General features: G+C 35.3%; 1 long non-coding RNA gene, 1 other non-coding gene and 2 pseudogenes across 3 annotated transcripts; 2 read left to right on the top strand and 2 right to left on the bottom strand.

Moving 5' to 3' along the window:
* The first annotated feature begins 50,023 nt into the window (after window positions 1–50,023).
* LOC105477577 (histone-binding protein RBBP4 pseudogene) lies at window positions 50,024–51,162 on the top strand (annotated as a pseudogene).
* A 15,102-nt stretch (window positions 51,163–66,264) lies between these two features.
* LOC105477429 (uncharacterized) lies at window positions 66,265–133,863 on the bottom strand. 2 transcript variants are annotated; one of them, XR_011619453.1, is made up of 4 exons: window positions 133,669–133,863; window positions 98,618–98,737; window positions 86,518–86,709; window positions 85,199–85,419 (listed from the first exon to the last, which is right to left on the bottom strand). It is a non-coding gene; the product is annotated as an uncharacterized lncRNA (long non-coding RNA). The 2 variants fall into 2 exon arrangements; XR_011619454.1 differs by lacking the exons at window positions 85,199–85,419; window positions 86,518–86,709 and adding an exon at window positions 66,265–66,805.
* On the bottom strand, window positions 85,174–85,280 carry LOC112425882 (U6 spliceosomal RNA). Its single transcript, XR_003017069.1, has one exon. It is a non-coding gene; the product is annotated as a U6 spliceosomal RNA (small nuclear RNA).
* On the top strand, window positions 93,037–93,692 carry LOC105477579 (large ribosomal subunit protein eL20 pseudogene; annotated as a pseudogene).
* Window positions 133,864–144,179: the final 10,316 nt, after the last annotated feature.

Here is a 144,179-nt window from a genome sequence, read left to right as displayed (position 1 = left end):
ATAAAAACCCAGATTCAGATCTTCTAAGTGTCTCAAAATTTTTCTTATACCTTACCTTGAAAATTAGAATCTTTAAAATCTTGTTTTAATTCTTCACAAACTCCAAGATACACATGTTGAATATTCTTATGTTGTCACTATATCTACAATTTTCTCTGAGCCATTTTACCTCCCAAATATTTAAAATTTCTAATCTGCTAGCTATTTTTATTAATTTTCTCAATTCTTCTAATTAATTTTTCAATAAATTCTATTTTCACTTGGTTATATCGACATTTAGTATTCAATTTTAAATTATTTTGTCTTTTTCATCCATTCAGTTCTTTAAGTTCAGTCAACTATCATTTCATATCTTCCTGCTTTTGTTACATTTGTGGTGAGTTTTCCACATGAGATTTGTTTAGGCTTTTGATTTAAGTATGAATGTTTGTTTGAGGATATTTGATTCATGTTTCGACATTGTTGTTTTGTTTTTTAAAAAAAGAGTTTTTCTCTATTTTGAGTATTTTTTGGAATTTTAGTTGCCAAAGTGTTTTGATTGTTTTTCTAAATAAAGGGGTTTGGGCTAAGTGGAATGTGGGTGAAAATAATCAATAAACTTCCTGGTGAGGCTTTTAAAATTATTTTGTTTCCTCCTCCTTTCTAACTTCCTTCTCTTGTCTTCCAGCAAAATGAAAGGATTCTTCTGAGATCCAGAAACCCTGGGATGGTAAAGCCTCCAGATTAAAGGACTGAAGTGAATATATGGTGGAAAAAAAAAAAAAAAAACACTTCTTCTGCCTTATAAATCAATAGTAAACCTGATTCAAACCTGATTCCCAGTCTCTTTCTTATTCCCTAACTCTTCCCTGGGTTTTAAATTTAACAAACAGATACAGTGTTTACTATGCACTGGCAGGTACTTTGAAAGCTCAAATAATAACTAATTATAAGACACAGTTGGTTAAATAGATATCATATAGCTGGAAGTGTTGGCACCAGCCAAGTTTGGCCATACTGATTTGCTTTCAAACATGATAGCTGTACTGGCTCTCCACTGAACTCTTTTCTCCAGAGCTTCCGTATCTTTTATATTATTATATTGCATATTAATATGTGTGAGGAAACAGACATTTAATTTTGCATTGTAAATTTTCAATCAAAAAAGACTCAATATTACTTTGAGAATTTATGATGCTTCCTTCAATTTTAATAACCCATTTCCATCTTTTATTCAGGTATAAACTTACTAAGATCTATCACTTATCTGTGATTTCATATACAATTTTAATAGAATGCATAATGTGCACTTGAACAATGTATGTAACTAATAAGGAAAAATTTTGATCCCTATAAAGTATAATTATGACCTTATTTGGAACATTATAAAAATAGTTTGTAGATAAGAAGTAACTGAAATAAGCTGTACTGTGAAAATATATTTTTATTTTCAGGTAAAAAATCTTTACCATTTGGAGTTTTTTTGTTTTGTTTTCTTGGGGCTTTCTGGTTTTGTTTGTTTGTTTTGAAGGAAAGTGAGACATTTTGATCTTCAAAGTTGAGGGTGGAGCAAGATAGAGAAATAGAAAGCTCCACCAATTATCTCTCTGGCAAGGACATCAAGTTAATAAATATCTATACAGAAAAACAATTTCAAAAGAACCAAAAATTAGGTGAGCACTCACAGTACCTGGCTTTAATTTTATATCTCTGAGAGAGGCACTGAAGAAATAAGGAAAAGAGTCCTGAATCTCAGATACCACCACTCCCCTATCCCCAGCTGCAACTGCCTAGTACAGAGAGCTTCTCTGAATACTGCAGGAGGAAGAGCGCAGCAATTGTGAGGCACTGAACTCAGTGCTGCTCTGTTAAATCAGAATAGAAAACCAGACTAAACTCAGCTCATGTCCACCCACGGAGGGGGCGTTTAAGCTAGCCCTAGCCAGAAGGGAATTGCCAGTCCCAGTTGTTAGAGTGCTTGCAAACCTCAGCACCGATGGGCACAGCACTCTGCATCTTCAAGTAAACTTGAAAAGCAGTCTAGGCCATAAGGACTATAACTCTTAGCAAAGTCCCAGTACTGAACTAGGCCCAAGGGCAATGGATTGAGGGGCACTGAACATACAGCTGGCGCAACCAAGAAAGTGTTGGAATCACCCTTCCCCTAATACCAGGCTGCACAGCTCAAGGATCCACTGTTTCCTTCTGCTTGAGGAGAGTGAAGAGTGGGGGCGGACTTTGTCTTGTGTGTAGGATACCAGTTCAGCCACAGCAGAATAGGGCACATGTCAGAGTCTTGAGACTCCTATTCCAGGTCCAACTCCCAGATGATATTTCTAGACACACCCTGGTCCAGAAAGGAACCCACTGCCTTAAAGGAAAGGACCCAGTCCTGACAGCATTCATCAACTGCTAACTGAAGAGCTTTGGGGGCAGGAATAACCAGCAGTGATACCCAGTTACTACCCTAAGGGCCCTGATTGAGTCTCTGGGACTCGCTGGCCTCAGGTGAGACTCAGCTTCATCAGCTGTTGTGGTCATGGGTCAAAACTCCTCTTGCTTGACAAAAGCAGGGTGAAAAGTCAAGGGGGCTTTGTGTTGCACCTTAAGTACCAGCACAGCCACAAGGGGATAGAGTACCAAGTGGGTTCTTGGGGTCCCCAATTCCAGGACTTGAATCTTGGATGGCATTTCTGGACCTGCTCTGTGCCAGAGGGGGAGTTTATTGCCCTGAAGGGTGAGTCTCAGGCCAGGTAGCTTTCATGACAAGCTGACTTAAGAGACCTTGGGCCTTAGTGGAAGATCAGAGGTAGCCTGGCAGGAGGCTATAGGGTGAGGCTCCTCTGACTTTGAAAACAGGAGGGAAGACTGGGATGTTGTGTGTTTAGTTTATGTGTTTGAGCACCAGATTGTTTGCTAGATCCTGCAAATGTGCTATGTTTTTATTTTTTTCGTTTGTCTCTTTTGACTGTGTTTTTTCAAGTAATCTGTCTTCAAGCTCACTAATTATTTCTTCTGCTCAATCCATTCTGCTATTAAGGGCTCTGATGCATTCTTCAGTATGCCAATTGCATTTTTCAGCTCCAGAACTTCTGCTTGTTTCTTTTTAATTCATTCAATATTTTTGTTAAATTTCACTGGCAGATTTCTGAATTCCTTTTATGTGTTATCTTGAATTTCTTTGAGTTTCTTCAACACAGTATGGATCAATCAATGGAATAAAACTACAAATTAATACAAGGGGAATTTTAGAAACTATTCAAATACATGGAAGTTAAACAGTATGCTCCTGAATGGCCAGTAGATAAATGAAGCAACTAAGAAGGAAATTGAAAATTTTTTGAAACAAATGATAATGGAAACACAATGTACCAAAACCTAAGGGATATAGCAAAAGCAGTACTAAGAAGGAAGTTTATAGCTATAAGTGCCTACATCAAAAAAAGAGAAAATACTTCAAGCAGACAATCTAATGATGCATCTTAAAGAACTAGAAAAGCAAGAGCAAACCAAACTCAAAATTAGAGGAAGAATATATAACAAATATAAGAAAATAAATAAATAAAATTGAATTAAAAATATATAAAAGATCAACAAAACAAAAAGTTGTTGTTTTGAAAAGTTAAGCAAAATTGACAAACATTAGCCAGATGAATTAAGAGAAAAGAGAGAAGATTCTAATAAATAAAATCAGAAATGAAAAAGGAAACATTATAACTGATACTGCGGAAATTAAAAGAATCATTAGTGGCCAGTATTAAAGGCCAATAAGTTCAAAAGTCTAGAAAAAAATGGACAAATTCCTAGATTTATACAACCTATCAAGATTGAACCACAAATAAATCCAAAACCTGAACAGACTAATAACAAGTAACAAGATCAAAGCTGTAATAAAAAGTCTCCCACTAAAGAAAAGCCAGGCACCTGATGGTTTCACTGCTGAATTTTGCCAAATATTTAAAGAAGAATTAATACCAATTCTCCTCAAACTATTCTGAAAAATAGAGAAGGAAGAAATACTTCCAGTCATTCCGCAAGGCCAATATTATCCTGATACCCAAACAAGACAAAAACACATCAAAAAAAGAAAGAAAACTACAGGCTAATATCTCTAATGAATATTTATGTAAAAATCCTCAATGAAATACTAGCAAACAGAATTCAACAATACATTAGAAAGATCACCCATCATGACCAAGTGGGATTTACCCTCGGGATGCAAAAATGGTTCAACATGCACAAATCAATGAATGTGATATATCATATAAACAAAATGAAGGATAAAAACTATATATTCATTTCAATTGAGGTGATATGCATTTGATAAAATTCAACATCCCTTCATGATAAAAATTCTCAAAACCTGGGGATAGGAGGAACATACTTTAACATAATAAGAGCCATATATGACAAACCAATGGCTAGTATCATACTGAATGGGGGAAAACCTGAAAGCCTTTTTATCTAAGATCTAGAACACAACAAAGATGTCCACCACCACCATAATACTGGAAGTTCTAGCTAGAGGCATCAGAAAATAAAAAGATATAAAGGGCATACAGTTTGAAAAGGAAGAAGTCAAAGTATCCTTGTTTACTAATGATATGAGATTACATTTCTAAAACCCTAAAGACTCCACAGGAAAACTATTAGAACTGATAAACAAGTTCAGTAAAGTTGCAGGATGCAATATCAACATACAAAAATCAGCAGCACTTTTATATGCCAACAGTAAACAATTTGAAAAATAAATTTAAAAAGTAATCCCATTTACAAAAGCCACACATGAAATTCAATACCTCAGAATTAACTTAACCAGAGAAGTGATATAATGAAAACTATAAAATACTGACGAAAGCAATTTAAAAGGACACCAAAAAATGGAAAAATAATCCATGTTCATGAATTGGAAGAATCAGTATTGTTGAAATGTCCATACTACCCAAAGCAACCTACTGACTCAGTGCAACCCCTATCACAATACCAATGACATTCTGCATAGAAATAGAAAAAAAAAATCCTAAAATATATCTGGAACCACAAAAAACTCAGAATAGCCAAAGCTACCCTAAATGAAAATAACAAAACTAGAGGAGTCACATTACTTGACTTTATACTACAGAGCTATAGTAACTAAAACAGTATGGTACTGGCATAAAAACAGACACACAGACTAATGAAACATAGTAAAAATAACCGAGAAATAAATCCACATACATACAGTGAATTCTTTTTTTTACAAAGGTGGCAAGAACATACATTGGGGAAAGGACAGTCTCTTGAAGAAATGGTGCTGAGAAAACTGGATATCCATATGCAGAAGAATGAAACTGGACCCCTATCACTCACCATATATAAAAATCAAATTGAATTGGATTACAGGCAAATCTAAGACCTTAATCTATTAAACTACTACAAAAAACACTGGGGAAAAACTCCAGCACATTTGTCTGAGTAAAAATTTCTTGAGCGATACCCCGCAAGCACAGGCAACCAAAGCAAACATGCACAAATGGCATCACATCAAGTTAAAACACTTCTATACAGCAAACAACAAATGAAGAGACAAATCACAGAATAGGAGAAAATATCTGCAAACTACCCATCTGACAAGAGATTAGTAACCAGAATATATAAGTAGCTCAAACAACTCTTTAGGAACACGTCTAATAATCTGAACCAAAAATGGGCAAAGTATTTAAGTAGATATTTCTCAAAAGAAGACATAGAAATGACAACCAGGCATATGAAAAGGTGCTCAACATCACTGACCATCAGAGAAATGCAAATTAAAATTATAATGAGATATCATCTCACCCCAGTTAAAATGACTTTTATTTAAAGATAGGCAATAACAAATGCTGGTGAGGAGATGGAGTAAAGGGAACTCTTGTACACTGTTGGTTGCAACTTAAATTAGTAAAACCACTATGGAGAGCAATTTGGAGGTTTGTCAAACACTAAAAATTGAGCTACAATATGATCCATCAATTGTACTGCTGGATATATACCCAAATGAAAGGAAATCAGTATATTGAAGAGATATCTACACTCCTATGTTTGTTGCTGCACTGTTTGCAATAGCTAAGATTTGTCATCAACAGATGAATGGATAAATAAAATGTGGTACACATACATAGTGTACTATTCAGCCATAAAAAGAATGAGATTCAGTCATTTGTAGCAACATGGATGGAACTGGAGGTCATTATGTATATGCACAGAAAGATAAACATTTGTATCTTCTCACTCATTTGTGGGATCTAACAATTAAAACAATTGCACTCATGGACACAGAGAGTAGAAGACTAGTTACCAGAGGCTGGAAAAGTTAGTGTGGGCCTGGGATTTTGGTGGGGATGGTATAAAAGACAAATTAGGAAGAATGAGTAAGACCTGCTATCTGGTAGTACAGTAGGGTGGTTATAGTCAATAATAACTTGATTGTGCATTTTAGAATAACTTAGGAAGTGTAATTGGATCGTTTGTAACAAAACAGATAAATGCTTGAAGGAATGGGTACCTCATTTCCATGATGTGCTTATTTCACATTACATGCCTGTATTAAAACATCTCATGTACTCCATAAATATATATACTTACTATGTACTCAGAAAAAATAAAACATTAAAGAAACAATTGAAAACTGAAAAACATTTTAATCTTCTTTTCTCTTTGTTTGTTTGTTTGCTTGACACAGGGTCTGCCCTGGGCCACTGCATCTGACCTGATTTCTTTTTAATGTGAATTGTATTAATTTTCATATAATTTTATTTTGTAGAATTTATAAATGTTTTGTCATTTTTTATAATTTATTCCCCACTGTATGTATATTTTGTTTTAGAAATCTGCTGTTAGCAGATTGATGTGACTCTGAAACATATTCAACTATCCAAAAATTGACGTATTGCTTTGATTCTTTTTCAAAAAGCCTTATTCAACCTAATACAGAATACTGTGTGTTAAATAAATATGAAATCATCATTTATATATTAAGAATAATGTTACTATTTACAGTCTTCCAGAGGTATTCCTCTTGTGGAAATGTCTTTGGATGAATTTCTTTAAATGAGCCTCTCTCAACTTTAAAGCATACCAATATACCACATGGATCCCTGCTTAACCTTTTGATCTGCTGCAGTCATGTTCTTAAGAGGCTTCAATTTATTGGACTCACCAAAATATCTCTAGACTACATTTAATTATCTACTTGGCATAGATATGACAAATGATATATAAGCCAGTTCAGGTCTAAAGTTTATCTGTCAAGTTGTCTAGATTTCTTGCAACAAATATGTTTATTTAAATTTAGGTATTTTTCCCAAATGACTAGTAATACCAATAGAACATGAGAAGAAATTTATACATGCTCTTAGCATTTCCCATAATTATTTTTTTCTTTCCCTCTTCTTTTAGCACCCAGACATGCATAGGATCTATTGAAGGACTTCGAAGAGTTTCAAATGAAAAGGGCCAGGACCATTTAGCCACTACTAGGTGAAGACATGCCAGGAGAACTTATGCAATGGACTGTGCATGAATGAAAATCAGCTTTTATTCTTTTTTAAATTTCAACTTTTATTAAAGGGTACATGTCATGCAGGTTTGTTACATGGGTAAACTGTGTGACACTGAGGCTTGCGCTCCCAACAATCCCATCACCCATGACATAAGCATAGTGTGCACCTGGTGGTTACGCAGCCCATGCCCCACTCCCTGCCTCCCCTGTCTAGTGATCCTCAGTGTCTATTGTTCCCCTCTTTACACTCATGTGACTCAATGTTTGTCTCCCACTTATAAGTGAAAGCCAACATGCAGTATTTGATATTCTGTTCCTGTGTAAGGTCACTTAAGATAATGGCCTTCCGCTCCATCCATACTGCTGCTAAAGGCATGATTTCATTTTTTGATGCCTGCATAGTATTCCATGGTGTATATGTATGATATTTTCTTTATCCAATCCACTGTTAATGGGCATTTACATTGATTTCATGTCCTTGCTGTTGTGAATAGAACTGTAATGAACATACAGGTGCATGTGTCTTTATAATTGAATGAATTATTTTCCTTTGGGTACATACCCAGTAGTGGGATTGATTTTAGTGGAAGTGTCTTTGGATTTCACCAACATCTGTTGTTTTTTGTCTTTTGAATAACAGCCATTCTTACTGGTGTGAGATGGTATCTTATTGTGGTTTTGATTTGCATTTCTCTGATAATTAATGATGCTGAGCATTTTTTCATATGTTTGTGCCCACTTGAATGTCTTCTTTTGAAACGTGTCTCTTCATGTCCTTTGCCCATTTTTTAAATCGTTTGTTTTTTGCTTGTTGATTTGTTCAAATTACTTGTAGATTCTGGATATTATACCTTAGTCAGATGCATAGTATGCAAGTATTTTCTCCCATTCTGTAGATTGATAACTGTGTTGGTAATTTATTTTGCTGTGAAGAAGCTCTTTAGATTAATTATGTCTCACTTGATAATTTTTGTTTTTCTTGCAATTAATTTTGGGGACTTAGCCACAAATTCTCAGCCACAGTCTTTGTTGAGAAGTGTATTTCTAGGTTTTCTTCTAAGATTTTTAGAGCCTGAGGCCTTACCTTTAAATCTATTATTCATCTTTAGTTAATTCACAAATATAGTGAGAGGTCCAGATTCATTATTCTACATATGGGTAGCTAGTTATCCCAACACCATTTATTGAATACAGAGTTCTTTCCCCAATTCATTGCATATATTTGTTGATTTTGTTGAAGATCATAAGGTTGTAGAGGAGCAGCTTTATTTCTGGTTTCTCTCTTCTGTTGCACCGATCTATCTGTCTGTTTTTGTACAAGTACCATGCTGTTTTGATTACTGCAGCCTTACAGTATAGTTTAAAGTCAGGCAATGTGAAGCCTCTGATTTTGTAATTTTTGCTTAGAATACTTTTTCTACGTGGGCTCAGTTTTGGTTCCAAATAAATTTTAGAATAAATGTTTCTAATTCTGTAAAAAATGACATAGATATTTTGATAGGAATAATGTTGAATTTGTAATTGCTTTTGACAGTATAACCATTTTATCCATATTGATTCTTTCAATCAGTGAGCATAGATTATTTTTCCATTTGTTTTGTCATCTCTAACTTTTTTCAGCAGTGCTTTGGAGATTTCCTTGTAGAAATATCCCCTTCCCTGTTTAGATTGATTTCTAGGTATTTCATTTTCTTTGTGGCTATTATAAACAATATTGTGTTCTTAATTTGGTTCTCAGCTAGAACATGATTGGTATATAAACATGCCTTAGTTTAGAAGTGTGGGTAGGCGGTGTCAGGAGCATTATCCCATTCCCTCACTTGTCCAGGTCTCTGTGGAGAGTGTGAATACTCCAAGGGGCTCTCACAAATGCACCCTTTCCCTGTGTTAGGGAGCTTCTTCTGCCTTCACTCTGTTCCCAGATGAGCTGCTGCCCAGCTTTGCTCCTCTGCTTTCTGTGTGCCCTTACTGCACTGATGAATTTGACATGATTGCTTAAATAATTGACTAGAAGGCCGGGCACAGTGGCTCACACCTGTAATCCCAGCACTTTGGGAGGTGGAGGCGGGTGGATCACGAGGTCAGGAGATCAAGACCATCCTGGCAAACACAGTGAAACCTCATCTCTACTAAAAATACAAAAAATTAGCCGGGCGTGGTGGCAGGCGCCTGCGGTCCCCGCTACTCGGGAGGCAGAGGCAGGAGAATAGCGTGAACCCGGGAGGTGGAGCTTGCAGTGAGCCGAGATCGTGCCACTGCACTCCAGCCTAGGTGACGGGTGAGACTCCGTCTCAAAAAATAAATAAATAAATAAATACAAAATAATTGGCTTGCAGAGTCAGTGCTCACTGGCTATTTTGTTTTCTCTCTATGAAAACAGTACACATTTGTTGCTTCTAGTCTGCCATCTTGACCCAACTTCATCCAATTGTTTTCTTAAGCTATTACAAAAAATATAAAGAAGAAGAAAAGAAAAATAAAAATGTCAGAGAAAACCTTCAGAAGACAGGCAAAGCTCCCTACCTGTACAGGTGTGTAGGTGTAAAGCTCCCTACCTGTACAGGTGTGTAGGTGTAGTTACCTCTTGACACTCTTATGATAACTCTTGCGATGAAAACAACTATACCACCCTGTACAAAAGAAAATGTAAGCAAATCTCCTTTTATTCTTTTAGCACACTATATTTGAGTTTAATTTTGTTAAGGATATATTAACCTATCTTGACTCATACCAAAATTGACTATCATTCCTCAATGTCATGGGGGATTTGTTCTAAGACCTCTTTATCCATAAATGGCATGATTGTATCCATAGAAAATCCTAAAGGCTAAGGACTTGTAGAATGGTGGAGTAAGGAGCTTAGCAAAATGTCTCCCCAGAGGAATATCTACTCAATTGATAAAAATAATAAATATAAACTCTCTAGAATTTTTTAAAGGAAATATAGCAAATGAAGAAATCCGTAGTCAAGAAAATAAACTAAATCTCAGAAGAACGTGAGTCAAGGGTACTTGAGCTACAACACATTCCTATATGCTAACCCCCACATATTCCTTTGCAGCCCAGTGTGATTGAAGCTTTATCTTAGGTGGGTGCAGCCAAGAAGACAGAGTTTCCTCTTTTTCAAGCTCACAATAAAGAGCTATGGTGTATCCTGTAAAGGATGACAACCAGTACTTCTCAGTCTCCTCTCAGCTCTGAGATGTGGAAACTCTATTACAGACATGAGCAGGCAGAAGACTGGGGTTCCCTTCATTTACCCAGTTCCCACCTATAGGGCAGGAGCTATATACAAAGCATGGCAGAATGACAGTATGGGCTCTAACCATCTCCACTTCAGGTTGCTTGTAAGACAGAGGTTCCTCACTAAAGAAGCAAACCAAGACCAGGAGAGTGAGCCAGACTGTAGTCTTCTTTACTCAAATTGTAGACTCTTGTTAGCAGGGGAATCATGACACAAAGATTCTTCCACTGGAAAAAGCAGGAATTCATAACATGGAGTTTCATGGCTCCATCTAAGAGCTCTGAATTAATTCAGCTTAGTGAAGTTTATGTCCTAAGAGCATTGTTAAAAACAGTGAAAATATACAGGTGAGAAACTGAGAAGATGCTAGTAGTTCCAAGATATTAATAACAGCAAGAAAAATGATAGACCAGCTAGAAATTTAACAAAGAAAACCAGGAATGAGACAATCAAGAAGGAAAGTCTTGGTGTTGGTGATAGAAAGCCTCAAACTGGCAACACCCTGTCCCTGAAAAGGGGCCTAAAGGTTCCATTCTAAGATGGCTGAATAGAAACAGCTCCAGTCTGCAGCTTCCAGAGTGATCGATGCAGAGGATGGCTGATTTCTGCATTTCCAACTGAGGTCCCTGGTTCATCTCATTGGGACTGGTTGGACAGTGGGTGCAGCCCATGGAGGGCAAGCTGAAGAGGGGCAGGGAGTCACCTCACCTGGGAAGCACAAGGGGTTGGGGGATTTCACAGCCAAGGAAAGCTGTGACAGACTGTACTCTAAAATGGGACACTTCCGCCCAAATACTGCACTTTTCACAACATCATAGCAACTGACAGACAAGGAGACTCTGTCCCGTGCCTGGCTTGGTGGGTGCCACACCCATAGAGCCTTGCTCACTCCTAGCGCAGCAGTCTGAGATCAAACTGCGAGGTAGCAAACTGGCTGGGGGAGGAGCGTCTGGCATTGCTGAGACTTGAGTAGGTAAACAAAGCAGCTGGGAAGCTCAAACCAGGCGAAGCCCACCACAGTTCAGCAAGGCCTACTGCCTCCATAGACTCTACCTCTGTGGGCAGGACATAGTTGAACAAAAGGCAGCAAACAACTTCTGCAGACTTAAACGTCCCTGTCTGCCAGCACTGAAGAGAGCAGAGGTTCTCCCAGCATGACGTTTGACCTCTGAGAATGGACAGACTGCCTCCTCAAGTGGGTCCCTGACTCCTGTGTAGCTGAACTGGGAGACACCTCCCAGTAGAGGCTGACAGACGCCTCATACAGGCAAACGCACCTCTGGGACAAAGCTTCCAGAGGAAGGACCAAGCAGCAATATTTGCTGTTATGCAATATTTGCTGTTCTGCAGCCTTTGCTGGTGATACCCAGGCAAACAAGGTCTGGAGTGGACCTCCAGCAAACTCCAACAGACCTGCAGTTGAAGGACCTGACTGTTAGAAGGAAAACTAACAAACAGAAAAGAATAGCATCAACATCATCAAAAAGGACATCTACACCAAAACCCCATCTGTAGGTCACCAACATCAAAGACCAAAGGTAGATAGAAGCACAAAGATGGGGAGAAACCAGAAGAGAAAAGCTGAAAATTCTAAAAACTGGAGTGCCTCTTCTCCTCCAAAGGATTGCAGTTCTTCACTGGCAATGGAACAAAGCTGGACAGAGAATGACTTTGACAAGTTGACAGAAGTAGGCTTCAAAAGGTCAGTAATAACAAACTTCTCTGAGCTAAAGGAGCATGTTCTAATCCATCGCAAGGAAGCTAAAAACCTTGAAAAAAGGTTAGGGGAATAGCTAACTAGAATAAACAGTGTAGAGAAGACTTTAAATGACCAGATGGAGCTGAAAACCAAGGCACAAGAACTTTGTGATGCATGCCCAAGCTTCAATAGCTGATTCAATCAAGTGAAAGAAAGGGTATCAGTAATTGAAGATCAAATTAATGAAATAAAGTAAGAAGACAAGGTTAGAGAACAAATAATAAAAACAAATGAAGAAAGCCTCCAAAAAATATGAGACTATGTGAAAAGACCAAATCCACATTTTTTTTTTTTTTTTTTTTTTTTTTGGGGGGGGATGGAGTCTCGCTGTCACCCAGGCTGGAGTGCAGTGGTGCGATCTTGGCTCACTGCAAGCTCCGCCTCCCAGATTCACACCATTCTCCTACCTCAGCCTCCCGAGTAGATGGGACTACAGGCGCCTGCCACCACACCCGGCTAATTTTTTTTTTTTGTACCAAATCCACATTTGATTGGTATACATGAAAGTGATGAGGAGCATGGAACCAAGCTGGAAAACACTCTTCAGGATATTATCCAGGAGAACTTCCCCAACCTCGCAAGGTAGGCCAACATTCAAATTCTGGAAATATAGAGAATACAAGAGCAACCCCAAGACACATAACTGTCAGATTCACCAAGGTTGAAATGAAGGAAAAAATATTAAGGGCAGCCAGAGAGAAAGGTCGGGTTACCCACAAAGGAAAGCCAATCAGACTAACAGCAGATCTCTTGGCAGGAACCCTATAAGCCAGAAGAGAGTGGGGGCCAATATTCAACATTCTTAAAGAAAAGAATTTTCAACGCAGAATTTCATATCCAGCCAAGCAAAACTTCATAAGTGAAGGAGAAATAAAATCCTTTACAGACAAGCAAATGTTGAGAGATTTTGTCACCACCAGGCCTGCCTTACAAGAGTTCCTGAAGGAAGCACTAAACATGGAAAGGAACAACTGGTACCAGACACTGCAAAAAACATGCCAAATTGTAAAGAACATCAATGCTATGAAGAAACTGCATCAATTAATGGACAAAATAACCAGCTAACATGATAATGACAGGATCAAATTCACACATAACAATATTATCCTTAAATGTAAATGGGCTAAATGGCCCAATTAAAAGACACAGACTGGCAAACTGTATAAAGAGTCAAGACCCATCAGTCTGCTGTATTCAGGAGACCCATCTCACATGCAGAGACATACATACGCTCAAAATAAAGGGATGGAGGAAGATCTACCAAGCAAATGGAGAACAAAAAAAAAAGCAGGGGTTGCAATACTAGTCTCTGATAAAACAAACTTTAAACCAGGTTTAACTAAGATCAAAACAAAGAAGGCCATTACAGAATGGTGAAGGGAACAATTCAACAAGAACAGCTAACCATCCTAAATATATATGCACCCAATACAGGAGCACCCAGCTTCATAAAGCAAGTACTTAGAGAGCTACAAAGAGGCTTAGAATCTCACACAATAATAATGGGAGACTTTAACCCCCACTGTCAATATTAGAGAGATCAACAAGCCAGAATGTTAACAAAGATATCCAGGACATGAACTCAGCTCTGCACCAACCAGACCTAATAGATATCTACAGAACTCTCCACCCCAAATCAACAAAATATACATTCTTCTCAGCACCACATTGCACTTATTCTAAAATTGACCACATAATTGGAAGTAAAGTGCTCCTCAGCAAATGTAAAACAGCAGAAATCACAACAAACAGTCTCTCAGACCACAGTGCAATCAAACTAGAACTCAGGATTAAGAAACTCACTCAAAACTGCACAACTACATGGAGACCGAACAACCTGCTCCTGAATAACTACTGGGTAAATAACAAAATGAAGGCAGAAATAAGATGTTATTTGAAACCAATGAGAATGAAGACACAACGTATCAGAATCTCTCGGACACATTTAAAGCAGTGTGTGGAGGGAAATTTATAGCACTAAATGCCCACAAGAGAAAGCAGGAAAAATCTAAAATCAATACCCTAACACCACAATTTTAAAAAACTAGAGAACCAAGAGCAAACAAATTCAAAAGCTGGCAGAAGGCAAGAAATAACCAAGATCAGAGCAGAACTGAAGGGGACAGAGACACAAAAAAACTTCCAAAAATCAATGAATCCAGGAGCTGGTTTTTCGAAAAGATCAACAAAATTGATAGACTACTAGCAGAACTAATAAAGAAGAAAAGAGAAAAGAATCCAATAGACACAATAAAAAATGATAAAGGGGATATCACCATTGATCCCATAGAAATACAAACTACCATCAGAGAATACTATAAACACCTCTACACAAATAAACTAGAAAATCTAGAAGAAATGGATAAATTCCTGGACACATATACTCTCCCAAGACAAAACCAGGGATAAGTTGAGTCTCTGAATAAACCAATAACAGGCTCTGAAATTGAGGCAGTAATTAATAGCCTATCAACCAAAAAAAGTCCAGGCCCAGATGGATTCACAGCCGAATTCTACAAGAGGTACAAAGAGGAGCTGGTATCATTCCTTCTGAAACTATTTTAATCAATAGAAAAAGAGGGAATCCTCCCTAACTCATTTTATGAGGCCAGCATCATCCTGATACCAAAGCCTGGCAAAGACACAACAAAAAAAGAGAATTTTAGACCGATATCCCTGATGAACATCGATGCAAAAATTCTCAATAAAATACTTACGAACTGAATCCAGCAGCACATCAAAAAGCTTATCCACCACGATTAAGTTGGCTACATCCCTGGGATGCAAGGCTGGTTCAACATACGCAAATCAATAAACATAATCCATCACATTAACAGAACCAAAGACAAAACCACATGATTATCTCAATAGATGCAGAAAAGGCCTTTGACAAAATTCAACAGCCTTTCATGCTAAAAACTCTCCATAAACTAGGTACTGATAGAATGTATCTCAAAATAATAAAAACTATTTATGACAAACCCACAGCCAATATCATACTGAATAGGCAAAAACTGAAAGCATTCCCTTTGAAAACTGGCACAAGAAAAGGATGCCCTCTTTCACCACTCCTATTCAATATAGTGTTGGAAGTCCTGGCCAGGGCAATCAGGCAAGAGAAAGGAATAAAGGGTATTCAATGAGGAAAAGAGGAAGTCAGATTGTCCCTGTTTGCAGATGACATGATTGTATATTTAGAAAACCCCATCATCTCAGCCCAAAATCTCCTTAAGCTGATAAGCAGCTTCAGCAAAGTCTCAGGATACAAAATCAATGTGCAAAAATCACAAGCATTCTTATACACCAGTAACAGACAAACAAAGAGTCAAATCATGAGTGAACTCCCATTGACAATAGCTACAAAGATAATAAGACATGTAGGAATCCAACAAATGAAGGTCCTCTTCAGGAGAACTACAAACCATTCCTCAACAAAATAAAAGAGGACACAAATAAATGGAAGAACATTCCATCCTCATCAGTAGGAAGAATCAATATCATGAAAATGGCCATCCAGCCCATGGTAATTTATAGATTAAATGCCATCCCCATCAAGCTACCACTGACTTTCGTCACAGAATCAGGGAAAAAAAAAAAAAAAAAAAAAAAAAAACTACTTTAAAGTTCATATGGAACAAGAAAAGCGCCCACATTGCCAAGACAATCCTAAGCAAAAAGAACAAAGCTGGAGGCATCACACTACCTGAATTCAAACTATACTATAAGGCTACAGTAACCCAAACAGCAGGTACTGGTACCAAAACTGATATATAGACCAATGGAACAGAACAGAGGCTTCAGAAATAACACCATACATCTACAACCATGTGATCTTTGATACACCTGAAAAACAAATTAAAAAAAAAAAAACAAAAAAAACAAGAAATGGGAAAAGGATTCCCTATTTAATAAATGGTGCTAGGAAAACTGGCTAGCCATATGTAGAAAGCTGAAACTGGATCCCTTCCTTACTCCTTATACAAAAATTAATTCAAGAAGGATTAAAGACTTAAATGTTAGACCTAAAACCATAAAAACCCTAGAAAAAAACCTAGACAATACCATTCAGTACATAGGTATGGACAAGCACTTCATGACTGAAACACCACAAGCAATGGCAACAAGAGCCAAAATTGACAAATGAGATCTAATTAAACTAAAGAACTTCTGCACAGCAAAAGAAACTACCATTAGAGTGAATAGGCAACCTAGAGAATGGAAGAAAATTTTGCAATCTACCCATCTGACAAAGGGCTAATATCCAGAATCAACAAAGAACTTAAACAAATTTACAAGAAAAAAACAAAAAAACCCATGAAAAAGTGGGCAGTGGATATGAACAGACACCTCTCAAAAGAAGACATTTATGCAACTAACAGACACATGAAAAAATGCTCATCATCACTGGTCATCAGAGAAATGCAAATCAAAACCAAAATGAGATACCACCCCCCACCAGTTAGAATGGCGATCATTAAAAAGTCAGGAAACAACAGATGCTGGAGAGGATGTGGAGAAACAGAAACGCTTTTACACTGTTGGTCGGATGTAAATTAGTTCAACCATTATGGAAGACAGTGTGGTGATTCCTCAAGGATCTAGAACTAGACATACTATTTGACCCAGCCATCCCATTACTGGGTATATACCCAAAGGATTATAAATCATGCTACTATAAAGACACATGCACATGTATGTTTACGGTGGCACTATTCACAATAGCAAAGACTTGGAAACAACCCAAATGTCCATCAATGATAGACTGGATAAAGAAAATGTGGCACATATACACCATGGAATACTATGCAGCCATAAAAATGGATGAGTTCATGTCCTTTGGAGGGACATGGATGAAGCTGGAACTATCATTCTCAGGAAACTATCACAATGACAGAAAACCAAACACTGCATGTTCTCACTCATAGGTGGGAATTGAACAATGAGAACACTTGGACACAGGGCAGAGAACATCACACACTGGGGCCTGTTGGTGGGGCTTGGGGAGCTGGGGGAGGGATAGCATTAGGAGAAATAACTAATGTAAATGACGACTTGATGGGTGCAGCAAACCAACATGGCACATGTACAACTATGTAACAAACCTGCACGTTGTGCACATGTACCCTAGAACTGAAAGTATAATAAAAAAATTAAAATTAAAATAAGAAAAGGGGCCTAACTTTAATCAGACTGTGTAGCAATTAATGTACAAGGCATTTGCAGAAACATAGATCAATTAGCTAGCAATTAGTGGAGGCTAACAGCTGAGTGTGATACCAGTCAAGGTAGATTATGTAGAAACTTAATAGAGAGATCAGGGAAAGACAGTCAAAGAGAGCATGACCACAATCACACTGATGCTGGTATTCAACAATAGTGTGTGTTGCCTGATGCTGTACCATCTAAGGAGTGACAACATAGACTACACTCTGCAGAAAAAAAAAATCAACTTTATTGAAGGAGTTAAGACAAATTATAAAGAAAAAAATAAACAGGCATACATCATCAATCATAACAAGCCCTAGACTGGGGTTGGGAGTAAGTCTCCTAAATTTCTACAATATATTGTAAAATGTACAGTTTTCAACAATAATAAAAACAATCTCATAAGACATACAAGGCAAAAGAAAGTTTGACCCATTCATAGAAAAGCAAGTAGACAACAGAAACTGCCTTTGAAGGAGCCCAGATATTGGACTTAGCCAAGACTTCAAAGTATCTATGATAAATATCTTCAAAGAACTAAAACTACCATGTTTAAAGACCTAGAGGAAAGTGTGATGATAATAACTTGTCAAATAAGTAATATCAATAAAATGATAGGTGGAGGGGCAAAGGAGAAAAAGAAAATCCTTGAGTTGCAAAGTACATTCATCAAAATTTATATAACAATAACAACCATAAGGCAATGAAGCAGAAGTAGAAAAAAACTGAAAATCTAGAAAACCTTTGCACAACCACTTTCGGTATAATAGTCTGATGCATATTTGGAGTGGATAAACATATTTGAGGTGCACAGGGTAGTTGAATTGCTATGTGGGCACATCTTTAGATATAAGGGAAGTGAGATGGATTTTTTTTTACTTACGCATACATATACATACATTTGTTGTGTGTATTAAAAAGATAGAAAAACAGGGCCAGGCGCAGTGGCTCACACCATAATCCCAACATTTTGGGAGGCCAAGGCAGGTGGATCACTTTAGGTCAAGAGTTCAAGACCAGCCTGACCAACAGGGTGAAACTCTATCTCTACTAAATATATAAAATTAGCTGGACATGGTGGCGCACATTTGTAATCCCAGCTACTCGGGAGGCTGAGGGAGGAGAATCACTTGAACCTGGGAGGCAGAGGTTGCAGTGAGCCGAGATCTCACCATTGCACTCCATCCTGGGCAACAAGAAAGAAACACCATCAAGAAGGAAGGAAGGAAGGAAGGAAGGAAGGAAGGAAGGAAGGAAGGAAGGAAGGAAGGAAGGAAGGAAGGGAGGGAGGGAGGGAGGGAGGGAGGGAGGGAGGGAGGGAGGGAGGGAGGGAGGGAGGGAGGGAGGGAGGGAGGGAGGGAGGGAGGGAGGGAAGGAGGGAGGGGAGGGAGGGAAAGAAAGGCCAAAAAATTTGGAATGGGTTTTTAGACCACAATATTTCTAAATTTGTTAAAGAAATTATATCAATATTAATTAATTTCCAAAACAGTAAGCCTCATACCCAGATGGTTTAACTGATGAATTCTACCAAATATTTAAGAAAGGAATGATACCAGTCCTCCACAACATTTTCTACAAAACAGAAGTAGAAGGAAAATTTTCAAATAATTCGATGAGAGCGACATATCATAATACCAAGATAAAGATATTATAAGAAAAGAACACTGAAATCCAGTATCTCCCATGAATTCAGATGCAAAATCCACAACAAAATATTAGTAAATCACATCTGAATATGTGTAAAAAGTATTATATACCACAAATATAAAATTTACTCAACATATACAAGGTGGTTGAACATTCAAAAGTCAATTAGTGTAATCCACTGCATTAATAGTCTAAAGAAAAAATATATGGTCATATCAGTTAATTCAGGCAAAATTACTTGACAATATCTAACATCCATTCATAAGACTGTAAGCAAATCAGGATTTGAGGAAAAGTTCAACAACTTGATAAAGAACATCTATGATAAACCTAGGGCTAATATATTTAATGATAAGAAACTCAACACTGTCTCATTAAGATCCAGAACAAGGCGAGAATTTCATTTAACATTCCTTTTCATCATTGCAATGGAAGTTTGAACTACTGTAATAAGAGAAGAAAAGGATATAAAAATATACAAATTTGGAAGGAGAAAATAAAATCATCCCTGTTCTCTGATGACATAATTATCTATGTAGAAAACCCCCATGATGGTAAAGCTTCTGGAAATAAAAGGTGATAACAGCAACGTCTTAGTATGCAAAGATAATATACAAATATCAATTGCATCTTACATACAAACAGTGGAATCAAATTTTGAGAAAGTTGAAAAAACACTGCCATTTACAAGATTAACTCCCAAAATGAAATTCTTAAGGATAATTTGCACAAAATATGTACAGAACCTATTTGCAGAGAATTACAAAATTTTGATGAAAGAATTCAAATATGTAAATAGATATTCCATGATCATAGATTGGAAGATTCAATACTGTTAAGATGACCATTCTTGCCCACTTGATCAATAGATTTAGTGTAATCCCAAACAAAATACCTCAAAGTATTTTGTAGATATTGAAAAATTGATTCTAAAATGTATGCAGAAAAGCAAAAGACTTAGGATAACCAAAATAATACCAAAGAATAACAGTATTGTAGGTCTCACACTATTAGACCTCAAGACCTATTATAAGCCTTATAAATACAGATGGCGTTGCTGAAGGATGGACACATAAATCACTTGATCAGAATAGAAATCCCAGAAATAAACCCACATAAATATAGTCAAGTGATCTTTAATAAAGGAACAAAAGCAATTCAACAGAGAAAGCATAATTCTTTCAACAAATGATGCTGCAAAAAATTGCTTAGCCATGCTACATGCCAAAAATAAATCTAAACACAGGCTTTATCCTTTTTATAAAATCCACTCAAATTAATTAAAGACCTCAGTGTAAGATGCAAAATATATTCTCCTAGAATATATAGAAAATAGAGGATCTTAGTTTTGATAATAAGTTTTTTTATTCAGCATGAAAAACACAAGTCATTTTTTAAAATTTGAAAGTTTGATTTTATTAAAACATTTCCTCTGCAAAACATACTGGAGTTGCAGAGTACATTTCTCAAAATTTATATAACAATAACAACCATAAAGGAATGAAGCAGAAGTAGAAAAAAATAATTGAAAACCTAGGTTTAGAAAACGTTGGCGCAACTACTTTGGGTTAAGAGAATGAAAAGACAAGCTAATGACCCAGGAAAAATGTTTGTAAAACACATCTCTCATAAATATATATAAAATATAAAATATAAAAATAACTCTTTAAACTCAACAGTAAGAAGATAATCCAATTTTTTAATGGGCAGATTATTTTAATAGTTGCAAAAAAATAATTTATGGCAAAGAGAATATGGAAAGACACAACAGTATTTGTTATTAGGTAATTACAAACTGAAACAATGTGATAACGCTACACTACTATTAGGACGACTGAAATAAATGTTTTAAAGCCTGAAAATAAAACAAAATGTTTCTTAGAATGACAGGAGCTCTTATTCATTGCTCATAAAATGGAGCCAGTTTGGAAGACAGTTTCAAAGTTTCTCCTACAGCTCAACTTAGTCTTACTAAATGATCCAGCAATAACCCTCCTAGGTATTTATCCCATTGAGTTGAAAACTTATATCCACACAAACGTAAATGTGACTGCTTGTGTTTATAGCAACATTATTCATAATTGCCAATGGGTGGAAGCAGCTAAGTTGTCTTTCAGTAATTGAATGAATAAATAAATTAAAGTCTGTTCATATAATGAAATTTTATTCAGCAATAAAAACAAATGAACTATCAAGCCATGAAACACATGGGTGAATCTTAAATGCACATTCTACCTAAAAAAGCCAGCCAGAAAAGACAACATACCATATGATTCCAATTATGTTATATTATGGGAAATGCAAAAATGCAGATAGAATTAAAAGTCAGCAGTTGCCAGGGTGCTGAAGAGATGAAATACAGGGAAATTTAGGGTGTGAAACTACACTGTATAATATTGTAATAGTGGATTCATGACACTATGCATTTATCAAAACCCATAGAACTTTATCACACACAAAATAAAACTTCAGTTCCACAATAATTTATGAAATTCTGGGATCCCAGGATGGAATGTAGCCTGTTACATAACAATCTAAGGGTAATACAAATATATAAAATAACCTCATTGAAGAGGTATAGAAAGTGGGGGAATGAGCTAACCTAAACAACTTTCAGAACTAGTGGAAAGCGTAAAAACTAAAGGGAAAAGGAACCGTAAATAAGCACTGCACTCTAGTTGATAAGATTATTCCCATAGGGAAACAAACCTTGTACTCATGCATTTACATTGCAATTGAACAAATAAGTAAATGTATGCGAAATAGAATAAACCATATTTGCACTGTTAAAGTGGGAATTTATAGAAAAGTAAGTGGATGAGATTAGAATGATCAAGTGGTAAATGATTATACTTGTAGCCATTAGTATGAACTCATTTTTAGATTAATATAGATGATAGAAACATTCATAGGTATGTATATACACATTATTATATACACATATATTTTTATTGTTTTATCAGTTGAGATCAATGGCTTATTCTAAGCTTAAGAAATATACACAATGAGACTGGAGCATCTTATTGAGCTAGGATAAGGAGACCAAAAGTAAATAAATAAACCCTACCTTTACATGGCATGCAAAAGACACATCTGCCAATAGAAAGATCTCCTGATGGCCAAAAGCTGGAACTAATCGTGACAGGAGACAGATAAATACCCAGACAGACAGGCAGTAAAAAAGGCACTAGGTACCACTGCCTCCTGGTAGCCGAGCTATCGGTGGTAGGCGGTAGGAATAAAAAAGCTGTAACCCTCCCTCCCACTTGCTGAACAGGAGAGAAGAAGCCACTGAGTGCCACTCCCTCCCCTTGTTGAGCTAAGGGAGTAAAGAAGCAAAGCCTCTGCCTCCAGGCGCCACTCCCTCCTGCTCACCAAACTACAGGAACAAAAAGGCCGCAACAGAACCATTTGAGTAATGAATTAAACATCAGACAGGGAGATGGGTGTAACTATACAGTGGAGAAATCTGACAAACACTACCTCAACCAGGTCATCAAGCTGAAGATGTACCTAAATCATGTTGATAGTGTGCACACTTGATATGGTGTGATGAAAATCTTACTTCTGTGACGAAATTTTACTTCTGTCATATTTTTCTCCAAACCTCCTAACCCTAATATAAACATGAAAAAAAGCACAAAACAAATTCCAATAGAGGGTCATATTACAAAATATTCAACCAGTACCCCTCAAAATTGTCAAAAAATTGTTTAAATTGTTAAAAAACAAGGATGTTCCCCTTCCCTCATCCTTCCAAATAAATAGAAAAAGGAAAGTCCGAGAAACTGTCACAGCCCAGAGGACCCTAAAGAAACATGGTAACTATATGTAATGTAATATCCTGAATGTGACCCTGGAACAGAAAAAGGAACATTAAGTAAAAACTAAGATAATCTGAAAAAAGTATCAATTTTCATTAATGGTAATGTATCAAAATTGGTTCATTTATTGTAACAAATAGAGTATATTAATGTAAAATAATAATATGAAAAACTAGGTTCAGGATATATAGAAACTCTCTGTACTATCTTCTCATTTTTTCTGTAAATCTAAAAGTTCTAAAATTTGTTTAAAGTAAATTTAAAAATGAGAAAGATACCTTGCAAACATGAATTTTTAAAAAGCAAGAGTGACTATACTATATTACAGAAGGTCAAATTTAATTTCTTTGAATCATTAACATTTATGAATAAAGTTCAAGAAAACTAAAACATAAGAATATTATAATTTGAGTTTCACGGTATATATTCACTAGGATTTCTTTTATACATACTAACTTGAAATCAACAAATTATCTCTGTTACTGTATTAAGTTGAAATTCTAAAGCTTAAATTTTATGATGAAATATGCATTTCTCCATGTATTTATCTTTTATGTTCTTGTAAATTTGCTAAGAAAAATGCCTAAGGCTCACTCATTTACAGAAAATAGGAAGAGAAATTCTGGGCATTTGGAGCAAAATTGGTTATTATATTTGAAAAGATAAAAAATAAATTTTCCATTTGCAACAAGATATTTCTTATATTCAAACTCAAGAAAAGGGAATTAATTTAGAAGGCATAGAAAATAATAAGGCAAACATTTATTTTAAATGTAATCTGTTCACATATAAAACTACTATTTTACAATACTTCTCACATTAAATATCACTGTGCTAAAGGTTATTTCTACTGCCAGTCAAGAGTTAATTCAAATCAGTATATTACATTCCTGTGCCTACTGTAACATTACTGTACATTTCCTTTCACAAATTACTGGAAAAATTATTTCACCATCATTTTGTTTAATGACTAGTAGTTATTGAAAGGTCTGTATTCCATAAAATAAGTAGAAACAAAAGTAAAATAAATTTTCTATAATTTACTAGATTTAACATTTCCATCAACAAAGAATGTTTTTAGAAATCAGTATCAATGTCATCAAGCTTAACTCAACACAATTTGTATAATCTCATTCAAAATATCATTGCTTCACAAATTATTGATACTTAATCAATGAAATTTGAATATCCGTAAAAAGTGGAAATTGTTTTTATATTAACTTCTAGTTCATTTGATTTCTTTTTATATTTAGGAACTCAGTATAAAAGAAGCCAACTATTTCCATAGTTTTGAGCATTAGGCTGATGTATAAAATTTATGTTAATCATATTCCTTAGAAATAGAACATATTTCACAATTATGTTTCTGGGAACTTTTAAAATTTCTATTTACCTATATATCTGTGGAAACACAGACTACTTAAAAATGACATACATGAAATACCTTAAAAATTAACCCAAAATTTATAAGACGCCCTTGATCTCTGCACTACCTCTATGAACTCCAAGATTTCCTATCTGATGGCAGCAGAAGGCAAAGAACACAATGTAAAATTATGAGAACCTAATTTATTTGCAGAAGCATAGAACATATCAATGAAAGGAACAAGAGTTCTCCTGCACCCCTAAATATTCAAAGTCACAAAGTTGATATGATCCCAATTATCTATAACTCACATCTGTTTCCATTGGATTTCATCATTTTTATTTTTCAATGAAAAAGCAAGGATATATCTCACCTATCCAAAATCTGCCCAATGTAAGGGTAGCTGCCACCAATTCCTGTTTAATTTTTTTGAGTAAGAAGTTTTGCTCATTATAATATCACTAATATGAGGAGAAAACTTATGATGAGTCTATTTTGGTTGACTTTTTCATTCTACTTTGCAAACTATAACAATATTCTTGTTTTATCACTCATGAGCTCTCAACTATGTAAACACTGAAGCCTCCCAACCACTTACTCTCACCCATTTCACATATCCTCTTACAAATCCCAGTTTTCCTAAACGCAACCATTTAATAAATAAATAGTATGTTTTATTTATAATAACACCACTATGAAAAGAGGTAAGAATGAAATAAACTAAAAATGTGAATATGTACATGGAAGAAGATTATAAAAACCCACTGGGATGCATAAACGAGGTTTAAAGGGGTTTATAAGTTATCTCAAAAGTGGAAATGCATAAATTCCAAAGAAATTAATGTTGAAATCCGCTGTGATTTTCATCAGATATTGCTTTCTTTTTTCCTTTTGCTTACTTTAATGTAACTTTTCTCAATGCTTTTGTTGATTTTGGAAACTTAACAAATGAGTATAAATTTGATATAGTAAAACAAATATTTGTAAATAGCTAGCAAATTTTTTTTTATTGTTGTGAAGGTGATCATACTATAGCAGATACTAAAAAGTGATATAAAATTCCAGTAATTAAAACTGAATGGTAATGGTTTATGATGAGACAGATTCAACTGAAATAACAATCAGTAATTAATCTAAAGTATAAATATGCACTTGTTACATACTAAATACTATATCAGTGAGCCACTTTACAGTTCCAAATGACTGGAACCAAAATGACTTAAGTACAGTGGAAAAAGGATTCACTATTCAATAAATGGTACTAGGATGGCTGGCTAGCCCTATGCAGAAGAATGAAACTGGACCACTACCTTTCACCATACATAAAAATTAACTCAAGATGGATTAAAGATTTCGATGTAAGACTTCAAACTGTATGCTAGAAGAAAACCTATGAAATACCAGTCTGGATATGTGCTTTGGGAAAGAATTTTTGACTAACACCTCAAAACCAATTGCAACAAAAACAAAAATGTACAAGTAGGACATAATTAAAGTAAGCATTTGCACAGCAAAAGACTATTATCATCAGAGTAAACACACAACCCACAAAATGGGAGAAAATATTTACACACTAGGCATCCAACAAAAGTCTAACAGCCAGAATCTATAAGGAACTTACACAATTGAACAAGCAGAAAACAAATAGCCTCATTTAAAAAAATGAGCAAAATACATGAACAGACACTTCCAAAAAGAAGACTTACAAGCTACCAACGAACATATGAAAAATGCTCAGCATCACTACTCAGTAGAGAAATGCCAATCAAAACCACAATGAGATACTATCTCACACCAGTCAGATTGGTTATAATTAAAAAGTCAAAAAACAGCAGATGTTGGTAAGGCTGTGGAAAAATGGAAATGCTTATACATTGATAGTGGGAATGTAAATTAGTTCATCCACTGTGGAAAGCAGTTTGGAAATTTCTCAAAGACCTTAAAACATAAGTACCATTCAACCCAGCAATTCCATTACTGGATACATATCCAAAAGAATAAAAATTGTTCTACCAAAATAACACATGCGGCTGGACATGGTGGCTCATGCCTGTAATCCCAACACTTTGGGAGGCCAAGGTGGATGGATCACCTGAGATCAGGAGTTCAAGACCAGCTTGATCAACATGGTGAAACCCTGTCTCTAATAAAAATACAACAAAAATTAGTCAGGGGTGGTGGCGCATGCCTCTAATCCCAGCTACTCGGGAGGCTGAGGCAGAAGAATCAGTTGAACCCAGGAGGCAGAGGTTATAGTCAGCTGAGACTGCTCCGTTGTACTCCATCCTGAGCAACAAGAACCAAACTCCATCTCAAAAAAAAAAAAAAAAGACACATGCACTTGCATGTTCATCACAACACTATTCACAATAGAAAGGTCATGCCATCAACCTAGGTTTCTATCATCAGTGGATTGAATAAAGAAATGTGGTACTTATATGCCATGGAATACTAGGTAGCCATACAACAAATGAAATCATGTCCTTCGCAGCAATATGGATGCAGCTGGAGGCCATTCTCCTAAGTGAATTAATGCAGGAATGGGAAACCAAATACTGCATGTTCTCACCTATAGGTGTGAGTTAAACTTTGAGTACTTATGAACATAAAGATGGTAATAATAGATGCTGGGGACTATTAGATGGTGGAGGAAAGGAGGAGGAAAAAGGTTAAAAAAACTAACTGTTGCATACTATGCTCAGTACCTGGGTAAAGGAATTATTCATACCTTAAACCTCAGGCTCACACAATACACCCATGTAACAAACCTGCACATATAACCCATGAGTCTAAAATAAAAGTTGAAAGGAAAAAAAAGACTTAACCAAAAGATTTTGGTTGACTTAGCAGGGTTTAAAAGGTGCTCACATTATGTCTATGTCATCAGATTTTCTCTTTCTCATTTCCTTTCTCCTCTCCAAAGTTTTTATTTTCAGCCAGATTTCCACTCAAGCTTTCAAGATAGATATATAGCATAAGGTCCTACCTACATCCTCTCTCATTTAAATTTTGTTGGAAAATCACAAAAAGACTTTTCAAAAATCCTAGTTTTTTTGTGTGTGTCTGAAATGGCAATACTGAAACTAATCGATGTGCTAATTGAAGCCTGAGTCATTTTCTCTATAGAGACAGTTTGGAGATAGAGCTTCACTCATTAGTTATATATATATATGTTGAATTTCATTCATAAGTTATATATAATATACATAAGTATTCCCTATAATGCTGTTGTCTAAAGAAATTTCTACATCTGCAAATATGTCTGGCCTTCAATTTCACACATTCTAATTTTCAACTTTTATTATTTAATGGTTAAATATTAAAAATATGAATATCTATGAATGAGAGACTGTTTTAGAACCATGTGATGTAAATCAAGAAGAAATGACATACAAAATGAAGGTGAATATATTTGTTTTGAATAAAGGAAAGAAACATTTCTTCTACTGATTATAGGGCAATCGGCAAATATGGAGTAAAGTTGGTGGTTGGTAGCAGAAGGGAATATTGCCTAATGACCTAAACAGCAAGAAGGTTTACATAAGGGAAGTAAAGAGGAAATTATGAGGTTAAACCCTGAATGAAAAAGTAAAAAGTATTGAGAAACTAGGGCAATAGAGGATGGAGCTAATAGTCCACTTAAAATTAGAGAACAAAAATTTTACTTGCATAAAAGTAAAGACACACAGTTGTATTGTTTCATCCAAAAGTGACTTAAATGTACTACCTTGGAATAAAGATGCATCATAATTGTTTGACTGGGGATTGCAGAACAGCTGCAACACAAAGGATAGAAAGTGCAATAAAACTGAGTATAACAATAAGAGATTGATTGATGATGAGATCTGGGCTGGATAGAAAAGAAAAAGAAAACTGCAGTGTAATAAGAAATAGAAAAGAAGTTGGAGATCTTGACGAAACAGAAAGATGGCTATTGACATTGGAGAGTGATAGAGCAGCAAAAATCAGAGCATGTATCCAAAGAGTGTAAGACTAATTTCAAAGTCGAAGAGATTTTAGAAAATGAGTTCTGGGTTGTGATCCTGGGAATGAGGTTACTAAAGTGGCAGATGAATAAAGGTTATTCAAATTTAGCTGGGATTCATGCAATTTTTAATGTGTCTTCTCGACTAATCCAAGTTTAACCCAATGTTGTGATAGAATGGTTCTGTGAGTGGTCTGAAGAATCTGATTTAGTTCTAGATTCTGCACACTCTGTTTCCAAAATAGATATAGAAATATGGAAGTTACCATTGATGACAACAAGATCCCTAAATAGTGTTTAAAGTTTCATTTATGTATGTGACAATTCACCTATTCCTTCTTCAAAAAATGTTTTGAAGAAGCTCAATTTGTCAAACTGAGCTATATACATGAGGATATAAATAATAATATGACATGATCTCTGCTTCAAAAAAACAAAATATATACTAGAGATATTAACATGGAAGAAGACAAAGAATACAGGGCAGAAAAAATTGAAGAGTGGAAGCCAGGAAAGAAATAACAGAGGAGAGTTTCTTATTATCTAAAGTAACTGGAGGAAAGGAAAGGAAGGAAGGAAAATAGATGTTTTACTCCTGAGAAATTTTTTAAGGTTAGATTACTAAACTACCAATTAAGAGTAAACCCATAATCTTCTTAATCAAAGAGGAAAAGAATGCTTGGATTATCTAAAAACTACCCTAATCAGAAAAATTACTAGAACTTGTTTCATTAATATCATGTTTGAATGATTATTAGCAAGAAGCAATGCAGTGCATTAATACAAAATTTTAAAATATTAAATTCAATATATTCTCAAATTCTCACAAATGAATAAGGAAAATTATAAGGCTTAAATCTGGGAACATAAAATTTACTCAAACTGAAATGCTTAATACATACTATAAAAACTACTAGTAAAATAATTCTAAGACATATATGTCATACTTCATTTGTAGTGCTTTCCATCTCTTGTGTTATTCACAGAATGATGGAAAAATGTTTTAGGTTATACAATCCAAGAAAGCGTGTATACTTTAACTTCCAATTTCTAATTTCACATGGGCTAAGAAGACCTTCAAAATCTAATTTATAATGTATTCACATATTTCATTTACCAATGTTCACAACTATAAATCAGCTTTTCTTTGTGATGCTAGGATGAAAACTGGCACCCAGGCTCTGTTTGCTGCTGAGATACAGACATTTTGGGCACATCTAAATAATTCCTAGGACGGATCTATATATACAGGGATATTGGGTAGGAGAAGGCAGGCACAACAAACTTGAAGTAATATTAAGTCTTATTTTTCTGAGTTAAAGAAAAATGTGGGCAATACAGCAACTATCATACGGATTTAACTTTTGGCTTAAACCTCAATGTATTAATCTCTCAGTCCTATGGTAGACAGGAAACAGGAATTAAAAGCTGAAAAAGGTATGGCACTAAATTTATTAAAACCTTTGGGCACCCAGAGAACTCTTTTGAGATCTTTCTAAGAATGTAATATAAAAGAAAAAGAATGCTTTTCCATATATTTGTCAAGATAAATTAAGCTATGCTATGTAATGGATAAACACAGAAATCAATCTGATGTGAGTTGGCAAGTATTTCTCCAGCTAGTCTCTCTCCAGCTAGAACATTTCAATCACATCATATCTCTAAGGTCACAATATTAAAGGAAAAGAAGAAAGCTAAGGAAGGCATACTAGCTCTTACCTGCCGTGGCCCAGAAGTGCCTTATGGCATTTCCACTCATAATTCAATCCATTATTCAATCACAATGTTTCACCTAACTGCAGGAAAGTTTGCAAAATCAAGTGTTCCCAAGAGCTCAGAAAAAAAAAAAAAAAAAAAAAAAAAAATGCAAGCCAGCAGGATGTGGTGCAACCTAGCATTTTATCTTTCTCACATCAGCCTGTCACTTGGATGCTGATCAATGTCTACTCAGGGTGCAAACAATGTTTCCCAGAGGGCAGTGGGTATTAGATTAGTAGGGGGTAATTTGGGAAGGGAGTGGGAAAGAATAAAATACAAAGTTGAACTCCTTTAGAGTGGGTATTAGATTAGCAGGGGGTAATTTGGGAAGGGAGTGGGAAAGAATAAAGTACAAAGTTGAACTCCATTAGAGTAACAGCTGGTCCATACAACAGGAGCAGCCATATTTACAGGAGGAAAGGAAACTTCCCTATGATAAGCAGAGTGGCCCACAGAAGGAAAACTCTAGTGCCTGGGCTGTGATCCATGCTAACCAGTACAAGTTAGTTGATGAAACTTGTTAATGAAAAAAATGCTGATGAGGAACGAAGAAACTAAAGTTACTCATGTTTATTTCATGTTTTCTCTAATTTCTACTTTTGTTCAATTTGTTAACAGGCCTGCTTCTGAATGTCTTGTGCAATTCAATAAAATTATTGGTGCCCTGAAGTGTTTATCGGTGAACTCAAGGTGAATTGGATTTAAGTAGTATGTCTTTGAATTTCCATCTTAGAATGTTCTTATTCTATTCTATTCTGGAAATATTTGTTGCTTCTTTTACATGTAAAACATTACTAGAGGTAATAAGGGAAATAGAGAGTTGAGTAAATGTCTCTTTTCCCAACAAACATTCAGAAAAAGAAATAGTGAGTTACATTCAAAAATAATTATGGGACAAAACAAACACTGGTATGTCTAGTAAATGGGGTACAAAATAATATAGGAAATCAACAAAAGACAACAGGTCAGGTCTAGTTAACAAATAAAGAAAAGCTGAAAAAATATATTTTCTGAAAAAAAATCTTCTCTTTAAATTTATACCCAAAAATGCTCATGAATTAACACATAAGCTTTGATGGAATTGACAGATCAATTCCTGATTTGTCCAAACCCCAGAATATAATTTCCATCTTCCTGTTGAACATATCTAATATATTAATAGCCCCTTCTTCCTGACTGCCACTGGTTCTACTGTTTTTCCAGCCAAACTGACTTAGAAGAAATGTGTTAACTTTCCTTTATGAATCATTTTCTATATTTGATCAGTTAAGATTCATTTTCCCCCTATTCACACTCTACTTTATCAAAATTGGATATTATTTCTCTGTTATATCTTATAATATTTCTCCCCATATGCTCTATCTATACTTTACTTATTTAATACAGTCTATTGATGCATCCTATATCATTGCATTCAGCTGTCTGCCTTTCAAAGCCCTGTCCTAACACAAATACCACACTAGAAAATTAGTCCTAGTCCTCTTAGACAAATGGAATAAATTATTCAGAATTTATTTGGTTAATAACTCTTTATTGTAGTCAACATTACACAGTTTTGTTTGCTTGTTTTATTATTAGCCCCCTCCCCAATCCCCCAGTATTTACCTGCTTGAAGACAGGAAACATGAACAACTATATTTTGAGCTTATTAGGTTCTTAATACTACATATTTTGAGTTAAAGTGAACTCTATACCACTTGAAATGGAAGAAGAAGCCACAAATCCAGCAGCAAGAGACAGTAAAATACTTTTAAAATAGTCTCTTCAATACTCTATAGTGTATAATTTAAACCATGATAATTAGAGAATTGATTGTATAATAGTATATGTTCAATTTTTCAGTACAGGTATTTATTATTTATAGTCCTTTATAATACTACTATAATTTACTAACATAATGACAGTTTTGCTTTCCCAAAACAAGAACATTGTCTACTTACAGCCAATATTTTCTTCTGGCCCCAACAAATATAAAAGTTTTAGATACAGAAAAAAAGTGCTCCTATTTACCACTATCCAACAATGAAATGTTGCAACATTATTAACTCTAGTACAGCTTGCCAAGTCCCACTGGACCTTGCAGGAAAAGGTCAAAAATATTTATACATTATTTTATGTTCCAATATTAGTAATAGGTTAAGGGAAAGCAACAATTTAAGGAAAAAAATGGACCTTTTAAACATCTGAAGTAGAAGTACTGTCACAGAAAAAAATTATGGGATCATACAACTCTAGTAAAAACGTCACCTTGCCTGTTTCAGTGTTTTATACATTGGTTAGTAATAGTGCCAAGATATTGTCTCACAATGGAAAATAATAAATTATGCCACCATTATCTGAAATATATGGGCCCCAACAGAGAATGCTTTTCTGTATAGATCCTGGTGCACTGTGGCCTCACTTCAGCTCGTAAAACATGGGCCTGTCAAAACACCTTATGATTAGTAGAGAAGTGTATTTTGAGTGTTTCACAGGGAGGAGTTGGTTTATCATTCAGAATACAGATTATATTTCAAGAGAAAATGTCTCACACTAGAAACGATAGAATTATGATTGTATAATGGTTCTGCCATTGTCTTTTGGCAGAAAATGAGCTCATTCATTAAAGTAAGATACTTAATTCTTTTTAAATATACTTAAAATTTTATAAGACTATTATAGCAATAGAAAACATACAAGTCTAAATTACAAAAATTTTCAGTTGGTAAAAAAACAAAATCTATTGATATCCTTTGCCGAAGTTATGAGGGGATTGTTTGTTTTTTCTTGTAAATTTAAGTTCTTGTAGATTCTGGATATTAGCCCTTTGTCAGATGGATTGATTGCAAAAATTTTCTTCCATTCTGTAGGTTGCCTGTTCCCTCCCTCTGATGATACTTTCTTTTGCTGTGCAGAAGTTCTGTAGTTTAATTAGATCCCATTTGTCAATTTTGGCTTTTGATGTCAATTTTGGTGTTTTAGTCATGAAGTCTTTGCCCATGCTTATTTCCTGAATGGTATTGCCGAGGTTTACATCTACAGTTTTTATGGTTTGAGGCCATGGTTTGAGGTTCAGTCTTTAATCCATCTCAAGTTAATTTTTGTAGATGGCATAAGAAAGATGTCCAGATTCAGTTTTCTGCATATGGTGGGCCAGTTTTTCCAAAACCATTTATTAAGTGGGGAATCCTTTCCCCATTGCTTGTTCTTCTCAGGTCTGTCAAAGATCAGATGGTCGTAGATGTGTGGCATTATTTCTGAGGCCTCTATTCTGTTCCATTGGTCTATATATCTGTTTTGGTAACAGTACCATGCTGTTTTGGTTACTGTAGCCTTGTAGTATAGTTTGAATTCAGGTAGCGTGATGCCTCTAGCTTTATTCTTTTTGCTTAGAATTGTTCTTTTTGCTTTGTTACTTTTGCTTAGGACTCCTTTTGGGTTCCATATGAAATTTAAAGTAGTTTTTCCCAATTTTGTGAAGAAAGTCAAGGGTAGCTTGATTGGGATAGCATTGAATCTATAAATTTTCAAAAGAAGACATTTATGTGGCCAATAAACATATGGAAAAAAAAGCTCATCATCCCTGGTCATTAGAGAAATGCAAATCAAAACCACAATGAGATACCATCTCACACCAGTTAGGATGGCCATTATTAAGAAGTCAGGAAACAATAGATGCTGAAGAGGATGTGCAGAAATAGGAATGCTTTTAAACTGTTGGTGGGACTGTAAATTAGTTCAACCATTGTGGAAGACAGTGTGGTGATTCCTCAAGGATCTAGAACCAGAAATACCATTTAACCCAGCAATCCCATTACTGGGTATATACCCAAAGGATTATAAATCATTCTACTATAAATACTCATGCACATGTATGTTTATTGCAGCACTATTCACAATAGCAAAGACTTGGAACCAACCCAAATGCCCATCAATGATAGGCTGGATAAAGTAAATGTGGCACGTATACAACATGGAATACCATGCAGCCATAGAAAAGGATGAGTTCATGTCCTTTGCAGGGACTTGGATGAAGGTGGAAACCATCATTCTCAGCAAACTAACACAGGAACAGAAAACCAAACACTACATGTTCTCACTCATAAGTAGGAGTTGAACAATGAGAACACATCAACACAGGGAGGAGAACATCACACACCAGGGCCTGTTGGGTGGTAGAGCACAAGGGGAGGGATAGCATTAGGAGAAATACCTAACGTAGATGACAGGTTGATGGGTGCAGCAAACCAGCATGGCACAAGTATACCTATGTAACAAACCTGCACATTTGGCACATGCATCCCAGAACTTAAACTATAATAAATAAATAGAATCTAGAAAATTTCTTTTTCTGGACTCATGATCTTAACTATTTTAAGACACTATAAGAATATTATAATAGTTCACATATGCAAAAAAAAAAAATCATCATTCAGTCTTTTTTTGTTTTTTTAAGGCAAGGTTTTATTCCTGTTTCCCAGGCTGGAGTCCAATGGTGTGCTCAGAGGCAACCTCTGCCTCCCTGGCTCAAGCGATCTTCCCACGTCAGCCTCCTGAGCAGTTGGGACCACATGTGCCTGCCACCACACCTGGCTAATTTTATATTTATTGTAGAGATTGGGTTTCACCCTCTTGGTTAGGCTGGTCTCAAAGTCCTGGGCTCAAGCAATCAGGCCGCCTCAGCTTCCCAAAACTGTTGGGATTACAGGCTCGAGACACTATGCCTGGCCTATTCAGTTATTCTTACCCAGGTATCTTAGGTAAAATGGTGGGAGGCTGAATAGGACTTAACACGTACCTAAAGATGAGATAGAAGATAATTTTATCTTCCTTTATGGAAAAAGATAGTGTATGAAGCAGAGACTCACTTGTAGGTAGAAATCTATACAGGTAAGAACTCTACCCTGAACAATGGACAGAATCCCGGCATAAAGAGCTGACATGAAAGAGATCCATGGGTCCCATACATTCCTTAATCTAGAGGTATTTATTGACTACCTGCTAGGTACATTTCACTTTTCAAAGTAGTAGGGAAAGAAATAGTGAATAAAACAAAGAAACAAACAAAAGCATTTTCTCATGAGGCTTACATGATACTGAAGAAAAAGTAGACAAAATTATAAATATATAATTATTTGGCAACAATACTGTAAATAAATAAATAAATACAATTGGCTAAGGGAATAGCTGGCTTCTGTTAGTCTGTATGAATTGGGAATGCTGGAGAGGACTGGAAAGCTACGGAAGGAAGGAGTGGTGCTGTTTCCTTCCTGTTTCCAATAGAGTCATCTCAGCACTGGGTTTTCCTCCTGACAGTGACAGTTGAAACCATCTGTAGTAGTTGATCCCAATTTGTTGTCTTTCCAACAATCCTAGAAATAGTCTCACTGGGTCCCCTCAGAGAAAACATAACCAACTTCCAGCATCTTCTACATGCTCCTATCCCCACATAACTCCCTCCTTCCTACTCCCGACTTCAGAACACTAGGAAGAGCCAAGCAGTGTTCTCTCTTCCTGTCTGTGACTCAGCTCCAAGGTGTCCTCTCCCAGTTTTTAATTTTCAGTAATTCAGCTTTTTCTTTTAGTTCCACAAGACATAGGAGAGAAACCTGCTTCCTGCAGTGACTACTTCTATGATGCATCAACATTCCATTATTATTATTTTGTTCAGTTCTTCAGTTCCTAGTTAATAATTCTTCATTTTATATTCTTGGTGTTAAAATAACTTGTATTATTTATGTTTCCTACTATAACCCTTCATTGATGCACTCCTAGAATACAAAACTGTAATTCCTTTCCTCAGTCATTAATCCCATGCATGTAAACACACTCTCTCTCTCTCTCTCTCACACACACACACACACACACTCCTGTGATGCTGCCTCTTCCAGCACTCGGTATCTCAGTTCGTATTACCATCACACACTTCACTTTACAAGACAGAAACCCCAAGAAAAGTTCTCAAAAACTTTACCCCTTCCCCACATTCCAATCATCTCATGAAAATTCAGTTATTTTTTCTTCTTAAGTATCTCTCCAACTCATCCTCTTGTCTTGTATTTCTCTGCCACTTCCCTGATGAATGCCTCCCATTATACATCCTCCTCATTGTCTTTTCCTGGTCTGTAGGTAAAATAATGGTGAACTACTGAGATATTTTCTGTAGATTTATTCTTTAGTATACTGAAACCATTTAACTATTTGAAATGGGTCATCTCCCCCTCCTCAACCCTCAGCCCCTTCCTTAAAGTACAAACCGAAATCTTTGCCATCTCCTATAAAGTCTTCCCGCATCTGTCCCTTGTGTGTTACTGCTGGTTCATCTTTCATTGTGTGCCACCTACATTTTGTACTTCATCACACATTATTCTTGTAGCTCTTTGGTTGTTACAGGTATCTTCCAAGGCTTTTGTATATGCTCATTCTTCTGTCTGAAATGTACTTCTATCCACAAACTCCCAACTAGTTATCCGTGATATAACCTGTATAGCTCAGCTCAAATGTCCCTTTCACAGTGAAGCCTTTCCTGATTGCCCGTATTACATTCAGTCTTTCCTTTTTACAGCTCTCATAGCATTGGTATATTTCTTCAGCATCCACCTCATTGCTCTGTAATAACCACTCATACAATATGTGTAAACAAGAATAAATTCCATTTAGTGTCAATGAAATATGAAGCCTTAAAATACAAAGTAAATTTTATACTGTGAGAGACTACCTGACCAGTCGTTAATGCATGGATTTGTCTGCCCCTAAGTCAAAATTTTCAAAGAGATTTTCAAGGTTTTCAATTATCATGTTCACTGGATTAATACTGTTTCAAATGATTTACTAAAATATCATTCTGAAAAAAAGGAATATTAATAATGTAAGGCTCATTCAGTTAAATGAAATTAATGTTTGGACCTCTCAAAACATTTCATCTTTTAATAATGATTCTAAAGATGATATATTAATAAATTTTATAAATATAAAATAATATTCAGTATTTTTAAAATATCTTTTGTAAGGCAGTAGGATTTCTCCTAATGTTTAGGATGTATTTCTTAGAAAACACACATACTGTACTGAGGTTTACATCTGCCTTTTATGGTTTTTTGTGAGTACTGTAATTTTGAAATATAATGATTCATATATTCTAATGTTGTATAAAAACCATAAGTCATACTAAATAAAATAATTCATTTCTAAATTATATGAAAAATCTGGGGTTTAATTTTAAACTTTTAATAAATCACTCAGAAAAATTTATTAATTTAAACCAGTTGGGTGAATGAATGCAATTCTCATCAGCTCTTGATATTTCTTAATTTTTTTGGTTCTGGCACCATTCTTTCTCTTTTTGGTTATTTTTGCAATATAGGTTTTTTATTCCACTATCATCACAATCAGTTTTTATCAGGTACTTATATTAGGTAATAGGTGAAGTGTTTACAAAATATTTAATAAAATGTGGGAAATCAATTTTGTTTTTTAAAATATTTTCAGAGTTCCTTATAATTCAATTAAAAGTTTTATTCTATTATGTAACAATACTTGAATATTAAATATATCAAATTTAGCAGTAATGGCTAGAAAAAATTTAAATTAATATATATTTAAATATTTTCTTTTACTTTTTACTGAAACAATATATTCTGCTTAAAAGTAAAATAGTTATAAAAAATATAATGCTATCAGTATTACAAAGGAAAAATTAGTACTATTTAATAAATTTCTTCTTATTTATTTCTTAGGAGGAAGATAATTTTTCAATAGCTTAACTGCTTCTCCTAATATTTATTTACATATGTCTAAATTATATGCTAGAATGATGTCTGGATATTTCAATTTTATTCACAGACATTATACTAGATTAAAATTTTGCTACTTTACACTATTATTTTACCTTCTGCATTCTTCTAATGTCAATAACAAATCAATACAATGATTATGTAAAGATTATTCACTGCTAACGTAATTAAATCTGTCTGATTGTTTACCTTGTCATGTACAGTCTGGAGTCTCTTGGAGATTATTTTCTCAATTTTACATGCATACGTTTTAAAAATTTTCTTTCAATTTTTCCCATTTTTCAAACAAATCTGTCATTTGTCTATTCTCATTTGAAATTTGTAAATATATGAAATATTCTATGAAGTCTTCCTTCTCTTTTAATTTGCTACTATCTTTCTCCCAGATATTCTCCTATTCTAATATAAAGCAAATGATCTCTAGGTGGTTGAAATACTGTCATACATAAAATTCTCTCCACAGCATTTCTGAGTTTAATACACCATTTAGTTCATCCCATATGTTTCTATTTCTAGTTTTACTACACTGTTCTATTGGCAAATAACAATGGATAAAAGATGATGATTTAGTACATAGGTCATAAATTCTTGAGTCATATCAGATTTAAACAAATCTTCATGCTCCCCTTCCATGTAATACATAATTTGATTGGGCATAGCATTCAAGATTTAAAAGAAATTTTTTCAGTATTTAAAAAAGAATTTTCCATCCGTCCTAACATCATGTATCACTGTTGATCTTTTCAATATCATTTTGATCTCCCTTTCTTTGTGTTTGACTTAATTTTTTCTTATTAGCTTAATTATCTTTTTCTTTTCTGAAAGTACTGTTAAATTTTGATCATACTGGTTTTGTCTCTATCATTTTTTTAAAAATCTCTCATGGGTTTAAAACACTCACTTGTTCTATACTCTGAAATAATTGTTTAGATTTTTATTTAAATATTTCTCTTTTGTAATATATCAGCAGTAATAATTTGTTTGCAAAACAAATTACTCTTGTCTTCTGAGTTTCTCATAGCATCATACATCTTTCTGAGAATATCAAGTAGAGAAATTTGAGGTTATTTATATCTTCTAATTTCTCTCTTTTTCCAGTCCTCCCCACCCCCTTTTTTTGCTAGTTTATTTTGGTGACTCTATCAATAGAACCCTGCCCATATCCTCTCCGCATTCATTGTACTCTTCTTCTCCAGTAGTTTCTGGTTGTAAACACCTGGAAGTGTCTTGCTTGTCAACAATCGTAGTTTCTGGTTGTAAACACCTGGAAGTGTCTTGCTTGTCAACAATTTCTGGACCTGAGTCCTTACTCTACAAATGGGGCAGTTGTAGCTGAAATGCCAGGAAATTAATGCCTCAGCAAACATCCCCAACAATAACTGATGGGAGTAAATTATAAATATGTAGCTATTTTGCTCTTGGTTAGGGCAACTCATATTTTTAAACCTCCCAGAAATCCTCAGCAAAAATGAATAAATATTGCTCATAATTAGAACCTGTTCTGTTACTCAATTGTTAAAGTCTTCTTTCCCTTCTTTTTCTTACTCCTCCATTCAAATATCAGAATTTCCTGTGATCTCTTCCCAAATAACTGCTTGTATTCACATCTCTTTCTGAAATTTGCTTCAGGGAGAACTCAAGTTAAGGTATTATTTATTGTGAGGTTTTTGCTCGAATGTCAGGTGATTGTTGGTAGATAGTTCATATTAAAATTAATCCCACAAAAATTAACAGAAATTTATATGTGTATGAAGACTTACATGAAGAAGAAGTGGTGAGTTGGGGATGATTTTGCCTCTGCCTCCCAGGGACACTTGGCAATATTTGGCAACAATTTGTATTGTTACCATAAGATGGAGAGCTACTGACATTTACTGAGTAGAAGTGAGGGATGCTGCCAAACATCTTATATTGCATAAGTTTGCCCCCAAACCCCGTACAAAACAAAGACATCCTGTTCAAAAATCAATACTGTTGAGAATCCCTGATTTCAAGTAATATGGCTGGGAGTCAGTAGCATTGCTGTGGTATTTATAATTGTATAGCTTTAAAATTAGTGTATTACTAGGAATGCAGCTAACAAGGGAAGTAAAGGACCTCGTCAAGGAAAACTGCAAACCACTGCTCAAAGAAATCAGAGAAGACACAACAAATGGAAAAACATTACTTTCTCATGGATAGGAAGGATCGATATCATGAAAATGGCCATACTGTCCAAAGTAACATATGGGTTCAATACTATTCCCATTTAATTAAATTGTTTTTGGACATTCTTCACAGCATTAGAAAAAAAACTATCTTAAAATTCAAATAGAACCAAAAAAGAGCCCAAATGGCCAAGACAATCTTAAGCTGGAGGCATCACCCTACATGACTTCAAAATACACTACAAGGCTACAGTAATGGAAACAGCATGGCACTGGTACAAGAACAGACACATCAATCAGGGGAACAGAATAGAGAACTCAGAAATAAGAGCACCCACCTACAATGATCTGATCTTCAGCAAACCTGACAAAAACAAGAAATATGGAAAGAACTCCCTGTTTAATTAATGGTACTGGTAGAACAGGCTAACCATATGCAGAAAATTGGAACTGGGCCCTTTCCTTGAATGAACTCAAGATGGCTTAAAGGCTTAAATGTAAAATCAAAACCTATATAAACCCTATAAGAAAATACAGGCAATACCATTTAGGACATAGGCCCAGGCAAATATTTCTGCACAAAAATGCCAAAAGCAATTGCAACAAAAGCAAAACTTTACATTTGGGATCTAATTAAACTAAAGAGCTTCTGCACAGCAAAAGAAACTGTCATCAGAATGAACAGACAACCTACAGAAGGGGAGAAAATGTTTGCAATCTATCCATCTGACAAAGGTCTAATATCTAGCAACCATATATAACTTAAACAAATTCACATGAAAAAAGAACAAACAACCTTATTAAACAGCGGGCAAAGGACATAAACAGACACTTCTCAAAAGAAGAAATACATGTGGCCAACAAACATGAAAAAGAGTTCAACATCACTGATCATTAGAGAAATGCAAATCAAAACCACAATGAGATACCATCTCACTCCAGTCCGAATGGCTATTAAAATGTCAAGAAACAACAGATGCTGGCAAGGTTGTGGAGAAAAAAGACCACCTTTACACAGTTTTGGGAGTGTAAATTAAGTCTATCATTGTGGAAGGCAGTGTGGCAATTTTGCAAGGACCTGGAGGCAGAAATATCATTTGAACCAGCAATCCCATTACTAGGCATGTACCCGAAGGAATATAAATCATTCTATTATGAAGATACATGCATATGTATGTTTATTGCAGCACTATTCACAACAGCAAAGACATGGAATCAACCTAAATGCCCATCAATGATAGACTGGATAAAGGAAATGTGGTACATATATACCATGGAATAGTATGCAGCCATAAAAAGGAACAAGATCATATCCTTTGCAGGGACATGGATGGAGCTGGAAGCCATTACCTTCAGCAAACTGAACAGACTAACTTCAGCAAACTAACACAGGAACAGAAAACCAAACACCACATGCTCTCACTTATAAGTGGGAGCTGAATGATGAAACACATGGACACATGGTGGGGAACAACACACACTGGGGCCTGTCAGTTCAGGGCTTGGGGGAGGAAGAGAATCAGAAGAATAGCTAATGAATTCTGGGTTTAATACTTAGGTGATGGGACAATCCGTGCAGCAAACCACCATGGTGCACGTTGACCTATGTAATAAACCTGATAGCACATGTACCCTTGAACTTCAAATAAAAGATGAAGGAATAAAATAAATAATTAAAATAAAATTATTGTGTTAGAGAAGAAGAAAGGTCTATTATCAAATACCTGAATCTCTTCTTCAGAAGAGATTTTGTTAAATAATTAAGACAAAAGTATATTTGAAATTCATAGAACAAAGAAAATAATAAAAAAACTAAAATGATTAAAACAGAAACAGACATATAATAGCTGACATTAAAGCCAAATTTTATTTTTTTAAGAAGTATCAACAAAATCTATAACTATCTATACTGATTAAGAGAAAAAGAGAGACACCACAAGTTAGCAATATCAATAATAAAATCTGGACAATGACTACACATCCTTTTGATATTAAAAAGATAGTAAGTGAATATTATTTTAAAAAACTAGATTCCCCCAAAGGGTTTGACTACTTAAATCAAATAGAAAATACTCTTACAGATGTAACTTATAAAAACTGATACATGATGAAATATAAAATCTGAGTATCCCAGTTTCTATTCAAGAAATTGAATTCACTGTAAGGCATAGTCACATAGAGAAAACTTCAGGCCCACATGATTTCACTGGTGAATTATAACAAACATTATTTGAATATTGTATTAGTCTCTTCTCATGCTGCTAATAAAACATATGTGAGAGTAGATAATTTATAAAGAAAAAAAGTTTTAATGGACTCACAGTTCCACGTGACTGGAGAGGCCTCACAATCATGACTGAAGGTAAATGAGGAGTCATGTCTTACATGGCAGCAGGAAAGAGAATTTGTGCAGGGGAATTCCCATATATAAAACCATCAGATCTTGTGAGAGTTATTCACTACCATGAGAACAGTATGAGGGAAATCACACCTGTGATTCAATTTTCTCCACTTGGCCCCACCCTTGGCATGTGGACATTATTACAATTCAAGGTGATATTTGGGTGGGGACACCACCAAACCATATCAAGTATATATCAATAGTAGTACAGAGATTCTTCTGAGGATGTAAAATAAAGAAATACCTCCAAATGCATTATACAAGACTGACATAACTTGAAACCAAACTCTAACAGATATTAAAATAAGAGAAAATTTCAGACCAATACCCCTTATGAATGTAGATGAAAAAATACTTAACACGTTAGCCAATATATCCAATAAAACATTGTAAAGACAATAAACTATTAATGCAAAGCTAGTTTAAAATTTGAAAATCTGTTCTCATAAGGCACATATTATCAGAATTAAAAGAAAGAAGCATAAGGCCATTTTAATAAATCTAGAAAAAGAATTTGTTAAGATGCAATCCATACCTGTGATACCTCAGACAGTTGCAAATACATAAAGGATTCCTTCAACTGATAAAGACATACATGAAAAATGTATAGCCAACATAATAATTAATAGATACCTCATAAAGGAAACATAAAAGTTGTCAATAAACATTAGAAAATTATTCAACATTATTTTTTATGAGGCAAATAAAAAATAAACCCACAATGAGAGCTCACACCTATCAGAAAGACAGATAAGAAAAACAGGCTAACATCACCAAGTATTGGCAACAGTGTGCAGCAATTGGGACTCTCACACATCATTGGTGAGATTATAAAATAGTAAACCATGTTTGGCAAATGTGTGGCCGTTTCTTGTAAAACTTGAAAACTAACTAAAGCAAAACAAATAAACAAAATATTTTATTCCACATCACAGTCATTCCACCTGTAGGCATTTAACCAATATAATTTGAAACATCTATCCTCAAAAAAATTTTTACAAGAATGTTCCTAACATCTTTACTCAAAATATAAACAAACCTTGAGACACTTCAGGTGGCCATTAACAGAAGCATGGCTAAACAACTATGAAACATTCTTACGTTGGAATACTATCACGAATAGAAAAGAACTATTGATATATGCAACAAGCAAGATCAATTTGAAAAATTGTTGGGATAAGTGCTCTATTACTAAACTAAAACTGTGAGGTGCTGGCATATGAATAGGCAAGAAGATCACTGGAATAGAATAAACGTCCAGAAGTAGACCCAAGTATATATAGAAATTTATTATATAGTGCATGATAAAGGTGGCATTTCAAATTGCCAAGGCAACAAAGGACATCTTAATAAATGGTTCAGGGACAATTGGTTAACCATCTGGAAAAAGATAAAATTAGGCCCATACTTCACTACCATACTCAAGAACTTAACTCTAAATGGATTATAGATCTAAATGTAGAAAAAAATGTAGCCATACAAGTTGTAGAAGAAAACACCTGTTAATTCCTCCTTAATCTCAGTATAAAAGAAATACTTCCTAGTTAAATTTCAAAAGTCAGATAAATAAAATATCAGTAACTTTACCTAAAAAACGACAGCAAATTTTATGGCTAAAAAACACCATATACTCAAAAGACAACTGCAACACTTGAGAAGAATATTTGCAATATGTGCCACAAACAAAGGGCTAATGTTCCTAATAATATAAAGAACTTTTAAAAAATAGTGACACTAGGCAAAAAATTGAACATTAAGAGAAAGACACACACAGAAAACACATTAAAGGTATGTAACTGGGCTCTTAAACACATGTAAGAATATTTATCCTCACTTAGAGAAGTGCAAATTAAAACATCATTAAGGTAACACTTCTCACCTACCATATTGGTGAAAATGAAAAAGAATGACCTCACGTTCTTCTAGCAAGGCTATGAGGAACCTGGCACTAGACTACGTTGCTACTGGCAAGACAAAGCTGGAACCATTCTGCAGGAAAAATTTTCAATACATTAATTCAATTAATTTATTAGTTATTTATAAAACCCAATTGTGTTGGTTTTTATATCTAATATGTCAATTATATTCTGTCAGTTTTATGCATTTGGCTGAATGTTTAATGAAGATAATTTTCAAAGATGTTTAAATTTTACTTCCTATTTGATCAAGTTTTTAAAAGGTTATATTTTTAGCATAAGAAGATGCACCTCTAGGAGATTACAATATGCATGCATATTTATTTCATAAATTCCTTCATTCTTAGGTCAATAATAAACTCCACTTGTGAAAGGATATACCCATTCTTAGTAAATCACCTGGCTTTACATGCATGCTATAAGAACATGTAGTTAAAATATTTGTTTAAGTTCTTTAACTTGGTTTTAAATCCACTCCCGTGAATAAAAACCCCTTTGTATGTGAGCAGTCACTTGACAACTAAGATTACTTTTATGGGCATTTCATTTTTAACTAAGCCTTACACATCTGTTCTACCCACACATTACAATTTCAAAATGATCACAATTCAGAATTTGGCCATAAAAAAGTAAGATTGAGTGACTTAAATGCATCAGTATAATCTTTGCTCAATGCAGCATATATTTATAAGGCTTCCTCAGGTTTAAGGTATAAATTGTAAAATATATTCTCTTTATTTGTAAATTAGCCTCATAAGAAAAGAGTTTATGATTATACATATTTATGATCACCGAGACATCAATGTAAGATTAAATTTAAGTTCAAATTTATTAAAAGTGAACTACTAAAAAAATGCAGAAAAATGAAGCATTTCATAATCTATCTTTCTGTAACATCATAAGAAAGGACTAATTCACATCTCCAAGGGGAAAAATACAATTGAGATGACAATCATGCTTTAGCCAATAGGACTTCAGTCTTTGATGGCACTTACATAAGTTGAAGTGTACTAAAATTTAATTTGTAGTGTAATGATTGCTGAGAAATGAACACTTCATTTAAGCTATATTAATTGACTACAGAATTTTGCTGGTAACCAACTGAATGAATGAGTTGTAAAGAAATTCGTATTTTTTTCATGTATAAAGCTGTTTCTACAAACTTCTAAAGGTAGATATTTCTAAATATTCTCTGCTCCCTAGGAAGAATTTAATCAAATATTATAGCACAAACCACTTAAATAACAGAATTTTCTTCATTATTTAGTCTTCACCTGTAACAAACATCTGTTCAATTAAAATTTCACTCACATACATACTAGATATTTTTCTCACAAGTATAAAGTTAGCAAAATACCATTTAATATTTACAGTTAGTATAACAAACCGTGCAGTATATTAAAATCATTAAAATGCATTAAATGTGTTTCATATCTAAGGATAAGCCATGATGTATATGATCAGTTCAACTATATTTTAAATATCAGATAATCTTACTAAAATAATTATGTTGTGTGTACGTGTATGTATTTTTAATTAATAGCTGTAAAATGTTTAAAAACTTAATTTTTGTGGATGGTTTTATTGATGGGTAGGTGGGTAGATGGATATCCAGACTTAATTTAGTTCATCTTTGCACATAGAAAACAGTCATTTCATGCACATATGACTTTAGAAATATAGGAATAGGAGGATGAATTAAATAGCCATTTCTGAGCTGTAGAAGGAAACTCTAGAACATCTGATATAATTCCCAATTTAAAGTTTCCACCCACTCCAGAATATCTCCAACTAGTGTTTAAGAAGCCTGTTTATGAACTTGCATTATTAATCCCTATCTTTCTAGCCAGTCAGAGCAGTATTATTGCATAAAATTGAATTTTTTAAAGCACTGATATAGAATCACAAATCTTAGTCATACAATATGTAAATGCATGCTGAATTGACTGAATATGTTTTATTATAAAGTGGTGAATATATTTAACACTATGGTTATTATTCAGAATCCAAGAAAATATGACAGGTCCAAATAACTACAAAAATAATTGGATACAGTCCACTTACAGTTATAAGCCACTGAATGAATAATTCATTGTGAAAATGGATATTCAAGGTGTCATTTTATTTCATAACAATAACAACAATAAAAATAATGTGACTCTGGGGAGATATATACTACTATGGGCAGAATTATGTTCCCTCCAAATTCATAGGCTGAAGCTCTAACCCCTAGTACCTCAGCATATGATTGCATTTGGAGATAGAGACTTTAGAGAGGTAATTAGTTAAAACGAGGTCATTAGGGAGGGGTCTAATCAAATATGACTAGTGTCTTTATAAGAAGAGTAAACTTGGACACAGATAGAGAAGATGACATGAAGACACAGAAGATGGTTATTTACAAGTGAAGGAGAGAGGCCTCGGAAGAAATCAACATTGCCAACATCTTGATCTTACATTTTAGCCTCCAGAATTGTGAGAAAATAAATTTATGTTGTTTCAGACACCCGGTCTGTAACACTTTGTTATGGCAACTCTAGAAAACACAGTCATCCTGGAAATCCTCTCTCAGGAGGTAACATTTTAATAGAAAGCGGCCAAGTTCAATGGCTTTGTGACAGTACAACTAGAGACCTTTAGAGCCGAATTAATTTGAGCAGAAGAGTAGGAGGAAATTAGATGGAGGATATAGGCTGAGGACAAATAATATTAGTGCCTAAAAGTCACTTTCCCAGGGTCAGTGATGAAAGGAATGCATATTTATTATTCATAATTTCCTATCTCTTTTAGCAGAGCACTAATCTGAAAAAAAAAAATTTAACAACTAAAAACTAACATACCAGAATTTCTAGGCTCTGAAATCTAATTACAACCAGTGCAGTAGAGATTGAAGTCCCAGTCATTGTTGGTTAGAATTTGATCAAGTAGTCAATTTGACACAGTAGTCCCATCTCTAAGCATCTTCTCCAAAACTGAAGACATAAATATTGAAGGATACAAGCACAGTGATATTTGTTATACCACTAGTTACAGGAAAAAAAAGTTGAAAAATAGTGACTAAAAATAAAACACATTATAATACAAAGTTTACAAGAACATATACAAGCTAACTATCCAACAGAAAGAACACCTACTTAGAAATAATTCGGTTTTTTTCTTTCTCCTCCGAGTATAATATTTAAATCCTGCTGTATATGATACATTATAAATTGGAATGTGAGCCTTTATAGCTTTCAAACTTTTTTTCTAGATAATTTTATATATTGATGACCAAAACACTGAGAAATAGATATTATCTGTTGTAAAAACAACAAAACACAGTAAGATTGAGAATGGTAAAATAGGTGATTTCAAAACTAGTGAGGAGTTTTTAAAATCACCAGTTCCCAGGTAGCTTGGAAGATGGAAGGAGTTCTGAGATGATCACCACATGAAGAGTTCACTAACCTTTGATGAGTAAGAAATAAACTGTTGGATGCAAACATGAAGTTTTGGCTTCTCCATTTATAGCACTTTTGCCTTCTCTAGTACAAATAGTACGAAGAGAATTTTATGGTTTAAAATTTAAAACTACACTTCTGGTCTGTTCCTTTTGAAAGATTGGAACGTTCAAAAGTTACAGATAACATCATAATGTAAAGCATTAAATATTCAGTTCTAAATGAAAAGGAGATTCTACAAAAATTTGACATATGAAGCAAGAGATACTTAGAGTATAATAGCTGTAATACTCACATTAGAAAAAAAGGAAAGATATAAAGTTCATAAGCTAAGTATTCAATTCATGAACAACATAAAATCCAAGAAAGAAGGGAGAAAATTAAACATAAAAGCAGAAACAGATGAAATGAAAAGCAAAGAAATAATAGATCCTATTAACAAAATCATATGCTGCTTCCTTGAGAAGACTAAAAACTTGAATATGGAACATTAGTAAAAAATCTATTCACAAAAATAACACCATGACCACATGATATAGTTTAAGGTTGATATATATTGGAATTTTAAAGAAATGGATAAATTCTCTCATATGTAAAATGTTGATTAAATATTTTAAAAGACAAAAAATTACAGGTATTTTTACCTATCTCATTTAATATAATAGTAATAGAGAAGGGCATTTGTGATGGTTACTTTCATAACTTGAGTGGGCCATAGGTTGCCCAGGTATTTAGTCAAACATTATTCTGGGTGTTTCTGTGAGGATGAGTTTTAAATAAAATTAATATTTAAATTGGTAGAATGAATAAATCAGATTATCCAACCTAATATCAGTGGTTCAGTATTGTAAGCAAAGAAAATTGTGGGGCAATTGCTTTTATAAAGATAAACACAAAACCATAAAGAAAACAATAGAATACCAGTGAAATAAATGCATATATGTTTACGTACACACACACATATGCACACACACCATGATCAAGTGGAATTATGCCTAGGAATGCAAACAGATCTAATAAATTTTGATACATGAATACATTTAAAGTGATTTTGGTGGTAGTTAAAATCAAAGATTTCGGTAAAATTTAAAGCTCATGTATGAAACACATACAGAATTATAAGAAAAACTATTCTATAGAACAAAAGCTACTTATCAAAAAATCTGTAGCAAATATCAGTGTGATAAAATAATTATAAAAATATTATCTAAAAGTAAGAAACAAAACAAAACTACCCGCTAATGTGGATTCTATTCAACAGGATATTTACCAGAAGTCCTATGTAGCCCAGTAAAAGAAGAAAAAGGAATAAATCATACAGAAATAGCAAAGGAATTATTTTAAATGTTTTCATAATTTTCTACAATTATTGTCAATACAGAAAATTCAATAGAATCTAAAGATAAAATAAAGCCAAATAAGCAAAATTAAAATACATAAAATCAATATAAAAATCAATACTTTAATATTTAGCAAGACTGTTTTCAAAATAAAAATTTTAAAAACCGAACATACAGAAACAGCAGCCCAAGTGACATATAGGAATAAGTCAAATTAAATATATTCAAGATCTTTATAGATAAAATAATTTTTAAAAAATAACTAATGCATTTAAAAAAGACCTAATAAATAAATGGAATGATAAACCAGATTAACATACAGGAAGAGTCAATATCAAAAAGATAACAATATATTTTGTGATGAGTTTCAAAAACCTGATAAATACAAATTAGCACAGTAAAGAAACGTAAACGGCACAGAGTCCTCTCCTTTATTCACATATTTATTTATTGTGTTAATTATTTTCCTTTCTGGAGAAATGGCATAACCTTTTGAAATGTCTAGGTTAAGGTTTGTATGACAAGAAATTCTTTAAGTGTAGAGGATCTCTGAAGTTATTCAGAAGTTTTTAAGGCATATTTGATAATAATTGCTTAAAGATACATGTGTAGTTTTATTTAAGTTGGATTCTGGCAAGGAATGCTCTATTCCAAAGTTTAATATTCACTTAGATAAATGTAGTGAAATTAGTAAAAATGTAGGGCATTATAAGCTGGCACATTTTCCATCATAAAAAGTAACCAAACATATATATTGAATAAAGGAAATTTAGTATGGTAATCTTTTTATTACTTATTAGCCTATTCAATGTAATGCATTTTTATTTTTAATTTAACTTAATAAAGAAATCTAGTATGATTCCTAGGACTGTACTTACAATGATGTAAATTTTCTGCTTTAATGCCTTATTAACTAGTTGGATATTTTAAGCTTCTATTTCTCTTGTTACTAGCACCAATTAAGAGTTGTGAATATAATTTATACATCCTTATTAGCCTTTATATATAATCCACAGCCTGCCCGTCCCACAATTCTCAACCCCAGGATTTCTCTGGCTCACCTGCCTGCCATGGCCAACAAGGAAGCAGCCTTTGACAACACAGTAGAAGAACATGTGATCAAGGAGGAGTACAAAATATGGAAAAATAACACCTCTTTTCCTTATGATTTGGTGATGACGCAGGCTCTGGAGTGGCTCAGCCTAACTGCACAGTGGCTTCCAGATGTAACTAGACCAGAAGGGAAAGATTTCAGCATTCATCGACTTGTCCTGGGTACACACACATCAGTTGAACAAAACCACCTTGTGCAGCTTCCTAATGATGATGCTCAGCTTGACGCATCACACTACGACAGCGAGAAAGGAGAATGTGGAGGTTGAGGTTGGGTTAGTGGGAAAATTGAAATAGAAATCAACACCAAGCTGAAGAAGTAAACAGGGCCTGATATATTCCCCAATACCCTTGTATCATCACAACAAAGACTCCATCCAGTGATGTTCTTGTCTCTGACTACACAAAACATCCTTGGAAACCAGACCTTCTGAAGATTGCAACCCAGACTTCATCTCCGTGAACATCAGAGGGAAGGCTGTGGGCTTTTAAGGAACCCAAATCTCAGTGGGCACTTACTTATTGCTTCAGATGACCACACTATCTGCCTACGGGACATCAGTGCTGTTTCAAAGGAAGGAAAAGTGTTGGCTGTAAAGATCATCTTTACAGGGCATACAGCAGTATTTGGAGATAGAGATGCTTCCAGTCATCTTTATCATAGTAATATTCCATTTAGATCTTTACTATGGTAAAGATGCTTCCAGGCATCTGTTCCATGAGTCTCTGTTTGGAAGTATTGTTTGAACAAGTATCCCTCTATAATAGATGCCACTAGTCATGCTGTTAGCCCAAACACTGGGTGTTTCCTAAATATTAATGGGTGGACTTGATTCAGAAAACCCACAGTCTTACATTGAAATTTTCTTCAAGAATTTTCTAGTTAAAAAAAAAAAAAAAACCCAGGTCTAAAGGAGCTATAGAAAGGGAAATATTATTTCCGATTATTTTTCTTCTTATGCTATATCCCCAAGTTTTTCAGGCTCAAGTTGAAAAGAGTGAGTCAATAACTTGTATTTGTTTTTAAAATTGAATTAATCCTTGATAAGAGTGACTATTATTTTAGAAGTTAGTCCTTAACCACTAGTTTGATGCTATCTCCATTTGGGGTGACCTGTTTCACCAGCCGGCCTGTTACTCTTCATGACTAACTGTGAAAATGCTTAAAATGGAATAAATTGCTTTTTCAATTGATAAAACAAAAACCATATATATGTGTATATATTTATTTATGTGTGAGAGAGAGAGAGAGAGAGTGTGTGTGTGTGTGTGTGTGTGGTGTGTGTATAACTTATTGAATGTATGTCTGGAAGTTAATGCTGCAGAAGGCCTTCTGTAGTAAAGAAAGTTTCTGAATCATTGTGTATACACTTTGAGAATGTCTGAGAAACATCATCAAAGAAGAACTTTGATGCTTCTGACTTTATGCTGTTTCCAAAAGATTTTTTAAAGTCACACAGCATTGCAATATAATTTAGTGTATTTCTTCCAAAGTTATGACTTCTGAATATTTCAAATTAAATTAGGATGCAAAAAGGTTTTTAAGTCATCCGGCTTATGGTGAGCAAGAAGGAGCCCATTACAGCTCTCCACTTGACACAGCAAATCTTCTGGATCATCAAGCATCCTACATGAAATACTACAATTATATTAAAATATAATGATTCTCAGCTTCATAAATAAGCTTAGAAAACAAATCCCCAAATCCACAGATACCACAAACACTTTAGAGCCTGACTCTCTTTATCCTGTGCAAATGCTATTTCCAAGATGTCTTTGGAAATACCTTATTAACTGATGAAAAATTATCTTTTTATCTCAGAATCCATGGATACAATAATACCACAAAACTTTAGAACCTGAATTTCTTTATCCTGTGCAATCGTTATTTCTAAGAGGTCTTTGAAAAGAATACCTTATTATTAACTGATGATAGATTGTCTTTTCAAATAAGCAAAATGGAAGACTGTGAGGTATTAATAGAAGTATTTAACTCACCTGAGAAATCTAAGTATTCCTCTTTTCGCAGTTAAAGTCTCATACTATTATTTGAACTAAAAGTTCAAGTATTTCACTTTTCTTATGAATGCATAGTTTCTTGTTTTACATTAGAGCAAAAATTTTAATGTTCTATTGTAAATAGTGATTTCTGTTCACGGAGTATGTGTCTGAGATACAGGATAGAGGACAGGAGGGACCAGGAGGAATCATTTAACTACTTTTCTATTCATTCAAAATATTAATAGAATTCTTCTGTGTTCTTGTCACTCTGATTGCTACAGTGGTTTTAGGAAGGTATGAAAAAGAGAGTTGGATATACCTAAATGAGTTTCTTAGTATCACTCACATAGAGCTAGGTACCATCATTAAAAAGCAAATTCAGAATTTTTAATAATTTCGTTCTTTACTATGATCTTCATTATGTAGCAGAGTATGAGTTTACACAGCTCATTACATATTAAATGTTTCTAAAAATCAGTTTTTAATCATTTTCTTTTCCCAGTATTTCCAATATAGCAACTATTAAAATTGCTATCTCTCTTCCACTAGTATAGTTCATGCATCGTGACATTGCTATAAATCCAGGCTTTCCTTCCTCCTGACTCTTGGCATATACATCCAAACCTGACAAATACTTCCTGTCATGTATAGCTCTCTAGAAACATGGATTTCCTTCCCCTCTACTGGTTTTCTTAGACATCTCTGCCACCATAATTTCTACATTGACTACAATATCTAGAAAATAAAATTCTCCATTTAATAAAAATTCTTTTAGTGATGTTTGATGGGGCAGTTAGCACGTGGGATGTTGATAGTTCTATGCAGCAAACATGAGCTCCAGTGGCCTCCCATGTATATGTCTGGCCTCTGCTCCTTTACTGGTAGGAGAAAAAACAACCGCACAATTCTACGTGCTCTGAAGTGAAAAAGAGACCACAGTGCTATAATGTACTGCTCCCTCTCTGGCTTCCATTTCCCCACTAGCAAGATGGAAGGCAGGGTCCTGGGATTCCATTTGCTTTCAGTAAAATTGCTATTACCTGACTCCATTCTTACAGCAGCAATGGTAAACAGGGGTATGAGAGGCCTACGTTTACCTGGCAGCCTCTTTCCTTTCCTTCCACCCACAACCACTACTACAGCCTCATATCCACCACTCACCTTGTGCTCATGGGAATCTTTCTCATTATGCTCATTAGCCTAATCAGTGACTCCTAAGGAACCTGGTCCATACAGTTCTGACTCCCAACCCCACCTCTCCCAAACTTCTCTTTCCTGTCATTCTTCCTTCTGCAACTGCAATCCTTCATCACCCAGAATCACCTCCATTCTCAACTGCTTTGATATTATCTTAACCCTCGCGCTTACTTTCAGCCAAGAACTGGCTCTGTCTTATGAATCCCTGGGAAACTATCAAGTTAAATTATCTTGAAAGAAGAGTCATACCTGTACCTCATTACTATATCAAAATCATTCTCACTGCCTCCCCCTCAAAACTTAAAATTCTTTTTTCTTACTATTATACTTTAAGTGTTCCGGTACATGTGCAGAACGTGCAGTTTTGTTACATAGGTATACACGTGCCATGGTGGTTTGCTGCACCCATCAACCTGTCACCTACATTAGGTATTTCTCCTAATGTAATCCCTCCCCTAGCTCCCCACCCCCCAACATACCTCAGTGTGTGATGTTCCCCTCCCTATGTCCATGTGTTCTCATTGTTCAACTCCCACTTATGAGTGAGAACATGCGGTGTTTGGTTTTCTATTCTTGTGACAGTTTGCTGAGAATGATGGTTTCCAGCTTCATCCATGTTCCTGCAAAGGACATTAACTCATCCTTTTTTATGGCTGCACAGTATTCCATGGTATATATGTGCCACATTTTCTTTATCCAGTCTATTACTGATGACATTTGCGTTGGTTCCAAGTCTTTGCTATTGTGAATAGTGCCACAATAAACATACATGTGCAGCTGTCTTTATGGTAGAAAGATTTATAATCCTTTGAGTATATACCCAGTAATGGGATTGTTGGGTCAAATGGTATTTCTAGTTCTAGATCCTTGAGGAATCACCACACTGTCTTCTACAAATGTTGAACTAATTTACACTCCCACCAACAGTGTAAAAGTGTTCCTATTTCTCCACATCCTCTCCAGCATCTGTTGTTTCCTGACTTCTTAATGATCGCCATTCTAACTGGTATGAGATGGTATTTCATTGTGGTTTTGATTTGCATTTCTCTAATGACCAGTGATGATGAGCATTTTTTCATATGTCTGTTGGCTGCATAAATGTCTTCTATTGAGAAGTGTCTGTTCATATACTTTGCCCATTTTTTGATAGAGTTGTTTTTTTCTTGTAAATTTGTTTAAGTTCTTTGTAGATTCTGGATATTAACCCTTTGTCAGATAGATTGCAAAAATTTCCTCCCATTCTGTAGGTTGCCTGTACACTCTGACGATAGATTCTTTTGCTGTGCAGAAGCTCTTTAGTTTAATTAGATCCCATTTGTCAATTTTTGCTTTTGTTGCTATTCCTTTTGGTGTTTTAGACATGAAGTATTGGCCCATGCCTACGTCCTGAATGGTATTTCCCAAGTTTTCTTCTAGGATTTTTATGGTCCTAGGTCTTAGGTTTAAGTCTTTGATCCATCTTGAGTTGATTTTTGTATAAGGTGTAAGGAAGGGGTTCAGTTTCAGTTTTCTGCATATGGCTAGCCAGTTTTCCCAACAACATTTATTAAATAGGGAATCTTTTCCCCATTGCTTATGTCAGGTTTGTCAAAGATCAGATGATTGTAGAAGTGTGGAGTCATTTCTGAGGCCTCTGTTCTAATCCATTGTTCTATATATCTGTTTTGGTGCCAGTACAACGCTGTTTTGGTTACTATAGCCTTGTAGTATAGTTTGAAGTCAGGTAGCATGATGCCTCCAGCTTTGTTCTTCTTGCCTAGGATTGTCTTGGCTATGCGAGCTCTTTTTGGTTACATATGTAGTTTAAAGTAGTTTTTTCCAGTTCTGTGAAGAAAGTCAGTGGTAGTTTAATGGTGTAGCACTGAATCTATAAATTACTTTGGGCAGTATTGTCATTTTCACAATATTGATTTTTCCTATCCATGAGCATGGAATGTTTTTTGATTTATTTGTGTCCTATTTCCTTGAGCAATAGTTTGTAGTTCTCCTTGAAGAGGTCCTTTATATCCTTTGTAAGTTCTATTCCTAGGTATATTATTCTCTTAGTAGCAATTGTGAATGAGAGTTCACTCATGATTTGGCTCTGTTTGTCTGTTATTGGTGTATAGGAATGCTTGTGATTTTTGCACATTGATTTTGTATCCTGAGACTTTGCTGAAATTACTTATCAGCTTAAGGAGATTTTGGGCTGAGACGATGGGGTTTTGTAATATACAATCACGTCATCTGCAAACAGAGACAATTTGACTTCCTCTCCTCCTATTCCTTTATTTCTTTCTCTTGCCTTATTGCCCTGCTCAGAACTTCCAATACTATGCTGAATAGGAGTGGCGAGAGAGGGCATCCTTATCTTCTGTCAGTTTTCAAAGAGAATGGTTCCAGTTTTTGACCATTTAGTATGATATTGGCTGTGGGTTTGTCATAAATAGCTCTTATTCCTTTGAGATACATTCCACTGATGCCCAGTTTATTGAGAGTTTTTATCATGAAAGGGTGTTGAATTTTGTTGAAGTCCTTATCTGCATCTAGTGAGATACTCATGTGGTTTTTGTGATTGGTTCCGTTTATGTGATGGATCACGTTTATTGATTTGTGTATGTTGAATCAGCCTTGCATCACAGGGATGAAGCCAACTTGATCGTGGTGGATAAGCTTTTTGATGTGCTGCTGGATTCAGTTTGCCAGTATTGTATTGAGGATTTTTGTATCAATGTTCATCAAGGATATTGGCCTGAAATTTTCATTTTTGTTGTCTTTTCCCAGTTTTGGCATCAGGATGATGCTGGCCTCATAAAATGAGTTAGGGAGGATTCCCTCTTTTTCTATTATTTGGAATAGTTTCAGAAGGAATGGTACCAGCTCCTCTTTGTACCTCTTGTAGAATTCAGCTGTGAATCCATCTGCTCCTAGACTTTTTTTGGTTGGTAGGCTATTAATTACAGCCTCAATTTCAACTTGTTATTGATTTATTTAGGGATTTGACTTCTTCCTGATTTAGTTTTGGGAGTGTGTATATGTCCAAGAATTTATCCATTGCTTCTAGATTTTCTAGTTTATTTGCATAGAGGTGTTTATAGTATTCCCTGATGGTAGTTTGTATTTCTGTGGGATTAGTGGTGATAACCCCATATTATTTGTTATTGAGTCTATTTGATTCTTCTCTCATTTATTCTATATTATTCTGGCTAACGGTCTATGTAGTTTGCTGATCTTTTCAAAAAACCAGCTCCTGGATTCATTGATTTTTTTTGAAGGGTTTTTCGTGTCTCTATCTCCTTCAGTTCAGCTCTGATCTTAGTTATTTATTGTCTTCTGCTAGCTTTTGAATTTGTTTGCTGTTGCTTCTCTAGTTCTTTTAATTGTGATGGTAGGGTGTCAATTTTAGATCTTTCCAGCTTTCTTTTGTGACCATTTAGTACTACAAATTTCCCTCTACACTTTCCTTTAAATGTGTCCCAGAGATTCTGGTACGTTGTGTCTTCATTCTCACTGGTTTCAAATAACATCTTTACTTCTGCCTTCATTTCGTTATTTACCCAGTAGTCACTCAGGAACAGGTTGTTCACTTTCCATGTATTTGTGTGGTTTTGAGTGAGTTTCTTAATCCTGAGTTCTAGTTTGATTGCACTGTGGTCTGAGAGACTGTTATGATTTTTGTTCTTTTGCATTTGCTAAGGAGAGTTTTACTTCCATTTATGTGGTCAATTTTATAATAAGTGCAATGAGGTGCTGAGAAAAACATATATTCTGTTGATTTAGGGTGGATAATTCTGTAGATGTCTACTAGGTCCTCTTGGTCCAGAGCTGAGTTCAAGTCCTGAATATCCTCGTTAATTTTCTGTCTTGTTGACCTAATATTGACAGTGGGGTGTTAAAGTATCCCATTATTATTGTGTGGGAGTCTAAGTCTCTTTGTAGGTTTCTAAGAACTTGCTTTATGAATCTGGGCGCTCCTATATTGGGTGGATATATATTTAGGATAGTTAGCTCTTCTTGCTGCATTGATCCCTTTACCACTATGTAATGCCCTTTTTAATCTCTTTTGATCCTTGTTGGTTTAAAGTCTGTTTTATCATAGATTAGGATTGCAACTCCTGCCTTTTTTTTTTTTTTTTTTTTTTTTTTTGCTTTCGATTTGCTTGGTAAATATTCCTCCATTCCTTTATTTTAAGCCTATGTGTGTTTTGCTCATGAGATGGTTCTCATGAATACAGCACACTGATGGGTCTTGACTCTATCCGATTTTCCAATCTGTGTCTTTTAATTGGGCCATTTAGCCCATTTACATTTAAGGTTAATATTGTTATGTTTGAATTTGATTGTGTCATTATGATCCTAGCTGTTTGTTTTGCCCTTTAGTTGATGCAGTATGTTGATAGTGTCGATGTTCTTTACATTTTGGTATGTTTTTGCAGAGGCAGTTGTTCCTTTTCATGTTTTGTGTTTCTTTCAGTATCTGAACAGATCAGTATCTGTTCCTTCAGGAGCTCTTGTAAGGCAGGCCTGGTGGTGACAAAATCTCTCAGCATTAGCTTGTCAGTAAAGGATCTTATTTTTCCTTCCTTATTTTTCCTTATGAAACTGGATACAAAATTCTGGGTTGAAAATTCCTTTCTTTAAGACTGTTGAATATTGGCCCCCACTCTGTTCTGGCTTGTAGGATTTCTGTTGAGAGATCCTCTGTTAGTCTGATGGGCTTCCCTTTGTGGCTGACCCGACCTTTCTCTCTGGCTACCCTTAACATTTTTTCCTTCATTTCAACCTTGGTGAATCTGAAGATTACGTGTCTTCTGGTTGTTCTTCTTGAGGAGTAACTCTGTGGTGTTCTCTGTATTTCCTGAATTTGAATTTGGCCTGCCTTGCTAGGTTGGGGAAGTTCTCCTGGACAATATCCTGAAGAGCATTTTCCAATTTGGTTCCATTCTCCTTGTTACTTTCAGGTACGCTAATCAAACATAGATTTAGTCTTTTCATATAGTCCCATATTTCTTGGAAGCTTTGTTCATTCCTTTGTATTCTTTTTTCTCTAATCTTGTCTTCCCTCTTTATTCCATTAAGTTGATCTGCAATCACTGATATCCCTTTTTCCGCTTGATCGATTCATCTATTGAAACTTGTGTATGCTTCATGAAGCTGTGGTTTTCAGCGCCATCGGGCCATTTATGTTCTTCTGTACACTGGTTATTCTAGTTAGCAACTCGTTTAACCTTTTTTCAAAGTTCTTAGCTTTCTTCCATTGGGTTAGAACATGCTCCTTTAGCTCAGAGGAGTTTGTTATGACCCACCTTCTGAAGCCTACTTCTGTAAGTTCATCAAACTCATTCTCTGTCCAGTTTTGTTCCCTTGCTGCTGAGGAGCTGTGATTCTTTGCAGGAGAAGAAGCTTTCTGGTTTTTGGAATTTTCAGCCTTTGTGTGCTGGTTTCTCCTCATCTTTGTGAATTTATCTGCCTTTGGTATTTGATGTTGGTGACCTTCAGATGGAGTCTTTGAGTGGACATGCTATTCCTTTCTGATTGTTAATTTTCCTTCTGACAGTCAGGGCCCTCTGCTACCTGTCTGCTAGAGTTTGCTGGAGGTCCACTCCAGACCCTGTTTGCCTGGGTGTCACCAGCAGAGGCTGCAGAACAGCAAAGATTGTTGCCTGTTCTGTCCTCTGGAAGTTTTGTCCCAGAGGGGCACCTGCCAGATGCCAGCCAGAGCTCTCCTGTGTGAGGTGTCTGTCAGCCCCTACCGGGAGGTATCTCCCAGTCAAGGTAGATGGGGGTCAGGGACCCATTGGAGGAGGCAGTCTGGCCCTTAGCAGAACTCAAATTCTGTGCTGGGAGGTCCGCTCCTCTCTTCAGAGCCATCAGGCAGGGACATTTTAGTCTGCTGAAGCTGTGCCCACAGCCGTGCCTTTCCCCAGGTGCTCTGTCCCAGGGAGATGGGGGTTTTATCTATAAGTCCCTGACTGGGGTTGCTGCCTTTTTTTCAGAGATGCCCTGCCCAGAGAGGAGAAATCTGGCAGTCTGGCCACAGCAGCCTTGCTGAGCTGCAGTGGGCTCCACCCAGTTTGAACTTCTCAGCAACTTTGTTTACACTGTGAGCATTAAAACCACCTACTCAATCCTCAGCAATGGCAGATGGCTCTCCCTCCACCAAGCTGGAGAGTCCCAGGTCGATCTCAGACTTCTGCTTGCAGCAAGAATTTCAGGCCAGTGGATCTTAGTTTGCTGGGCTCTGTGGGTCTGGGACCTGCTGAGCCAGACCACTTGGCTCCCTGGCTTCAGCACCACTTTCTAGGGGAGTGAATGGTTTTGTCTCGCTGACGTTCCAGGCACCACTGTGGTATGGAAAAAAAGAACTCCTGCAGCTAGTTTGATGTCTGCCCAAATGGTCACCCAGTTTTGTGCTTGAAACCCAGGGCCCTGGTAGGGTAGGCACCAGTGGGAATCTCCTGGTTTGTGGGTAGTGAAGACCGTGGGACAAGCACAGTATCTGTGCCAGAGTTCCTCAGGCTCAGTCCCTCACAGTTTCCCTCGGGTAGGGGAGAAAATTCCCCAACCCCTTGCACTTCCCTGGTGAGGCGATGCCCCACCCTGCTTCGGCTCACCCTCTGTGGGCTGTACCCACTGTCCAACCAGTCCCAGTGAGATGAACTGGGTACCTCAGTACCTTAGTTGGAAATGCAGAAATCTCGCCTTCTGCATCGATCTCGCTGGGAGCTGCAAACGGGAGCTCTTCCTATTCATCCATCAAGCCAACAATCTCCCAAAACTTAAATTTCAAATTAAATGTCAAAATGTTTACCTGAGTCATAACATTTAGTTATAATAATATCTACATAGATGACTCTTTCAATACTCGGGCACATTTCCAAGAACATTTAATACTCAAAAAACCCTATGAGGTAAATACTATTAATAACACATTACAGCAAAATCGCTTGAAAGCACTGTCTCTATTGTGAGTTTTCAATTACTGTCCTTCACTTCATTAAATCAATTCCAAGAGATCTTCCTCTCCTGCCATGACGTGATGTTGACAAATGTGTATCTCTAACTAGACCCTTAACTCTCAAATGTAATGACTATGTACAAGTGAATATCTAACACCCTTACAGACATCTCAAGTTCACCACGACTAAAATTCTCACACCCTTCTGTTCTTCATGTGACACCATGTCTCAATAAATGGGAAACTTATACATTCAGTTTCTCAGGAAAAAAATCCAGAGGTCATTTTTGACCCACTTCTCCCTCTCAGTCTTTACCCAAAGCATCAGCTCATCCTTTTGGTATCACCTTCCGAATATATACAGATTACAACCAGTTCTTACCACCTCCAACACCACCATCCTACTGTACATAAGGCCACCATAAAGTCATTCCCAGTGGCACATTTTCAGGAATGCTACGTAAGCAATTATTTGCCATATAAACAGCTTCAAACTGAGACTCCAGGCAGAGCAAAACGTGGTCACCCTAGATCAAACTAACATCAAATTCTAGCCATGGGCTTCTAAATGATAATCTATGCTGCCCCTGCACTTAGTTAGCAACTAACACTCACAGTGATCACATCTCTGTAAAAACTTTATATAATCCAATGGTTCCCCATGTTCATCAGATTTTAATCCAAACTTCCCATAATTACCTAAAGATCCAGGTGAAGGTAGTCAACACTACATTCCCCACCCCCATGACCTCTTTGGCCTCACCTTGTTTGCTTGTTTTATATGATTGTAGCCATTCTTTCACCTAGCTAATGATAAAACATGTCAGGTTATTGTACTTACTGCTCTGACTGCCTGAAATGCTTTCTCCAGGTAGTCCCTGACTTCCTCCATCACTGTTGTACATTCTCTGCACAAATATTACCTTAATGCAACTACTTAAAATAGCAACGCAACACTCACTATTCTTGTTCTCTGATTTATATTCTCCTTAGCACTTAGAACTATGTGGCATACTATATTATACTTACATATTTGTTGTCTGTAATACCCACCATTATGTAAATTCCATGCATGAGCATTTATAAAAACAATAGACTTATAAATTCTTGAAGATTGTCTAGCAAATATTAGAGATTCAATAAATATTTGTTAAATAATTGAATAGATAAACGAGACTCAGTGAAAATTTGATTCAAGAAAAATGGTAAATATTTCTTCAAATAGTTTTATATTCAATATGTTTAGTATTCATGAAGTTAGATGCATCTCTTATAAATGCACAGATTCTAGCAGGTAATTTCTTCTCAAGGAACTATAAGTGCAAAAACATTAAAATTGATATTTTTAATTTCATTTAGAAAAAGTCATTATCATAGTATAGACAAACCTCCATCCAGAATGATTATGAATAATTTTAGTAGATACTATTTTCAAGGAGGTAGAACATAATTCTTCACTTCTTAAACACAAGCTGTGCACAGTAACTTCTTTTCAAAGAGTACCAAAAGGAAAAGGGGAAAAAGGTGAGTTTTGCAGTAAAGAAACTTGACCCACATTACCTCAACCAGGTGATCAAGATTAACATCAACAGTAATAGACAATTTTAGAGGAATGTAACCTTAAGATACTTACTTCTGAACTGATTCAAAAGTGATGATTAAGTCTAAAAATTCTTCTGTATTCTACAATGTTACATATCTAATCAATGTAAAACTTACAAAAGAAAAAATCAAATAAATATCAAATTATGCTTTCAGCAAGCAAGAGGAATAAATAAGAATCAAACTTTAATATGTATGTGAAGGTCATTTAATATTTCCAGCTCTCAATAAGTGCACCACATAGTTGAATACAAATCAGAGATAAACAGGGCAACTGCTTACTAAAAAGAACTTCAAATTATAAGAAGGACATATTTGAAATTAGGGAGCACATATATTTATTAGGGGGCAGAGAGAGGGAGAAATGGGGAGAAAAAGTTCTTGTAAAATATATAACCCTGGAAGCTATATAACCCTGTAAAAAAATAAATACTATAAGAGTGAAATAACAGAACTACATAATAAAATTACATAAAATTACTTCACAATGGGAACACAGTGTTTCCAAGAGCTATGATTGTTATTGCAATTCTAATTTAGGGTGATTTATTTAAAAGTTCACAGCATTTTCAAAGATATGACAAATTACAGAAGGGTGATCTTTCTTTACATCTCTCTTCCAGTGCATACTTAAATTTTTAGTAGTCCATACCAGAAAACAGATAAAATGCAAAGGTGCTTTCTATGGTTCTATCTACATTAGGCAAAGGTTACTATTATACTCAAACAAAAATCATCACTTCTTTTCATAAGGAATTTGAATAAACGAGCCCTGAAGAATAGTTTCTGAGTGAACTTTATTAAAGATTAGTTTTCTAGTGATTCTTCCTTATTACCGGATCTCTCTAGTGTTTGCTCTTCTGACAGTTTTCCCTGTCTGAAATTTTCAAGAAAAAACTAATATATTCTCAGTTCAAAATATCATAACTTTCTAACTCTCTCCTGTGGTTAAAACATATTATTCACTTAAGGTCAGCATTACGAACATAATCAAAAATACGAGATCTGGGGAGGATGATGTGAACCAAATACAAAAATACATCAAAGCAAAAATACGCATGTTCATCTCCTAGTAAATTCAGTTTTTATGACAAGATTACCTCCAGAAATACCAGAATATTTTTCTTCCTTTAGGAAACCACTGCTGTTTCTATTATTTGTGGACATCCTATCATTTAATAAAAGCAATCACTAGGTATTTTTGCCTGGGAACAAATCTAATTTCAATGAATCAGTGTTTTTGCCATTAGCTTCAAGAAAGTGTATATTTATGTTTAAACAAGAATTATTCCAACAATAAGGTTACCGTGATTCTCTTATAACTCTCCAGTATTTTATAGTCACAAAAGTGTAAGCATAATTTAAACACACATTTTGCTAGTTATTATTGATAGATTTTCAATTAGTATGGAGCATAAGACAATCTCACTGTATAATTATTAATTCAATAAAGTTTAAACTGTATTTCATGTATATTTGCTCTAATTCAAATTGTAGCATTCCAGGATAGCAGGGGAAAAATTAGGCTAAATCACGGTAATTATGTTTTCATCTTTACTAATTTAAATTGACATTTAGTATGACTAATTTAAAAAGCAAAACATCAATAATAGAAACACTACAAATAAAAGAAATAAGCAACATGCAAATTATTCCACTCGAAGACAAAATGTATTGCACTCTGCATACCAACCTTGCTATTACTTTTAAACTCAAAATAATGTTCTATGGCAAAGAAATTTACTTAAAATTGGCCAAATTACATCTATTCCATCAATGATAGATTCAAACTAACATCTCTCCAAATTAGTATAACTTAGAGAAGTTTTCCAGAATCATCTTCAGAAATCTCCTAGGGTACTGAATTCTGGAGATAATAAAAGTATTTAACCAATAGCATAATTACTGATCCCAAAAAAAAAAAGAAAAATCAAGACAAGCCACAGAGCTAGAACAGGGTCTTAGAGGTCACTGAAATTAACTATTTAATTGCTGAAAAAAAAGGGAGGCCCTCTCACAGAGGGACAACATGGCTTTGAGTTAGTACTGAAATACTTCAATATTTTAACAATTACTGCAATGTTTAATGTTTTGTCAACTTGATTGGATTGAAGGATGCAAAGTATTGTTCCTGGGTGTGTCTGTGAGGGTGTTGCCTAAGGAGATGAACATTGGAGTCAGTGGACTGGGAGAGGCAGGCCCACCATCAGTCTGGGTGGGCACCATCCAATCAGTTGCCAGCACAGCTAGAATAAAGCAGGCAGAAGATGGAACGACTAGACTCACTGAATCTTCCAGCCTCCATCTTTCTCCCATAGTGGATGTTTCTTGCGCTCAAACATCAGACTCTAAATTCTTCAGATTTTGGACTCGTGGACTTACACCAGTGATTTTCCAGGAGCTCTCAGGCCTTCAGTCACAGACTGAAGGCTGCACTGTCGTCTTCTCTACTTTTGAGTCTGGGGACTTGGACTGGCTTTCTTGCTCCTCAGCTTGCAGATGGCCTATTGTGGGACTTCACCTTGTGATCATGTGGGTCAATACTCCTTAATAAACTCCCCTTCATATATACATTTATCATATTAGTTCTGTCCCTCTAGAGAACCCTAATTAATACAATTACTAAGGCTGAACAAGCGCATACAACCTGAATGTAAGTTCTGTTTCTAACACACCCTTGCTTTAAGGATGTGACTTCTCCAAACCTGAATCTATCAAATGGTTCCCCTCCCAGGGGTCGCTACAGATGCTAAAGACCATGGGTATTGACAGTTGAAACCTCCCAAGTTGTATCTCTCTCATGTTCATGGAGTCTCTGGACAAGGGCTTTTTGAACTGCCCATTTTTAATTTCCTTCAGGACAGTGGTTTGTAGAGATTCTTCTTAAATTACTATATCTTGTATGTAACTGTATTTAATTCTCCAAAGTTTGCATACTTCAATTAAGTATTGAGCTTATTTTATCCACTATTACAGGAATTTGTGTCCTGTGTTTTGAATGTGTTCATAACACTGCGTGGATCCTCTAGAATGTTGATGATTTACCTGGACTTTGTACAGTTTAGGGCTTCTTTTCTACCCCTATTCCCTTCCAAGAGTTTACTGATACCCTTCTTTCCTTCTGTCAGGAAATACAGTTAAAGTGGTAAGAGGATAAAACCAAACTTACTGACCATTCCATACTATATTATGGCAGTAATCTAATGAATTTGAATACTCTTAAGGAAGTACTGGAGGTATAAAAAATAAATAAATAAAATGCAGCTGACTTACTCTGATAGACAGAGATAAAAGGCATTGGTCAAATAAATCTCCCAATGTAACTGAGACTCTCATTCTACTATAATGATCATTTCAAATGATCATTAATGGAGGAATGGTACTCTTGGAGAGACCATATGAAATGACAATAATTATTTCAAAGACATAGCAATCAGAGAAACCACCTTTTATAGACTTCTATAACTCACAGCCTAACCTCAAGATATCGTTAAGATACTTCAGAGTGCATTGTGAGAAAAAACCGGGTTTTGTAAGAGTATTTTGTGTTTACCAGGACATAATTCTCACATCTTCATGATTAGCAAAAAGATATTTTTATCACATCCTGTTAAATGTAGTATTTTTCTGGAATTAGAGAACCTCTAGTGACTTCCAATATACTCTTTCCTCCCATGTTTATCTAACCTTTAAATTTATGGCCCTTATCCATAACATTCTTTACTCCTCCAACTGTGAAGCCACAGTCAGTGTAGTCCAAATTTGATTTCTCTTCTACTTCATGTCCCTGTCTAAAATCACCACTAAATACTCCTGACTTGATGTACTGTGGTGATGTTACTGAAAGCTACAAAGGTCAATTATAATTTGGCTCCTATTTTCTAATAGTCCCTGAAACATTGCTTGCTCACCCAATCTCAAAACTTTGAAGCTAGATACAGGTTTTAAGACCGTGCACATGGGCCTCTCTTTTATTCCCTCAGTTTTTATTAACTTTTCCTAATTACAGCTTATATGGCTCATTATTCCATGTTTTAACAACCAAAACCATTGGTCCTTTTTACTAAAAACTTGTTTTCTTTTTTTTTATGAGTTGTATTCCCTGCTAACAATTTAATAATTCAAGCTTTTTGTCTCTCCTTTATAACCCTACATGTTATTATTCCTTCCTAATCCTAAAAATGTCTTCCTAGTCTCCGCTTTTGCAAGCCTTGTCATTTCATTTACCTATTGCTGTGTAACAACCTATTTCATTACTTCATAAATGAATGGCTTAAAACAACAACCACTTTATTACGTTTCATAATATTTGGAGTCCAGGAATTTAAGCATACAGTGACTGGATTATTCCACATATTTACATGGTATTGACTAGTTAGTTACCTGGTGTATTCAGATGAGCTGGTGTTTGACGGGGATGGTTGGAACACTGGTCTCAAGTGGGCCTGCATCCATCCACATGTAGTCTCAGACTCCTTCCAAGTTGTCTCTCCATCTGGGCAGCAGGACTTCTTAGGTGGTGGCTCAGAACTTCAAGAGGAAGTGTTAAGAAGACACAGGAAGTGTGGAAGCTGCCCATCTCTCATGACTTGGGACCAGAAACTGACAGATCATCACCTCCAGCATGTTCAAAGCAGTGTCAAAGCCTGCCAGCTTAAAGGAAAGGAAATATTCATCCAACCTCTTCACTGGAGTAGTATATCAAAAAAAAAAAAGTGTAGCCATCTATAATCTGCCACACAGGTATTGTTTCTGAATGAATACCTACTCAGTCATTACTCAGGTGATATGCAGTGTTTGTAAAATCAGGCCAAAATTGGAGCATCAGGAAGTGAGATTGCCAGACCCAGTACTTTCATAAGTGATGCCTAGTTCTTTCATAAGTTTTTCACCACCATCCCCACACCCCTAAGTAAAATATTACTGGATTTTTAAGGGCATTATTAATGGTTCATATTTGGTATATCTAAGTCAAGGAGATTCCAGGAAAATCATGTTGACACATGACAAAATGTAATTGATTTTATAGCAGCAATGTGTTAGAGTGTCTTAAAGAGCGTATCTCCTATGAGGGGTACTTTCTCAATCCCATTTTTCCATATTTTTGTAGACCACATAGAAAGAGACTTGCAGAATTGATATGGCTTTTTCTAGAGGCCATTCCATAACTTATCAGTGATAGCAACAATCTGGCCCACAAATTCAAGACATGCTTTTTTATTACTAGGTCTCCCAAAAATAGCCACCAATTGAGGAAGAGTAAGTCACTATCCTTGAAGACCCAAACGAGGGGTATACTCTTCCCACTTTGAAGATGTAAGTAAGTATCACTCCCACAGGGGAAAAAGAAAATAAATTTCTTCTTTCCCTGAGTTTTCCAATATTTTGTCCTCCTTTCCCCCAAAACATCTGCCTGAATGGCTCCCACCTGCATCTATCTGAAGGAAGCAGAAGGAAAAGTTGTTCACCTATTATGATCATTGACTGTTCTTTTGGCATCTCTATTCCTTGAAAATTAGACTGTTGTTCATTTCCTTCTGTAAACTTTATAAAATGAGATAGGCAAAATCCAGAAAACTTTGCGATGTGTCTTTATCTTCCTATCCTTTCCCTTTACTTTCTTTTCATTCCTACAAGTTGTTCCCCAACAGTTCATCTGGGCAATTATAGTTCATCCATGGAACTTCTATATTCTTTGGCACAGCTCTTGTGCCAAAGAATATTTCAGTGGTTTAACACAATACAGATTTGTTTATCACTTAAAGTATCTTTCCCAGTCTGTCACTCAGTGATCCAAGCTAAAAGAAACTCCACAAATTTAGAGCTCTAGAATTTGAAATGGGTAGATTCTTTGGTTGCTGCAATGGAGGAAAGGTACTCTTGGAGATATTACACTTTGTGTGGGCCAGATGTGATATTTTTGACTTCCACTACAGTCCGTAGTCTAGAATGAGTTCATAGCCCTGATTCCTGATTACTGAAGGGTGAGTAGAAAGTGTAGTTTCTCTGAGTCAAGAAGAAAAGGAAAACTGGATACAGCTGAGTATTCATAATACCAACCACGAGTTATGTGACAAAAAATTTATTCTTTTAGTCTTGACAGCAAATTTGGAGATAAAGTCAAAATTTGTGGCTTTATATGAATATAAGGGTTCATATAGCTTCCTTGGCTATAATTTTAGGCCCTGGGAAATGGGGACAAAAATGAAAAATTCTGTTATTGATTCAATGATTGTGCACCCACTGAAAATGTATATATTGAAACCAAATCCCCAATGTGATGGTAAGGACTTTGAAGGTAGGGCCTTTGGAAGGTAATTAAGTCACGAGGGCAGATCCCTCATTATCAGAATTAGTGCTCTTATAAAAAGGACTCCGAAGAACTTCTTTCCCCTTTCTGCAATTCAAGGACTCAAAAACAAGACAGCCGTCTATGAATCAAGAAGCAAACCCTCACCCAAACTCCAAAACTGCATACCTTAATTTTGAACTTCCCAGCCTCCAGAACCATGAGAAATAAACTTCTGTTATGTGTGAGCCACACATTTCATGGTAACTTGTAATAGCATCCCAATTGGACTAACACAAATGGATTATTTTTGAGCAATAAAAAACAAATAACTTCTATCTGTATCACATTTCATTTAGGGAATTTTTTCAATCAAAGCATCAGAAATGTATAAAATAATTATAAAAAATTACTAGATGTCATTGTTTTAAAACATCTTTATCATAATACCACAGTGACTTCCCTATTTTATTTAGAGCATTGCTTAAATGTAACCTCCTTAGAAGTTAAACCTTTTGTGATAAATCTTTTCAAAGTTATATTTGTATTGCACTTCTTTCTCCATTCCTTATGCCTTCACACTATGTTGTGTAATGTGATCATATGATATATTGATGATACTTTCCAAAGAAACAGTACATTATACATGTGTGCTATACCTGTTCGCTGTTTGTCTTTTTACCCAGAATGTAAGTTCACCGAGGGAAGACACTTCTCTTTCATTCTAATCAACTAGAACAATATCTGACAAATAGGTAACCAATATATATTTTGTTGAATGAAAACAACTTCAGAAGAATCAATCTACTACAAAATAGCTTCCAGGCCAGCCTTTCATTAAAACTGTATTCTCAGTGATATACCACAAGCTCCTTTATAAATCAGGAGATAACCAATCATCAAAAGAAGAGAGACTTCCTCTTGGTCCTACGCCTACTTCTTGTCTTTGCAAAAAAAAATACCACTTTCTTCTTTAAATTTCTTACCTCTTTGATTCTGTGATGTAATTTCTCTCCCTTTACATTATTTTTACTCTCTTCTTGAGAATTTTTAATGTCTTCTCTTCCTCTTCTTGGTAAGTCATAAATGATCAGCTAAATTCTCTTTCATTAATAATCTCTTCAATAATTATGCTTCATTTAATTTCTTTGGCTTGCATTACTCTGAGACCCAAGATTGATGGGTCTAAACTGATGATCATTCCAAAAGTACTTATTAGACTTATGGACTTAAAGGCCTTTCATTTAAACTCAATATATCCAGTTTACAATTTGGGGACTTCCAGATCAAATGGCAGACTGAGCAGACATGAGAAATAGTACTACGAGCACACATATCGAACACATATACTACATATTTACATGCTTCATACATACATATTCCAGTACTATAAATCTTATAAATTAGTAGGTAGAAGATTTTTAATAATACCTAGTTGAGTTTGAAAGCAAAAAAAAAAAAAAAAAAAATCTACCCATCTCAGGAATGAATGAAGATATTCCTTACCCAACGCAACTGGAAGCTGAAGCTGTACAGCTCAAAGGTATACCAGGATAGGAAATATGCTTCAAAGCCTAGAGTCTTATGTATTGTTTAATGTAGTGAAAATGTGGTTCTCCATGTAAACCCAAGAACTTGGGTAATACTATTATATCTCTAAAGAGATTTTTTTAAAAAGACAGCATACATCAAATAATTGAATATCATTACATAAAACAAAATGTGTCAGATAAAATTTATAGGTTGAATAAAGGACATCATTTAAGAGGGAAGTACAAATAGTTACTAACCATGAGGAAAGCAACACCTGAATATGAACAATAGATGAGAAGAAACTCTGGAAGCTAGACATACAACTCATAGATTTCTCAGAGGAGAAGAATAGAAGGGGTAAATGGAAGTAAATGTTTTAAAAAATGATAACAGAGTTTTCCAGAATTAAAAAATACACGGTTCTCAAACAGAAAAAGCACTAACACTCAAAATAGGATAAAACAGCCTAAAATTTACTTTAACAGTTGAGTGTGGTAATAAAAAAATAATTTTTTCATTAATAGGAAGAAATACATTTTCAAAGTTAATGTTATTAGTGGTCAAAATTCTACACAGTATTATTAAATACTATAGACAACTAATAATTAGATTTGATTAGCCTATCTAATGGTTTAGCTCTCCACTTCTGGTGTCTACAATGGATTCACATCTCCACTCCATCATTTACCAATTGTGTAACTGTGAGATTACCATTTAAACTTTCACAGCCTCGGTTATATCAACTGTAAAATGGGAATATTCATAACATCTGCCTAATAAGGATACTATACAGATAAAATTATAAGATATAAGATTAAATTATATAATTTCTATAGTACAGTATCATGGATAAGATAGATTCATAAGAGATATTAACAACTCATATTAAGATGAGATATTGAATTTTATCTATAAGAAATAAAGTATATTTTTCACCAGCCAATAACTTACAAATTATGTATAAAATATAGTATTTATAGCTGTTTTAAATTAACTTTTTAATAATCAGGGTGGCTAGGTAATGCATCATCCAATAATAAGTATATAAAGTACTCAAATTGGGACTTTTGAGAGCAAAGGGAGGCTTTATTAATGATTACACCAGTTCAATCTTAACATAATCCTGCACTTTCCAAAGTAAAGCAAGTTGTGTGATCATTCAATCCATAATGTAATTGGTTTTCACTCATGAATTTTGCACAGCTAAATTGAATCATGTAATTACATTGAAATTGGTACCTCTGAAACAGATGAGCATACCCCACAGGTACCATATATGAATCTTCCACTAAATTGAAGTCAATAAAGAGATAAAAATTTATATTCTTCTTCAACCCAAAACATATAGTGCTATGTCTGCATATTTCCAGTCTTGCTAAAATTATAGGATTATTTAACATAATGAAAATACTTTTCACAAATGCATAGTGTATTGTTTACCATTTAAGAACCACCCCTATATCTCAGACTTGTTCATTGGTTAGTGTTAATTTGGAAGAAAGATGCAGCAGAGGGTGAATTGAAAACTTCTTGAAAAAAAGTTACTATCTAATTGAAGTGGAACCACTCAAAATCTTTTTCATTAGAAATAATCACTGAGAATGTGCCTTTTTTAATGATATCAAACTCCTCAAACTTGAAATGTTAAAAAGAAAACCCTGATATTTTATGTTGATGAGTTTTTAAAGTTGATGAGTTGAAGAGTTTTTAAAGAAATTTTGGACAATAAACTGCTACATGGATTCACTTTCTCACAATAAAGATATGACATTTATTTTCCAATGATTCTAAGTGAAACAAATTTAGCAATGTATTTTGCTCCTTAAATAATACAAATAAAGATTTGTAAATCTTGGCAAATCACTGAAAACAATTTAACTGGATTAGTTGTACTAAAAATCAACTTTGGTTCTAGACACTGACTTTTACTATAATCAAGTTAATTAAATTGATATAGTGTTGCTTTTTGCTTTCTTAATAATTAGCAAAGCACAATATTAGGGAATGCATTTTAAAAATTATTTTAATATTTGTAAGTGCTAAAGCAATCATATAATTGAATCATCTAATTTATTCAACAAATATGCAGTTATCATCTTCTAAAACTTAAAGAAATTGCAATATGATGCATGCCTTTCTTCTACATTGAATCAAATGAGTTTATAACAGCATGTGGTTAAGGGAATTACTTGTCCATAGAAGAGTGGGTCGGAATGAACTCATGACACTAAAATTTCAAGTGTATACATATGTATATGGAAGGACAATTGTTTTTCTCTATCAGAAAGTACTAATACTAAAATGTACTAAATGAATTAATCTGTCAGCATGTCAAGCACCAAAATTTATATATGTGAACTGATAGAATGAAGGGGGTATGGTAAATCAGGTCTCTTAGAAGAAAGGCTAATATTGTGTGTTATTCTAATATGAGAGAGGCTAATGTGCTATCAGTCCAAAAGTATCAGGTTTTGAGAATAAAGTTTCTTCATGCCCATTTAGTGGCTAGTGAGTAGAACTTGACAGGGCAGAAGAGCCCCTTGTGAATCCTTCAATCAATGCAAACTGTATATAACTTGAAATTAAAATCAACTTTTATTTTGCAAAACATATTACTTTCCGTATAACTAGTCAGCTGGCATTAACAGTTTTGGTTGTTCTTTATAACGGAATGTTCTTCCTTGCTATTCAATGTCAGAGGCATAACGAGAGGTTGCTCAGGTCATTTACAGTTAGGATTCCATTTGAATACCCATACTTAATTAGGGAATTCAAAAATTAAGGAGGGGGATGGAAGAAAGAAAATGCTGGGAAGGACAATCTTAATGCAACAGGAACTGGGCACATGCTTATCAAATTCATTTTGTATTCTTTCTGGACACAACTAGAGTGCATTTCACACCCTCCTTTGCAATTAAGTGTAGCTAAAGGCTAAGTTCTAGTCAAGAAAATATAAGTGGAAGTAATGGATACCATTTACACACAGTATTTCTTTGCATTTCCAGCAGCTTTATACAGGTGAGTAGAGTGACCTTGTATCCATGCATTGAAAATGGCATAACCACAAGATAGAAAATGACTGAGTTCTTGGGTCATGATTTACACCAAGTAAGAACACTCATTTTGGACTTCACAATAATAACAAATTAACTGCCACTATGATCTTCAAACCATTGTGTAGATTCAGGTTTGTTTAGTACTGCAGCAAGTGGTGCCCTAACTTATACTAAGGTTGTTTATAGAAGTTGAGTGCTTTATCCCATTTTTCTTAGTCTTCCTCCTCTTTAAAAATAGGCTATTGGATCTGATCATTAGGTAGTCATGCGTGAACTGTAAGAAAACAATTTTAGCAAAGTATTAAGGATGAACCACAAAAGTGTTGAGGAATTAAAAGTTGGTGTCAAGTGGTGGGGGAATTTCTTCCAAAGCTTTCTGCAGCCTAGAAACATAACTAAGATCTTAAGCAGACAGCAAAGCAAAAACAAAAACTTTATCTTTGCTTGTAAGATTCAAAGTGGCTTAAAAGTCTATATAAATATGGACTATGAAAATAGAGAAATATATAGATAAAGTAAATGTACGTGGGAAAGAAGGATATAACTGATGAAACAATAAGTCAGATAATGAAAAAAGTGGTAGATTTCAGATAATTAGTAGCAGTATCAAATATGGAAAGGACAAACAAAGGAAGCAAATGAGAGTAGATATATATGCACATATGTACATATAAATACATATACTATATATATTCACACCTACATATAATGTAGGAATATGCTGTGAGTTATATTCTTGAAGATACATTAAGACTAGACAATAAGGACTATAGAAGAAATAGAATAGGAAAATCTCAATATATTTGATGACCTAAACAATATCACGAAACATAATTTTGCAATGGACGTTTCCAGGTTAAAAAAAGTAACTACTAAGTTATCAAGGTTTTGTTTTTCTTTATAAAAATACATTGTTGAGTATATGATTAGTCTTCTGCCAAATACTATATACATTATATCATCAGAGAAGCAAACAGCCATCAAAAATGGCAGATTATATAGCATAGAATTTATGCCAAATTTATCTCACCGTATTCTAACTCTAAAAATTCATAATGTATGTATTGTACTGTATCTCTAAGATAACCAAAATAATTCCAATTTTTTATTCTATGTAAACAAGATTTTAACTCTGTATTAAAATGCAGAACTACGTAATTCAAAAGTCGATGAAAATGTCAATTATTTTAGAACAAGCTTGAGAAATTTAGAATTGCCTCAAGGACTTTAAAATTGTAGACATATTCTGGGAAACCCACTTGAAACTCCTTCATTTAAAATTGTTCATGTCTTTAAGATCCAGACTAATTCACCTAGACAGTAAAATTGAATGGATAGCTTTCAAGAATTAGATCAAATACCTTAATGCTTACACCATAACCTAAAGGCCAATATTTTCATTAAAATGTTCATAAACTCACAACATGTATTTTGTTGTTTCCTATTTTTTTCTATATAATTGTTTGGGAAACTGTGCTTTTCTTACAGAAAACCTCCATAATCATGCCATTAATCATTATGTATGCCCTCTGCAAAATATTCATGTAGTTAATTTTTCCTAGAATTTTTCACTAACTTCCTAAACCTCTCAAAATAATCTAGAAACTCAGTTACCTCATGAGAGTATAAAATACATATATGGAACAACATTTAGAATTTGTCACACAGATTATGTTTTATCACACAAATACTTATTCTCCTACTTAGAAAGTGCAATTCCTTTCTAGTCATTTTTGTCTAACTTCAGGGAAATAGCAAATTTTTCCTCAGCTATCTCTGAGGCATATAGCCTCTTATTCATCTACATAAAAAATGAGGTTATAAAGATATTAAATAAAAATCCCAATTTCTTAGATATGAATACAGTGTTTAAGTGTCTGGATTTTTATTCGGCTATAGCTGCATATTGGAAAATGTTTTAAAAGGGAACACATTTTGAATGCATATATGAATCTGAGCAGCAGTATCTCAGAATGGAATGTTTTTCTCTAGAGAAATATGTTAGGAATATGCTTCTTCCAAATTTTTCTCTTTGATTATATAGAGTTCTTCTCTCCAAAATATTGGTTTTCTCTTATCTAACCAATAGAGTGGTCTGCCTTTTCTCTCAAATTAATGGCACAGAGACATGAAAAAGAAAGGTGAAAAATGAGAAAAAGTATGTGGTATATTTATATCAGAAGGCGACCCAGAAAACACCTGAGCAATTGTCCTAAACACACATTCCAAACAAAGCCTCACAACCCACTATTAATTGCAATAAAAGTAGTTGCCCTCTATCCTAAACAGTGAAGAGACTATTCAAATATGACCTAAGCAGTTGAATAGGAATACCTTGTAGGCTAATAGCCAGATGGGAAAAAGTAAAGGATTCTTAATAGTTTTACACAGAACTCTGTGTGAATATGGCTACCACATTATTCTGTTGAGCATAGACAAGACAGATGGGAAAACTTCTTTACAAAAATCTTACATCACTGAGACTATTTTCTGCTCTTTGTGCACATTTTATATATATAAACTATTATGTAAATTTAACATCGACAATCCTATATGTTATCATAAAACAGGCAAAGTTTATTACGAACAGTTGCTAGGTTTTAGAATAAGCAGACATAAATCCTGTTTTTTGGTACTTGATAATTATGTAACTTATCTTCAGTTTCTTTACTGATAAGTTGCAATATTCATATAAATAAGTTTTAAATGAAACATTTAATTTGGTAAAATATGTTAGTTGCAGATATTTTCAAAGATTCCACATATTAGACAATTTACTGCAATTCCTTCACTTGAAGAGTTAAAAAATTACTTATAACATTGTGTAAGTGTCTTTATTTGAATGACAAGAACCTTTAAGAAGGTAAGAACTTCTTGTATTGTAACTTAATTTACTATTAATTCTAATTTATTCTCTTACATGAGCTAAGCAAATGGCTAGAAAATGCATGTGTTTGTGTATATCAAAACATTTTCCTTTACCAAAGACCCCCTACTATTGTTATTTAATGATTTCCAGGCAGATTTTCAAAATGCATTCTAAAACTTCTAACACGTTTTGTATTTATTTTATCAAATATTCATTAATCTAACATTCATTAGAGTCAATAATGGGACTGTTTCTCCTTTCCATTTTTCCAATTGAATGCCTAGTGTACTTAAACCAACGTCTATTCCTAAAAGGGAAGAGAAACATAACAGTGTTTATCTGGATACTTTAATCTCAGAAGAATTTGACCACAATATTCAATGCTGTGTCCTGTTTTTGTTGTTGTTGTTGTTGTTGTTTGGTTTTATTTTCTGCCTTTTCTAGTCTTCTTAGCAGTCAGTGTCCACATGTAGCATACCCCTGTGGATACAGCAATATCCACTATTTAGACAACTCTGTTTAAGCAGGATGGTAAAGGCAGCCTTACACACACCAACCTTGTGGTTTACAATTTAAGTATGTAAGTACAATTTCAATTAAGTATTTAAGTACAAGTTAAGTACATTCGCTAGAACCAAGAGCTAGGAAGTTAGCTATGAGTCCAAAACACTTGGGTGGCTGCAAAAATCGACCTCTATGCCACACTGTGGATTCATCTCCAGCCATATCCACTATGTGTTTTGTTCAAAGTGAGCTCTAGCCCCTAGCTCGGTATCCCAACAGCAGCACCCCCAACTCTCTTATCCATATCATTCATCTTGTGAATTATAATGTTATCCTGCTTCCCTACCCTATTGACAATCTGGTTATTCCGCCCAGTAGTCCAATCACTTTCCAGATGGAAGGCTAATGCACCCACAACTACTTGCCATTAGTCTTCCTCCCTAGGTGTTTCTGTTTTGTCTTTGAATCCCTGCTTCTGCCTCTGGACTTGTTTCTGACAAATAAGTCTATCCGAAATCACTTTCTCTTCATACATTGATTCAAGTGATGATCAACAGAGGATTTGCCTTTGCTCTTCTCTGCCTCATTTTAGGCTATCCATCCCAATTCTAGGGATAGCTCTTTGTATTCTGTGCCTTTAGATGTTCTACTTCATCTGTCATGCCTGTACTTCTGCTGCTGGATTTTAATCTCCTTATTTTCTAATGCTGCTAATGATCCACCATAGCTGTGCCACCTTCTTTTGCTTTAACGCCAAGAAAAATTCTATCTGATTTGCAATATGTATTTGCAGTTACCTTGATTTATGCTTACACTGCAATCGAGTCTTTAACATTCTAAATTATGTTCCTGAAGAATGTATATCAGAATAAAATACATATCCCTAAAAAGTATTGTAATCCAGTTTCCTACATTTATAAAAAGGGTAATACTGTCTTTAATGTGGCTAGATTCATGGGCATACAACCTGTGCAGTCACATGGGACCCCATGCTGAGAAAGGTTCCATGCCTGCTTTATGCTCTCCTGTCATCATCTCAACATTCTCAATACTTTCATCTTTTATCTTGTGTTTTGAAGTGAATTGCAAGGACACAACAGAGCATGTGCATGAGTGGAGAAATTTGTTTACAATATATGTGTCTGCTGTTTCTTGCCACCCTATTCATGTATAGTATCCAAAGTCCCTATAGCACAAAATTCCAGTGGAACCAACGATGGATGGGAGTTTAGTGATATTCTAAGGGAGAGTGAGATATGCTTTTTTTTGTCTGCAGCTGAGTAAGCAGAGGTCTTAACAATCTAGAGTGGCCGAACTTTCCATTAGAATGAGAAATTGCTTCAAATGTAGAAAAACAATGACGGTATGAGAAGAATGAATAATAAAGGAAGCTTTTTCATATTTTTTCTTATTTCTGTTACTTCCCTGTGTTAGCCCACCCCTTATGCTGAAAATGAAGAAATAGAAGGAAACGAAAAAATAGGGCAACCCTACAGTTCTTTTTCCTTTCAGTCCTTCCTTACTTATCAGTAAGCTAAAGATAGAGGTTTTTAGTAAAATGTGTGTGTATCAAGTGAAAACAAGCAAAAGCAAAAACAAAACAGGTCAGTTAGACTTTCCACTATTGTGTGGCACTTTCGCTGTCCTGCAAGAAAGAAATACATATGCACAAGCTATGAAATATAAATTGTGAAATTTCAGTAATTCTTTGTGTGAGTTAAATGGTATAATATTTGCATTTGAAATTGGCATTGCCACTATAATGGTAAAATTCCTACAAATAATGCGTGTAGATTTTTAATTTAGAAATTAAATAGGAAATTAAAATGCTAATACAGGTTGAGAGAGAGATGGTGGAGTACATGTAATGACACATTTTCCTGCTTTTAAAACAAGGGGCCCTGCACTTTCATTTTATACACCAACCCTCAAATTATGTAGCCAGCCTTAATCTTTAGTCACGTATTTGAATGGGCTACTCAGTCTGTCGCTGATTAACCTTCTTTTATTTTTAGTGGTCACAATGTATTGATTAAAGAGAAAGTTTACTTTGCTTCTTCTCTCGGGATGGCTATGGTTGACAAAAACATACATTTTGGCTTCTGCCCTATCTTTTATTTTTATTTCTCCCTTGGTAAAGTACTATATAAAAACTTAGCAGTGTTTCTCCTTGATCAATGAGATGTCTCCCTTTTCCAACAACAGCTTCTATATCAGACTCAGTACTCCAGGGACTTAAGCACATAGATGCTTCTATTCCGCTATTTTTCTTCATTTAGTATCTCATCCTTAGAGAGCACAAGAGGATAAATAGATTGTTTACCCAGGTGTGTTTTAGTGTTGTACACACACAACATGCTGACTCTCTGTACCCTTCTGACACTCGGTAGGATAAAATTAAAAATATCCTAATATATATTTTTCTGCTGTTTCTCTCCAAAGTGCTTTATTGTTGTCTTTTCCTCTAGCTGTATGAAGAACCTCACAGATATCCCAATGTTTAGAGTACAAATTAGGATCTAGAATGGACTCCTTATCTGGTGGCCTCTATTTCGCCTTCCTGATCCTGATCCTGGGAAGGTCCACCACAGAGAATAAGTCACGCCGTTGAAATGTAATTTTTAAAATAAAACTAATTTGCCCTAATATTCACCAGTTTAATTTCAGCATTTGAAATGACAATAACTAGGTATTTTGCAAAGTTTTTTAAAATATCTATCATGTGCTCTTTGTAGGTTATGTTTTTACATTTATATTAAGGCAACATTTATATTAAAGCAAAATTTATAACATCTGTCTAAAAATCAGTTAAACACGTACATTTATAATATGTAAAATTAAAAAGAAAGGAAAGAATATTAAATGGAAAATAAAATTTCTACACTATGTCTTACTTATTACTTTAAAAATAAAATTAGTATATGAAATTTATATATTCCTCAATTGTATTAAATTTTAGAGTGACCTCTAGAGTATCCAGTAGATAATGCAGTTAGCCCTAAAGAAGCAGTGAAACAAACTTCTGGAATGTTTTTAAATTTAAAAAGAAAATCAGTATATTACTGCGTAAAACAAATTCTACAGTATTTCTTCAGAATGTATGAACTATTTGGAAAATAATGTAAACTGTCAACTTTTCCAGTGTAACATAAAAGACAGCATTATGTGGTAGGATGTAAGATGCAGATCCTAGATAGTTTACCTGGCTAGGTTGTAATCTAAGCACCAGCACTTTCCTGATATGCAAATTAAGTATTTAATTATCTGTGCCTCAGCTTTCTCATTAGAAAATGAGGATACTAGAACTGACTTTATGCATGTTACAGTAGTTATCTAAGTTGATGTTTGTTTAAGGCTTAGAACAATTACAACCATATTATAATTGCTATATATCTTTGCATATATGAAATTTAAGATTAATATACTTTTATGGTGTTGATACTACTTATGATGCCTAAATGTGCAATCATACATAAGCCGACTTAAATGACTCCAAAAACTGGCAAGCTTTCAAGAAAATGACATTCGGTACTATGTCTGGTGATATCAAAATGATATTTGTAAATATATTACAAGTATATTCAATATTCTATTGGCTTGCTTTTTAAATTCCAAAACATTCCAGTTTATTTCACTGATTCTTTGGGGCAAACTGCACTAAAATTATTGCATTGAAAGGTGCTCTGCAGAATTGTAGCTAATATCTAAATGTACAGTTTAGGTTACAACATATGTGAACTAAACACGCTCTCTTAGATCAACAAAAATATTAAATTCAAGTGTAATTCAATTACCTATGTATGTGATACAAAGAATCATAATGCCAAAGAGGCCTATGGTAATCTTAGCCAAGTCATAATAATCATATGACCTACACATTGCAAGTAATGATATTAAAATATAAACCAGTCAAATCTTGACATAGCTAATTATTTTTTGCCTAATTACCTCATTTCTAAATAATTTAAGATTTATCATATCAAGTATTGACTCAGTTGGTATAACACTCATATACTCATTTCAACAGCAGAAAACATTACTGAAGATGTTAATTTCAGGGTTTCAAGTACCTCTCTTCAATCCTCTGTCAAATTTAACAGTGCTGAAAGAAATAATATTTTGTCACCTCCATACCAAAAGCTAAAAGTGAGCAGGATTGATATAGCTAGGAAAGGAGCAAGAACAAATGAAATCAAATTAAATCTGGTTCTTTTTCTTAAATCAGCCATGTCTGAATTCAGGGTAAATCAGAGCTCTTTATATCCAAGACTGTGGCAATAGCCTTCCAGCACTGGCTGAAGAGAAACTAATCCATTATAAAAATTAAGATAAATGGAATGTTCTAGAGCTGATTACCAAAGCTACATAAAACCGTATACCACCTAATTGCTTTTGTTTTTATTTCTTTTCAATTGTATGCACTATTCTCTAAATCTACAGTGTAAATGAAGGGAACCATTTTAGAATGAACGACTTGTATTACTGATTGGTATTACTAAGACTAATTGAAAATACATAATTTTTAAATTATTAGTCGAGAAATCAGAGGGGAATTGAATGGAATTTCCTCCACTACTAAAATCCTAATAAATAAGCTTCTACTGGGCATTTTGAACTCCAGCCATTCTCAATAATTTTTGAAATTTAATATACACACAATGTCAGGCATTTATTATTTTACTTAAATTGTTATGGAATATCTTCTATTCGAATTCAAATTAAAGCTTAATATAGATTATGTCTCTTGTCTAAAGTCATCACTTACCTAATTCTCAAAATGAAGCATTCTCTAAGTTATATTGCCTCTTCAATTTTTCAACTTTTAAACAAATGTTTTTGTCTCATGTAAGAGCTTTCCCATCATAGAGATCAGAACTTAGTCTTCATTCTTTGAAGCTATAGAAGAAAATCTAAATCTCCTAAATATATTCTAAACTTTTCCTCAAATACTTCAGTGTTTTTTTTTATGTAGGTTTTATATTTGTTGCAGTTGAGATAAAATTTTAATTTTTCTCTTAATGGGTTATCAATTGTCCTGATTTTACTTATCAAATACATCATATCTCTCAATCTGGAAGCCACTCACTATATATTGTTAATCTATTAGCGTTTATTTCTTGATTTTTCATAAGCTGCACTGCTTGATTTTTATATTAGTTCTGATATTATATTATTTTCATTACAATCATTTAAAAACATTTTGATAGCTGGGAAGACCAAACCCTGCCTCTCCATCTTCCTACCCTTGCATTTTCTTTCCTCTAAAGTATATCTGGCCCTTACTTGCAGAATTACAATCCTATCTATGAATGTAAGATATATTCAAGTCTTCCTTCAATTAAAAAAAATCTATTGGAAATTTTATTGGGAGAGTAAGAAATTTCTTGAAGATAACTGGTATCTTTAAAATATAAAGTTTTGGCCGGGCACGGTGGCTCAAGCCTGTAATCCCAGCACTTTGGGAGGCCGAGACGGGCGGATCACGAGGTCAGGAGATCGAGACCATCCTGGCTAACACGGTGAAACCCCGCCTCTACTAAAAAATACAAAAAACGAGCCGGGCGTGGTGGCGGCGCCTGTGGTCCCAGCTACTCAGGAGGATGAGGCCGGAGAATGGCCTAAACCCGGGAGGCGGAGCTTGCAGTGAGCTGATCTGGCCACTGCACTCCAGCCTGGGCGACAAAGCGAGAATCTATCTCAAAAAAAATTTTTTTAAATAAAATAAAATAAAATATAAAGTTTTATATCTACAAACGTGGATTATGATTCTATTCTCCTATGACAGCTTTTACTCCTTTAGTAGCGTTTTGTAAATTTTTCCAATAAACCCTTATACATTTCTTATTAGGCACATGAGTAGGCACTTTATAATTTTTCACAATTGTTTTGGGAACTCTAGCATATTTTCTAATTGAATATTCTTTTTGTATAGGAATATTATTGATTTTCTTATTTTGCCCTTGTTTCTGGCCACTCTGCTGACCTATTTTGTCACATTGTTAGTTCATATTATTGAGTTTTCTGTGAAGAGAAGCACATTGTATGAACAAAAGGAGAATGTTAACTCTCTCCAATATTTATACTTCACATTTCTTTTTCTAAATACATCAATTAGGAGCTCCTGTATCATCCTCAATATTGTTAAAAATTATGACTTTTTTCTTATCTCTTACTTTAACTGGAATGATTCCAATATTTGACAAATATACTATTTGATGTAAATTTTTCTAAATACCTTTTCTCAAAATTGAGGCACTTCATTCACATTTCTTGTTTCTTAGCGCACTTGCTATCAATGCATGTTTAGATTTGTTAATACTTTGGATGCAGCTTATCACATATTTATTCTTTTAATAAATGTAGTAGATTATATATATATAAGACTTTCTAATGTTGATTAATCTTGCATTTCCAGATCAAATCATACTTCTGGATACGGTCTTCTTTCAGAGAATACCTGAGGTGAATTTGAGGACATTTTATTTGGGAATATTGAATCTATGTACATAAATTAATTTGACCAATAATTTATCTTTTGTTATCTTTGTAGTGTTTTGATTTGAGTTATTCTAGCTTGTACTTATCCCCGCCTATATCCTAATTTATACCGAAAGAAATATAAATTATTCTATTATAAAGACATATGCACGTGTATGTTCATTGCAGCACTATTCACAATAGCAAGGCATGGGATCAACCTAAATGACCATCAGTGATAGGCTGGATAAGGAAAGTGGGGTACATATACACTATGGAATACTATGTAGCCATAAAAAAGAATAAAATCATGTTCTTTGCAGGGACATGGATAGAACTGGAGGCCATTATCCTTAACAACCTAATGCAGAAACAGAAAAACAAATACAGCACGCTCTCCCTTGTAAGTGAGAACGATATGATGAGAACTGGTGGACACATAGAGGGGATCAACATACAATGGGGCCTATTAAAGGGTGGAGGATAGGAGGAGGGAGAAGATCAGGAAAAATAAATAATGGGTACTAAATTTAATATCTGGATGATAAAATCATCCGTACAACACAGCCCCATGACACAAGTTTACCTACGAAACAAACCTTCACCTGTACCCCTGAACTTAAAAGTAAAAATAAAAAACAAAAGCAGCAAGAGTAGCTTTTAAAAAAGAAAAATAGTCAATTAATTTTTCAATGTTTCCATGTTTTGAAATAGTTTTACATAGTGAAATACCTTTCTTTAAAAGTAATCTGGACATTTACACGTTTATAAGTCTTATTTTTAGACTATGTTTTACTATATTTTTATTTTTTCTGAATTATTAATTTATAACTATTGATCACTTCTAAAAAGTCTGGATTGTATATTTTCTTATAAAAGTATTTTTCTTTCGTCTTATTTAATTCAAAATTTGTACAAAGGAGAAACCTTCTAAATTTTAAGTTCTGGATACTTGTTTTTTTGTTTTAATATTTTCATTGAAGGGTACCTTTTCTCTGCTTCTCTTTCTCAATAACATTTATCAAGAATTTGTCTGTGCTATATTTTCCCAGATCTTTTTTAAACATTTCCCACCAGGGTAGTATATTTGTTACAATTGATGAGCCTACATTGACACATCATAATCACCCAAAGTTCATAGTTTACATTAGGGTTAATTCTTAATGTTGTCTATTTTATGGGTTTGAAACAAGGTATGATGACATGTACCCAAAATTATAGTTATCATATGGAGCAGTTTCACTATCCTAAAAATCTTCTGCGCTCTGTCTATTACTCCTCACTCCCTACTAAACTAAGCTTTTTACTGTCAACTACTAAGCTTTTTACTGTCTCCATAGTCTTGGCTTTTCGAGAATGTCATATACCTGGCATTACACAGTATGGAGCCTTCTCAGATTGGCTTCTTTCATCTAGTAATAGACATTTAAGTTTCCCTCGTATCTTTTCATGGCTTGAGAGCTCATATATTTTAACATTTAATAGTATTTCCTTGTCATTGGATGACAATGATGTGCCACAGTGTATCCATTCACCTACTGAAGGACATGTTGGTTGCCTCCAAGTTTTGATGATTTTGTGTAAAGCTGTTACAAACTTCCACATTTTTGTATGGACATACATTTTCAACTACTTTGGGTAAACAGCTAGGGGCAAAATTTCTAGATCATATGCTAGGAGTATGTTTAATTTCATAAGAAATTACCAAATTGTCCTGTAAAGTGGCTGTACCATTTTGTATTTCCATTAGCAATGAGTAAGAGTTTCTGTTGCTGCACATTCTTGTCAATAGTTGGAGTTTTTGGTGCTCTGGATTTTGGACACTCTACACAAGTCTTTTCAAATACATATTTTTAAGGCTTTATTGATTATTTGTTTATATTTATATTTTCTTAACTATTTGAAAATATAATTATAATTCCTTTCAATTGATACTAATTAAAAATAGTTCATATTGCCAAAATTTATGGAAATTTACAATAAAGTTAATAAATAAGCAGATCTTTTTTAAAAATAAAATGCAGTGCTATTTCTCCAATAGCTGGTAAGTAACCATGGCAGGTTTCCAGACACCTATTAGATTTTCCAAGAAAATAAGTTACCATAGCAACTCTAAAAGCATATTATATGGTTTTAGACCATTACTACTCACTGATACTTCTTCAAATATGAATACATGTGTGAATATATCAACTCATAAACACATTGATTCATAATAAATTAGTTTACGGCATTTACAACATTGCTGCATTTTAAAATAAATATCATACAATGATCCAAATACTTTTTTTAATTTTTAATGGAACACTTCACGAATTTTCATGTCATCCTTGCACAGGGGCCATGCTAATCTTCTCTGTATCATTCCAATTTTAGTATATATGCTGCCGAAGTGAGCACTGATCCAAAATACTTTTGATCATTTCAAATGCAGGAACAGGTATCTAGAAAGCTAGCTGTGTGATGGATCTCCAACTCCTAACATTATACAGAAACTCCACTGATCATACTATTTCCATGTCAGATATTGAAAGAAGCTCTGGAAGGTCAAGAAAGAGATCAAATGGGAATCCTTAATAAGTATTTGAGAACACTGGTCCCAATTCCCACCTCTCATTCTTTAATGGAAAAGAAGAGTTGCAACAAGTGTAAATGCAGGCAAAGAAGCAAACCCGATAGCTTAATTCTAAGCATCCCTTTCCTTAATAAAGAGGAGTTGAAAAGTGAATGGCTTAGAATACTCAGGTCTAGACTTAGTGATTTCAGAATTATCCTGGAAAGCTCTTAGCTGAACGAAGGGCCTTCAGAAGGTTTAAAACTGCATATTGAACTATTGAGACTGTCTCTCAGCCATTTTTATTGTTGGCAACAGTCCCCAACCCCACTCTCACACTGTTGTGGGGGTTGTTAGCCTGAAAATTCCATCATGTCACTCCCACGTTTCAAAATCGTTTATACTTGCCCACTGTCTACATCATGATGTCTATACTGCTTTTACCATGGTGAGGAGTCCAGCTTCTGGTAAAAAAAAACTTCAGGTAATTTCCAGGTCCAGTCTGGTGATTATAAACCCTTCACCTGGAAGGCTTAGGAGAAAGCTGCCTTCCCCACAGCAGATGTGGAGAACAGTTAGAGCACTGCAGTCTCTGAAGGGAGCAGCAGGCAACGATTCTGGCCCCATCTGGTCAGTCATGCTCTTTGCATCTTTGCATGTCTGGCCCCAGCAGGATACCTCCATTCCTAGGTCATTTCATCTGAGGGCCCCCAGGCTGAGGTCTCTCTCAGGTACCCCTGCCAAAGCCTCCTTAAAGCAGTGGCAGGCTGGGTAGAGGAGGTTGTGGAGACTCTGACTCAATGCCCAGAACATTTCCATGTTTAGGCCTTCTCCCTCATCCTCTCCACTGCTTTAAGGTCCGTAAAACTGCTAGAGATTTTCTTGGGGACTCCCTCAATAGTAAGATGCCTCTCACATCTGCTCTGACCTGTGCTCCGTTTTATAGGGCAAAATGCAACAGAAGGTTCATGCTTTCTCTGATTTTATCCTTTTGCTTATACCATCATAAAAGAGTAAAGCCTAACTTCTTGTATATTTTTGGCTTCTTGCTTTAATTGGCTACTCAGACACCTCACAGCTCACCTTTCTCACTCCCAGTTTATCTGAACTCTTGTCATATGACACTCAGGCCCTGTTAGAGTTTGCAGAAATGTGTCTTCAGGACCTCTTCTCACCATAGCTTTCTGAGCAACCTTGTACTTGCATCAGTCTCGACACTCCTTTTATTTACTCAGTGATTTCAAGCAATTCTTTTCCTAGAACGCTCCCTTCCTCCTTGACAATGAATAATAGAAAAAGCAATCACTAAAGAACAACATAGACATGACTTTCTCTCAAAGATCTTCTCATCTTATGCAGGGGCATCCCCATGTTCCCCAAATCTTTTAAGTGCTTTACCACAGTTTTGTACATACAAAATTACATTGCAAATTATATGTCCACATTTTTTTTCTTTTTGACACTAATCGAGCATGTGGAAATCCAGAACTGTATGTCATTTTTATCTATATCCCTGGTCCCTAACCTAGGGCTTAGCTCACGGACGATGCTTAATAAAAAGCCTAGATCCCTAAAGAAGATTCTTAGATTTCAGCATAAAAGTGAATTAAATGTTTTGTTTAATAATAAAATAAAAGCATTATATAAAGGAGGAACACTTGATTTTGACCATTTAAAACATTTGTGTGAAACGTATCTGAAATTGAATTTAGTTTTGCTCAAAATTGTTACATAAAATTATAATTTTAACATTCTTATGAATGTATATAATAGCTACACGATGAAAAATTCTTCCTCGATACCCTAAAGAATGTCTATAACGTATATGACATCCAATGGTAAACGAGTAAATGTTTGAGTTTTACACATTGTTATGAATATTGCTAAAATAAAGCATGCTATTCATAAGACTTGATCACCGCCTAAAACAATAACGCTTTTATTATTATGTGCATAGAATAATTAACATTGTCACTTTTTTCTTAAAAATAAATTTTAGTTTTATGTAAAGCCAAGAATTACGTAAATAGAAATGTAATCAGCTCTACTTTACATTTTATTTTTAAATAGGAGAAATACAGACATTTACCCTTTATTTATTCTGCTGTTTGGTTCCCCTCCGCCCTTCTTTTGTGCTCAATATACACTCGGTCACTTTCTGGAAAGTTACATGTGGTCATAGAAAGTGATATTTTTATGTAAAAATGCTTGTTATTGCAATGGCTTTTTAAGGCAGCGTGATAACAAATTTCCTGTCACAATCTGAAATATATTCTCTTTCACATTTGCCACTGCCTGTGACTTCAACATTTATTCTTCACTTAGCTAATTGTTACTCATCATTCAATGTGAAGCAAGAATGTTGTTTAAAAAACAAAAACAAAACACTGTTTCGAAAAGTTTCAAGTTTAGGCATTTAAATCAATGTCTGAAAATATTTGCTACAACCATAATAATCAGGATACAAGAAAGAAGGACCTCAGCACCCAAGCCACCCCAAGGCCTCACCAAATATTACCACCTCCCAGGTCCCAGACCCCGAACTAAGTGTTAAGGATCCAGTGGTGAACAGAAGCAACATGGGTTCCGCAGGTTGAGAGAAAAGACTCAGCTGGTGGGATGGGAGATAAAAAGGGAAAGAAATAAGATGGAGGGAAGGAAATGTTCAAAGTTGTGTAGCTGTGAGAAAGTATGGTATATATGGAAAACAGAAAGTTCTGGGTTTTGTGTGTGCGTTCAGTTTGTTTCATGTTGGCTTCTTTTCTGGCAGTGGGGGACTCAGAATAGGGTGGAAACACTAGGTGCTGGGTGAAAAAAAATTACTAGCGTATCATTCACTAGACTGTCCTTAAAGAGGTTTCTATAGACTGAAGGGAATAACTTTTATTACAGGTAGAGTCTAAGATTTGGATTCCCTATACAAATTCAGTAAGCAAGGTTAAAGAGGGAAGGGTTCAGCAGGCAATATTGGACAGTTAGGGTGTTAGAGAAGCACATTTCATAGTTCCTATGTGTTCCCCTGGTCCATATCAACTTCAGCAGCAGTATGATATTCAACAATTACAAGAAAGTGTTAAAAAATACTTTAAATAATAAAATTAAATGATTAATCTGATTTTTTGCCTGAATGGGTAAAACTGGCATTTTCAAATTGATTTGAAATATTTTGTCTTAGAGTATGTCAGCTCAGTTCAGTGTTTTGCCCATCTAATGATTCATGGTTCATTCTTTTTTTTTTTTTTTTTTGAGACAAAGTCTCACTCTTGTCCCTCAGGCTGGAGTGCAATGGTGTGATCTCAGCTCACTGCAACCTCTGCCTCCTGGGTTCAAGCGATTCTCCTGCCTCAGCTTCTGGAGTAGCTGGGATTACAGCTGGGATTACAAGCGCCTGCCACCACACCCGGCTAAATTTTGTATTTTTAGTAGAGACAGGGTTTCACCATGTTGGCCAGGCTGGTCTCGAACTCCTGACCTCAGGTGATCCACACACCTCGGCCTCCCAAAGTGCTGGGATTACAGGCGTGAGCCACCATTCCCAGCCAATGGTTCATTCTTTAGATCACTCAATAAATAAATATTTATTGAGTTATTTCTATATGACTTTTTGTTTTCCATGTCTAGTCTCCAGCCACCATAAGAAAAAAACATATTATGTATATGAAATGAGAAATAAAAATAAAATCCTAAGCTGCCAACCAAAATAATGGACCCCCTGTTAGACAAACCTTGTAAACTGAGTTCCTGGCCATGACCAGATGGGACGCTGGACATGCCTCTTTATACCTCCTCCCCTGCTAACCACCATTAGACTTAATTTTTTCCTAAAGGGTTAGACAGAAACTAACCCTTTGGAAAGACTTCCTCCACCACTGATTTGAACCATCTTTGTGACTGCTCCTCCCTTTGGTGATTGTGATAAAACAACCAACCAGCATTCCTTCCTGTTAACAGACCACCAAGCATGGAGTGGTTCTGGCCAATATATGGAGGATGTGCAGTGAGGCTTTTCATGTCCTCAGCTTCAAGATGTCAAGGGGCAGAAAACTCCACTCCTGAATCATGCTAACACTGCCACTTTTTGAACAAGGACCCTTGGGAAAGCATGAAGATCATCTGCAAATGCACATGTTTCACCCTCACAAATATTTGTAACTCTTCTTATAGCTTATTAAATATATATACGTGTGTGTGTGTGTATGTGTATATATTCACCTTCTGTGTTCAGCATAAATTCCTATATTATTCTTCCCACCCTAGAAGTGCCTGTTTATGGCTTCTGGACTGATGGCCACCCTGCAGGCTGCAACCCTTTTTGGGAAATAAAGCTCTCCTTTCCCAATTTATGGACCTCATTATTCTTCAGTTGACAGGAAGTAAGATACGTAAGAAGTATATAGTGTACCAGACATTGATGTTTTCTAAGAATAAAAAGTGAAACAGGAAGAGAGATGGAAACTCTATTCAGGTAGAGATGGCCAGAGAAGGCATCGCTGAAGGGATATTTTAAAACTTGAAGGAAAAGAGGGAATTGAGATATGTGGATATTGGGGAGAAGCACATCCCAGGCAGTTCAAAGGGCAAAGAGCAAATGTCCTACAGTGTGATCATGTTTGGCATGTATGAAAGAACAGTAAGGAGGTCAACCAGGAGGAGGACAGCAGAAGAGGAACACGGTAGAGAGGAGGGGGCCAATTTTACCCTAAGTGACATGCAAACTCACTGTGGAGTTTTGAGCAGGAATGACAACATCTTCCTTGACAGGATTAGTTTAGAAATGGTTTGCATATCGTCTAAAAGCAAACTGGGAGGAAGTAGGAAGAAGAAGTAGGAGGCTGTTACAATATGAATACAGGCAAAAAAATGATAGTAGTTTAGACTAAGGTTAAAGATGTGAAAATAATAAGTAAGGATTACAGTTTATTATTATAGGTAGCCAACACGAATAATAAAGTCCAAAAATCCACTTGTGCCAACACTGACACAATTCAAGAAATAACCATGAGTTCCATGTCACATTTCATGAATACATACTCTACAATATTTACCCCCTCATTCAGAAATTATATAGGAGTTAGGCTGCAGTTGGTGAAATGATAAAAGTTCTTCTCCTTTGTTTGTTTCACTAACAAATACAAATGGAAAGTTGACTTATGAAAAGATTTGTTTGAGTTCCAAAGTTATAAGCAAGGAATTTACCCCAGGATCATAGAAATATCTTTGTCTGGCCAGGCGTGGTGGCTCATGCCTGTAATCCCAGCACTTTGGGAGGCCGAGGAGGGCGGATCACGAGGTTAGGAGATCGAGACCATCCTGGCTAACACGGTGAAACCCCGTCTCTACTAACAATATAAAAAATTAGCCGGGCGTGGTGCCGGACGCCTGTAGTCCCAGCTACTTGGGAGGCTGAGGCAAGAGAATGGTGTGAACCCGGGAGGCGGAGCTTGCAGTGAGCTGAGACGGCGCCACTGCACTCCAGCCTGGGAGACAGAGCGAGACTCCGTCTCAAAAAAAAAAAAAAGAAAGAAAAAGAAAAAAACATCTTTGTCTTAGGTCACAGGCTGTGCAGTGCAGGGACTCTAGGCTCCATCACTCATTAGCCGTATGACTTTAGGAAAGTTACATAACATGTTCTTTAAGATGGGACATAACTATGACCCACAGCATAGGACGAGTGGTGTTTATTTTAAAGTTACTATTATAGCAATGTCTAGCTTATGGAAACAGCTTTTAATATTCAAATGTTAGAAATTTATCTTTCCTGAAGCTAAAGAGGAAAGGACTCTCCCCATTGTTTAATGCATTATTTTCTTCCAGAATTCAACCTATATTAGACCTCAGGATGACAGTGCTATCATTAATGCAGAAGTTGATGTAGCAAAGGAGGAATACAGGATTAGAAGTCAAATATTGCTTGAACTCAAAAACCTCATTAGACCAAACTATAACACAGAATTCATAAAATTTCCAAAGTATATGAAAATGAGAGTAATTAATAAATGCATTTTAGACTAGTATGTGACACATAATAGATACTCCATAAGTACTTGTACAGTGAATTAGTTTTCAATTTATGTATTTTATTTTTTACATACCTACCATAGACCATTAGACATTGACTTAAACTCATTCTGCTCTCTTAGATTCTCAAATGATCTACTATAGCTTTTCTTCTCTTAAAAGTTGTAACTATGGAAAATGATTTTATCAAGTTTTAAAAAAACTGCTAATTTAATACAGTCTCACCAAGTATGACTGACATCATACTTCTATTGGGTTTCAAAATGAAATATTCTTAATGTGTTTATTGATTTTGAATGAAAAATTAGGTTTTAATATTAGAGAAGTTGAAAATAAAATCTGTTATTAGCTGTCAAACACATTTGGTTCATGCTGACTTATCATTGACTGTGTATTGACAATTGTTTAGGACTAAAATGGGAAAATATCTGTTTAAATTCCATGTAGTTTGTATTTTTATCTTAACTGTCATGTATTTTTTTCCATTTCTTAGCAATAAAGCAACATGTTGGTTCATTACTTAGAAGATAGAATGTAAATTGGAAAACTATTTGGTACTTGCATGTGTGTACACGCACACACATTTAAAATAAAATTATTTGATACTTGTACATGTATATATAAAACATTTTTCATATATATCTATCCCTTCCAGTTTGCTAACAGCAATATGTATTAGCTATATGCTAATAGCTCCTTTTAAGGGGGAAATGTATTATTTTAATTAATCATTTTAATTATTGATTAAAATAATATATTTTAATTAAATAATTTAAATATTTAAATATTTAAATAATGTAATGTTTTAATTATTTTTCTAGAATCCTAGCCTTCTACTTTTTTGAGAAAAACTTGCTCAGTTATATGTTAGTTGTATGAATGAATAGTAAGCATCTCGTGGGGAGCGACATTTTTTTAAGACTTTCATAATAATGTCACTTAGGTAATATTGGTAAACTTAAATGAGATTATATAAATAAGATGCCTTATAAACTGCAAAATCTATATGTTCACTTATTTTGAATACGAATTTCTTATGCAGTAGTCATTTGGTTTTCAAATGAAAATTAACTAGAATAGAAAAATTACTTTTTCACTTTACGAGTAGAATTGTGTATTACATGTTTATGTTAGCTGTCTAAATATGGCTGGCCGGGCACGGTGGCTCACGCCTATAATCCCAGCACTTCAGGAGGCGGAGGCAGGCAGATCACTTGAGATCAGGAGTTGGAGACAAGCCTGGTCAACACGGTGAAACCCCCTCTCTACTGAAAATACAAAAATTAGGGGGCCATGGTGGCGCATGCCTATAGTCCCAGCTACCCGGTAGGTCCAGGCACAAGAATCTCCTGAACCTGGCAGGCAGAGGTTGCAAAGAACGGAGATTGCGCCACTGCACTCCAGCCTGGGCGACAGTGCGAGACTCTGTCTCAAAATAATAATAATAATAATAAATAATAATAATAAAATAAATAAAATATGGCTAAGACACTGATTAGAATAAATTTATAACTAGAAAATTGTAAGAAAATCAGATCTTATTGTTCTCTTGAATTTTTTTTTAGAAATTACTCAGTTTTTGGGTTTTTCTTTTTATTCAAAAGAGGAGACTCTCGACATTTAACAGAATAGATTTAACATCTGTGTAAAAACACATTTTTCCCTTTTGCGGGCGGCGGGGAGCGCGGAGAGAAGCCATGAAGGCCTCGGGCACACTACGAGAGTACGAGGTGGTGGGTCGCTGCCTGCCTGCCCCCAAATGCCACACACCGACCCTCTACCGCATGCGAATCTTTGCGCTTAATCATATCGTTGCCAAGTCCCCCTTCTGGTACTTCGTATCTCAGTTAAAGAAGATGAAGAAGTCTTCAGGGGAGATTGTCTACTGTGGGCAGGTGATTGAGAAGTCCTTCCTGAGGGTGAAGAACTTCGGCATCTGGCTGTGCTATGACTCCCGGAGCGGCACCCACAACATGTACCGGGAATACCGGGACCTGACCACCGCGGGCGCTGTCACCCAGTGCTACCGAGACAAGGCGCCCGGGCCCACTCTATCCAAACATGAAGATGGAGGAGATCGCAGCCAGCAAGTGCCGCCGGCCGGCGGTCAAGCAGTTCCAAGACTCCAAGATCAAGTTCCTGCGGCCCCACCGGGTCCTGCGCCGTCAGCACAAGCCACGCTTCGCCGCCAAGAGGCCCAGCATCTTCTAGATTAAGGGCCCTCGCCCGGGTTTGCCCCAAATAGACTCATGAAAAATATATATATATATTATATATATAATATATTATATGTATTTTATATATATTTTATATATAAAAGATATATATACACACACATTCCCCCCCTAAATTCTTAATCTGACTTTAAATAATTTATTCTGGTGATTGTACTTCAGTATTATAGGTATCACAGTTAAAGATAAAAAGTTGGCAGAAGTTTAGAGAAAAAAAATCTAATTTATACCTAATGCACTTGTTTTACATATTATCATTTAAGATAAATTTTTATTTTAAATTTATTTATTCTACCTTAGTCATTATTTGTCAAAAATATTACAGGATATTTCGATTTCCACAAATAGGTTGAAATTTGCATACTTATATTTATAATCGGATATTCCAGCTCTATTTATATTTTTATGTATTTTCACTTGCACTGAGAGCATAAAAGTATATCTAAGTTAACAAATTACATCATTCACACCACAAATATATGCAAAACTCTAGTTCATTAGAGGGATTTTCTTTTAACCTCTAATCAAATTATTATTTCTCATTTCACTTTAGCCCTGTATACAAATAAACAGAAAGAAGGAACCAGCTTCTTGCTTAATAGTGTGAGGAGTTCTGTTGGTTGATCTGCTCCCTAATGAAAGTAAAGAAACTTACAACAACAACATTACAACTACTTAAAGCAACTGGAAATGGTCTTAGGGGCAGTAGCAAATGAAGCAGTATCTATTTAATAACATCCATGAAAATTTTAAAGAAAGGCAGGAATTCGTGGTATTTGAACCAAGAGCATTCACTCTCCCACCTCTCCCAACTCCGTAAGCCAGACCCCACTTCAGACTGTTGCAACCAAGAATACAGGTTTCCTCTCTTCCCAGTGCCCAGATAGAGGGCTTTCTATTGGGAGGAGCTGGATGCCAGGATTCCTTATCCTGCCCCCAGCTATCTGTTGCTAAGACTAAGTCCTAGGCAAGTGGGATTGTGAAGTGGAACACTTGTGTAGAACAGAGGGTCTCATTTATTTGTGTGTGGTATGGTGAAAATCCTGGGGCTGTATCACCTGTGCTGGCCTCATGGCTTCCTTGTTTCATGCCAGAGAGGCAAGACAAGGGAAACTGGGCTCTTGTTCCAGTCCCATTGCTAAGCTCCAGCAGCTGTGTCACTCAGAGAGAAGCTTGCCATTGTTCCCTAGTTCCAGAGCTATAGCTCAGACATTTTTACCTGTAGGGAGAGACAGAACACAAAACAGACTGCTCTTAAGCTCCTCCCCAGGAAAATTAAAAAAAAAAAAAAAAGTGACTGTATTTGCAACAGAGAATGGAGAAGTTCAAGCCTAAAGGTACTCTCAAGAACAGTGGAGGCCAGTCATGGTGGCTCACACCTGTAATCCCACCACTTCAGGAAGCTAAGATTGGAGGATTGGTTGAACCCAACATTTCAAATCAATTTCCATAATTGCACCACTGCACACCAACCTGGGAAAAAGAGTGAGACCCCGTTTCTAAAAACAAACAACAACAAAAACAGAGGGTTGTGGAGTTGTGGTAAAAGGCAACTTTGAGGAGATTCAAAATACAGGCTAAACTGTAGGTAGGCAAGTTGTAGGAGAGAGCCAAGTAATGACATCTGAGAGGAGTCCTCCTTGAGTCAGACCAAAAATCAAACACTGACTTCAGAAACTATCTCTTCAAAGGAACCAGAATTAAATGAATTAGTGTGCAGAGCAATTTATGCCCAAGAACATTGTCAAAAGCAATGTGGCAATCAGCCAGCAATTAGTGGACTTTAATGGCGTGGTACGTTCAGAGAAAAATTCAGTCCTGCCAATGCCACTGTCGCTCCCGTGTGCATCTTCCTGAGAAACAACAGCAGAAGCTGAACACCGGGGTGGGAGGTGGAGAAGTCAGGATGAATTTCACTAAAATAATCCATTCAGTCACTAAACAAATAGATAAGCAAATCAATAACCCAGAGGAGGAGGGGGATACCAGTACCCAGAGTTGCTGTAATGTACTATCTAAAATGTCCAGCTCCCAACAAAAAATTCTAAGACATGTAAAGACCCGTACACTGAAAAAAAAAAAAAAAAAAAAAAAAATGCAGCCAACAAAACTGCCTGTGAAAAAGACCAGATGTCAATTTTATCAGGAAAAGACTATAAAGTAGCCATTATAAACATGTTCAGAGAACTAAAGGAAACCATGATTAATGAAGAAAAGAAAGATATGAGAACAATGTGGCATCCAATAAAGACTACCAATCAAGAGTAAGAATTATAGAAGACTACCAGAAGTGATAACAATGAAAATTTAAAATGTACTAGGGGGGCTATTCAGTAAATTTGAATTTACAGAAGAAAAAAATAAGCAAATTTAAAGATAGAGTAATAGAGATTTGGCAACCCAAGAAAGAAACGAGAGCCTCAGAGTAACGTGGGACACAATTAAGCACAACAACAAACTCATAATGGGACCACCAGAATGAGGAAAAGAGTAGCAAAAATAATCTCGAAAGAATAATGGCTGAGAAATCCCCAAATTTAGTGAAAAACCATTATGTTCACATATAGGAAGCTTGAAAAACTTCAAACAGGGTAAACATAAGGAGATCCACAAACCTATATGCCACAGTAAAAATGCTGAGAGTCAAAAACAAAAAGAAAATCTTGAAACACTACAGATAATTTATTCATAAAACCATTTTTGCTTTGGAAATGATCAAAAGAGCTTAGGAATCAAAAGTTCTAAATTCAAGTCTAGGTCTGTCATTTATTAATTAGATGAGCTTCAGCAATTTTTTGACATTTCTGAATTCTAATTTCCTAACCTGAAAAATAAAGTTAATATTTCAAACAAACATGAAATTCTCCTTACACTCAATATGGTAATATAGGTAAAAGCCTTTAGAAAACAATGTGTCCTAAACAAATACAAAATGCTTTTAAAATTTTTAAGTGAAGGCCAGGCACGGTGGCTCACGCCTGTAATCCCAGCACTTTGGGAGGCCGAGACGGGTGGATCACGAGGTCAGGAAATCGAGACCATCCTGGCTAACACGGTGAAACCCCGTCTCTACTAAAAAATACAAAAAACTAGCCGGGCCCAGTGGCGGGTGCCTGCAGTCCCAGCTACTCAGGAGGCTGAGGCAGGAGAATGGCGGGAACCCGGGAGGCGCAGCTTGCAGTGAGCTGAGATCCGGCCACTGCACTTCAGCCCGGGCGACAGAGCGAGACTCCGTCTCAAAAAAAAAAAAAAAATTTTAAGTGAAAATGTTTTGGGAGCTCAAACTAAGAACCCAGATTTTTCTGGTTTATCCTTTGCTTTACTACAAAGCCAGCCTAATCCAGACAAGTGGCAGAAATAAAGGAGGCTGTTTTCTGTATCGTAAACAATATTATTCTTTTCAAAAAGACACAATTTGTACATCACTATAGGCAAAGAAAATAATGATATTTGAAGAAGCACTAGATCAATAAGCTCTATATCAAGCATTTGTGGATGGACTCAGTATTTTAATATAACCAATGCAATTACATATTATGCCAGGGGCAACTAAAAAGTAGTGCTTATATTCATGTTGATCAATTTCTCTAGAAGAGAAATACATATCTATTTTATTCCATAAAACTAGTAAGAAAAAGAAATAGTATTTTCAATGAATATAATTTATATTGATATTTTAGTATTAACTTGCTATTATCTATATAATAATGACCATTACTTATATACTACATACATTATATATATATGAAAATTTGCAATAAAACTGAAATCCCCAAGGAAGACATTGATTCATGGAAATCAAACTAGTTACATTTCTTAGAAATCAGTGAAAATCACGATTCTGTTTCAGCAAATAGCCAAATGCTTACAGAGAGAGTTTTAATTTTGATTGTTCCTGAGAACAGTGTTTGCATTACCAATGTTTGTGGATAAAAGTGACAGAGATTTAAACAAGGTGGGAGGAGATGTATTTTTTGTCACTCGAAAAGAAAGTCAGAGGTAGGCTTTACTGAGCATTCATTCAGCTATTAAAAATATCATCAGGAGTCCAGGTTTTTCTCTGTCTTTGTTTCCAAAGTTTTCATTCGATGGTTGCAAGTAGACTTCAGATCCTACCATCATGACTAATGAAGACATTCAGAGGCAGCAGTAAACAGTGACCAGAAGTAAACAGGGCTTTTTCTCCAGAAATGTTATTTTTATGAATAAGAGAGAAAAATAACCATAAAGTCTCAAGCAGACTTCTTAATTTATCTAGCCTGCTATGACCAATCTTAGGTGCAACTCAGATGGAAATATATTTAATCTATTATCTTTTATTAATATTTCAAGATTGGCAATTAAGAAGGTATTGGGAACAGCTCACTCTTAGGTCATCTAACCAATGATGTCTGTCACAAGTACGATGAAAGAAGAAAAGATTGCATAATTTCAAAGCTTATATAACTGTAAATATATAAAAAAGATCCACTAATGATTAATAAGTTTTAGTATTTCCACAAATTAGATAAGCTTTGGATACACTTTTCAATCCACAATTAACTGTACAAAACTCCTAACTTATTATATTTCCTGATGATTTTAAATAGTCATATTACCACAAAAAAATTAAAGTCTAAATTTGGTGCTAATCTATAAAACTATGTGACTTAAATTATTTTCTAAGGTAGGATTATTTCTAAACAACAATTGCAACTATTGTTTTTAACAAAAACAATAGTTTAAGTTTGAGCTGCCAACTCAAATACCATATAATAATTTTTGGTCTGTTCAAAACGTCCAGTTCTCTTATTCCAAGAACGTATTATAATTGTACTTTTCTACTTATTTGGTTTCAAAGCATAAATGTGTATTTTAGCCCATTTTCTGTTGCTATAGCAGAATACCGGAGACTGGGTAGTTTATAAAGATGAGAAGTTTATCTAACTTACAGTTCTGGACACTAGTACGTTCAAGATTGTGCAGTCACCTCTGGAAAGGACCACATGCTGTGTTATACGGCAGATGGCATCACATCGGTGGCAGCACTTGCAAGAGCAGCAAATGAGTGCCTGCAAAAGAGACAGGGACAAAGGAGGCCTACTCACTTTAAAACAACCTTCTCTCACAAAAGCCTCAAGAGTACTAACCCAGTCTCATGAGAAAGACGTCAATCTTAACAAGCTAATCACCTCTTAAAGGCCTCACCTCCCAACACCATTAGATTGGCAACTAAATTTCTACATGAGTGTTGGTGGGGACAAACCATATGCAAACCATAGCACCATGAGAGGCTTTTTTGGCTTGTAATGGTAGAATTAGTTGCACACAGTGAATAGGGCCTGACTCAACACATGGTCAAAAGTTGTAAGAGTCATTACATAATCTGGTTTGTTTCTCTTTTTATCTGTATGAATAAATACATGAAACACAAAGTAGCTTACATACTAAATACCAGCAAAAAAATTAGACTACCTTTTCAAATATTAAATAAGCAAACGCTTAAGACTACATGTGATCGTTATAACAGTCACTAATTGTCACATGACTCTGCTGTGCTCTGTGGTGGCATCTCCATCTGGTTGAGCCTGTGAAATATACATCTACACATTTTTTACAGACAGAACATGTAATATTGATGGTCAGCAAGACCACGTAGCCATCCATCCCAGATCCCTCTCTCAGGCTGGACAAAGTCTTCTAAGTTTGGTGGGTGGTGAAAATGGTGGAGAGTCATTGAGTCCTGTGCCTGAACCCTATAAGATGATGATTCTGGGATAATCAGGCATTTGAAGTATTTATCCAGCCCATCATCATGGGTCTGAATTAAGTCTTATTTCAACTGGTAATTTGGCCTCACGTTGGCCATAATGGAGGCAGAGAGTAAACTAAGTGAAGTAAGTAATTCTAGGAAACTGCATATCTTATTACACTCAGAGGCATCATGATCCTAATTGAGGTGTTGGCAGAAATCCTAGGATTAAAAAAAGCAGTACAAATAATTAACTGTGTTATTTGAATGCAGGCCTGTTTAGAGGCATTGGGCTATATCAGATGACCTCCTAATTAATGAAATACTGTAAACTATTTGATTTACTGGAGTCAGTACCTCAAAATCTGCTCATATTCTCAATGCTTAGCTCGGTAAAATTTAAGCATTCCTGCAATGATGGGCTTCTAAATTATTATGAAGGTATTACTGGTTTCCCGAGGAATATATGTGTATCTTCCTTGGGAAATTAATGTATCTTCCTTGGGAAATTATATTTCTGGTTTTTGTTGTTGTTGTTGTTTTGTTTTGACAGAGTTTCACTCTTGTCGCCCAGGCTGGAGTGGAATGGCATGATCTCAACTCACTGCAACCTCCACCCGCCATGTTCAAGAGATTCTCCTGCCTCAGCCTCCCGAGTAGCTGGGATTACAAGTATGCATCACCATGCCCCACTAATTTTTGTATTTTTGATATAAATGGGGTTTCATCATGTTGGCCCGGCTGGTCTCAAACTCCTGACTTCAGGTGATCCGCCTGTCTTGGCCTCCCAAAATTCTGGGATTACAGGCACGAGCCACCATCCCAACCGGGAAATTATATTTCAATATGTCTTAGGAAATTCTATTAATTCACTTATGAATGTTGATTAATATCAAGATTAAGATATATATATATACACCATATTTTTTAAAAAGCAGTTGCAAACATTTTTAAAATATAAATATTTATAAGAATATTAAAAGTAAAAAGGAAACTAATTAACATAAATTTGAAAGTAACAATAACCAAAAAACCTTGTTTTAGATTTTGATGAGTTGATCAGATGTATATAATATGCTCAAATGAACTACACATAATTTGACAAAGATATGCTTTGTGAAGTCTTGGCTAACTAAAACTAGTCTGCATAGCAAGTATAGTTGTAGAAAGGTTGAGTAAAAATGATCTATCCAGAGTAGATCCTTATGGAAATCACATGTATCAAGAAGTAAGAGCCAACTTTTTTTTTCTATTACAAGGACATTTTCCATTTCAAGTTATTCAATCACAATAAATTTGAAGTTATATATATATATAATTGCATGGTTTATTTAAAGCAGTGTCTTTTATTTTGTGGGAAAATAATTGTCTGTGAGGTTTGATGAAACTTCAAGAATATTTATCACTGTGATAGTCTTATTCACCCCATATTCTATGGTCGAAATGTTCATGTCCCCATAAAATATATGTTTTGAAACCTAATCCTCAATGCGATGACATTAGGAGGTGGTGCCTTTGAGAGTTGCTTAAGTGATATGAGGGGAGACTTCGTGAATGAGATTAGTGCCCATATAAGTGAGGCCCCAGAGAACTGCCTTGCCCCTTCTACCACGTGAGGAAAGACATAGATCGTGATGAACAAAGAGGCAGGCTCTCACCTAGACACCAAATCTGCTGGATCCTTGACCTTGGACTTCCTAGCCGCCAGAACTGTGAGAAATAAATTTCTGTTGTTTATAAGGCAGTCAGCTTATGGTGCTTTGTTATAGTCCAAACATACGAAGACAGTGTGCCTCTTTTGTTTCCCATTTACATTTAAATATGCAACATCTTAGACTGTTCTGTTAGTTCTCATTGAATTAGACAATTTTGCCAATGGAATCATAAAGATGATTATAAAAGTAACCATTATAGCATATGTCTAACCTCAGAATTGAGTTTAATGAGATGCTTCTGATTTGTATCATTTCTTTACTTGTCTTTAAAAAATAAGAGGTTTTTTTGGTAGTTTTGATGAGTTACAAATTTTTAGCATTTTATTATGGAAAAAACCTTTGCTTCACATATAGTTCATTATATTCTAAAATTTGTCTAGGGAACAATAGATTGAAGATTAAGAATATAATATATAGGTTTGGGGAAGAGAAGAAGATCAAAATAAGTCTCATTTATAACAAAAGAAAATAATGTATGAAAGTATGCTGAAATCAATAACTAATTGTAATATATTCATCCTATAATGAAGTAAATATAATACCTTACTATAGCAACAATTCACCTGTGTACCATTATAAATTAGTTACCACCATAAATCCAGTAATTTCATGGTTCTTATTGATTTAACTTACTGATAGATTTACAACCTGACTGTAATCTATTTATAGGCACAGATTCAGTATTCAAGTCAAATTCTTATTTAATGCAAACGTTGTTTTATTACCTAAAACTTGAAAATAGAAAGAAATTTTTGTTACCTTCACGGAAAATTCAATAGAATAAAATGATGTAAAAATAATGAATAACCTTAAAATATTTCACGTACTCCTTAATGCCAGTACTGCTAATGAGGCTCTTTGGAAGCTTGGTTACTTTTTTAAAAAACACTTTCATGTGAGTGTGGAGTTTTTGAGGCATGAGACTAAATTATGTCTTAAAATAATAAAATAAAACCCACTGTACATAAGCACATGGCATACAAATTTAATAGTGTTTTTTTTTTCCATTAATCTAACTAGTTACTCACCTTAGTTATAGGCCAGGTTGATTACCTCACTGATAAATGTAATTGCACCACATCTCACTTTCATCTCTTATCTCCAGTATCATAGATGAAATCGTCTTCCCAAAGGAAACCAATAAAGTACAGTTCTCTGTTTTAACAAATGTGTAATAAAATTTCTAAATATCATAATGTTTCACAGCTTCTCTCTGAGTTTGTTTGTTTTTGCATTTTATTTTGAATGTCAAATGCATGTGATTGTTTTCTGGCCATCTTAGCCTTAATAAAGTTTAGAGATAAGTAAGAAGAGTTGGAATTATCTTATTAAGTAATGAATTTCAGGATGTAGTTTCAAGGTCAGCTTCAGCAATTCTCTCTCTCTCTGTATTTTAACATGTGTTTCCGTTCAGCAGCCTATCTCTATCTGGACAGCTTCCGTAATTACAAAACCTCTCTTTTTGCATCTGTACAAAGTGCCCTCTTCTTAGAGATTGATCTATCAATTTCAAGACAAGCTTACAGCCGCTAATGCACACTTTTTTAAAAAATAAATTTTACTGTGTATATCTGAAGTTTACAAAACAATGTTATAGAATACATAGAAATAGTAAAATAGTTACTATAGCGAAGCAAATTAAAATAATTTATCGTCTCACATAGTTACTATTTTGTGTGTATGACAAGAACAGCTAAAATCTATGTATTTAACAACAAAATAAATCCCTAATAAAATAAAATCGTATCACTTATAGTCTTCATGTGGTATATTAGATCTCTAGATTTGATCATTCTTTATGACTGCTACTTTGTATCTTTTGACCTTCCTCTCCCCATTTCCTCACCACCCCTGATGACTAATGTTTTATTATCCATCTCTGTATATTCTCTATCTCTGTATATTTGGCCTTTTCTTTCCTTAAAAGTCATACAGAATAATATGATTAATTTGGGTCTTACAGTAGAAAAAATACAAAATAGTTCCTATTTTTCCTGTTACCTCCTTATCCATAATGATTTTGATATCTCACAGATCTGACCAGAAATCCATCCATTCAAACAGAAGGAGTTAAATTTTTCTAGTCTTGCAGCAGTTTTTGATGGATATATCATAGGTTCAACAAAGGGACTATCTAGCCCCTAAACTAAAGGATCCCCTGTTTTCTCTGTGAATGAGTCAGGTACATGAACAAGAAAAGGTTTTCTACATTTAAAATGATTTAATAAAACATCTGTCAAAGAAGAATGTATAAAGTGCTATCTATGGTAGCACAGTAAGAGGAGAAATTGTCTACTTGAAAAGGGTAGTTTCACAGATGTTATTTAACTGCATATTGAATGATGACTGCAAAGGTAGCAATGAAACATTATTGGGGCAAATGAAACAGCAAATGCAAAGAAACTGAGGTATAAAAGTGCATAGAATCTGGGATAGATGGAAACATTGACCAGATTCTTCGTCCCTCCCTAACGTATATGCTTGCTATGGCCTCATCTTTGGCAGCAGGTGGTTCTCTAATCTGTGACCATGGGCATAACCATGCAACTTGATTTAACTAACAAAATACAGGATAAAACAATACCTTATGGCAAAAGATAAATCATATATTTTTATCACTGTCATAAGCTTCTACCCTTTCCATGAGAAGAATGACTCTGGCTAGCCCATTGGCTGAAAGAAGATGGAGAGAGGCAGAGCAGACCTAGATTTAAAAAGGTATAGCCTAGGGTAGAGATGCCAAGTCAACCCACAAATTCAAATGTTAGAAATAAAAAATAAATATTTACAGTTATAGTTTACCGAAGGTTGAGTTTTATGCAACAAAACAGAATTATTAAAGTGCAAAGAACCATTGGAAAGCAGCTCCGAAAACAATAGATAAATAAAACTGCAGTGCCAGGTTTCTATTTGTTGGAGAGCATATGTACAAGATGAACTCACAGTTACACAATAATCAAATTACAAAAGCTTTTGAATGGTCATATTAGGTCTCACTTCTTAAGCACTGGGAAGCAGTAAAAGACTTTTACTGTAGTAAAAATCCAATCAAACTTAAAATATTACTCCAACAGAATAGTAGTAAATAAATTAAGGAGTGTAAAAACTAGGGACAAAGATTGGGAATGTTGTTGTTGAAAGTGTTCATTGAAAGAGTTTGAGATAAGAACTAAAGCATGAGGATGTGGGAAGAGATAAGTTTAAATAAATAAAGGGAGAAGATTTCACAGAATGATTGAATAAATAGATGTAGTTATACAAGAAAACACCCGCTCGGTCAGAAATCCAGTTACTACATTTTCTGTTTTTACTTTCTAACTTTTATTTTGTAGTTCAAGGAATACACATGCAGGTTTGTTAAAGGGGGCTTTGATGTGCAGATAATTTTGTCACCCAAGTAAACAGCATAATACCTACTAGGTATGTTTTCAATCCTCACCCTTCTCTCACCCTCCACCATTGTGTAGGCCCTGGTGTCTATTGTTCTGTTCTTTGTGCCCATGTGCACTCAATGTTTATATTCCACTTATAATAGAGAACATGCAACATTTGATTTTCTGTTCCTGTTTTAATCTACTTAGGATATTGACCTTCAGCTTCATCTTTGTTGCTGCAAGGGACATGATCTTGTTCTTTCTTATGACTGCATACTATTCCATAAAATAAAAGGCATCCGAATACAAAGAGAAGAAGTCAAACTATCTAGCTTCACAGACTATATGATTCTATAACTAGAAAACCCCATAGTCTCTGCCCAGTAGCTCACAGATCTGATAAACAACTTCAGCAAAGTTTCAGGAGACAAAATCAATGTACAAAAATCAGTAGCAGTTATATACATCAATAATATCCAACCTCAAAGCCAAATCACGAATGCAATCTCATTCACAATGGCCACACAAAAAATACTTAGGAATATAGCTAACCAGAGAGGTGAAAAGATCTCTACAATGAGAATTACAAAACACTACTAAAAGAAATTAGAGATGACACCAAAAAAAAATAGAAAAACACTCCATGCTCTCGGATAGGTAGAATCAATGTTGTTAAAATGGCCATACTGTCCAAAGCAATATATAAATCCAATGCTACTCCTATCAAACTACCAATGACATTTTTCAAATAATTAGAAAAAAATTCTAAAATTCTTTAGAGTCAAAAAAGAGCCTGAATAGCCAAAACAATCCTGAGCAAAAAGAACAAAGCTGAAGTCAGCACACTATTTGATGTCAAAATACACTACAAGGCTACAATAACTAAAACAGCATGGTACTGGTACAAAATCAGAAACATAGACCAATGGAACAGGTTACAGAACCCAGAAATAAGCTCCACACCTTCAACCATCTGATCTCCCATAAAGCCAACAATAGCAAACAATGGGGAAATGAACGCCTATTCAATAATCAGTGCTGTGATAACTGGTTAGCCATATGCAGAAAACTGAACACTTACCTTTCACCATATGTAAAAATCAACTCAAGATAGATAAAATATTTGAATTTAAAACCTAAACAATGAAAAAACCTTGAAGAAAAACTAGCAAATTCCATTCTGGACATTGGCCCTGGCAAAGATTTCATGACAAAAACCCCAAAAGCAATTGCACCAAAAGCAAAACTTAACAAGTGGAACCTAATTAAACTAACGGCTTCTGCACAGTAAAAGAAACAACCAACAGAGTAAACAGACAACCTACAGAATAGGAAAAATGACTGCAAACTATGAATCTGACAATGGTCTAATATTCTGAATCTATAAGGAACTTAAATTACCAAGCAAAAAGCAAAAACCCCATTGGAAAACGGGGAAAGGACATGAATAGACACTTTTCAAAAGAAGAAATACATGCAGCCAACAAACATATTTTACAAATGTTCAATATCACTGATCCTTTGGGAAACGTAAATCAAAACCACAGTGTGATACCATCTCACACCAGTCACAATGGATATTATTTTAAAAAAAAAATAAAAAAAAAAAAACAGGTACTGCCAGAGAAAACAAAACACTTATACACTGATGGTAGGAATGTAAAGTAGTTTAGCCACTGTGGAAACCAGTCTGGAGATTTCTCAAATAACTTAAAATGGAACTGTCTCTCCCCAGCAATTTCATTATTGTTGTATACCCAAAGGAAAATAAATCATTCTACCAAAAACACACATACAAGCATATGTTCATTGCAGCACTATTTACAATAGAAAACACATGAAATCAACTTAAATGCCCATCAGCAGTGAGTTAGATAAAGAAAATATGGTACATACACATCATGGAATATATATACACCATGGAATTGTTACATGTTTGGTTTATGTTAAGACATAACAACTGTGTTACTGGCATTCCATCAGATTAGGCAGAGAATGAGGTGGACAGTCAAGTGCCAAATCCCTCAATGAATGAAAATAAGTGATTTTGAAATTAGGAGGTAGAGAGAGAGGGGTATAATGGTAACTTGTTAACCTGCGAATTGGGGTATTTTATAAAGGAAAAATAAAACAGGTGGGAAAGTTTTGTAAAAGACCAGAAGGCTAGTTTTAATATGTTTCATTCAGGATATGAGGACACAGAGCAGAATTCTCCATTCTAGGGTGTAGAGAGATCTTCAAACATGACAAGTAGCTGGAGAGTATAAATAATATAGGAAAAGTTTAAGTTAGGATATTTATTGACATCTGAATAGATTTATTAAATGTATAAGTTAAAGAAACAGACACTAATTCAGAAGGTGGGTAAAAGTTTACAGCAGTGGTTCTCAAGTGGGTTAATTCTGCCAAATGTCTCATTAGTCCATATGGAAATGTCTCAAGGAAATTTGGTTTGTCACAGCTCGGGCAAAGTACAGGAGGCATGCTGCAGCCATCCAGCAGATAGACATCAGGGATGTTGATAAACATCCTATGATGTGCGGGGCATTCTCCAACAATAAACCACTATATAGCATATTCAAAGTATGCATACTGCTAAAATTGAGAAAACTTGGGTTAAGGACCAGTCTGAACGTTGTTGATGAAAATGGAAATAGGAAGACGTGATTCAAGAAACTGAAGTAAAGACAAAATAAAATTAAAATACCTAAAAGAACTGTTGTTTCTTTGGCCCTTGTTTACTTCACCTTAAATGCTAATTTATATTGTTTTTCTGAAACACACGTAAAAACTTTATGTGTTGTAAGTTTCTAATAAGTGTTTTAAAGATAAAAATGATCCCATTCTAACGGAGAGTGAGCATGACTCCCCACTCCATGTGTGTCGTCCGTAGTAACTTCCTTCCACAGAGGAAGTACAGTACAGAGAGAGGCGACATAGAGTCACTGCAGAGCAAAGAAACCTGACAAACACTACTTCAAACGCCTGGTCAAGGTTAACATGGACAGTGGATGGTGATAAATCGTGTTGATAGTATGTACTATCGATGATGTGATTAAAATGACAATGTATTAAATATCTCTGTGCTCTTCCTCCTACCAACCAATAACCCCAGTCTAATCACGAGAAAAACATAAAATAAATTCCAGTGGAAGGACATGTTACAATATACCTGGCCTCCACTCTCAAAACTGTCAGGGTTATTAAAAACCAGGAAAGTCTGAGAAATTGTCATAGCCAAGAGGCGCCTAAGGACACATGACAACTAAATTCAGTATGGTAACCTGAATGAAATCCTGGAATAGAAAAAGAACATTAAATAAGGCAATCTGAATAAATGATATATGTTAGCTAATGTTATTAATATATCAATACTGGTTTATTATTTGTAACAAATAACTTGTTACAAATCAATTATTTAAAAGAAATATTATATAGGATGTTTATAATGGGGAGAACTGCAGGGGGAGGGGCATATAGGAACTCTGTATGAGTTGTTTCATTTTTCTAGAAATCTAAAACTTATAAAAATGAAGAGTTTTTATCTGCTAATAAAGATCTTTTGAATAAACGAAGAGTTTTTACCAAAAACATGATAATGATAAATGTAGTCTATGCTAACATTTGATAAATTGAAAACTGATAAATGTTCCCTGCAAGTTTTTTGGGAACTTACTTACAAATAACAGTAAAAAATTAGATAATTTATTTTTATCACTTTTCCATATGTTCATTAGATAAAAACTGCTTGCGCCTAAGTTGCAAAAATATATTAAAGATATTTATACATATGATACCAGTGTAATTTCCTGAGATGTTGAAGTATGAAACATTAGTCTACTAGACTGTAGTCTATAAAATTTTTTGCTTAGATGGTATCTTTAAACCTAACACGGAAAATAAAATGTTTAATTCAAAAGATGAGTTATAATTGACCTTAAGAAAGTCATTGTAATTTCTGTTTTCCACTAAGATATGCATGTGAATTTTAATTTTTACCACATGATAACTTGGAATATACAAAATGTTAGCTACAGCTTTATCTAATTATTTTTTTAAAAAATAATGGTAGGCCAGGCGCGGTGGCTCACGCCTGTAATCCCAGCACTTTGGGAGGCTGAGGCAGGCAAATCACCTGAGGTTGGGAGTTCAAGACCAGCCGAAGCAACTTGGAGAAACCCTGTCTCTACTAAAAAATACAAAAAAAATTAGCCGGGCATGGTGGCGTGCACCTGTAATCCCAGCTACTTGAGAGACTGAGGCAGAAGAATTGCTTGAACCTGGGTGGCAGAGGTTGCGGTAAGCCAAAATTGCGCCATGGCACTCCAGCCTGGGCAACAAGAACGAAACTCCGTCTCTAAATAAATAAATGAATGAATGTAACCAGACCATTCAATTTGAAGACAAAGGGCAAGAATTAACATTTATTGTGGTTTGCAACCTTAAAATGTGTCTTCCCGTTTATTTGCACAGAATTTGACAGAAAATAAAACAGACTGAGAAAGTTTAAGTCTTATTAGTTCTTCCATGAAGTTAGTAAATGTTGGGGTGCTGAAATGTTGACTCAAATCCAACTAAGACACCTATGCTCTTTTACACTGCAACCTTTAAGTGTGTTAACATATTCCTCCAAACATAAAAAGCAGATTGATATGTTAAAATGATGGCAATCCTTGTATAGCTATTGAATGATATAGATTTGAAAGGGCAAATATATCCTTGAGCAAACAGGTTTCATCTTAAGGACTAATATAGCTTTGGAAAATATTCTGTAAAAAGAGTTTGGCTTAATAAAAAAGTGTTGCCATATGGTAGTGAAAGAGCTACTAAACAGAAGGACATGGTTTCCTTTCCCATTGTATTTGTCTTTGCAGCCCTCAAGTACTCAATTTTATTTATGTTGAACATCTCAAAGCATAAAGTTGATCTGAAGTTCTGAAGAGGCTTACATTTAGCATTAACACCAAAAAAGATTCTGCAACTCCATAAATACCTGTATGCACATACACATATGTGTGCACACACTCATACACTGCTTCCCAGAGAATCTCATTTTTTCTACTTTCCCCTACCTATTATTTGTAGTTATTTATTTTATTTTTTTCTCATATCCCAGTCTCAGTCCTTCCTTTCTCTACATAAGCAAAGACTCTAATAGTTTAATAAGTATCTTCTGGCTTGTATGTGTTCTCACAAAATATGTGTTGTAGTTTGAGCATAAAATTGAACTTACATAAATAATAATGTGTTATGCATCTGATTCTTTTTCTTGCTGTTTTAATTAAAGCCTATATGTCTTTCTTTCTGTACAATCAGTGTAATACTTAATCGGTTATTTTAAACCTCTGAATAATACTCTAAGCCTCGAAAACAGTACATTTTTCCACTCAGGGTTATGCAGGTTGCCTTTTAACTTGCTAAAACTACAAATAATAGAACCGTGAACATTCTCACATGTGCCCACTTACAGGACTGTGTTAGACTTTCCATTGCATAATACCTGGGAGTAGAACTGTTAAGTCCTAATGAAGATAGGCAAAAGTCAATTTTACTTAGTTTGCCAGAGTTTGCTTCAGAATGGGATGCAACTTGCAGTACCAGGGAATATTTATCACACCATATCCCCACACATTTGGCATTCTCTAACCTTTTTATTTTTCAGACTTGGTAAAGTTATATTTCATGACTGTTTTAATGATTATTTCCCTTATTACACTGAAAAGTTTGAGATCCCACTTTTATGTATTCTGCATATAACTTTTGACAATTTTTCTATTGTAGCTGCTGACTTTTCTAATTTGTAAGAATTTCATTTACATTACAGATATTAATCCCTTGACAGTTTGGGGCAATATAAGTATCTACTTTTCATCATCTATTAACATTTTCCATGATGAGTATGATGCACTTTGTTAAATAAAAATTTGTAACTGTAAATAAATCAATTCCAATTTGCTTATGGTTTGAACTGCTTGTTAGGAAATCCATTGAAGTATAAAATGCATACAGATGAAACAATAGTATTTTCAATAAATGATGCTGGGAAGAATGGAAGTCGATATGGAAAAAAATGAACCTCATATCTAACACAAAAGTTAAATTAATATGTATCACTTACCTAAAAGTTAAATGCAAAACTACAAAACATCAAGGAGAATACATAGGAGAAAATCTGTGTGGCCTTGTGTTTGGTGATGACTATGTAGACATAACATAGAAAGCATAATCTATGAAATTGAAAATTGGTAAATTAGACTTTTTTGAAATTAAAAATATTTAAACTGGAAAAGGCATCATTAAGAGAATAAAACGACAAGACACAGACTTGTAGAAAATATTTGCAAACTGTGTACCTGAAAATAAAAACTGTATTCAAAATAAAGAACTTTAAAAAATCAACAATAAGAAAACAACCCAATTAAAAATGGACAAAAGATCAGAATAAATATCTAATTAAAGAAGCTATACAAGTGCCAAATAAGCAACATAAAAAGATGCTGAATATCATCTGTCATTAGAGAAATTTAAAGTAAAACAATGGTATACCACTACAAACCTATTTGAATAGCTAAAACTCCAAAAGTGACAATATCAATTGCTGGTGAGAATTAGAAGCAACAGAAACTGTTCTTCATTGCTGGTGAAAGGCAAATGGCACAGCCACATTGGAAGACAGTTTGGAGGTTCTTATAAATTTAAACATAATCTTATATGATCCAGCAATTGCACTCCTGGGTAAGTCTCTAACTCATTTGAAGATTTATGCCCACACCAAAACCTGCAACTGACTGAAGCTTTATTCATAACCACCAAAACCTGTAAGCAACAAAAATATCTTTCAACAGGTAAATTGATAAACAGACTTGTACTATTCAGCAATAAAAAAGAATTAGCTATCAACCCATGCAACATACTAGATTAATCTTAAATTTACATTGCTAAGTTTAAGATCCCTATCTGAAAGGGCTATATATTGTATGATTCCAATTATCTGACATTCTGAAAAAGGCAAAATTGTAGTGACTGTAAATAGATCAGTGATTTCAGGAGTGCAGGGGGGAGGGCGCTTACAGTGGTGAAACAATTCTGTAGAATATTGTAATCGTGGATACATGACCCTATGCATTTGTCAAAACCCACAGGACTTCACAGCACAAAGAGTGAACCTTAATGTATGCTATGAAATAAACAGTAAAATAAGACCTCAACCTTTCCAGATGAGATAGACTCCCTGTGGCTAATAGAAATGCTCTAAATTTGAAAGCAGAACCAGGCAGCCATAGCAGGGTGAGAAACAGCAGTTACATCCTGGGGTCTTGGGGAAAGCAGCTCTTGACAAGCATCCTGCTTTACATCCCTGCACTAGAACAGTCCCTACGAACAGAATCTAGGCGGCTATATTCTGAACAGAATTGGGGTCTGCAGCGGGAACCCCCAACCCACCACCAGCCATTGGAAAGAACCATCTGACGGAGACCTTTGGTTTTGAGCTTGGAAACCACCCAAGCAAGGCTTGACTATTTTGACCCATCAGAACTGAACAAGTTTGAATCTTTCGTTTGCAGAAATGAACCTGATTGAAAACCTGAGTGACAACTGTCCTTGTTTAATTAAGGCAGACGTTCCTTTGATTCTTCAGAGTACACTTTTGTTTTGCACCCAGGGCTGCATCTCCTTAATCTGCAAATTGCTTTTTTAGAAAATAAAGTGCTCCTTTGCCTCTGCAGAGCTCATTGATCTTTGGTTAGCAATGCAAATTATTCTAAAAATCATTTAAGAGATCAAGAAATCCCAAGACCACCACAAGAACTCACCTTGTACTTCATTTTTGTCAATATTTCTAAATCCTTTAGAATATTCAGTTTTGCTTCGTAATTCCACATTTTATTTCTGAGATTCACTTTACTGTTACTAGTTATAAATCATTAATTTTCATCTCAGTACAATATTTCATAGTGATATATACCACAGTCTATTTATTCACGCTATTTTAAATGGGTATTTGTTAAATTCCATTATGATAGAGAATATTGCTGCTATAAACATTCTAACATATGAAAGATGGTCGACATAAGGACACATTTTTGTTGTGTATCTGTGCTAATTGTGTATACATACACATAGATTTAGTGAATAATGCCAAATATATTTCCAAAATAGATACACCAATTTTTACTCCTATCTGCAGTGTATGAGATTTTCAGTTGCTCCATGTCGTCTCCAACACTTGGAATCTGTCTCCATTATTTTAACGATTATGCTGAATGTACAGTCCTATCTCAATGTGGCATGCTTGGCATTTCCCTGATAACTAATCATAAGTACCGTTTATAATGTTGAATAGCCATTCGTATATTCTTTTGTGTAATGTTTTTGTTTAAGATTCTATCCCCCATTTTTATTATTCAGTTTTTGTTTTCTTGTCGATTTGTAGAAATTCTTTATATATTCTATTAAAAGACTTTTATCAGATACAGGAATTAGGAATGCTTTATCCCATGTGGGTGTTAATTTTTTAATTTTTGTTTTTCAAAGATGGCTAGAAGAGATGGGGTCTGGATACTCATTTTTCTCTTTCTGTATTTCTGCCTTTTATGCAACCTCTCCATGTCGCTAGTTTGCTCGTCTCTGAATGTTTGCCTCAAGGAATTTGCAGTACCTATGCAGTTGCTGTCTTCTCCCAGAGCACGTGTGCTCCATGTGATGTGGAAGTTGCTAGTTCTCTTAAAAGCTATGCTTGGACTAGGCAAAGCATCTCTTCTGACATAGTCCACTTGATACAAAGTTCCAAGACGAGGCCATTATCAAGGAGAGGAATAAAAAATTTTACAATGCAATAAGGTGAGTGAAAAAGAATTGTCAGTTGTCTTTAACCCACCACACACTGGTTCCATTGTTCTGTTGGGAAGTCACCTTTTTTTTTAAATTTATCATCACTTAACCACAATCAAAAGTTACAAATATGATGTTTTGACATATGTACGCACCAATGAAAATATCACAATAAAATAGTGACAATATCTACTACTCCCAAGTTTTCTTTGTGGCCCTTTGTAGCTTTCTCCAGTCAATTGTCTATGCATCTTTGTCAAAACCAGTCATTTATAAGTGTGTCCAGAATTGATGGGTTCTCGGTCTCACTGACTTCAAGAATGAAGCTGCAGACCCTAGCGGTGTTACAGTTCTTAAAGATGGTGTGTCCGGAGTCTGTTCCTTCCGATGTTCAGATATGTTTGGAGTTTCTTCCTTCCGGTGGGTTCATGGTCTTGCTTGCTTCAGGAGTGAAGCGGCAGACCTTCACGGTGAGTGCTACAGCTCTTAAGGCAGCACGTCTGGAGTGGTTCGTTCCTCCTGTCTGGAGTTGTTCATTCCTCCCAGTGGGTTTGTGGTCTCGCTGGCCTCAGAAGTGAAGCCACAGATCTTCGCAGTGAGTGTTACAGCTCATAAAGACTACCTGGACCCAAAGAGTGAGCAGCAGTAAGATTTACTTCAAAGAGCAAAAGAACAAAGATTCCACACTATATAAGGTGACCCAAGCTGGTTGCCATGGCTAGCTCAGGCAGCCTGCTTTCATTCCCTTATCTGACCCCACCCACATTCTGCTGATTGGTCCGTTTTACAGAGAGCTGATTGGCCTGTTTTACAGAGAGCTGATTGGTCCATTTTGACAGAGTACTGATTGATGCCTTTACAATCCCTGAGTTAGACACAGAGTGCTGATTGGTGCGTTAACAATCCTTTAGCTAGACACAGAGTGCTAGACAGAAAAGTTCTCTATGTTATCTAGATACAGAGTACTGATTGGTGCATTTACAAACCTTGAGCTAGACACAGAGTACTGATTGCTCTATTTACAATCCCTTAGCTAGACATAAAGGTTCTCCAAGTCCCACTAGACCCAGGAGCCCAGCGGGCTTCCCCTAGTGGATCGCACACCTGGGCCACGGGCAGAGCTGACTGCCACAGTCCCGTGACATGAGCCCACACTCCTCAGCCCTTGGGCGGTGGATGGGACCAGGCATCATTCATAGGGGAGGCTCAGGCTGCACAGGAGCCCACACTGGGGGGAGGGGGGGGGGCAGGCGGGAAGCTCCAGGCTTGGGCATGGAGGGCTGCAGGTCCTGAGCCCTGCCCCATGGGGAGGGAGCTGAGGCCGGGAGAGAATTTGTGCACAGCCCAGGCAAGCTGGCACTGTTTGGGGACCCAGCCCACCCTCTGCAGCTGCTGGCCCAGGTGCTAAGCCCCTCACTGCCCAGGGCCAGTGGTGCCAGCTGGCCACTCTGAGTGTGGGGTCCCCCAAGCCCACATCCACCAGGAACTTGCTCTGGCCCTTGAGCACCACACACAGCCCAGGTTCCCACCCACGCCTCTCCCTCCACACCTCCCTGCAAGCAGAAGGAGCGGGCTCTGGCCTCAGCCAGCCCAGAGAGGGGCTCCCACAGTACTGTTGTGGGCTGAAGGGCTCCTCAAGCTCCACCAGAGTGGATGCCAAGGTCGAGGAGGCGCAGAGAGCGAGCAAGGGCCGCCAGCACATTGTCACCCCTCATAAGTGTGTGTGTCTATTTCTGGAATCTCTATTCTGTTCCATTAATCTATTTGGCCATCCTGATTGCAGTAAACACTCTTGATTATAGTAGCCTTATGATAGATAGAAAAGTTGTTACTGGTTGTAAGGTGTCCAGGTTCTTAGTGTCTTGAACAAAGAAGTGGACAAATCACACAAACAAAGCAAGGAAAGAATGAAGCAACAAAAGCAGAGATTTATTTTATTTATTTAAAACAAAAGTACACTCCACAGGGTGGGAGGGGGGCCCAAGCATAGAGGCGTAGGAGCCCCGTTACAAAATTTTCTGAGGTTTAAATACCCTCTAGAAGATTCTATTGGTTACCTGGTCTATGCCATATGCAAATGAAAAGGATGAAGTTAAATTACAAAGTTATTTACTTGGTGTATGCCCTATGTAAATGGAGAGGCTATTTCCTGTCATAGCTTAAGTGTTTCCATTTAATTTAGTCCTAGGAAGTCAGCATGAATGAGATTTATATTCCAGACCCTAGTCTCCTGCCTCAAAGTCAGACAGGGTTAATCTTTCATAATAGTCCTTTTTAAAAAATAAAAGTAGTTTTGGCTATTGTAGGTTTTTTGCATTTCCATACAAATTTTTTAATCACTTTTCAATTTCTCAAAACATTTTTTAACCAAAAGCGTCCTGGAATTTTGACTGAGATTGTATTGAATCTAGAGATCAATTTAGGAGGAACTGGTATCTTAAAAACACTGAAACTTTTAACCCCTTTAAGTCTGATTTTCTCTTAGAAATGTTTTATAGGTTTGAATGTGCAGGACTTCCACATTCTTTGTCAGGTTTATCCCTAAGTACTTAATCTTTTATGCTAAGTATCACTATGGTGAAAGCTCACAAATTTTGATTATGCTGTGTTTTCATTTTCATTGATTTAAAATGACTTACTAATGGTCCTTTTGAGTTTTCTTTGGCCCTAGGTTGTTTACAAGTATATTACTTGAATTCTAAATATTTGAGAAATTCCAGATATCTGATAGTGATTTCTAATTTAATTCCGTGATATTCAGAGAACGTACTTTATATGACTTGAATACATTTAAATGTATTGATACTTGATTTATGGGCAAGAAATTCTATGGCAAGAAGTTGTAATATTCACTTCAAGTATTTCTATTATTAAGTGCATGTTTAGAATTATTATGTCCTCTTCATGGATCTGTTACTAAAGCTCTTTTAAATCCCTGATAATAGCCTTTGTGTTAAAATCTACTCTATTATCACAATCCTTCCAACTTGTTTTTCATTAGTGTTTGGGTGATATGACTTTATCCATCCATTTACATCTAATGTGTTTGTATCTTTATATTTAAAGTGCAGGTCTTATAATTGAGATCTTTAGAACATTTATATTTTATTTGTTTTCTATTTGTCCCATCTGTTTTCCTTTTTTTTTTTTTTGAATTTTTTTAATGATCACATTTTATCTCCTTTGTTGGTTTATTAGCTACATGTCATTGTTTTGTCATTTTATTGACTGCTTTAGGGTTTATTGCATTTATCTTTTACTCACCATGGTCTATATCAATGTACTATTATACTGTTTTACATACAGTATGAAAACCTTATAAAACTTAATTTCCACTTTTCCCTATCAGTCTTTATGATGTTGATATCATGCATTATGCATGTTATAAGCCCCACAATATATTTTTATTGCTATTATCTTTTTAAAATACTTAAGTAATTTGAAAAATTCTTATATATTCTCCCACGTAGTTACCATAGGCAGTGCACTTCAATTGTTTTTATACAGCCATATTTCCATCGGAGATTATTTTCCTTCTGCCTGAGGGATTGTCTCAACGTTTATTGTAGGGCAAAACTATTGGTGGTGAATTTTTTCAGTTTTTGTGGTCTTTATTTCACCTTTGTTTTTGAAAAATAATTTTGCTCTGTAGAATATGTGGCTGTAAGTTTTTCTTCTTTCAGAATTTTAAATAAGTATCTTCTGACTTGCATTTTTATGAGAAATCACTGCCATTTTTATTCTCTTTGTATAACATGCCTCTTTTCTCTAGTTTTAAGTTTTTTTTTTTTTATCATGGATTTTAAGCAACTTGATTAAGATGTGTCTTATGTAGCTTGATTCCATTTCTTGTACTTGACTTCATTAGTTTCTTAGCTCAATGGATTTATAGTTCTCACCACTTTGGAAATATTTAAGTATTATTTATTTAAACATTTTTTTCTATTCCCTCCTATCACTCTCTTCTCTCCCAATTAAACAAATATTAAGTTAGTCAAAGCTCACTAAAGGTCTTCATTTTTAAAAACTCTGCTTTTCTCTACATATTTAATCTTGGATATGTAACATATATAACATAGTAACATATTCTGTTACTATGTCTTCAACTCTACTAATCTTTTATGGTATGGTATCATATCTGTCATTAATTCTATCCAGTGTATTTTCATCTCACACATTGATTTTTCATCTCTAGAGGATAGAGTTTGGTTTCAGTCTTCCCTAGATCTACTTAACTTTGTGAATATATAGAATGCGATTATGTTAAGTTCAAATGTCCTTGTCTGCTACTTCTAATATCTTCAGTTCTGCATTGGTTTCAACTGATTTAGGGCTGATTATGTGTTGTATTTTATTGCTGCTTTGTATTTCTGATAATTTTCATTGGATACAATAGACAGAATCTTACCTTGTTGTCTATAGCATATTTTTGAATTCCTTTAAATATCCTTGAGATTTTTTTCTGGGTTGTAAATAAGTTATTTGAAATCATTTTTATCTATCTGGGTCTTGCTTTTAAGATTTGTTAATCAGGACCTAAACAGGATGTACGTGAGTGCTAGCTATTCGCCACTACTGAAGCCAGATTATTCTGAATGATACAGGAGTTAAAGGAAATTCTTTCGGCAGTTAGTGAGGGTAACAGAGTCCTCAGTAAAGCTTCCCTTTTACCAAAAAGCAGCCTCTAAATTATTTCTTTTCTATCAAAGACCAGCTTGTAAAATCGAGCTGCAGACATAAATAAGCAAGCTGGAAGCTTGCCTAGGTAAATGGTGGCATCTGTGCCATTGGGAAAAGGCTAGCTGGGGCCAAATATGCTCAACATGGAGGGAATCCCTCTTCTCTTTTTACTGTCGCTATGTGTGCATTAAAAAAGCAGGCAACATGGCACCAGCCAGATAGGGATGTCATTAGCATAATAAAAGATTAGGGTGGGATGGCCAGCCTCTTCATGCACTATGTAAATAACACACCTGGCCCAACCAATCTTCTGAGCCCTATGTAAATCACATATCACTTCCTCAAGCTCATCTGTAAAAACTTCTCTGCTTCACCAGGGACCAGAAGACCCACTCAGGAGCCTCTCTCTCTCTGCAGGAAAGAGAATTTTCTCGTTTCTCTCACCTGTTAAACCTTTGCTTTTAAACTCACTCCTTGGGTGTCTGCATCCTTGATTTCCTTGGCAGGAAGCAACAATCCTCGAGTATTACCCCCAGACAAATGATGCTGCTTCATAAATACTTGACTAAACTGCCTATAACTTATGAGGTTTCAAGATTGGTATTATTTCTTGCTAAAATATTAGGGACGATTCATAGGGGAATCTATCTAGGCCTGTATTTTATTCTTGCATTAGTTTATTCGGAGTTTTAATTATGGATTTAATCAAATGGATTTAATTACTAATTTATTTAAAACATACAGGACTATTCAGATTTTTTGATTTGTTACATATAAATTTTAGCCATTTCTGATTTCATGATAAAAAATTCCATAACATACAAGAAGGCATAAGCCACTATAAGCAGAAGATACCAGAATAAAAATAAAAAGCAGAAATAGGTTTGTGTTAACATCAAAGACTGAATCAAAGCAGACTGTAGTCAAAGCAGACTACACTAATCATAGATTTTACCCAATGCCTAACTTTACAAAAAACTCAGTACAGGTAAGAACTGGGTACAGCCAGAACTCCTTTTTGAAGGAACATTAAACTGTTAGATGCAGTTTCCACAAATGTACTCTTCCTCCTGAATTAGATTGTATTTTGATTTTAGATTAACAGGCAATTTTGAAAAATATATCTGAGAAATTATCTCAAATGAAGCCATTTTGGTTTGGAGCCTCCTTTGTTTTACTCTTTATCTGATATACAATTAATAATTTGACTATTCACAACCCCAAAATCCATACATCTTTATTTTAATGATAATAAAAAATACAGATCAAATACATACTGCTAATATAATCTACTAGATAGGAATTCCCCATATTATTTCAGCTAATAAATATTATTAAATTGCTTTTCAAAATTTCTAGACAAAATCATGGGCAATTTTTAAGATCGTTTGGTCAATGCCATTCATTCCCCTGTGTACACCCAAGTAGGAAAGGACTGAATTTGGTCTGTTATGAATGCTTTCCTTCTAAAACAAATTCAGATTTTAGATTTTGGAATATAAAATATAACCACACAGGTAAAAACTTAATAACAATGTCTCAAATTAAACATATGTTGTACAATTGAATATATACTTCACAATCCTGACAATTTCACTCCATAAATGAAACTACCATTGCAAAATCATAACTGAGACAATGAAAGAGATCTGATCTAGCCAACTCCATTTTGCTTCTAACCTCCAAGTTGTCCTTGTTCATTCCTGGGCATAGATCAAACTAACTTTGGAAGGAACTTAGTTTATAGTCTAAAACGAAAACAATAACAGCCCTTTCCCAAAACAAACCCCCTTCTTCCCTGGGGACTAGACTTCCTTTGTAGAACTAACAAATTAGCCAAAAGATGAGAACAGATGATTTAGGAGTCATGAAGCTCAAGGCCACAAGATTCTGACCCTCCCCAAATTGCTCCTGGGGAAAACATCATTATTGTAAAACCTAAGATGAGTGTTTGAGATATTTTGCAGACCCTGCACTTAGTGGGTCAGCTGGCACCACCCAGATCAATAAACTAGCTCATCTCACCTGGATTGCCAGCCATTATTCCGGAAGTCACAAGATGTGCAACTTCCCCAATTTCTCCTGCATATAGGATCACCATTGTAGAACCTAAGATTGACCTTTTGAGATGTCTTTTCAGGCTTCTGCCTTTCTGAGGACCGGATGGCCCCACCTAGACCAGCGACTCCCCTGTGGTCCCCACCCAGGAACTGACTCAGCACAAGAGGACAGATTTACTCCCCATGATTTCATCTCCAATCCACCCAGTCGCACTCTCACTGGCACCACACCCACCAAATTGTCTTTAGAAACTCTGTCCCCAAATTCTCAGGGAGACTGATTTGAGTAATACTAAAACTCCAGTCTCCCACACAGCCAGCTTTGCATGAATTACTCTTTCTCTATTGCAATTCTGCTGTCTTGATAAATCGACTCTGTCTAGGCAGCAGGCAAGATGAACTTGTTGGGTGGTTACATAAACGTATACAAGGAGATATGTGCAAGAGTATTAGAGCAGCACTGTTTGTAAATAGCAAAATAATATATGTATACACAAAAAATAAAAGGATAAAGAAGCTTAAAGTTACAGTTTATCAAGAGGAGTTAAACACATTTTAGTATATATATGCTACATAATACTATACAGTAGTAAAAGCCAATGAACTAGAACTATACATATAAACAAATAAATCTGACAAGTATAATATTGTGCTAATAGCAAATGGAAGAAAAATGCATCAGTATATTCCATTTATATAAAATATATTTAATTTTGCATAATGATTAAGAAATCCATACCTATATAGAAAACTATTGAAACCATCTTTGCAAAAATCCTAACAGTGAGAAGATTATGACAGTGTAAGACATCAGATCCAACCAACTCCATCTTGCCTTTAACCTCCAAACTACTTTTCGTCATTCCTAGATGCAGGTCAAGCTAATTTTAAGACGAATTTATTGTAAAATTAATGAAAGACCACAAGTTTAGGAGGATGAGAGGAGCCTGAATACATAGTTAAACAATTGCCAGCCATTATTATAGAAGTCACAAAATTTGGAACTTCCCCAGTTACTCCTGCAAATAACATTACTATTATAGAATAGAACTTAAGATTGACCTTTTGAACGCCACTGCACTCTAACCTGGGGGACAGAGCAATACTACATCTCAAAAAAAAAAAAAAAAAAGCCTTTTGAGATATCTTTTCTGGCTTTTGCATGCATTTCTGAAAACCAGATGACCCCAACTAGACCAGCGACTCCTCAGTGGTCTCCACCTAGAAGCCGACTAAGCACAGGAGGACCATTTTCCACATCCTTATGACAGCATCCCCAACCAATCAGCAGCTCCCTAGTCCCCTGCCCGCCAAACTGTCTTTGAAAAATCCTAGCCTCCACATTTTTCAGGACGCTGATTTAAGTCATAATAAAACTCCAGGTCTCCCCTTTAGCCAGTTCTATGCATATTAAGCTCTTTGGACAGTTCTATGCGTATTAAGCTCTTTCTCTATTCTCTGTGAGTATTAAGCTCTTTCTCTATTTCCCTGTATTAATAAATCAGTTCTATCTGTGCAGTGAGCAAGTGTAACCTATTGGGCACTTATACTATGAAGAAGTGAATATGAATTAAAAACACCAAATCTATGATCTTAGCTATCTCTGTGTGAGAGAGAAGCAAATGTGTTCCGGAATGGATACAGAAGCACTAAACTGTGATTGAAAATTGTATTACTAAGAAAAAAGATGGACATATTCCTCTATAATATAAACAATCCACACTTAAATTTAAAATGTAAATATTATAATATTGTATATAAACTGAAAAAGAAAGAACTTGTCTATTGGAAGGCATAACCATCAAAAAGCAAACACTGTGATGCATTCCACTAAATTATTACAAGTGGTATGGAAAACAAAAGTCCTGTAATTGCTTAAAGAATAAAATAATTTATAATCCAGTCAGAATAGGGGAATTGTGTGGTAGGAGCTATTAAGAAATTATTTTAGAGGACGGGTGTGGTGACTCACGCGTGTAATTCCAACACTTTGGGAGGCCAAGGTGGGCAGATCACCAGGTCAGGAGATCGAGATCATCCTGGCTAACACAGTGAAAACCCATGTCTACTAAAAATACAAAAAATTAGCTGGGTTTGGTGGCCAGGGCGCCTGTAGTCCCAGCTATTTGGGAGGCTGAGGCAGGAGAATGGCATAAACCCGGGAGGCGGAGCTTGCAGTGAGCTGAGATAGCGCCACTGCACTCCAGCCTGGGCCACAGAGAGAGACTCCATCTCAAAAAAAAAAAAAAAAGAAAGAAAGAGAAGAAAAGAAAAACAGAAATTATTTTAGAGAGAGAGGAAAAGAGGTCTTCGAAAGGTTCTTTTTCACAGCTCCAAAAACATTTCTTGTCTAGCACGAAAGTCCTGGCTCTTACACCCAGACTGGCAACCTGTGATATGCAAATGCTGACCATTAGAAACTGGGTCCACCCAACACGGAGATTCCCACGGTTGTTCTCTTGCCCTTGTCCCAACATATGCCTGACAGCATGGTCACGCCCACATATCCCCACGTGTGTAGAACATTATGGCGCCCTGCATCTACATATTAAAGGACCTGGGTGGGAAAGCCAGTTTTTTCACAGCCTACCTAAATGACATGCCTGGTCAAACCAATCCCTTGAGCCATGGAACTGAAATCAGACACCGCCTCCTCTAGCCATCACGTAAAACTAGCTAGTATCCTCCAAATGCAGTCTCCTCTTTCGGCTTTGGAGCCCCACTCCGGGTCTGTCCCGGGAGCTTCTTCCTTCTGTCTTTTTGCTTCTTTCTTGCCTATTAAACTTTCCCCTCCTTAAAAAAACCACTCCACTAGTGTCCATGTTGTTTTATCTAATTCAACGTGAGACAAGAGCTCTGGTGTTCCTCTGCTCATCAGAGGCATATTACTTGTAAATTCACAAAAGTAAATAAAGAATATATGATAAATGCTTTTGTTAAGTACAGATTATTACAGTTACAAAAATGAGGGATTTTTCATCTAACTTGATAGACTAAAGAAATCAAAAGGGAAGCAAATGCCTGTGTTAGACAATTGCTTGCACATTGCTGGTCAAATAGCGTCAAGACTAGAAAGAAAAACAAAAATAGACTGCATATAGCAAAAATAATTCACTTACTTGAAGCTAGATATAGATTTCATTAATTTCTTACTAAGGCTTGTTTTTAACTTGATTACAGCCTTAGTACCCTGGCACAGTATAATATTAACAAAACAAAAATTAGACATTGTTCTCCATCTACTTTGAATCACCAATCATTCTCGACTATTTTTTAATGTAGAAATTTCCAATTAAAGTAGTATCTTCAAATAGTATGTTTATATTTCTGAACTCGTTGATTAGAACTGACAACTGAAGTCAAAATACTGGTACTTAAGAGTGGGCAGACCAAATAATGAAGTAAGTTTTGATAGTTAAAGCAGTATTTCCCAGACTGTAATGGATGCCTCTCCAATTGCTAATTGCTATGCATATCTTTAACAATGTTTTCTGGTCACACGCATTTTGGAATCTTGGGTTAAACAATTTAGATAGGCTTCGGGTCCATATGAACTCTCAAAGCCTTTTACATACTCATGTGCCTTATTAAGCATTGGGTGGAGGACACATTGACAAGATTATGTTTATTTCCCAAACTTATTTGATAATGGAGACTTTATTTTCATTAACATCTGAATTATGTCCCCACAAAGCTTACTTCTAATTGGGTATGGACATGCAAAAACATGCCTAATATTTTAAAAGTTTAAGAAATTATGAAGTAATTGACCTTCATAGCCATTAAGATATTTCAGCTTTCATTCAATTTAACATTTCAGTTTTCATTCTAATATTTTAAAAGAAAGGGAATACTTATTCGATCTACCTAACATTATTATTTATCTGACTTATGCTTAACTTAAACTTATAAAGAAATGTGAGAAGGTATGAAGAACTTTTGAAAAGTAGAACAACAGAATAGGCCGCACCGAGAAAGGTTCCTGAACATTTTTCTAACAGTATTATTGCATTAAGTAACCCCTAGATACATCCAATGTCTTGTTTGCCATAGGTAACAAGGGTTCATGGAGAAATTTGATAACCGCTTCCTTAATAGGTGTCTAAGTTAGGAAATGATTGGAAGCAATACAGTTAGACGATCATTGAATCTTTTCTTAACATGAATGTTTCTGCAAAAATCTACCTCAGTATTTGCACTACATAGTAATGATATGAATCTGACGTGGCTACAGGCTTTGGAATGCTTTAAATGTATTTGAATTCCAGACATAGATGTTTTACTGGTAGCTAAATAAATATCAAATATGACTAAATCATTCATTCCGAAGTTGCTTAAGAAATGCTTAGACGTTCATACTGTATTCATATTCAGTGTTTTATACGATCTTTGAGAAATACCCTTACATTTCTGGAAAGATAATGGAATTTTAAAAGTATACTATACAGACTTTAGGAGCAAATATTTTAATATAGTCTATGTCTGGAAGTAGTAATGATTTAAAGGATTAAGTCTGTAAGTGTGTTACCCTTAAAGATAGTCTCATGGAAATGAAAGCTGCATTTGCTTCCACCGCTAAACCAAGGAAAGTTGTTACTGTGGTAAAGGTAAACTGCAGCTCAATCTTTGCTGAAGTGTTTGCCACAGCTCTTTATTCCCAAATCTACTTAGCTCACTAACCCCACTCTAAAAGAAAAAGACATATAGAAATAATATAGGCTTCTTTTGAATCTTAGTTACTAGAAAAATCTTGTTGACCACATCATACTCACCCCATTTTGCTTTATTATATTTAAGCTTCAGAAGTATTCCTATCATTACATTTACATTACATTTACATTAAACTTTTTATAATTTTTCTTCTAATACAAATAGATTACTTCTGAATAGTATTGAGAGGTGACACTGTGCTAGCAGCCCTCACTCTCAGCACCTCCTCGGCCTAGGCATCCACTCTGGCAGTGCTTGAGGAGCCCTTCAGCCTGCCATGGCACTGTGGAAGCCCCTCTCTGGGCTGGCCAAGGCCAGAGCTGGCTCCCTCTGCTTGCGGGGAGGTGTGGAGGGAGAGGAGTGGGCGAGAACTGGGGCTGCCTGCTGTGCTCACAAGCAAATGAGAGTCCCTGCAGGTGCGGGTGTGGGCTCGGTGGGCCCCGCACTCGGAGCAGCTGGCCGGTGCCACCGGCCCAGGGTAGTGAGGGCCAGCAGCTGTGGAGGTTGCACTGGGTCCTCCAGCACTGCCAGTCCACCTGCACCACGCTCAAATTCTCCCCGGGCATCAGCCACCTCCCTGTGAGGCAGGGCTCGGGACCTGCAGCCTGCCATGTCTGAGCCCCCACCCTCCGTGGTGGGCTCCCATGCAGCTTGAGCCTCCCTGATGGGAGCCACTCCCTGCTCCGTGGCGCCCAGTCCCGTCGACCGCCCATGGGTTGAGGAGGGCAGGCACAGCTCGGGACTGGCAGGCAGCTCCACCTGCAGCCGGGGTGTGGGAACCACTACGGGAAGCCATCTGGGCTCCTGAGTCTAGTGGGGACTTGGAGAACTTTTATGTCTAGCTAAGCAATTGTAACTATACCAGTCAGCACCCTGTGTCTAGCTCAAGGTTTGTAAATACACCAATCGGTAATCTGTATCTAGCTAACCTAGTGGGGACTTGGAGAACTTTTCTGTCTAGCACTGTGTGGCTACCTAAAGGATTGTAAAGGTACCAATCATACTCTGTGTCTAGCTCAGGAATTGTAAATGCACCAATCAGTATCCTGTCAAAATGGTCCAATCAGCTCTCTGTAAAATGGAACAATCAGCAGGATGTGGGTGGGGCCAGATGAGGGAATAAAAGCAGGCTGGGGGAGCCAGCGAGCGACAACCCACTCAGGTCCCCTTCCACTCTGTGGAAGCTTTATTCTTTTGCTCTTTATGATAAATCTTGCTGCTGCACACCCTTTGGGTCCACGCTGCCTTTAAGAGCTGTAACACTCACCACAGAAGGTCTGCAGCTTCACTCCTGACAGTGAGACCACGAACCCACCAGAAAGAAGAAGATCCGGTCACATCTGAACGTCTAAAGGAACAAACTCCGGACACACCATCTTTAAGAACTGTAACACTCACCGCGAGGATCCGCAGCTTCGTTCTTGAAGTCAGTGAGACCAAGAACCCACCAATTCCGGACACAGTATTAGTCAACACAGTGAACTATCCAGAGAGCCTGAGGCATGGTGTTTAAGCAGGGATTTTGAAAGCAAACAGTCTAACTTCTCTACTTACCCACCTCACTGAATTATTGTGAGACTTCAACCCAGTAAAATGCTTAAAATAATGGCATATTGTAAATACTCAATAAATGTTGTTGTTTCATTACTAACAAAGAGGATTAGTTAGGGCTAACAGTTCACAGTTCTCCAATGGTTCACCTTAATTTAATAATATTGTTGCTTGATGCCAAAACTCCAGATGGTAACAAAATATTAATTTTACTTTCATGTTATTTTCTAGTAATTTCCATATGCATATATTTATCGATTCATTGTATGTCTTCTTCTAATATAATGCATATTTTATAAAAGCAGAGACTTCTGATCATTGTTATATCTCCAATATTTCTGACCATTTCTGCATTTATTAAATCATTGATAAACATTTCATTAAATAACAGATAATAATTTTCCTTAGGACATATGCATGTAAAATGGGTGGAAAGGCCAAGAAGAAATTAAAGGAATTCTTGAGTATTTAAAAGGAAATGGGCATTCCTAATTTTTCCTTACAAAATTGTATTACAAAAAAGTAGTAACATTCCAACCACAACCTGACGGCCAGATAGGTAAAGATATCTAAATATTTTCTAAAATTTAACCAATGTGTCACATTTTTTTATCTTTTGGTGTAGTGATACTTTTATAGTTTCTACAAGGGGCAAATATTACCTTTACAATAAGAAAAAATGTACTCTAATAAATTAAAAGACAAAAAAAGCATGATTTAATTATTTAACACAATCTAAAAATTTTAAAATGAAACATTGGATACCATAAAAATGTGTTACTATATTTTTTGGTGTCAAACAACTAAAATTGAGATGAACTGAGATAATATCTGGTACCTAAGATACCAAGACATTCAATTAGTCCACAATTACAGGTGGAAAAGTCTATGCCTAAACGGTAATGTATCACAGTCTAGCAAAGGGTATTTTTCCCCCAAAGTCATTGATATTATTTCTAGAATATTCGTGGAACATCTTTTGCCAAGACCAAATGTGACTGATTATAACCTACCCTTTCTACCCAGGTCCACATTCATTACTTCACAAATGACAAAGTTATGTGAGAAAAAGGAAAAGTAGTGTGAGGGAAAATAAAGCAAATGTGACACAAAGAATCTTTCTCTACCATTTTGCCAAGACTACTACTTCAAATGTCTTAAGTTAAAAACTCTAATACTAGATTATTTATAGGTACAATAAGATTTTTCAGATAGCTTATAAAAATCTATATAATTGAATTAGTGATTTAATAATAAAAATAAAAAAAGGAACTATCTGAAGAGATGTTTAAATATTCTAATTGGATTAACAAGCATAGTAATATGATTATTCACAGGTGTTTATATATTAATTTAATACAAATAAAAATTATTTATATTATTACTAAATGCTGCAATGTATTGACCTTAAAATTCAGGTCGATCTATGTTTTCAATTATCTATTTTCATTCAAAATAGAAAAAATAAATGAGTTTGGCATTTTGGTATGTTTACTAATAGAAAACAAAAATGGCAACACGATCAATGAATGATTCAGTTAAATGTAGGGTTTGTTCCAATTTTTTGAATATATTAGACACACCAGATTTAAATTCAATCTAAAACCGTATATAAGTTTTAGATGACTTATTATATAGGCATTTTATAATTGCTTTTGAGCAACCTATAACCAAAGGTGTTTGCAGACTAGGCCTTAGATTTACACAGTCCCAGCTTCATTTTCATTCTTTAATAATATTAGTAGAACAAAATATTATTTAGAGTAATATTAAACAGTAATACCAAACTAAATGCCTTAGCAGAATATAGACTTTTATTTTTTGCAAAAACAAATAGCATTGAATTCTGGTTTTAGCTACAACATGTAAAGATATTGGTAGTCATCACTCCCCTCTTACATCAAGGGAAAGGCTGAACAAACAAAATCAGCCACTTAAATTGGACTCATCGGGGAACTGAGATCACAGGGTAAACCCCAACCCAGCACCTTTAGAGATAGACAAATACAGTGAATCACAGCTTAAATCAGCTTATAAGAACCAGAAGCCATCAGAACCATAAATTGGTAGAAACACTTAAACAGTAACGTTGACAAATTGCTAGAGGCATGTGGAGACTTGTGTGAGAATGAGAATGAGAATCCCCCGGGGTTCACATCCTTAGGGAGCCCCCACATTTTAATAATTTTAACATCCAGGAACCCCACTGCGTTCTTACAGTAAAGAGGCAAAAAAATCCCTTTTTTGTTGGGGCAAGGATGAGAAAAGAAACCCATTTTGAAATATGCCCAGAGTATCGGTCATAACAAAGGCCTCCCCAGCAAGAGGAGAAATTTACCAGAGCCTTAGCTGACATGGGGGAAAGGAAATTAGCCAACTATAACCACTCTAGAATGTCCTCAATTACCTAAGGGGAGGGGAAATCAAGCTGTGAAACAGCTGTAAGGTCAGAGACCCACTAAACGAGTCTTAATCAGATAATTCTAGACTTCGTCTTCTCCCCCTACACCTTACCATCACAACAACACGGACCCAGTATAATATCAGTAGATTATAGCTGAAAGAGCCAGAAGGCTCACACTCCAAGAGAATCTCAAAAAAGTTACAAGAGAAATTAAGAAAACAAAAAAGTCACTTGAGGAAATTGAGACCTCTGATACCTAAAACCACAGCAACCATTAAAACAGCCCACCCTCTAGCAAAATTAACATAAAACCTGACACTGAATACCTATTTGCCACAGTTCCTATTACCTGATGTATCATAATCGGCTTTCAACAAAAAACTACAGAGCATGCTATAGGCAAGGAAAAAAAAAATGTGAAGGGGCAAAGCAAAAATCAAAAGTAGATTTATATATGGCAAAGATATTAGCTCTATCAAATCTGACATTTAAAATAAGTATGATTAAATGCTAAGGACTCTAATGGAAAAAATCAGACAACTTGCAAGAACAGGTGAATTACAAAGGTTGAGAAAGGAAAATGCTAAGAAAGAATCAGAAGTGAAACTAGAAATCAAAAACACAGTAACAAATAAAGAATGCTCTTGATGAGTTCACCAGAAAAGTACCATTGAGCTTGAAGAGAGATGAACAGAAACTTCCCAAACTAAAATATAAAGAAAAAAAAATACAAGAACTATGGAACAATTTCAAAATGTGTACTACAAATAATTGGAGTACCAGAAGACAGAGACAATGAAAATGAAAAATATATATATATATATATATTTGAAGTAACAGCTTCCACCTGAGCTCACCTTGCTCTGCTCATATCCATGGCCCAGGTAGGAAGGCAGTTTAATCGACAACGTGTTCTTCCTAAACTTGTACAGAGCCTGAAGTTGGTCTGTGCCTGACTCAGGTTCAGTTCCGCTCTGGACCAAGGCTTTCTACTGAACCATTTTACGGCCTCTGCAACGGAGTCACCTCACTCTTTGCCGTGGAAGACCTAAAGAACAGCTTGCAGACATCTAAGTTTACTCCCTTCTCACACTTAACAACACTCCAGAGAAATTAGGTAACATTAAACTCCTTTCCTCTCCCTGCCGACCCCATGGTTCAAAGCCAAAACATTTGGTGCAGACACTACTTAGGTTGAATTGGGGTAAGAGATATTGGCAGGGAGACCCAAAATGCCGTATCTTCCAAGAGTCTGAAATGTGAATAAGGGTAAAGTCACCTGACATGTTCCCCTCAAATTACTTAATACATATGTCTGAAGCCTTCATTTCTTTTCTGTGACATCTTTCTTCTCCCCACAGTGTATTAGAATAAAAGGGGTAAGTTTTTCTCCTTGACTTCAGCTTTATACCTAAAGTTTAATGGCAGGAAAGCACGGAAGAGAAAGAACAGCACAAGCTTATCTATAAAGGCACCCAAAGTCAGTGGTTTTTAAAAACATATTATCAATTATCATTAATATTAACACTAATATTATTAATATTGTTCATTATTAATATGATTAAGATTAATTTGGTCCAGATATCTATTTTTATGATGTAAATCTTAGTCTAAGGCCTAACAAATGATCTTATGCCTCTTGGTTCATCTGCTGACCCCACTATTCCCTATTCCAAGATTCCACTATTCCCTATTCCAACCCAGGATTACAATTGGGTTGGTGCAAAAGTAATTGTGGTTTTTGCCACTGAATGTAATGGGAAAAACCGCAACTACTTTTGCACCAACCTAATATTCATAGTAAAACACACGCACACACACAAGTCACTACATACAATATTATATTCTTTCAGAAATAATTGTGAGTTTTTGAATGCATGGAGTAGAGGTGGTTTTCTTGCAACTAAATGCCAAAAATAATTTTCACTGATGAATTAAAGCTGCCACAATGTAAATAATAGCACATCTTATGGTTAAAGCAATCAGTAGAGGAAACATCAAAATTTGCAAGAAATATTTTTTCTCAAAAATTGCTAATTTGCTGGCAAGGAACTCCGCTCCTGGTTATATCATTAACAGAAATTAAAAGAATGTTATTTTCTTTACTTCATTCATCTCCTCCTACCATTGAGAAGCTCCAGAATATATTTTATAACTGAAATTAAGGGAAATAGCAGTTAAAGTAGCATATATTATCTATTTGTCCCAGTGAATTCCACATACTTGCCATTTCATTCTCCTTCATAAGGAACAGCTTTAGTCAAGGGAAGGAGTTTTCCAAATGTGACTTTTCAGAAGCGATTCAGGCGATGTCACAGGACATTTTGAGGCTCCTCACTCTGAAAACAGCCCTCTCCCTTTCAACCCAAACCAGTATAATTTTACTTGTTTTTAAATGTGATCTCCCTAGAAAGAACAACAACAAAAAAAAGTTTGAAAGCTTCTGGTATGGAAGAGTGAGTCCTGGAAAAACCCAGGAGTTCTGGCATTTAGTAGCAGTTTTGTCATTAAATTTAGAGAAATTTCTCAGTAAATCCTACTGGGTGTTTCAGATCATGCTGGATTACATGCTCTCAAAAGTCACCAGCAGATATCACTTTTAGTAATTTCAGTACTCTGCTGAAATCCATTTCTTATTAACTTCATTAGAATAATGTAGTTATAGGATCTACTTGTAACCGAATTCTGCTTTGAGTAAATCAGAAGACACTACAATTGAAAGGACAAGACATATGCCCAATTGATATTTACATATTTTCAAGTATCTAATAGTGTTTTTAATGGAGTTTAGCTAAATATTTAATACATTTAAACAATAGTGAGAGAAAAAATACACACATATAATATGTAAATGTTTTAACATCAAACTGAAACTCAGAGTTATAAATTAATGCAGCATAAACTAAAAACAGGTTATGTTTTTCTTCTTTTTCCAATTAAAAAATAAACCGGCCGGGCGCGGTGGCTCAAGCCTGTAATCCCAGCACTTTGGGAGGCCGAGACGGGCGGATCACTAGGTCAGGAGATCGAGACCATCCTGGCTAACACGGTGAAACCCCGTCTCTACTAAAAAATACAAAAAACTAGCCGGGCGAGGTGGCGGGCGCCTGTAGTCCCAGCTACTCAGGAGGCTGAGACAGGAGAACGGCCCGAACCCGGGAGGCGGAGCTTGCAGTGAGCTGAGTCCGGCCACTGCACTCCAGCCTGGGCGACAGAGCGAGACTCCGTCTCAAAAAAATAAATAAATAAATAAATAAATAAATAAATAAACCTTTTCCTTTCTGCCTTATGAGAAAAAAACATGGCCTAGTCATTGTTCTTCTTAAACCAATGCTCATAAGCTCTGTTGACATTAACATCCAATTTTAGTCCTGAGAACTACTTTGGTAGTTTTCTGCTCATTTAACATGTATTTTGCATTTTCTAATTGCCAGACCTGGGTGTAAGTTTCTGAGGTCCAAAGATAAATAAATTAAACCTTCCCACATTTGTAAGATTAAAAGTTTGATAGAGGAAGCAGAAATCTACAAAACTAATTACTGTGCACACTAAGTGCACATAGTGTGGTTGTGAATAGTAAGTGAGGGAACAAATGCAGGAGCACAGTGCCCTGCGCACAGGGATCACTAGGCACCAGATCTTTTTAGAAGCACCTATTGCTTTATTTCTAACAATTCCCCAACCACCATTCATGCTATGGTAAATACTGTCCTAAGGACAAGTTGGCATAGTAGACCAAGCAAAGGCATCACATTATTGGACTGCAACGTAAACTAATAAAATCACAACCTGGTATCAGACAGGTTTGGAAGAATGCTTACTGTACCAGTATATCTCACCTGAGAGAGAGTTTCTTACATTGAGATTGAGTAGGAAAAGAATTTGTAGGGCAAGCAAAGTGTCAGTGGTCAACTAAAGTCTTTAGAAAGCTGAGTTTAAAGGGAATGAGTGCCTGCTTCACCTCTGGACGTTTGGGACGCAGCAGTTTCGCTGTGGTCCCAGTGTTATCATCACAGGAAGCAGCAAAGCAAAGTGCCTCCTGGAAAAGCTGCTTGGAAGGCTGGGGACAGGAGGAGGAGGGGTTCTCCCACGGAACACCCTGGGGGCACAGAGTAGTTTTAGAGAACAAACTTCCCCGATTTTTGTAGGAAAGTATGGGAAGTAAGTTAAAAGGGAGAAAGTGCCTATAGCCTAGAGGCATCTCACAATTATGGCAAGGGAAACAACCAAGTCCATCTGGGCCATATACCCAGAGGCCGGTAGTGAACAGAAGTATCTCAATGCATGCTAACTGGAGCTGTATGAATGGCTAATAATTAAACTTCTTACCAGCATAATGGCATAAAGCTATCTTAGACCAACAGACCTTAAAAACCTGTCTGGGTGTAGGCACTAAAGGAAACACAATATAAATCTGAAATGACCAAGTTTACCCAGAATTGACTAAAATTAGGTAGTTTCCCTAAAAACACTAAGTCACTTTTTTTCCATGCCTGGCATTTTTGGCCTGTGATTTTGAATCTAGGACTCTAAATTATAGTTATTATTCTTCTTATTAATTAATAGTCATGTCGGAAGTCCAACAGTCATGTCGGAAGTCCAACAAAGCTTGTTTTTAAAGCAGAAGCAGAAATTTTCACAAGGATCCTATTTAGATACAACAACATGGCTATTAAGAAAGCCTGTAGTCTTAGCTACTCAGCAGGCTGAGGCAGGAGAATGGCGGGAACCCGGGAGGCGGAGCTTGCAGTGAGCCGAGATTGCGCCACTGCACTCCAGCCTGGGCGAGAGTGAGGCTCCGTCAAGAAATAAATAAATAAATAAATAAATAAATAATAAAAATTTTTAAAAAAAGAGGGAGAAAAGCAGAGATGAAGAAATGAAGGAGGGGAAGGGTGTCCCCAGGTCTGAAGCCCCAACAGTACCTTTCAAGAAGGGGACTGGAGTGGTGGCCTTGGCCCCTTCTATCTGTAATTCCCGCAGCTCTGGTCAGGGCAGAAATCTCCGTGGCTCTATGAAAGATTGTCTTGGGGCAATTAGTTTGGTACGCACATCGTTGGCATATGGAACTGTACAGTGGACGCACCTGACGGCGATGCATACCCCGAATCTGCCCTGAGAATGACCCTGTATGGCAGACGCAGCTGAATGCAGTTCCGAGCTACGGAATCCAGGAGGGGCCAACCCAGAGTCATTCCTTATTTAGGAGGAACGTCTGAGCCCCTGGCCCTTCCTGTGGAACGCGTACAGGAAACTGAGGCTCTTCGTTTTGGCGTAAATGAAGGTTGCCAGGTGGAGATTGTTAGGGGGCGGGTACTAAGTGAAAATACTGTGTGAACTACATGCCTTTTGCAAACAATTGCGGTTCTCCTGTCCAGCCTGCCACTACTGGACTCTTTCCTCTGTATGTAAGCCCTTAGTAAAACCCCATGTGTCCTTAAAAAAAAAAAAAGAAAAAGAAAAAGAAAAGAAAGCAATCTAACATCACATTATTTAGCACTATGATTAAGTAACAAAGCACTGATTGGTCCCTGCAATAATATACAGGCATAGGCTGTGTCAGGATTAAAAAATTATATTTTCGATCATAGCAAAGGTAAGATGATTTACACCAAAATATAGCGACAGCTTCTTATAACATAAAATTAATTAACTTGAAAAGATCTGTGATTACAGTTGATACATTTAAATTATTTTGTTTCCCTTCATGTAAGTCTTATAACGAAAAATATTTTTAATTAAAAAAAAACTAAGAAAATACATAAACTACTAAAATAAATAAACTCTATATTTAATTTTCTCATTTGCCTTTGGCAATTATGCTAATTATAAGTACAGGTTGAGTATTTCTTATATAAAATAGAGATCAGATTCTAGATTTTGCATTTTTTTCAGATTCTGAAATATTTGCATATACAGTCCATAATGCGATATCTTGGGGATGAAATCCAAGTCCAAAAACAAAACCCATTTATTTATCATATATATTTTAGATATAATCCATCGCCCGAAGGTAATTTTATACAATATCTTAAGTAATTTTGTTCATGAAACAAATTTTTGACTGCATTTTGACTGTGACAGTCACAAGAGGGCAGGTATGAATTTTTCCACTTGCGATGTCATATCAATGTTCAAAAAGTTTCAGACTTGAGGACTCTGAATTTCAGATTTTCTGATTTAGAGATGCTCACCTGTACTACATTCAAATTCCATCTTAATGATTTGTGAACTAGACAAATTTATCATCAGTTAAAATGTCGGAAGCAGAAGTGTATGATGAAGAATGTATAATACCTGCAATACATTTAAAAGGTTAACTCTGCAAGACATGAACTCAATCTACTAAATATTAAGGAAAAATAGTATGTTGCTTCAATGACTGAATAACTAGTAACACATCAAATTATATCACAAAAATTATGTACTAGTTGCCTCACAGGGATTAGACAATTGGAAAAAATTTATTTTCAATTATTAATCTTTTCTAATAATAAATTATATTTAACAATGTATATCTGTAACCAGCTGACATTTTGTGAACTTTCACCAAAAACTTTTGTGGGTACATAGTAGGAGTATATATTTATGGGGTACATGGGATGCTTTGAGACAGACGTGCAATGTGAAATAAGCATGTCATGCAGAATGGGGTATCCATCCCCTCAAGCATTGATCCTTTGAGTTACAAACAATCCAATTTATCTTTAAGTTATTTTAAAATGTACAATTAAGTTATTATTGACTATAGTCACCCTATTGTGCTATCAAATAGTAGATCTTATTCCTTATTTCTAACTGCCAATATGTTTTTTTACCCATTACCATCCCCACCACCACTCTAGGCCTCCCCACCTACTATCCTTCCCAGGCTCTGGTAACCATAACTTTTACTCTCTATGTCCATGATTTCAGTTCTTTTGATTTTTAGATCTCACAAATAAGTGAGAACAGATATTTGTCTTTCTGGGCCTGGCTTATTTCACTTAACATAATGATCTCCAGTTCCATCCATGTTGTTGCAAATAACAGAGTCTTACTCAGTTTTATTGCTGAATAGTACTCCATTGTGTATGTGTAGCACATTTTCTTTATCCGTTCATCTGTTGATGGATACTGAGGTTGCTTCCAAATCTTAGCTATTGAAAACAGTGCTGCAACAAACATGAGAGTGCAGATATCTCTTTGATATACTCATTTCCTTTCTTTCGGGTATATACCCAGCAGTGAGATTGCTAAATCACATGATAGCTCGATTTTCAGTTTTCTGAGGAATCCTTGCTGTCTGGAAGAACAGCCCTTGTTCACTGTCTTCCACGGCCATCCAGAGCTGGGATAGGCATAGGCAAGATGTCTTTCTGGAACAGGATCAATTTAGTAATTCTCCTGTTGAGACAGTTCTGGAGTCCAAGGGACTGAATGATCATCCAGTTTCTATCATTTCTACTTGAAGATATGTTAGCAATGTTGTCTCCGATGTTAGACAAAATTATTTTTCCCATTTATTTACTGCTTTTTTTCTCCACGCCCTGTGTCATATTATTTTGCATTTCTTCCTACAAGAGGTAGCACATTTGGTATTGTCATATGACTTGCTTGGCCAATGGCATGACAGTAGACGTGATTTGGCAGAGGACTGAAATGTGCTTGTGTATTTGAGCTTGTGTTCAGTGTGTGTGCCACCATCATGACAGGATCATGCCCCAGAAAGTCCATTGGTCACCAAAGAATAATTAAGACGGAAACCCACGGCCTAGAGCCAACCAAGCTGAGCTTAACTTACACATTTATATCCTAACCAAACCACAGAGATGTAAGTGAGAAATAAAAGACTCTTATTGGATGCTACTGAGCTTTGTAGTGTTTTTTTACAAGGCACTATGAGGAATGCAGACGTCAGTGACAACATTAGTATCCAGAGGTGGGGTATTGTCACAGCAAAAATTTAAAATATGTAACATTGAATCTAAGGTTAGTAGGGGACAAAGCAACTGTTATAGGAGATCAAAAATTTAGATTAAACCTTATTAAAGGATATTGAAAAAAACAGAGACATGTCTTATGTAATGGTCAAACATTTGTTAAAAGTGTTGCCTATAATAAACCGGGAAATAGGAAATATGCCAAATGATCTTGTTGAACGCATCAGCTGGCTCCTACTAGCTGCATTTGATAAAGAATGATTTTTAATATTTTTTTAAAAGGACAAACTCAGAGGAAAACAGAAAATTTGTTTTGTAAACAAAAATTGGAAGATAATATAGAAAGCTCAGAAAAATCTAGAACTTGGTTGGAAAATAAAAGTGCTCTCCAACTTCAATAAAAGATTCAATTTAATACAAGTACTGTGGGCCAAACAAGTCAAAGGCATGTCCAATAAATGCAATCAGAGGCATAGATCAAATCAAAGGTGGTATGGCCATCACCTCTAAAAGAATCAAGGTGATGCTTCTTGGATCTGATTCTCCCAGAAGCAGACTAAGAGTCAAGCATTTAGGTTTAAGTGATATATGAAGGAAGTGCTTCTGGGAGGGAGCAGCAAGGGAATGTAGGAAGTAGGATAAGAAAATAGATAAAACTGAGCACAGTGCAATTTTAAGCCTCAGAATCAGCCTGAAGCCATGGGGAACTTTTTGTGTATAAATCAGCATTTCAAAGTTTGTCTTCTTCAGGCAAGAAATTTGGTGGATTTTTGTGTGCCACATAAATTTGGGGCACTCTGTGACACCACATTATTTTAGATAAAGCTGACTGATATATTTACTTCAAAATTTGGTAGAATTAGATATCAATTCTGTCCCAGTATGCCCTAACCAAACCCAAAGCTCATATAATATATAGGTTCTAAATATCCTAGTAGCAAATTTCAGCATTTTCATAATCTCTCTTAACACTCATTTTAACCTATGTTGAAAATTGTAAGAGAAAGTGCAATCATTTGGATAGGTGTAGAAGGTTGTACCCTACCCCAAATTATAACTTTGGCCACTTCTCTGTCTCCATGCTTTTACTTCCATTTATCTGTTTGGGGCAGAGACTTAAGCTGGTCCAACTCTATATTCAACTGTGGAGTTCTGGGCTTGCAGCCATTGGTGATTGCAGTCCTCAGAGAGTACTCTCTTAGTGATGTTACAAAATACTGTTTTCTTGTTTTTGTTTTTGTTTCGTGTGTATGTGTGTGTGAAGCTAAATATATCTCTTCATTTAGCACTTCACTGAAGTCTGAATACAGTTGCCTCGAACCCTAATATTCTGATTCTGAGAGTCCCGCTCAGTATAGGATTACATGCTTTATAAAACACACTGATCATATTTTTCACATCCTACTAATAGCCACTGTTATATATATGCATAACCCCATCAAAGATAGTATTCAAAATAGCTTTTAGACACATTTGGTCTTTTATTTGTACAACATCAAGATTTTTTAAACCACATGGTAATTTTTGAATACAATTCAAACAATAAATGCCAGTGACAGGTAGTAGAATTGTAGGAGTGTTAGCGCTGAATGGTGTGATTGTGGATTTATTTTGAACAGAATGTAGACAGGGTATAAAGGATTAATGGTTAGGTATGAAAGAAAAGGAGCCAAGGATGTATATAAAGGAGCCAAGGATGTATATCCAGGAGCCAACTAGAAGAAGTGAGTTTCCATATACTGAGATGAGAAAGATTACAGGAGGAACAGGTTTGGTGGAGAAAATAAGTAGTTTGGTTCTGGACATGTTCTGTTTGAGAAATTTGATGCACTTGGTAAAGTACAAGTAAAGATGATGAGCGCATAGTTGGATCTGAAGAGAGAGATCCTGGTGAAAACAAACATTTTGAGATAACATGCTTTTAAGGTGATATTTAACATTATGGAACTAAATACGATAATATTTGCAATTATTTTAGAGTTTAAGCTTTATCCTGCTGGGTGAATATTTATACTTGTAATCCTGAAGCATTCTAAGATTTCACCCCAGTTATGGGTCAAATGACCACAAAAGGTGGTTGCTTTTAAGAAAAATATGCATTCTCTTTCTAAGATACTGCCTGAGTTGAAGTTACTATAAGGTCTTCAACAAGGAAGGATTAGTATCCTCAAAGCACTGCTATAAACAATATTTGGTGAATTTATAAAGTATCTCTGAAATAAAATAAAATCAGTACCTGTGAAACAGCAGGTCTACCAAAATTGATAGTTGTGAGATCTCTTTAATACATAATATCATTCATAAACTGAGCTTCAAGAAATCATTGATTTTACCTTAAAATGTTTTTATGTCCTATTTATAAATTGTAAGCTCAGTGACTGTTTTTTGAGTAGACAAAATATTAATAATTTATGTTGTCACATTATCACAACTTTCTTTTGTATTTTAATGATTTGACATTTTATATTCTGAAAAATGTGATCCTTCTATAATTTTTTAAACTTGATCCAAATACCTCACACTTTATTATATTTTCATATAGTGAAGAGTAAAAATCAATCTTAAAATTATATTATTAAAACTCAAAATTATGATTCTAACCAGATCCGGTACTTAACAAATCAATAATATTAAAGTAAATTTATGATAACAATATATCCCTGGTATCAAACATCTGAACCAAAATTCTCTGTGGATTCCATAGGCTATTGCTTGTGAAACTCTGAAACAGTATTTAGAAAAATGGTGGAAAATGAAGGGAGAGATTATTTCTTTATTGCAGTAGTTCTCAATGTCTTCAATATGGTAATGTTCTTTGTGAACCTGACCTTTATTTTGAGATTTATTTGCATGCTATTTTTAGCACACACTTCAGGTGAAAAAAACTTCTCTAGATGTATACTGTTGCTTGTATGTATTGTGTAAGCACATTACTAAAGCAAAATTGCAATAACTGATGAACAAGAGGAAGTTAATATCAAATATTTACCTATAGGCCATACCAATACTCAACTATAATAATTACAAAATCAAAGTATAGAGAGATAGATTAGATAGCTAGAGATACATATAGATATTGATATAGAAACATAGATATGCTGATTTTTAAAACAATTTTGAATAGATGATACATTGATTATTAATACCATGGAGTTCACGTTTATGGATGATAAAGAAATATATATCAGTACAACTTGTAATATAAAATGTATTCTGTAAATTTATATTTTGAAAATCCTGCATAACTTGATCTATAGTATGAATGAACTTCTATATAAATTGGGTTGTGAATATTGAAACATAATTTTGGGAAACCTTTTTGAAATTCAGCAATGATCCTTATAATATCCCTAACATATGATTAAACATACTCTTTATCATAACAATAAATTACATTAAGCATATATGAATATACTTAAGTGCATTTTTAATAAGCAGATCTAAGCTTAAATTTCATATACATTGTGGAACTATCAGTTTCCTTAGTCTAATGTAAATAATAGTATCTAACTTATAGGATTTTTTTAAGGAGCAAAGAGCAAACAACAGAAGGTTCAGAGGTTTACACAAAGTTTTACATAAATGTAATATTATTAGGACTGGTATTCGCATTTCAAAAAAATATTAAGGCTCTATATATAGGGTTTTTGACAATCTGCCCAACTCTAAAATTAAATTTAAAAAACAACGAATACATAAAAACAGAGGTAGCTAACATCATTCATTTATAGTTTTATGCCATATCCAAAGGAGTTTGTGCATACTAACTCATTTAATTATTACATAATTTAGGTATTATTGTCACCCCGTTTATCCATGAGACAACTGAGGCCCAGAGATACTGTCAAATTTCAAACAGCTAGTAAATGGCAGACCTGGGAATTGAACCAGAAGAAATTAGGCTCCAAGATATCTGATCTTTATTTTCTTTTCGTTTTTTCCTGTTTAAATTTTGTGGCTACATACTAGGTGTATATGTTTATTGGGTACAGGAGATATTTTGATACAGGAATGGAATGTGTAATAATCCCAACATGGAAAATTGAGTATCAATTCCTGCAAGCATTTATCCTTTGTGTTACAAGCAATACAATTATACTCCTTAAGTTGTTTTTAATGTACGATTAAATTATTATTGACTGTAGTCCCCCTATGATGCTATCAAATACTAGGTCTTATTCATTCTTTCTAACTATGTTTTTGCACCCATTAACCATTCCCACCTTCCCCATACTCCACACTACCCTTCTCAGCCTCTGGTAACCGTTCTTCTATTCTCTATCTCCATGAGTTCAATTGTTTTGATTTTTAGAGCTCACAAATAAAGAAGAACATGTAATATTTGTTTGTCTTTCTGTGCCTGGCTTATTTCATTTAATATAAGGATCTGCAGTTCTATTTATGTTGTTGCAGATGACAGAATCTTATTTTTTTTTTTTTAGGACTGAATAATATTCCATAGCGTATGTGTACCATATTGTCTTTATCCATTTATCTGTTGATGGACACTTAGGTTGCTTCCAAATCTTGGATATTGTAGTGCTACAACAAAGATGGGAATGCAGGTATCTCCTAGATATACCGATTTCCTTTCTTTGGAGTATGTACACAGTCATGTGATTGCTGGATCATATGATAGCTCTATTTTCAATGTGCTGAAGAACCTTCAACTATTCTCCATAGTACTTGTACTAATTTACATTCCCATCAACAGTGTAGGAGTGTTCTCTTTTCTCCACTTCCTCACCAGCATTTGTTATTGCCTGACTTTTGAATAAAAGCCATTTTAAATGGGATAAGATAACATCTCACTGTAGTTTTGATTTGCATTTCTTTGGTGATCAATAATGTTAAGCACTTTTTTATATGCCTGTTTGCAATTTGTATATCTTCTTTTGAGAAATGTCTATTTAAATTTTTTCCCATTTTAAATTGGATTATTACTTTTTTTTCCTATAGAGTTGTTTGAACTTCTTACATATTCTGGTTATTAATCTCTTGTCAGAGAAGTAGTTTGCAAATATTTTCTCCCATCCTATGGGTTGTCTCTTCACTTTGTTGACTGTTTCTTTTCCTGAGCAGAAGCTTTATAACTTAATTTGATCCCATTTGTCTGTTTTTGCTCTGGTTACCTGTGCCTGTGGGGTATTATTCAAGAAATTTTTTGCTCAGACCAGTGCCCTAGAGAATTTCATATTTTTTGTAGTAATTTTATAGTTTGAGTTCTTTAAATTAAGTCTTTAATTAATTTTGATTCGATTTTTATATATGATAAAGTGAGCGATAAAGTTTCATTCTTCTGTATATGGAAATCCAGTTTTCTCAGCATCATTTATTGAAGGACTGTCCTTTCCTCAATGTATTTTCTTGGCATCTTTGATGAGAATGAGTTCACTGTAGGTGTTCAGATTTGTTTCTGGGTTCTGTATTCTGCTCCAATGGTCTATGTGTCCATTTTAATACCAGTACCATGCTGTTTTGGTTACTATAGCTCTATAGTCTAATTTAAAGTCAAGTAATGTGATTCCTTTAGTTTTGTTTCCTTTGTTTCTGCAAAATATGTAATTGATATTTTGATAAGGATTGCATTGAATCTGTAGATTGCTTTTGATACTATGGGCATTTTAATCAATCAACAGGAAATTTCTTTTTTCTTTTTTTTTTTTTTTTTTAGTGTCCTCTTCAATTTCTTTCATCAGTCTTTCATAGTTTTCATTGCAGAGGTCTTTTACTTCTTTGGTTAATTCCTAGGAAATTAATTTTATCTGTGGCTATTGTAAATGTGATTACTTTCTTGATTTCATTTTTAGATTGGGTGTTCTTGGCATAGAGAAATGTTACTGATTTTTGTATATTGATTTTGTATCCTACAACTTTACTGAATTTGTTTATTAGTTCTAATAGATTTTTGGTGTAGTCTTTAGGTTTTTCCAAATAAAAGATCATATCATCTACAGACAAGGATAATTTGACTTCTTCTTCTCCATTTTGGATGTCCTTTATTTTCTTCTCTTGTCTGATTGCTCTAGCTAAGACTACTAGTACTATGTTGAGTAACAGCAGTGAAAGGGGGGGATCCTTGTCATATTCCAGATCTTAGAGGAAAGGCCTTCAGTTTTTCCCCATTCAGTGTTATATTATCTGTGACTCTGTCATATATGGCTTTTATTATGTCTAAATATATTCCTTCTATACCCAGTTTTTTTAGAGGTTCTATCATGAAGAGATATTGAACTTCACCATATGCTTTCTCTGAATCACTTGAAATGATCATATGGTTTTTGTCCTTTGTTATGTTGACAAGATGTATCACATTGTTTGATTTGCATATGCTTACCATACTTGCATCACTGGGCTAAATCCCATTTGGATATAATAAGTAATCTTTTTAATGTATTGTTAAATTCATTTGGCTACTGTTTTATTGAGGATCTTTACATCAGTATTCATCAGAGACATGGGCCTGGAGTTTTCTTTTTTTTTTTTTTTTTTTTGGTATGTCTTCGTCTGGTCTTAATGGAATGAGTTTGCAAGTATTCCCTCATCTCTATTTTTTGGAAATGTGAGTAGGATTGGTATTGTTTTTCTTAAATGTTTAGTAGAATTCAGCAGTGAAGCCATTGGGTTCAGGGCTTTTCATTACTGGAAAACTTTTTATTACAGTTTCAATTGCATTACTTGTTATTGGTGTGTTCAGATTTTGGATTTCATCATGATTCAAACTGGATAGGTTGTTTGTGTCTAGGAATTTATCCATTTCTTTTAGATTTTCCAATTTGTTAGCATATGTTTGTTCATAGTAGTCACTCATTATCCTTTTAACTTCTGTGGTATTATTTGTCTGTATTTTAATCTCTGATTTTATTTATTCTGGTCTTCTCTCTTTTTTTCTCTGTTAGTCTGGCTAAAGGTTTGTCAATTTTGTTTATCATTTCAAAAAATAAACTTTTTGTTTCATTGATCTTTTGTATTTTGTTTTCATTTCAATTTTGTTTATTTCTTCTCTGATCTTTATTTATTTGCTTCTACTAATTTTTGGTACAGTTTGCTCTTGCTTTTGTAATTCTTTAAGATGCATTGTTAGGTTGTTTATTTGAAGTTTTTCTTCTTTTTTTGAAGTAGACAGTTATATCTGTAAGGAAATTTCCCTCTGAGTACTGCTTTTGCTGTATCCCATAGGTTTTGGTATGTTGTGTTTCCATTATCATTTGTTTCAAGACATTTTTTTAGTATCCTTCTTAATTTCTTCATTGGCTCACTGGTCATTTAGGAGCATATTGTTTAATTTCTATATATTTGTATAGTTCTGAAAATCCCTCTTTTATTAATTTCTAGTTTTATTTTGGTGTATTCAGAGAAGATGCTTGATACTATTTCACATTTTTTCAATATTTTAGGACTTGTTCTGTGACCTAACATATGGTCTATCCTTAAGAATGATTCATGCACTGAGGAAGAAAATGTGTATTCTGCAGTCATTGGATGAAATGTTCTGCAAATATCCAATTGGTCCA

This window comes from Macaca nemestrina, chromosome 2, assembly GCF_043159975.1.
Source record: "Macaca nemestrina isolate mMacNem1 chromosome 2, mMacNem.hap1, whole genome shotgun sequence".
Taxonomy (NCBI): domain Eukaryota; kingdom Metazoa; phylum Chordata; class Mammalia; order Primates; family Cercopithecidae; genus Macaca; species Macaca nemestrina.
The sequence above is the reverse complement of the archived record's forward strand: the minus strand, read 5'-3'. Positions and strand labels throughout refer to the sequence as shown.